Below are 121,896 nucleotides of genomic sequence, written 5' to 3' on the forward strand. Positions count from 1 at the left end.
ATCACTGACATCTGTGATGACATCCTCAACCTCTGAAACAATGTCAGGCTCATCATCACCAGCATGATCAGACACATTTTCATGTTCATCAGCAGTGTACACTACTGGTAACACACATTCACGGGTTCTCTCAGAGACATGATCTCTAGAATCATCACGCTCCAATCTCCATCTGATGACTGGCCGCACATCACACTAAGATTCACTAGACTCTTCATCTAAGTAACCTGCATTCTCTTGAGGTTCCAGCCTACGTGACTGCTGTGGCACTGACCTCCTCTCAGTCCTAGTCACAGGTCTATTCACAGGAATTTGAGCTTCCTGCTCAGATATCCTCACTAGACTACCAATTGGCAAAATGTTGTCTCTATGAATGGTCCTAAGCTTCCCCATACCACTCTCAGGCCTCACCCTGTAAACAGGCAAATCAGGGAGCTTTTCCACCACCACATAAGGTAAAGAGTTCCAACGACTCTGTAACTTATGCTTTCCTTTCAACCCCAAGTTCTTCAAGAGCACTCGGTCACCCTTGGATAACACTTGGTTGCGCAAGACTCTCTCATAGTTCCTTTTGTTTCGCAAGTGAACCTGTGTTGCTGATTTAGCAGCAAGCTCATATGCGCTCTGCAAGTCTCGTTTCAGTTCTTCCACATAGCGGGAATGACTGACTGCGTCTTGTCCATCAGTTCCAAAACACACATCAATAGGCAATCTAGCCTCTCTGCCAAACATGATGTAATAGGGTGAAAACCCTGTGGCATCATTCTTAGTGCTATTGTACGCATGTACAAGCTGACTGACATGACGGCTCCACTGTCTCTTATGTGTGTCCCTCAAGGTCCCCAACATAGAAAGCAACGTTCTATTAAAACGCTCAGGTTGTGGGTCCCCTTGGGGATGGTAGGGAGTCGTTCTGGACTTACGGATCCCCAAAGTCCTCAAAAGTTCCTTAATCAATCGGCTTTCAAAGTCACGGCCCTGGTCCGAATGAATTCGGGCCGGCAGACCATAGTGAACAAAAAACCTCTCAACCAAGACTATAGCCACGGTCACTGCTTTTTGATCTTTAGTAGGGTATGCTTGCGCATAGCGACTAAAATGATCCGTGACTACCAGTATGTTTCCAATTCCACTTGAGTCTGGTTCTAACGACAAGAAGTCGATACATACCAGCTCCATAGGACCACTAGAGGTGATTTGATGTAACGGAGCAGCTCGGGCATATAGACTTTTCCACGTTACACACCTCCCACAGTTACCTATGTACTTCTCTACAGTCTGAGTCATTTTTGGCCAATAAAACCTGTCTCTCACCAGGTCTACAGTCCTCTCTACCCCCAAGTGTCCCATATCATCATGCAAAGCATGAATCACCTGCATCCTGAACTGCTTGGGCAGTAGCAATTGATGTATTTCTTTTCCAGATGTTTTGTGTGTAACTCTGTACAACAGTCCATCTTCAATTCTTAATTTCTGACTCTCACGCTTCAGCAAAGCGACATCAGAATCAAACTGACTCAAGTTAGATGGCCACTGGCCAGTGTCCATGGCCTCTCTAACTACTCTGAGAACACTGTCCTCGAACTGCGCTTTTCGCAAATCCTCTCGAGTGAACTGTTCTAGCTGACCCAAGTTGAGATGAGTGGCAAAAGCATACAGCTCAGGAACACCTTCTGCAGGCACTCCTAGTCTATCGGCCACACGCACATCACTATCACGCAGCTCCTGTGCATGCACACGACCACAAATTGTCCTCACATCATTCTGAGACAACCTCTTCCATGGCTCAGCATTCTCATCAATCCAGTTACGGGAAAGCAAATCGGCATCGATATTGACTTTGCCAGGGCGGTACTTTATCTCAAAATCATACGTGGCTAGGGCAGCAAGCCATCTATGCCCCGTAGCATTAAGCTTCCCGGTAGTCAACACGTAAGTGAGCGGATTGTTATCCGTCATCACAGTGAATCTCACTCCATATAAATAATCGTGGAACTTATCCACCACTGCCCACTTGAGTGCTAAAAACTCAAGCTGGTGAATATGATACCTCTGTTCTGCAGCATTCAAACCTCTGCTGGCAAACGCAACAGGTCTAAGACCCTCTGGGTGCACTTGATTCAAAACAGCCCCCAACCCTTTCAGGCTGGCGTCAATGTGTAATACATAGGGCTTGTTCGGGTCCGCAAAGGCCAATACAGGTGCATTTGTAAGGCGCCTGATGATCTCACGGAACGCTCTAGTACACGCATCTGTCCATCGCGAGCCAAACGGTTCGGATTCTTTGTAGTACTGTTGGTCTTTCACTACACTAGGCTTTTTACCCTTCCTTACAGGAGGATACCCTTTGGTGAGTTCGGTCAATGGCTTCACAATGGAGGAATAATTGGCTACGAATCTGCGGTAATAGCCGCAGAAGCCAAGGAACGACCTCAACGACTTCAAATCAGTAGGCTGTGGCCACTTGGTGACAGCCTCCACCTTAGATGGGTCAGTGGAAATCCCATCAGCCGACACAATATGACCCACATATTTAACTCTAGGCTGACAGAAGTGGCACTTGTCCAGCGACACCTTGAGACCCACCTCCTCCAATAATAATAATCAAGGCAACTTGCAAACGTACCATAGGCGCAGTGATATCTTACGCAGCATCTGAAAATAGTCCCCATAGACAACAAGCAGTAGTAGTGCCAGTAGCTGCAAGTTGCCTTGATTATTACGCCAGATGAGAGTGTAGTTCCATGTCAAATCAGCCTAGAAAAACGGCAGGTTTCATTTTCAGTTGGTCTTATTGCACTTTCTAACTTGAGAGGAGACACGTTTTAAATGGGAAAATTACCAGAAATCTTAGTCACTTTTAAACATGAAGCTAGCAGGCGAGAAGCTAATGGTCTAATCCGATTCAATGATCTATGCTAGGCTGAAGCTAAAAGTTGTATCGCCAGACTCACAGAATGGCTGGATGAACGGGAACAAGGTAAATATCGATTGTTTTGCTCGAGGGAAGGTGGAAAATGAGCGTATTTCCAAAAATGGCGGAATATCCCTTTAAATGTTGTTTGCTGTAAGTGAAAAGTCTGTAAGACGTAGCCTATGCAATAGATAGGAAGAACTAGGTAGAAGTGAGGAGATCATGACTCGTAAAAAATGATGTTTGTTTGTTGACCGAGTTTAACATTTTAAATCGCTTACGTTACAAAAACATGTTCAAATATTTGCATGTGTCATTTATTTATATCTGTTATGTTACATTTAATTGACATACAATGGCCTTTTTTAGCAGATTTTATTGGGCTAATTTTTAGGAAGGTGATATTTAAATTCCAATTTCAGATCATGGCAATGCAGTCACCAACAAAGCTCCCCAAAATAGGTGATGTCCAGCTGGACAAATTGAGAGACCAGCTGGAATTGCTGGTGGTAAGTTATATTTTATCATGTATCAATATTGTATTACAAATAGATTTATATAATCTAACTTTAGGTTGCCTCTGCCTTTTAACAGTATCGTTGCCAAGACCCGGCCGTTGATAGGCAGCAGATCGCGGCAGACATAACCGCAATCGGATCCGCAGTAATGACAAGTTTACAAACACAGAAAAAAAAAATAAGTGGGCTGACCCAAAATGTCAGCCTGCTTAGAAATGAGCTTCAAATAAAAAATTCCACTATACAAAAGCTCACAAGAGATGTGGAGGCTATGAAGGAGGCTGAGGCAGCTGCCGCTGCCTTTGCTATGGATCGTAAGTAGGCCTAGTCTATTTCATTGAAAATACTTTAAGGTCACTCTATATCAAAACATAACAATTGATGTATTCGGTGCATCTTTGAAACATTTATAGTTAAGTAATCTTCAGGTCGGGCTTGGGGGGGATGGGGGCCTTCAAGGAAAAAAGTTTGGGTAAAACTGGTTTAGTTTACACTTGCTTTGATTACATACCTACCTTCTAATAGTTAAGACGACTTGTGTTTTTTATGTTAAAATCTTAGAAGTGGATATGTCGGATGCGGTAGGCGCAAGCGGGCAGACACACAAGCCCACAGCAGAGGAGGTCCGTTCCAATAAGACCCTAAGGTGGTTGAAGTTCCACACTGCACCTTACCTAACTATGGGAAGCAGTAAAGTGGTATGTTTTAAGACGCAGTATGACTTTCAGCATGATATTACTTCTGTTGATGTTCTAGGGAAACACCAATATCTTATAAAATGCTATGGTCATATTGAAATATCTCAATTAACTTTAGTTGTACACTTTTGCTTTTGCATGCCTACTGAAGGTGTACAATGTGAGCCAAAACTGAGATGCTACAAATGTTCATAGTGCTCTTTAAGGCATGTATATATTGATACATTGAAAACAAGTCAAGCTGAGTACATATCTTGAAATTAATCATTAATGGGAACAAAATTAATGGTGAAAAGTTTTTTAAAGAAAATCTGTAGAAAGACAGATTTAGCAGAGATGCATAGCATAAAACAAGCTTCAATTTGGTGTTAGTATGGTATGCTACTTATCTGTGAAGGTGTTGGTTTCCGGTGCTGTTGTGGTGTTGTGGGTTAACTCAGCAACATGCAGCTTGTGAATAAGAGGCAAAGGTAATACATGCATACACACAAACAATATATGGCCAATTCCATGTAAACTGCCATGTCCATAATATGCAATGGTATTTATATAATGCAAATGGTTATGTTAACAATGTCATTGAATATGTTGTACAAAAAAGAAGAGCGAATGGTAAACTTTGAAGAAATCATCATCCACATCATAGTTTGATTCCGGTGGGGTTATGGACTTGACAGTTTTGCATGGAATTGCCCATACAGTACGTGCGTATTTTAAGTAGCCTAAATGTTCCAATCAATGATCCAGGCAGCACATTCTCGTCTCCCTATTTAACAGTCTAATTACTGACTATAATGGCTGTAGGTCAAAGGCCATTGATATATATTTTTTATATTTGTTATATTTTTTAAGACGCTGACAAGTTAGTGTATGCTCACACCAAGATTTCTTTTGCTACGTTTTTTGACGGAGCTTCAAGCATTCCTTACGCTTCATAGCGGCAAGACAGCTGTGTGTGTCTTTTTGGTTTGAGGAAGTGCGAACTATTTTGTTTTGTTTTATGACCACGTGTTCGTGGCGACGACTAAATATGACGTCGGCGATATTTTGAAGTCGATTCGTCATCTGCGGTTCCCTACAGGCCTAGTGCTATGACTCTTTGGGAGGGATTTACCCAGAATGCTCGAGGACAATATGGTAAATAACGAGAAACAAAATCGAATTCCTCTCAAAACATTACAAATATATCAAACAATGTCCCATAATCATTACAATCACCTCAATAGTAGTTCATTACGGAACTAAATAGTAGTTCATCTTATAAATCGTCAAAAACAAAACACCGTCACAATGAAAACACGTGTGAGTACGAGTATATATAGCTTCTGGACCTTCCTCATTGCCAACAACAAGTAAGCCCATACTTGCCTCTCGAGGTCATGGCATTGTTAAGATCTACTTAGTCTCAGGATGAGACATCGTTGCCGACAATTCAGGATATCCTTGTGCAATGCACAGTAGCGGAAAATGTCAATCGTTCAGCTCAGGAACCATCAATGATATAATGTCGTGATGTAGTGTGTCTGTGCAAATCCATGGAGCAAAAACTACATCACAATGTGGACAGTCTCAGTTCCTTTTACAAGAATTGCCATACTTTGATTTTTTTTTAAAAAATATCAATATTGTATCTTAAATCACTCTGAAATGTCCTTTTGGCATTACCTAAGCAATTTAAGATGAGCTATTCCGATTAATAGTATACATTCGCCAACACGCACGTTTTTGCTAATTATAGAGCCATCGACAGACCAAATAACACCAAATTTATTGAGGATGCTTTGGATGGGGTCTCAAGTCATCCCACCAAATATGGCTTTCATACGTCACAGCTTTTCCAAGATAGGCCCACTTCCTGTTTGGCGGCTTCGCTCGCTGAATTTAATTGGTTGTCACAGGCGAACGCTTGGACGTATGAAGGCGAAATCGAGGCGGTTGATCCGCCTTGGTCTGTAGATCACGCGTGCCAAGTTTCATGACGATCAGATAAACTATGTGGCCAGAGTTGGTTTACTTTGACTTTGGACAAAATTCAAAATGGCGGAAAATCCATCATGGCGGAAAATGACGTCATATGGTGCGTTGGAATCGGCAAAGTCAAAGGATTCAAATGGTATAAGTTTTATCAAAATCGGCCATACGGATCAAACGTTACGGGCATTAACGCGTTTTCCAACTTTGACCAGTTGGTGGCGCTAGGGCGTGAGAGTGGCGAGCATGAAACCTGGTGGTGTCAATCAAGGTAGTCTCCTCTATCAGCGTACCAAATTTCATGACCTTATGTCTTACGGTTTGGGCTACAGGTGGAAAAATGTGTGGGCATCAGCGCTCAAAAATCACTTTTCCATTCATTCCTATGGGAAAAAATCGACCGGAAAAACTGGAATAACGGGAGAACGACAAGGCGTATCAAAAAGCTGTATACAAGCCACCATCCTCGCATCAGGACGCACGCGTGAGAGGTGGAACGGCGTCTCTAGCTCCAAATCCCTAGGACAAGATAGGGAGACAAAAGTTGGACTTAAGATAAATATGAAACGCACGGATAACAATAGTGTGCTTTGCTTGCAGCAAGCACACTAAATATATACTTTTCTGATCCCGTGAGGGAAATTTGTTTCTCTGCATTTAACCCAATTTAACCGAATTAGTGAACACACAGCACACAGTGAACACACAGTGAGGTGAATCACACAACCCAGAGCAGTGAGCTGCCTGCCCAACCAGCGGCGCTCGGGGAGCAGTGAGGGGTTAGGTGCCTTGCTCAAGGGCACTTCAGCCGTGGTGGACTGGTTGGGGATCGAACCGGCAACCCTCCGGTTACAAGCCCGAAGCCCTAACCAGTACACCACGGCTGCCCCTGTGGCCACAGTGGCGCTCCTGTCCGCTGCTTCTCCCGAATTGTGTTTGGCAAATTTGTCAACAATCAGCTTAAATGTCAAATCATATTTACTTCTCTTTCTCAGTCAGTCAAGTTTATTTATTCGCGGCATGCACTTGAAACGCCGATCAAAAGTTCTGACATGTTAAACTGACGTTAGTTATTGATTCACCACATGATTAAATGCTGTCATATAGCTTGACGCCCAGCAGCCTATGGTAGTCTATGCCTATCTCTGAATCAGCATGAACATGCATACGATACATAAGTTGCTAGAAACTTATTTTGCGGAGCTAGGCCTGCTAGTCGATGGTTACAATGAATCACCCTCACTGCCCTATCGCATATCTGACCATCCATTGTTACAATGTTACAAAATGCACGATCTTCTCCATGCATGTAGCCTACGGTTATAAGTAAAAGTGACAAGCAGGTAGTTGGGTGGTCCGACTATGCTAGCTTTCATGGATTGCTTTGGATGGGATGGCCTATTCTTCCGCAATTCTTCCATTTTCGGCACAAACTTGCCGAAAATAACATAATGAGTAAATAATGTGCCTTATCACCAAAATCGTTGTGTCTTGTTTAGCGGTTTTGGCAAACTACAGTATATGTTCGTCGTGAAAGATGCTGCCAATTTCCTCCATTCGACTTGAGAGATGCATGCCAGATCGTGTGTGTGTGTGTGTGTGTGTGTGTGTGTGTGTGTGTGTGTGTGTGTGAACAGACATGAACAGATGCAGTTGAAACAATTTCAACAGGAACATCATCATACTTGGGAGTTTTGTTAGTCCTAAATACGTGCTATCAGGGAATTAAGTTATGGGTGGCTTCAGAAAAAAGGGTGTGGTATTTTTACATTTTCATAATTAGTATTGATTAGTATTGACTCTATAGAACATGACAAAGTTGCTGCTTTGATTTAATTATACAGAAGGCTGGATAGTTAACCAGGGGCCCTAGATTTTGTCATACAGTTGTGCAACTTTGTCATGTCATTGTCAAAAAACGTACATGGGCAATACTGGTCTACAAGGCAACAAAATGCCATGGTATTTTATGTCGTGATAATATTGTTATCGTGATATTTTTTTACATGATAATCGTGTTGTGAAATTTTGATATCGTGACGCCCCTACTTTATGATGCAAATTCTATGTGAAATAATTGTATACCATTGATTGGTGTTCATAGTATTGACTTGTATTCTCATTATTAAGGTTTTGCATCCACGAACGTCATAATGCCTTAATGTCATGTGACCGTTTGTTTACAACTGGAGTGGTAGGCAGAGTGGTAGGCAGAACCGTACTATCAGCGGGGTTACAGTATGTTACACATAGGCCTACTGTAGTTACTATGCTTACAAATATCTCCGAAATGTATTTTTTATGTTCGAAACACAGATTAAGAGATGGCAACTACTTGCGTACCATTTGTTTGTTTGTTTAATCGTTTCCGTTTGTGGTAGCCTACGGTAGGCTATTAGGTACCTACTTCATTGCTGTCGAAGAGCCTACTTCTTGGTGGGTGGAAGCCTGCTAGTGTCTCTCTCCCTTCCGATCCTGTCTACGCTGGTCTCCTAGTCGGTTGACTGTCCAGCTGCTGGCTTAGTCGGTTGACTGTCCAGCTTGGAGATCGAGGCTTTGTGCTAGCTAGAACTGGTGATTGCAACACTGTTACAACTCCACTCTGGACTGACTGATGCGTCAATCCTGTGTGTCCGAGTTTGTGTTTCGGCCATGGGGGGCTTTCAATATACTGCCCTTGAACTTCGGCGTTTCACCTCCACCGACACCATCGACGAAGATGTGCTCCAGCTTTGCCGAGCAGCGGGGATCCTCCGGCGGAAACGATACCGGCACAGGGGCGCACGTCGCTCTCTCACCATCCAACGAGCGACGGAGGAAAGCATTCCTACAATAACATCATCTCCACGGGATCATCTGCCAATTCACCGCGGCTTTCCAGAGCAGCCCGCTCCCGCAATCATCTCTACGCCCAGAAGGAAAGTGATTCGTGAACATCTGATCAACATCCCGACTGTGGCTCCAGTCTCCAAAAGTTCGTCTGCTTCAGCGGTGTCACGTTTGAACTCTGTCATTCCTCCAGAAAAAAGACCTCTTCATATGGCTCTCCTCAACGTGAGATCTCTGTCTAACAAGACGTTTATTCTTAATGATTTTATTTCATCTACTGACCTGGATCTAATGTTTATTACTGAATCCTGGTTGCAAATTAATGATTATAGTAAGCTCATTGAACTGTGTCCTCCGCAGTACGATTGCTTCAACAAACCAAGGGCCAGTGGCCGTGGTGGTGGCTTAGTTTGCGTTTACAGGAATAATTTGAAATGTTATCAGGTACCTTGTGAGGATTTTAGTTCTTTCGAAGCTCTCACTTTTAAGCTTGGTGGTCCCTAGCCTGATTACCATCGACTTTCAAAGGCTCTGCGAGACTTTAGTCTGACCAACAGCCTGTGCTAACACGGTTTCTTGCCAGCGCTGGTTGACCCGCCTCCTTTAAGTGCCTCGGTTTGCTACTGGTAGATGTCAGAAAGCGGATTGCCGAGTTTAAACCAATAACAACACTCTTTCCGCTGCCTTGAACACGCCTCTACCCAGAGCTGTTGGAGCTGCTCAAAGTTGATTGGTTCTCGACCAAAGGGGGCAGTTCCGCAGATTTCGGGAACTCAGAAATCCTTCTCAATGAGCAGTTGACCAGACCAGCAGCAAAAGCCTGAAGGCGTTGCGTCACTGGGAGGGCGTGCCAGGCTAGGTGGTCCCTGTCCTATTGTTTTTGTTACAATTTATCGCCCACCAAAACCAACTGGCCACTTTTTGGCAGAGTTCTCTAACTTTCTCTCCCATCTCATTCTGAAATATGACAGAATTATTCTCTGTGGTGATTTTAATTTCCATGTTGATGACACAACTAATGTTTATGCTACTGAATTTGTTAACAGTGTTACCTCTTTTAATTTCATTCAGTATGTGTGTGGGCCAACGCATAACCGAGGCCATACACTGGACCTTGTTTTTACCCTGGGTGTGGAAATATCCTCTGTCAATTGCTTAGATATGACTATTTCTGATCATAAATGTGTAGTTTTCAGCTGTGAACCACCCATCATTGACAATATTGCACCCCGCTCCTCCCACACACGCATCCTTAATGAGTTGAGCGCCTCAAAATTCTGTGCTTTATTTGATAATGATTGTCCAACCTTATCTGAACATCACTGTACTAATGATCTGACTGAGCATTTTAATTCTATCTGTCGATCTTCCATGAATACTATAGCACCTCTTAAGGTTAAAACCAAGTCCTCAGAGAAAAAACAGCCTTGGATTAACAACAATATCCGTAGCTGTAAACAAGAGTGCAGGAAAGCAGAGCGTAGGTGGAAAAAGTCTGGTCTCCAATTACACTATGATATTATGAAAGATGTATTATCCCAATATAACAACATGGTTAAGAACGCAAGATCACAGTATTTTTCAGAACTTATTTCTGCCAATAAGAACAACCCTAGATTATTATTCAATACAGTAGATTATCTGGTAAACCCAAACCCGCCTTGTGCCCCAGTTGAAAGTGATGCTGATTGTGAAACATTTTTGTCCTATTTTACTGAGAAGGTAGAGACTATTAGAGCTTCTATTACTCCTGATCCAAGTTACTTAGAGGTTCACCATTCTCAACAAGATCTTTTAAACAAGTTCAATCCCATCACTTTAACTGAGCTTTTAGAAACTGTGTCTCACATGAAAGTGTCTTCCAGCCCTCTTGATATTATTCCAACTAAGTTCCTATTGGAGGTAATGGAATCTGTTGGGCCTTGCCTGCTTTCCATCTTTAACAGTTCCCTGTGTAATGGTAGTGTTCCTGATTATTTTAAAACTGCCTGTGTGAACCCCTTGTTAAAAAAGTCTGGGCTTGATCCCTCTCTCCCTCAAAACTACAGACCTATATCCAAATTACCTTTCATATCAAAAATCCTTGAAAAAATAGTGTCTAATCAACTTCTGTCTGCTCTTCATAACAACAACATTTTTGAGAGGTTTCAATCTGGCTTCCGAAAACATCATAGCACTGAGACTGCACTACTGAAAGTTACCAATGACCTTTTAAGAATAGCTGATGATGGCTTGGGCTCTGTTCTAATACTTCTGGACCTTAGTGCGGCCTTTGACACAATTGATCATTGCATACTGTTAGACAGGCTGAGGCATTGGGTGGGATTATCTGGTACTGCTTTACAATGGTTCACATCCTATTTGTCAAATAGAAGGTTCTGTGTCTCTGTGAACAACTATGAATCTTATTATTCTTGTGTTAAATATGGTGTACCGCAGGGGTCAGTCTTGGGACCTATTTTATTTAGCTTATACATGCTCCCCCTTGGTCAAATTTTCCTGAAACATGGTGTATCTTTCCACTTCTATGCAGATGATACACAGATTTACCTTCCACTTAGACCCTCAGATCCTAGTAGGCTTAGCTCACTGAATGACTGCCTTAGTGATGTCAAAAACTGGATGTCAAATAACTTTCTCCAGCTAAATTCTAACAAAACAGAGATCCTAGTCATTGGGTCCCAGCACATGGCGAATCAAATTTTGCCATTTTTAGGTCCTCTACAGGATAGAGTCAAGCCTGTTGCAAAAAATCTTGGCATCTGGTTTGATGGCAATCTAAATTTTGAACATCATGTTAGAAAACTTGTGCAATCTTGTTTTTACCAACTTAGGAATATCTCCAAAATAAGACATATCTTATCTTTCAGAGACGCAGAAACCATCATACATGCTTTTATCTCCTCACGCCTGGATTATTGTAACAGTCTTTTCACTTGCCTCACTCAAAAGTCCTTACACAGGCTTCAAATAGTCCAAAACTCTGCTGCCAGGCTCCTAAATAAAACTAGTCGGTATGAACACATCACTCCTGTTCTAGCATCACTTCACTGGCTCCCAATATGCTGGAGAATTGATTTTAAATTGTTGCTTGTTACATTTAAAGCTCTTCATGGCCTTTCCCCTGGTTACATTTCTGATATGCTAGTGCCCTATAGCCCTACACGAGCATTAAGATCTGCTGGCAAAGGTTTATTGACCATTCCTGAGTCACGGCTTGCAACTAAAGGGGACAGATCTTTTTCTGTGTTAGCCCCAAAGCTTTGGAATGCACTGCCTGAGCAAATAAGGTTAGCTGATACTGTTCCATCTTTTAAGTCCCTCCTTAAAACTCACCTGTACCGTAAAGCTTTTAAGGAGTTTATTTAAGTTTAATTTTTGTTTATGTCTTGGTTTGGTTTTGTTTTGTTTTGCCTTGTGTAGTGTTTTGATTATTGCAGTTTTTTCTGTTGTTCATTCAAAAAAAAAAAAAAAAAAAAACGTTTTCTTTTTTCTTTATTCTTGCCAATGTTGTTATGGTATTATTTGTATTGTTTTTAGTCACTTCATTTTTGTGTTATTTTTTGTTCTGTTTATTATTTCATATGTAAAGCACTTTGAAACTATGTTTAGAAAAGCGCTCTATAAATAAAGATTATTATTATTATATATAGGTGTTGCCACCTGACGAAGTGGTTAGGAAAATGCAGGAGAACGTACATGTAAACCATATTAGAAAGTCAGTTTCTGGGTTGGTATAATTTGTAAATTCATAATTATTTATTTGATAAAAAAAAATGGTATGTTCCCGTCTTAAAATAGTAGCCTACAATTAGGCTACATTACATTATGGTTGTCCTAATCGTTCAGAAAGAAAATTGCCAGCAAAGACTGCAAACAAAGTGTGCCATATCCGAGACAAGTAGCTTGTAGTCTACAACTGATTGAACTGAAATTATGATGGACAGAAACGTGTCAGTGTCCGGCTAATCTTATGTCAGGTTGGTGAATCTTATTTGATTAACTAGCGGTTTAGTGTTGAGTCCTCGTGTTGTCATGCATCTGGTAGCCTGTGCTAGCTACGTTACTTTACTGGCTAGCTACTTACCCTTCCACAATATCTTATCTTGACACTCCAACACAAACATAAATTTTTTACTATTTATGAACGTGTAATTACATTCAAACTGGTCACATAATTATAAGCACCATAGTTTCTGTCTTTTCAAAACGTAGCACATAACACAACATGGCCAAATAAATGACAGAACTAGCCTACCTGGTGCTCACATCCATGACGTGCATTAAAACTATTCACTACAGTGAACCAAAACATGACTTGTAATTGTAGGCTAACATAAACCACAACTGGGTCACATGAATCCAAGTTATAAGTTGCGTGTTTCAAATCCAAGTTGTTGTTGGAGTATTATATCAGCATCAATTAGCATTCCGTGATAGCCAGTGGCCACGTTTGTCACTTTAACTTTAAGCTACTTTGCTAGCCTTTGCATCAGCAGATGGATACTTGCAAACGGTTCTAGTAAACTATCTAGCTTACAGTTGGCTATAAAGCACGTCTTCAAGCTCTGCAATGTTGATTACTACCTACCTACAGTACTCCAGTAAGACACAGTTGTAAAAGTCTAGCGAGTCTGATTAACAGTTACCTTAACAAGATAGGTTGATTAGGCGAGCGAGGCTATACTGTTCACCAAACGAAGACAGCAACAAGTAGCATAAGCAACATAAACAAGCAGCTTTATGTGTCCACCGTATTTATTATTATGACAAGTTTATTTAAATTATATGATAATGCTGCCCTATGGAGCACAGCCAGCAATCATATACAGTAGTGCCTTTTGCAGTGGGTACACAAACCGGACTGAACCGTACCAAAACGTAACGTAGCCTACTGAACCGAACTGTACCCATAGACCTAAAAGAAACCTGTACCCTACTGTACCCTGCCTGGTGGAAAAGTAGCTTTTAAAATCCAAGGCTGAACATGTAGGCTATGGGGAGGACATGTTCACCTGACATGTGTATAAAAACGAGGTGAAAATATGCCGACTTGTTGTGCCTGTTCCATGAGGCGGCAGTGTGCTTAGGCGTATCGCCATATCTAGCCTGTTAATCAAATTAATGTATGAAAAAGTTAGGTTAGCCAACGAAGGTTCAGTGCGTTGACTCGCCAGCTTGCCTACCAGTTGACTACCAGTCGGCGATGGAACATAGAATCACGTGACCCAAAACGTCAGAAGCAAAACCTTAATATTTGTTCTTTTGTTGTGTATTATATAGTTGACAAGTGCAAGAAAAGGTTGAAGAGTTTGAGGGATCGATATAGAAAAGAGAAGCAGAAGGACAGGTGTACAAAAGCCTCACTCGTTTGCACTGCACCATTCCCATAGACCTCTGAAGTTCGCCTACAAAAAGGATCCAAAGCCGCCATCTTTGCCCATATAAGGAGATCCGGGAGTTAATTGAAGCTAACTGCCTATGGCAAGTTGCTTTGTAAGTTAGCTTTGGGGTAGCAAAGATCAAAGTGTGCCGTCTTCACCTGCCGAAGATAACAGTATCCACTAGACGGCAGTGGACAAAACTGTGTAGTGAAAAACGTCTGCATTTCAAATGTCATCATCCCCGCGAGAGTTTAACAGGTGCGATTATTGAAAATCCCCATGTTATTTTCCCATAGAAAAAATCTCAAGATACCGGATCTCCTTATTTGGGCAAAGATGGTGGCTTTTTTGTAGGCGAACTTCAGAGGTCTATGATTGGCTCCCTGATTACCAGCAGCTGGGATTGGCTCACCTGTGGCAGGAGCACACCTGTTGCCACTGCGGGCCATGTGGCCAGCATGTGGTTGAGGAGGCCGCGAATATAGTTTGCTTCCTGAGCTGCAGCACCGTGCATGTGTACTATACCACTGGGAATTGTTAGTGATTGTGTATATGTTGTATTTCTATGAATTATGATCAATGGTTATGACCAGTGTTGGGGAGTAACGCATTACATGTAATTGAGTTACATAATTTAATTACAAAATAAATGTAACAGTAATATATTACAGTTACTGTAGAAAAAATGTAATTCAATTACAGGTACTTTTGAATTTTTTCAAAATTACAATTTGAATTACATCTCAATATTGTCAGCAAAACTTATTGTATAGCAAAGAATATATTTGCTTATAGCAAAGAATATTGTATGTAAAAAGAACTATATCCCTCCACAGCCATAGTTTGATACGGGACCTTCTGATCACATCACATCTACAGTGCCATCAACGAAGGCCTACATGCCTGCCTGTAAACGTATTATGATTATCATTATATTGTCCTAACAAAAAATGTGATGCTAATTCATGTATTGAATGCCCTTGCAGCCTTGTGCGCTTGTACAGAACCAAGGCCGAAATCTTTGCATGGATTTGGGGACTATATCATTCAAAAATCGGAAAAGTAATCAAAAAGTAATCAAAAGTAATTAGTTACGTTACTCAGAAAAAGTAATTCAAATAGTTACACTACTATTACATTTTAAACAGAGTAACTTGTAACTGTAACACATTACATTTCTAAAGTAACCTTCCCAACACTGGTTATGACGAATTGTGTGATCCATGTTGTGAGTATGCTATAGTTGAGTTGACTGGTGTATTGCCATGCCTGATTGTGTTTAAGCAGTGGATTTACTATTTGACTATTTCGATGTTAATGGAGATAGGAATTATGATTGTATGACCATTGTTGGTTGGTGTGTGCTGATTGTCTCCCTTTGTTTGTTACAGCACACAACCACCCCCGCACACACCTCGATACAGCCAAAGAGAAGAGACAACAACTTGTCCCAGCAACTTTAATAAAATACACCATCCGTAGTGATCTTAGCTGAATCCTGTCTGTGTCCTCCTCCTTCCAACCCAACTCTCCATCCATCTGACCGTGGTTTGCCTGTTCCCTGCCTCTCTCCAAAGTGTCCCAGTCCCCTATCCTATTGAGAGTAGCCCTGACTCGTTCAACAGGAATAGAAAGAAGAGTGGGGCAGCAGGAGGAAGTAGCTTTAAAGTATGGTGTTATGCAGCAGTGTTAGGATTCCTGGATCCTTTCATGGAGGAGCGCCCCACATCCTCCAACCTGGAGAGTGAGCAAGGAGATCAAGGTGAGCTAGGAGATCAAGGTGAAGGCGAGGAGGTCAGAGGCGAAGGAGAGGTTGAGGATGAAGAACAGGCCATAGAAAATCCAGCTCCAGCCCCAGCCCCGCAGGAAAGTCCTGAAAGTCCTGAAAGCCAGGCTGAGTGTAGGGCAGTGGAAAGTAGGAGAAAGAGGCCCAGAGAGAGTGGAGAATTTGATGAGAGAATTCTTCAATTGCTTGAGGCAATGAACACCAGGCGCACCTACCAACCCATTCGTCCCCCTTCTCCACCACCCAGAGTGACCCAATTTCACCTTGGGGGTGGCGTATTCCTTTAAGCCTTTCAAAACAGCTACTGAGGCGTTATCAACCGAGCGATTCCCAACAGCATCAGCCATGCTCCCTCTAAAGTATGTACTTTTGTCATCTCAACCCATCCATCGGCAATTCGGCAGCACTCAATGACATGAAAACTAAGATCTCAACGGATCTCGAGAAGCGATACAGTCACAACAAAGACGCATTCATGCTGCTTAATACCGCTAGCTACCTCAACCCGCGTTTCCATCGGCTAATTCATTTGGAACCAGACCAACAGTAGGAGGTACATGAGAAAGTAAAATCGGAGCTGATGGTGATTGTGGGGTAAGGCTATGAGGGAGACAAGGAGGGAACAGCCATGGCGAAGGGGACACAATGCCAGGAAAAAAGCGCTCTCAGTGCTATGGGCGATCTTTTTGGGGAGGTTTATCAAGGCACAGAGTCCACAGACGCATCGGGTAGGCCTACCTTGGACATTGGAAATGTGTTACAACAAGAGATGCTTAATCTATGAGAGTGAGACCCCGCTACCCACCGACAGCGATCCACTGTCGTGGTGGAAAGCATCAGGGTCCAAGTACTCCACATGGCCCTGCTGGCACTTGAGGTGCAGTTCCACAAAAATTGTAGAACACATAGAAAAAGAGATAAAGATAGTCCAGAGTATTGTGATGTCTTCAAGCAAGTTGTCTGTTTTCATTGACGAAGCTCTCTCAGCCACAAATCTGCAAAGATTGTCAACTTGAAAGCCTCAGTGGATGGAGCTACTCCTGAATTTTTGTTCCTGGAGCTGGTTGACCTGGAGAGCCAAAGATCAGTGGATATAGAAGAAGCTCTGCTGAACTGTTTGGACACAGCAGGCTTCACTCAAGAGTGGCTTCAAAAGAACTGAGTCTCATTTGTTCTGATGGAGCCAGTGTCATGTTAGGCAAGAACTCTGGTGTGGCAACCAGGCTGACCGCAAGGTACCCTAACCTCTTCACGTGGCATTGCATGAACCACTGTTTGGAACTGGCTGTATCTGATGCTGTGGATGAGGTTCAGGCAGTCAATCACTTCAAAGTGTTTCTAGAGAAAATCCACAATCAGTCCAACAAAAATTCACAGGAGCTTCTAGAATCAGCAAAAGAAGTGGACTCGCAAGTGCTGAAAATCGGCAGTTTTAAATACGAGATGGGTGGCCAGCAGTTTCCGTTCTGTAAAGGCTGTGTGGACATCATATGAGGCACTAAACAGACATTCTGACAAATGCTGCAGGAGACCAAACAAGAAGCAGCAAAGAGAGAGACAAATGTATAGAGGCCTGGCACGTCGAATGCAAAGCAAGGAATTCCTGTGTGACCTAGGACTCATGTTTGATGCACTGTCTGAACTTGGAAACCTGTCTCAGCAACTCCAGGCCCATTCTCTCACACTCTTGAGAGCAGACAAGCTTCTAAAGTGAACCATAAGAGTGCTGGCATCATTCAAAGATACCCCAGGAGAGAAATAAGAGGAGGCACTAACTGCACAAGTTTTGGGACATTTAGGCTCCGTCCCAATACTACCACTTCACCCTCACACTTCACCCTTGCACTTGATTTGCGCGTTCCCGTGAAGGGTTAAGGTGTCCCAATTGTTTTAGAACGAAGTTGAAATGTTGTTCGACCCTTCAAACAATCCCTTCACACGGAGTGCGATCAGAAGCAGACTTCGGTTGAAGGGAAAGATTACATTTCCCAGGATGCCTTGCGAACACCTTCGTAACCGACTCTCAAAAAAGTTTGAAGCAAGATTGCTGCGGGGAAAGACGTTTACAAATTCAAGTATATCTTCGCAAATAACTATTTAAAAAATGTAAAACACATTGAGATATCTAGCTGTGCATTATGTAAAAATGGCATTCCTTACAGTTTAGTAGAATATGATTGTTAGTAGGGTTGGGCATCGATAACCGGTTCCGTCTTGGAACCGGGTTTAACTTATCAATTCCATCGACATCGTACGTCTTTTTTGTTATCGATTCCCTTAACGATTCCCTCAGCCTGCATGACGTCGGACTTTTTCTGGTTTTCCTGAAATGTTGTGTTACTTTGCCAAACTGTATAGAAGTAACCCCCTTGGCCCGCTCTCTCTCCCTCTCCCTCTCTCGTGCGCGCTCAATGGACACACGCCCCTTGACATGCACAATCGTGAAAGCAATGACGCATAGAAGACAACTAGCGACATTAGCCTATAATATAATTTCGGTTAGCATCATAGCGAGGCTACTGCACAAATTTGATTCAAACTCTTGCATTCAAGTTGACTGATCATCTCAATGTTTTCCAACTCTAAGACTCAAAAGGGCCTGTCCCAAGGAGAAAAAGTATTAGCCTACCTTGCAACTTAAACACATGTGGGGAAACTGAACAGAACAACCAGTAGACTAAGCTAGCCAACTATGCTACTTTGTTTACAATTTGAGGCTTCAAGCCGACAGCTGAATTAAAGAGGCAGAGTTGTAATATGAATAGTCATGAATGTCATGAATATCAGAAATGTCAGTAGTATAGATTAGAATATATAAAGAATTATATTATATTATATATATACTGTAGGCTATATATACATCTTTATAATTCTTTATAAATAATATGTATATTCCTTATTGTGTTTTAAATAAAGACAAGATTTTTCTACGCCTTATTGTTAAAAAATCATTCACATTATATGAAAGGAGAGCGATAAAAGGTGACCTTTTGGCGTTAAAGGCGATGCAATGAAAAATGTGGGTGCACCTACATTTTTGGGGAATCGATAAGAGAATTGATAAGGAATTGGATTGATAGGCAGAATCGATAATGCCATCGATATTGATAAAAACTTATCAATACCCATCCCTAATTGTTAGAAAAAATCGCTATTTCACCTTGTGAAATGAACGTCTGTCTAGATGCAGCAGATAGCTGAGTAGCATTAACGTTACGTTGTTAAAAAAAAAAAAAGAAAGAACGCTAATTTATTTATTATGACATGTGGGTAAATATTTTTGCCAAAAACCTCAATATCTGAAAACCTGGTGTGTGTTCAAAATTCGCATAACATAGGAACACTATTTGCCTTGAGTTTTTGGCAAACATAACCTATGGTGGAGATGGATAAGGTGGACGAATGTTACTGTTAGCTTACAATGTAATGTAACTCTTTCAAATGTAACGGTTGAAAGATAGTTGGTTGCAAGCTAACAGACGGTGTCTAATGTTACAATGTTATAGCCTGATTACCATCGACTTTCAAAGGCTCTGCGAGACTTTAGTCTGACCAACAGCCTGTGCTAACACGGTTTCTTGCCAGCGCTGGTTGACCCGCCTCCTTTAAGTGCCTCGATTTGCTACTGGTAGATGTCAGAAAGCGGATTGCCGAGTTTAAACCAATAACAACACTCTTTCCGCTGCCTTGAACACGCCTCTACCCAGAGACGTTGGAGCTGCTCAAAGTTGATTGGTTCTCGACCAAAGGGGGCAGTTCCGCAGATTTCGGGAACTCAGAAATCCTTCTCAATGAGCAGTTGATCAGACCAGCAGCAAAAGCCTGAAGGCGTTGCGTCACTGGGAGGGCGTGCCAGGCTAACAATGTTAGGGACTTCTGACCAGACCAGGGTACTCATAAAGTTCAGGACTGAAAATGAGGAGTAATTTACAAAAAAGAAATATACATCCAAGCAGCTATATGAGTGAGTAACCCTGTTGTTGTTTTCCAATGAACCATGAATATCTCTGCTAATTCCTGTAACCAGAGCCTAATCTGCATCATTGTTTGTTGTCTGAGACAGGACACTGTCTGGAAACACCAGGGGCAGCCGTGGCCTACTGGTTCGGGCTTCGGGCTTGTAACCGGAGGGTTGCCGGTTCAATCACCGCCCAGTCCACGGCTGAAGTGCTCTTGAGCAAGGCACCTAACCTTGTGGGCAGGCAGCTCACTGCTCTGGGTTAGTGTGTGATTCACCTCACTGTGTGTTCACTGTGTGCTGTGTGTGTTCACTAATTCGGTTAAATTGGGTTAAATGCAGAGAAACAAATTTCCCTCATGGGATCAAAAAAGTATATATTCTATTCTATTCACCAAGGACAGGAGAAAAAACAGTTGCCAACTGGCCGTTCTACCAGGACATGCATGAGGTCCTTGGCGCCAGGCCATGCATAGAGCCCCCTGCATTGGTGGCATCTTTTAATGAAGGCCTTGATGCCACAACATTACTAATGGTAAGTAAGAGAATTACACTAAAGTTAATCACTTAACATTTAACTGGTGCAAAACTTCAATGGCAACAACATATCTAAGGCCTGAAGTACATGACATGTCTGCTGTGGCATGCACAGTAATTTCTTTGTTCTGTCATTACTTATTTATATGTTATTGCAAACATAATAGGAATGATATATTATTTATATACCTCTAAAAACAAACAACTCACAACATGTTTTGCAAATGTTTTATCTAGAACAAATATATAAACAATAAATAGGAAAATATAGCGCATATTATTGTTTAATGATTACATGTGGATATGAACTATTTACAAGTTTGTAGAATCTACTGAGGCACCTTTATATTGCCAGTGATCAGGGCAGCAAGCCTGTCCCTCGTGGCATTCCCAGGCCTCTCATGTGGTGCAGGGGCTTCTTGCAGAGGTGCTGGAGCCATGATGTCCTGTGCCACATCATCATCAGGTTCAAGGACATCCCCGCTGTCTATGCAGACATTGTGGAGGAAGGCACACGATGCGATAACCTGTGGCGCAAATGTGGGCTTCACCTCCAAGGCTTTGAAAAGAGTCGACCTCCATCGGGTCTTCATGACACCGAAAGCTCTCTCAACTATTGTACGCGCCTTTGATTGATGGTAATTAAATCGTTGCCGCTCCCGTCCATTCACTGGTTCCTTGTATGGTGTGATTAGGCAGATTGGAGTCTCCAGACATGGATATCCACCATCGCCAAGCAGAAAGTATCCATCGGGACTCGGGAGGGTACCTTCTAGACAGGTAAAAGAGGCTATTTTTTAAAATCCGGGTGTCATGTACGGAACCTCCCAGATGCATCACAAATGGCCTGCATGTTTATAGAGAAAAACCCCTTGTAGTTCAGATAGTCCAACCGATAGTTGCTGTAGTGATGGGGGCTTGACTCTAATGTGACAGCCATCAATGGCACCCACAGCTTTATTAAACACTGGATTTTTAGACAGCTGGCCAAATCCAAGTCCAATATTGTCCAGATCTGCAGGTGTAGGGAAAGAAATGGCTCGATGTAGGTTGTTCCAAATTTGTTGAGCCGTTTTGTGAATGACTCGGTGGACTGTTGATCGGGGTACATGGAATACCCGTGACACTACACGATATGACAGTCCATGAGCAAGCCAGTACAGATATATGAGGACCTCCAGTTCATGGTCCCAGCCATGATCCTGCTCGCTTTTCAGCAGTCTCTGCAGGGCATGTATGGCACGTATACATAGTCTGAAGTCCTCCATAAGCTCCAGCTCCACATTGAACCATAGCTGCAGGATGGGCACATTGACATTAAGATGACAGTAGGTCATCATACGGCCACTCTGAAAACAAACAAAAAGCAACATTATTGGACAAAAGTCACCAGCTTTAACATGCATAAACGCCTAGGCTAAACTTCTAAAATAGAGTCTCTAAAAGTTGATTTACATGATGTATAGACAAAAAATTATGAAATCACAAATGTGTAAGGAGTCGTTTTTTTTTAAAATTATTATTATTATAAGCAGCCTGCATCCCGAGGTTTCACGATTGACCATCATCTCAACACCAATCTCAACACAGATCTGAGCAGAAAGCCTATAGTTTTACAAATGTATCACATAACTGCTATCATAGTAGCCTATCACTACCCCACTGGCTAACGTTACTAGACAATAACAACAGTTATAGGTTAACTGTTTACATAAAAGTCATTTAAATGTAACTGTAACTTTCAACAGAAACGTTCGCAAAATGTGAATACACTGTAACGTTAGAGTACATCATACCAGCCTACTGTAAGTTCAAGGACATTACATTTTTTTATATTAAATCTTACATACCTGAAAGACATCCTCCATGGCTAGTAGGCGTCAAAGACGTCTTCGGTTCGTCACATTTCTTCTCCGTTGGTTAGTTAACCGGAGAAGGATTATGAAAGCTAACATAACAGCTGGATCGGACATTTTTCATGAATGAAAGTTACTATCAGTATTTCATTGATGCGTGTGACGTAGGTGAACTCGTTGTTTAACAATGACGCATTGACGCATCGAGTGCTGTCCCATTTCACAGGTACAGATTTCAATCCCTTAACACTTCTCACTCCGTTGTGAAGGGGCACTCCCCAGTGAAGGGCACTTTAATGAAGTTGTAAGGTGAAGGGAGGACTATTGGGACAGGGCCTTAGGCTCTAATGAAGCTGTCACTTCATTACGTTAACAGCGTTCATCACACCCAGTCCCCGCCCGCTCTACAACGCCAGTTGCGTGTGCACAGCTGAGCCAGAAGCGCATTTGAATATTGCAACATTAAAACTAAATCAAAGTTTAGCGATCATACATCTATCTATCTATCTATTAAAGCAAGGAACGTCTGTCTGTGTGTCACTCTGTCTGTCTGTCTGTCTGTCCCACGCATAACTCTCAAACCGCTCATCCGACTGACCTAAAATTTGACACGGGTATTGCTAATGCCATGCGTGAGTGCAGTGTGAAGTTTGGTCGTTGTTGGACAACAAATGACAAAGATATCGTTAAATTAAGCGAAATACAACTCTACCGCAATCCCACAATTCTACCGCTCTCGCACTAGCCACTCCCCCTCACTCTCACTCCAGCATAGAAACAAAAAAGCCCATTTCGCTGACACTCACGTTGCCAATCATGGAAATTACTATGTCTCACGTAAACAACGGACCGTTTCAAGATTGTTCATGTTGGATAAACATGCTGAGTCTCTGACACACATGCACCCGGCTGTTACAGTCACATGCACCAGGCTGTTACAGTCACGTAACGTTGCATAGCTTAGGCCAGAGCCATATAAATTACATCTTTATATCGTTCTGGCTTAGGCTACTCAACAACCGCGGTTGCCTAGCGCTTCTGTTGCCTGATCAGGCCGACACACACGTCGGTACCATTCTGTTAGAATTTGCATTTAAAACAGCGGCTCTTCACTCTATCTGGACATCGGCTACAGGCTTAACATTCATTCAAACATCACTCCGAGTTCATAGCACTGGCATATGGCCATGGTCATGCGGTTAACTTTAGACTACAATTTCCCAACAACAGCAAAAACGCACGGGTATGTAACATGTGTCTAATATTGCCATTAGCTGCAACTCAAACGCCTTTCCCCTTCACTTTTTTACTTTGCAAAGACAGTAAAAAGCTCTAACTGCACGGGCCTGATTCTACATCATCACCAATCTAACATCATCTACCTGCATCAACGTCATTGGGTAACATGTTTCTTGGAAAACATTGTGCACGGGCACTGCCCTAGTGATACAAAGATGTCAACGAGCAGAACCAGACAGAGTAGATCTAGTAGTTCTACTAATCCACTTAAACAAACACTTGAACTATTTATTGTATGTAGACAAGAGCTATGACTTACCTTGTCAGATTGGGAAGTGTAGGCCAGTGGTTCTCAAAGTGGGGTCGCGGCGCTCTGCCTGGGGGTCCGTGAAAAGTTTGCTATTTACAGTATGAACATAGGCATACTTTATAGGCATAGTATGAACAAAGTACAGAGCATTCCCGCATGTGTACCAATGAACATTCAACGTTTACATTACGTCAATCTGTCAAAACATTTCCCTCAGGCTTTAACTTCACATCTCACAGCTGATTAATGAATAAATGACTCAGCACTCCCCCCGCTTTAATTTTGGGCCAACGTACAGAAATTCTGTTGTTACATTACGTCAATCTGTCAAAGCACTCTCGAGAGTTTGTAAACGCTAAAGGTCCTTACGCTGTGTTTCCACAGGGCATGTCACCACGCGAAATACGCCTGTTAAAATTTCGCCCGAGGGGGGTGGTCGCACACCTAGCGTTTCGGTTGAGTGACAGGCAGGATACTCGTTGAAAACGGTGGTCAACAGTAGCTCAACACGTTAGCTTATAGTGCGTTCATGCACATCGGACCTTCGGACATTTCTGACCTCCGATAGCAGAAAAATGACATGAACGCTAGGTCGGGTTGGATTTTTTGCTCGGAGACTCGTGCGGAAGTTTTGTGCCCCGAGGTGTCCGACTTGACGTCACTATCATATTCTCCAACCAGGACGGCCTCCCTTGCTACAACACAAGAGGTGAATTTCACTGTCATTACGAATAGGCAAGGTAATTTGTCACTAAATTAACGACACAGACAGAAACACTCGCCCAAGACAATTTCCTTCTTGCTCAACCATACTAAGCAGTTGTAATAACGTATTTATGCGTTTCCTGTATTTATTTTCCGAACTGATCTCATGAACACAATTTTTTCGGAAGTCGGGACTTTTTAAAGGCAGGTCCTCCGAGGTTCCGAGCTGAATGAACGCAGTATAAGTGGTTAGTTAGCGAGACAGTCTAGTGCTTCAGATTATATCCAGTGGTTTATCTAGCCCAAGTATGTTCAAGTGGCATACACACAACAATCCGTTTTAATGTTTTTATGTTGACAACAAGTCATGTTGTACAGAAACACAATAGTAGTTCATTTCAGTGGGCTAGCGATTTAGCTGCTATGTGTTTTCAATAGGTTATAATGGGTCAACTAGCTAACAAGCTAACTCTACCGTTAGAGAGCTTACGTTAACCTACAATGATCTGTGTGTCCTGAACACATTTATGTCGCACATAAACAATAAACCGTATCAAAATAAACCATTAAAAGTGGTCAAGAAACCTTAATTCACATTTAATATTTCCAGTTACGACCCCCGGGCTGCCGCCATTGTTTTCTGATTTTTTTGTAACTCCCGCCTCTGTGTACAACGCAGGCTTCTGATTTGCTCTGAGCAGTTCAAATTTGCATAAAGTTGGGAGATCGCCAACTTTGATTCGCCCCATGAGGCGAATTCGCTTCATTTCGCCCTACCGGAGCGAATTTCGCTTCCCTATTCATTTTCAATGGGCGCGAGGCGAAATTGAACTTGTGTGGAAACCCACCGTTACACACCAACCGCGATTATTCGCACGAATAATTCGCACGACAAGTTCTATTTTTATAACACTATATTTGCGATGGAGACTTGCACACCGAACGCGAACGTACGGTGCGAAAAAGCGACACTTTTATTTTTTCGCAACATGGTCGATTTTTCGAACGCGACAAAATGTTGCAACCAATCGTAACAAATGGAATGGAGTAAAGTCACAATAAAGGTCATGTCACAATCAAGGCGCGAAATTACTTCACAATAACTGACTTATTACAATGGCTGACTTATTAATTGTGTGCGTCTCCCACCACCCTGTCTTGTATGACAAAAGTCATAAAGACTACAAAGACAATGGCCTAAAAGAAAACATCTGGTCAAGCATTGCTCAACAGCTAGGATATGAGGACAGTAAGTATATATTAGATATTTTATTATTAATATACTGACGACAACAACTGCGGGGAATGGTCAGAGACGATAACGTTAGTAATGCAAGTGTATCGACATGTAAAGCGCTCAGAGAACACTTCAAACCTCTGTAGTCCGTACTGTTATCCAAAGAGAGGAGAGGAGAGGAGGGGAGGGAGAGGAGGGAGGGGAGGGGGAGGAGGGGAAGAGAAGGAGGGCATAATTCAAGCATAATTCAAGATTATGAATTTAGCTATTTCAATTTTCATCTATAGGCTGAGGATTTGAGTCAAGGCAGGCTAAATCACATAGGCTATAGTCTATAGAGCAGTGGTTCTCAAACTGTGGTACGGGTACCACCAGTGGTACGCAGACTCTCTGTTGTGGTACTCAGGGAGTAAAGATGTTTTATTTCATGGAGACAAAATAATCACTTCAAATGATATAAAAATATATAGACTACTGAATCGTTAGTTTTAAACTAGTTTTTCTATCTTTATTGAAACAAAACTGTAAGTACAATCATTGTGAAAAGTTTGAGAACCACTGCTATAGACTATAGCATATGTGATTTAGCCTGCCTTGAATCAAATCCTCAAGCTGTATAGAACAGAATCATGTAGCCTATTCGCTGAGAAGCTCCTACGTTTGTTTTGGTTACGTTAGGCTAAACGAAACCGCATTATTTCACAATATTTCACTGCAAGGGTTTACCAAGTTTAAAAGGGCTCCTCTTACTCGCTATTGTGTCTGGTTTAAAAAGAGATAATAAACTAAATAAACAACAACATGATACATCTTATCGGACCGCCACTTTCATATATCACAGATAGCAGGCCTACGTGTATGCGTAAATTGCGCACGGTTTCAGTTTGGAGACACGGTAGCCATCGTGCTGCTGACTCATACTAGGTATTTAATGAAAGTTAATGAAAAAGACTGGACATTGCCTAACTGAGGTGTTACTGAGGAAATGGAGCTGAGCTCCAGCGATTTCGATATCAGGAGGCCGTAGAACTACGGCGCAATTTAAACTCTGCCTACAATAGCCTATCACTGGTCACTGGGAATCTACAAGACGAAGCAGATGTGGATAAAGTCTTTCATGTTTTCATGTTTCTTTTCAGACTGGCGAACAGTGATATAATCTGGTCAATCAGACAGATTTGTTACGAAGGATTGAAGAACGGGACGTCAGACGTTTTGCGCGTATGAATCACGCATAGGCCTACTTGCCTTTGGCTAACTAGTAACAACACCTAGACCTACTGTACACACACAATCACACATTCCGCATCAATAGTTCACATTGAATATAGGCAACTTACCTGAGACAGACGGCAAGACGTTGCTCCGGGTCAATAGGACTTCTGTAGTTCGTGTGCTGTCTTTGTAGGTGTGGTGCCAGCATCTCAAGAAGGGCCTCGAATTGGCCCACTGTCATTCGAAAATATGACCGAAACCGGCCGTGGTACAATTTCAGTTCTTGTACTAGGGAGTGATACTCCCCCTCTCTGTCTCTGCTTTGTAATAAGGGGTGCACCCAAAATCTCCTCTTTCTCCGATTTAAGAGATGAATGATGGCAAGCTCATCTCCCGAACTGCTGCTGGAGCTGTCCATTTTCCTCAGAAATCGCCGGCGCGAATTTATTTCGAACGTTTTGATGACACAATGTAAATTTGTCGCAAAATCGCGTCGCCCTCGGTGTGCATGCTTTTTTGCGAATAATTCGTCCTGCGATTTTTTCGCAAAATCGCCTCGCATTTTCGCGTCGGCACTGGTGTGTGAAGTAGCCTACTGAGAAGAATCCACAATAGACAAATATTTAAAAAGGTCAAGTGCTGAATCTGATACTCACAAACAAACAAACAAACAATGAGGAAGTAAGATGAAAATTATATTGTCTATGGATTTATTGAGACCAGCGGTGGGAAGCCGATGTGTGTTGTTTGCTTCAGGTGTTAGCAAATGAAGCGATGAAACCGGCTAAGCTAAAGCGACACCTTATAACCAAGCACCTGGAGTACGAGAAACCGAAGGAATTCTTCGTCCGGAAAAGTGAAGGGTATCGAACTCTCCTTGTTGCCTGTTATGGTGCTAAAAAAACAATGCAGTACTGCATTGGTGCATTTTCATTGTTTTTTTAGCACCATACTTATTCTTATCAACCTTATCCTTTCACTGTGCTGCTGCATTTACTTTTAAAACTGGGTAATCACATAGGCCTTCTCTCTGTTTATTGTCTGTTACTGGAACTGATACTCTGGCAATATACTTATCCTTATATACAGTGTTGGGAAAGTTCACTTTCTACATGAACTAGTTCAGTTCAAAGTTCACAAATTTTAAAATGAACTCGTTCAGTTCATAGTTGATAATTCCAAATTATGCACTAGTTCAGTTCATTTTTTAATATGTTGCGAACTATAGGCCTACTCTTTTAAAGAGCCAGCAGCCAGCCAGCAATTATTTAATTATAGCCATTTTCAGACAGGTTTTACGCACATTCTACTATAATTGCTTGCCGCATTTCTGACGGTAGCAGACATTCAGACAGAATGGGAATGTGACGTTGCGGACATTTTCGCGGTTGCGCCGTGGTGGCGTCTGGGATACATAGTGAGGCCTCTTGTACGCTGCTGCCAATGCTGTATCATTGTAAACATTGTAAAACATTGCTAACTGGCTGTTTCTAACACTGTTTTTCACACATCATGGGACCAACCTGTTGTGTTGTTGGATGTAACGTCCGTGCCTACGATCGTCAGGTAAAAAAAATCAACAACGGAGTGTCTTTTTATTACTTTCAGGATCTCACGTCCACTCTACAGACGGTCTGTCATAGGGATCCATGTTACCAATCAAAGATATCTTTTATATAACGTTTCCTCGCGTCCGGCAGGAGCTTGTCTCTGTACGGTCCATTACTACTTCTACTACTAGTTTTTAGCATAGTAGCCTAAATGTTTACATCTAGTGTTACTGTTTTGGCTAGCCGATCTTGTTCGAAATACCATAGGTTTCTTGTTTATAATTCACGCCGCGGCCTCACCTAATGGAGGAAAACGCCCTTTTTGTCCCAGAATGCACTGCGCTGCTGACTTCCGTTCCCATTCTCTATACGGCCTCCTGTTGTAGAATTTCCAATTGGGCTTTGGTTCGCTGGGCAGAACTGCGGCTGCGCTGTCAGAAGAGTGTATACACCGGGAGAGGAGGCTACCTTGCTGCATTAGCTACCTGGTGAGAGATAGAACTGTTCAGTGACATAGGGCGCTTTAAAAGGCTTCAACCTGCAAAACTGATCTAGCAACTGGAATCAGAGAAAGTTGGAGCCTGTACTGTTTGTCACTCATTAAAGGTATACTATGCAACGTTTTTCAGTTAATCAATTCGTTCCATACTGTTATATATGATTAAATGAGTCATTACCGGTCGAACGGTGTTTTTTTTGGCCGCTCTAGTGGTCTGTAGCGCTAAAACCACGCTTGCAACTTCAGGAGACACCGGGCACGCACCCATGCTCTACTCCAGGAAGTGTCATGTAAAGTCTCATGAAAAGGCACGGTAGACTGACCGAATGAGGAGTTTTGTCAAATATACACGCTAAAGCTGTAGGGGAAGCTCTGCAGAGAAATATGCAAGCATAAAACGAGCGAAAATGAAAAGTGAAAGCGAAACCGGCGATGAAATTGCCAATCCTGCATAGTATACCTTTAAATCCATGCCTCAGAGACTGTAAGCTGTTACAAAAGCCAGAGGTGGTGCAACAAAGTACTAGTGGTGCGTCGAAGTGTTCTTTTGTCAATTTGTTTTTCATGATTCCATATTTTTCTCCCCTCTGGTTGGTCTAAAACAAGCAACTGTTACTGATGAATTATGTTTTATATTATATTTTTCTTGATTTCCTTTAATGTTTCCTAAAGCCAGAAAGTTGCCATTTGAAATTAACTTAGTTTTGTGTCATGTCTGTGATCTGGCTTTTTTCTAAAAAATTGAACAACTGGATTTAACATCCTCCAAGACTGGACTACAGAGAGTGTCTAACCCCGCGTACACACTGTCTCCGTCCGTCAACGGATCTCATTCACTTTGCATGGGGCAGACTCGAAAGGCATTGTGGGTCCGTCCGTCGCTTCAGCTCCGTTGCCTCCGTCAAGAAAGTTGAGAAATGTTCAACTTTTCAGGCAGCGACGGATCCGTCAGCCAATCAGATCACGTGTATGCAAATACACATACGGCAGATCCAACCTCCGTGATCCGTTGACGGACGGAGACAGTGTGAATGCGGGGTAATAAGGTGATCCGTTGACGGGCTCTGGCTAATTCCATCATTTATGCCAGGGGTTGTACATGCGCACACCTTTTCTGTGACGTGAACCGTCCGTGAGAACAAGTTTGCAGGCTAGCGATAAGCTATCTTTAACCATCTATGCAATAAGGTATTCAAATTTAATCTATAAATGGTAGGCTAGTCCTCCTTGGTAGTTGCTCTTAAAATGATTTACATTTAGCTAAGTTTTGTTTGCTTTAAGGCCTAAGCAACTGTTGAGGGTAGCTAACAAACTAGCTGAATGCTTGGCTACTGTTTGAAATTTTTAGCCTTATGTTTAACTTTAGATGTGGCACAATGCTCAATTCAGCAGTGACTAAATTAGGCATTACATAACCTGAACTTGTAATGTAACATAACCTTACCTGCAGAATGATTACATTATTATGGTTATCATCTCCCACCGCTCCGTGCGGAGTTGACTGAGCTAACTATCTTAAAGCCGAAAAACTGAAGACGTAGCTAGCCTACCCGCACGCTGCTGCTGCTCCTGCTGCTGCTCCCGCTGCTGCTCCCGAAATGATGACAACGTTTCGACCAAAGATGGTCTTCGTCAGGACCTGGTGTTGAATCTGAAAGCCAACACATCTTGCTTTCACCGTGTTTATAGAAAGCAAACTTTTCGGTAGGCAACACCAACACCAGAGAGGTGACAGACTGACTGACTGACTGATATTTCGACAACATCAGGGTAGGCCAGGGCTCTTCAATTCGCGGTCCCCGAAATATTTTGAAGTGGCCCTCGAACTCGAAGTGTAGGCTAATGTTGTTATATGAGCTGGTGAGAATGATAATGGAGGTAGGTTACACAGCGGTACACTGCGATTAGCACCTGTTCTGTGTGGTGCGTTGTCGCTACTGTGTATTATGCAAAGACGTTACTTGAGCTTTGCTTCGTTTTTACGCAGCGTCTGTGACCAACATGTTGACGTGCACCAAATCCAAGTTGTTTCCCTCAACGCGAAAGCGTAAAGCATTTTTGGTGCATGAAATCTCACCGTTAGTGTGCCTCTCCAGTCCAAGCAGATCCTCGCGAAAACATTCGCCACAACCGAGTTATTGGAGTCGGTTTAAAAGTTTAACCTTGGTGACATCTGTTCTCTTGCATGCTCGCTCTCGCTCGCTCTGAAGTCCTGCAGCCACTGGCAAGTTCAGTCTGTGAGCATAGCAGTGCACACTGCATTTGGGGCTACTGTTTTAACTTTAGCCTGAAGTCCGTTCAGAGAAGACGCCATGACTGCAGCCCCATCATAAGCTTGACCCACAAGTTGGTCTTTATAATTGTAGCCCTGCATGTTTTCATTTAAAACATCAAATACAGACTGGGCATCTCGACCCCTTGAAACATCATAAAACCCAACAAAGCTCTCCTGAATTTGGCCTGCAGTGTCAACATACCTAATATCACAGACAACTGTGCATGGCAAGAAATGTCAGTTGACTCATCTGCTTGCCATGCAAAAAAGGGAGAAGTGTGAACTTGACCTTTGATTTCATCAAGAACATGTGGCTGAAGTAGCTGTTCAAATTGAATGCATTCTGAATTGAATGGGACATGCCAGTAAACACAGAAGATGACTGGAAGTGTGTGGCCAAGACAGAATCATATTTGGCTAATGTGGCAGTGAATTCTCTGTAATGACCCTTGTTGGCAGATTCACCACTCTTATTGTGACCCTCCAAGTGGTTGATGGGCTCTGTTGATGACTTGGAACCTCAAGATGTCTTTGACAAACATCTCCTTGTCTTCAACCTTTCATAGGCATTAGCTAGGTAGTCTTGTAAGCTTGCTGTTTTGTTGTTAAGTTCCTCAATGGTCCCTGCATCAGCAATCTATAAACAGAAGGAATATCAGCTTAACCCAAACGAAAATATGGATTTTACACTTGCTGCTTTTATCTTCTGCTGCAGGTCCATGTCATTGATATCGTTAGTCGAGGGTGAGGCATTGGCTGGACCCTTTGTTACACAGTCAAAAAAGGTGTAGGAGAAAAAGCCAGGGAATGGTCCCCTGTGAACCATACTAACAGCAAATGCCTGGCCTGCAATATAATGGTCCTCTCGGACAGCTACAAACAAACAAACAAAAATGTTTTCTTTATAAATATTGAGCAATATGGCACAAGAGAGGCCATGGTTCTTGTTTTATTGTTTTGTTGTTTATAAATAATAATGACAATATTGAGAAGATCTCAATTCAGCAAACAATCAGTCAAGAGCAAAAAAATATGACCCTGCTATTTTAAGTTCTACCAACAGTTAGTTGTGACCATTGACTGTATATAAAAAGGTTGTGACACATTAAACTTTTTTCCAGATTCTTTTGCTCTTCCGTCCCCTCAAAAATGGAAGAGCACCTCAGTGCTTCTATTAGCAATCTAAGAAATTCCCGCCGAAGACATCCTAGATCCACGGCCTCCTCTGCTCTCCCTGCATCGGCGGTAAATTTAACCGACATGCGGTTTGCCGCATTGTAGGATTTACGGGTGAAACCCTGAAAGGCCCCATCCAGGACATCAGATCTATTGATGTTGAAACGGCTGGTGGCATTCACATTCATTTGCTCAGCCATTGAGGACAGTTTGGTCTGCTGCCTCAACTTCAGCCTCAGTTTGCTGCAGTTGTCTAAGGGCGTACTCACTCTAGGCAATTCGTACCGTACCCGAGAACACTTTGCCCCCAAATTCCGGTTCGTTTGACCAGTGTGATCGCTTCGTTCCGTACTTACAAAGCTATCTGACAATTTATGATATCTCCTGAGTGCTTCGAGAGTCTGCTCATCAAATATACTGTACATCTGATCTGGGTAGTTTTGACAATATTCAGGATGTTCGTTCCGGTGTTCACATGAACCCCAATATCCCGGGCTTAACCAGAGTTAAATCAGACGTAGATTTAATCGAGTCCGTACCTTTCCGGAAATGTTATTAAAATGTTGTTAACGCGTTGCTAGCTGCAGCAGTGACATTTCCGGAAAGGTACTGACTCGATTAACTTCATTCTGGACTCTCTATCCGACCACATAAAGACGTGGGGATACTTCGGTTTGGCTTTAGGGACCCTCTACTCACTACATAAGTGTAGTGTTGGTTGGAACAGTAGAAGAGGTATAAAAATAGCGTTTGTAGCGGCGAAAGGACTTGCCCCGGTCACTTCCAGGCGGTTACATGCTACCACTCAGACATGCCACCACTACGACATGCTTCCATTTAGACATGCCTCTATTTCGACATGCTGCTATTTCGACATGCTGCCAATCCGACACATTTTAGTACCCCCATTCCGACAGTTAACAAATCCTATTTTTTTCCAAGTCAATTTAACGGACCTTATACCCGACGGACGCAAAGTGCATAAAAAAACACACCCATTCTTCTCTGTTACATTGCTCCGCAATTATTAGTCACAGCGAGATGAGACCTATATTGCATGGAAGGGCAGAACCGGGGCTTTCCAACGAGACTAGACACGTGTCTGTACAATCAAGTATGAAAATAAAATCTAATCATGAATTTAAATCAAAGTATATCATATAGTCTGTATTGCTCTGCGTTCACCCACATAGCCACTGCTCTCGCTTGAATTACTCCGGGACCAGGCATCGTACAGACATGACACGCATATCAAATGAAAGAAGAGAAACAGAACTTTCCATCGATACCAAACACATCGATCCTTTTGTGTTATAAAAACAGACGAAGTGACAAACAAATTAAGAATGTCATATACTGTAGCTTCGACTACCGCTACTCGTTTGATTTACTCGTGAAACCGTGGTCAAAAAGATATGGCTTGCATGTCAGATAAAAGAGGAGAGCTAGAGCTATCCACAGATACCAAATACAACCTTCTAGGCCATAAAACAGACGAAGTGACAGCAAAATAATAACTTAATTTAGCTCCACTTAGTCCGCGAATAATGAGAACTTGCCATGTAACTGCTTTCACTTCCCCGAGTCGCGCACGCAACAGACACATAACCCATAATCATATCAAGAAGTCTTCACAATGACATTTTAAATGTGAATCTTTATTATTTTACACAATTGGATATAGCCTAGTTATGACATTAATAGCCTATTGATGACCTCATGTCGGAATGGCACGTTGTTTGAAAAAAAAGTTAAATACCGCCACTGCGACCATGAAAAAAAAAAATGTTGGAGTGGTGGGACTTTTTCTCATAAAGAGACATGCCTCCACTACGACAATTGGACGTCAATGTCGGAGTGCTGGTATGTCGGAATGAACGGCGGATACCCTTCCAGGCTAACGAGTTTTGGCTAAAAACGGTGAACTCGAACTTTCTCAAAATACATCCGAATTACATGATTTTGGTGTCAACTCAATGTATGTACTCCCAATAGTCCGAAAAATTTATCTAAAGTGCATTTCACTCCGGATTATCCCTTTAATGCAAGGACGTCTGTTTGTGGCACTCTCGAACCACTCATCCGACTGACCTAAAATTTGGCACATGCAGTGTTGCCAACGTAGCGACTTTGTCGCTAGATTTAGCGACTTTTGGCCGTCTCTGGCGACTGAAAATCTTATCTAGCGACTGACATCAAATCTGGCGACTTTTTCGTGTGTCTGCGACTTTTCCCCCTCACTGCACTTCACGCAGCTCTGAGCTCTCGTCCTCCCTCCCTCTCCCGACCCCGGCCGCCTCTCCCTCCCGCTCCCTCCCCAGCTGTGTACCACCACGTTCGGTTCGACTGGCGTTCTACAGGCAGCCGCATTAGACCTGTCCAAAAAAAACTTTTTTTGTTATTTTAAAGCCAATTGCTGTGATTCCCATTCTCCAAGGTGTGTAATGACCGGTTCCGTATCATTGGTCCGACATCCCATAAGTCCGACATCTCATTAGTCCGAAAATGAACCATTGACCAGAGATCCCATTAGTCCGACATCCCATTGGTCCGAAAAAAAGAAGCCCATTGGTCCGACATCTCATTAGTCCGACCATACAATACATAAACAAATCCAGACTTTGGTCTATTTCCTAAAAACTCCGTCTACCACTGTTTACAGTTAGAGTGATGTGACGCTATTTGTAGTATGATTCAATAGCAGGGACATAGGCTAGTGGATGGGTGCGTGACTGTCATGCAGGTGACCCAGGCTCACATCCCGCGATGAAGTTCATCTAGCATGAGATGTGTTTTATATTTTTGCAAACGAACATCGAAGCAAACGTTTCAGTCGTATAAACTTTCATACGACAAAACCACAAATTAGCCTACATTCCAACATAGCTAAACGTAGGCTATAGGACAATGAACTCTTACCTTTATGTTCTAGGCTACAAGTTATCCACAGTTAGTCCACAGTTATTTCCATCGTGCGTTCTTCTCGATATGAGCTAGAAATAGAGCCTTGCCATATTCTTCTATCACACACAGGTCTGACTAAATTCAAAGTTTCACTCCAGAAACTCGTTTTAATTTGTGCATAGTCCTGGCTTCCCAAAATGTCGCACAACACACTGCCACATTGGTTTAGGTGCCATTTCTTAAATATTACATTGTTTAATTGCATATAATAACTCTGTTCTCATGTAATATCATTGTATGTATATGTAGCCTACTTATTTCTATGTATTTTTTGCACGCGCACCCGCGCACCTTACCCGAATGCGCTATGATGGGGGCGGTCTGAAGAGGGTAGCAAGTGCGTGTGAGATTTTGAATCTGTGGCGCCAGTAGGCCTAGCCTACTCAGTGCTGCGGCAACGAGTGTTTGTAAATGTTTTCCTTCGAGTTTGAAACTAACAACAATACCGAGGAAACGTACTTTCACATTAGTTAAACGCTGTGCGCAGTTTGGACCGTTGCGTTACCAAACAGAGGACGCACGAAGAGAAAAAGCCTTCGGGGACTGCTGGTGCATTCACCAGATTTGGTGAGATCGATTGCTTTTCTGTGTTTTCATATGGCTTGGTCTAGCAGAGAGACAGCAATCGCATTTTCCCTTTTTTCTGAGCATTATATTTTTTGATTGCTGCGGGACGTTTTGTCGGCAGCGGCCCTTTCGTTTTCCTGGATTGGATGATTGACTCTTGTGCGCGGTCCTGGCAAAATACAGGACATCTTTCGTTTAGTTTGGACTTTTAGGTTTATTTTCGGGACTGAATGAAAGGGGGAATTGCAACGCTTGGGATTGTTTGGGACATTTAATTGTGTGTGAATAAAGCGCCGCTGTGCACGACCTGGGTTATTGTTTGGTGTGTCTCCTTTACTGTTAAACCGAAGAAAGCGACATTGTTTCATTGTTATAATCAAGAGACGCACTCAGATGTGTAGTCTACGTTGTAGCCTACTTCATTCTCAGAATTATCTGTTTATTGCCATTCATATTTAGTCATTCAAAAAAAACCTTCTGCGTTTAATTAACACAGCCGAAGGTAAACGGTTGATTGTTACAACAGGCTAGCACATTTCCACCTGTTGTTAGACACACAATGCTGCAAAAAAAGATGTCTCCTCTTTTCCGCAAATTTTGCATCTTTCAGTTTCAAGTCATCCATGCATCTCTACTGTGTATGGTCGGACTAATGGGACGTCGGACCAATGGTTCTCTTTTTTTCGGAGTAATGAGATGTCGGACTAATGGTATCTCTATTGAATGGTTCATTTTCGGACGAATGGGATGTCGGACTAATGGGATGTCGGACCAATGGTCCGGCCCCGTAATGACCAGGGCCCGTATTCACAAAGCATTTTAATTACCACTAAGAGTACTCCTAAATCGCGCTAGAAGATTTTAGTTAGGAGTTTTCCCTTAAAAGTTATTCACAAAGCCTTTCAGACCTACTTTTAGTAAGGAGAAACGCCCACTCCTAAACTAAAAGTGAGTCTTCGTTGCTATGGTTGACGTCATTACTCATGCACAAGCTTGATGAAAGTGACCACCTTGATTGGCTGGTGATTATAACGCGGGAATGATGGCAAACCTCCCCTACAATGACGAGTTGAGTGACAGGTGTTAGGTCTTAGCTGGTGAGAATGCGTGCGCTATGTCAGGCTGTGAAGGATGGAAGATGATGAATAAATAGGCATAGCCTTAATGAATAAAGAGTAAAGCAAGCCTAGGCTTAATGAAACACTATGGACTGGAGCAGTATATTTGCAACATGTTTTAAATGAATCTGTATGAAAACACGTAGCCTATATTTGCAAAGAGGAGAAGCGATTTAATTTAATTAGGCACAATAAGACGTTACATTTAGTTTACATGCAATGGTGGTTTTGGTTGTCGGTGGCATTATTGCATTTGCATCCTTAGTTGCAATGCACATTTATTCCCTTGCATGACAGCGAGCTCCTGCACTGCACGGTCATTTCAAAACATTGCGACGTGAAATGCCACTAAAAGCGGGTTGTGAATAGGTCTTAGTGAGTTAGAAGTCCTCTCGAGTTCTTTTACGCTGTCCTAGACTTAGGAGCTACTTTTAGGCTTAAAATGCTTTGTGAATAACTTTTAGTGAAAAAAATTAGGAGTCATAAAGTTAGGAGTGACACGCCCATTATTTTTAGGAGTTCCTCCCTAAATTCGCCAGTTAGGAGCTACTTTTAGCCCTAAAATTCTTTGTGAATACGGGCCCAGATATGGTGAAAAAATTTATTTTCGACCATGGGAAGGCCTGCCTCATGAGCCATGAAGTTTTTATGTTGATTTATGTGAAAAACGCTGGAAATTTTGGATGTTGGTGTTCTATTTTACATTATAACTTGACTAGAATTAACCTTAGAGCATTATATGTGGTACCACATGAAAGCTGATAAAATTTCCTTTAATATGATACCCAATACATTAACAATCTAGACTATTATGGCTGTCTTAGAAACTAAAATGTACATTTTAGGGAATTTCAGAGGTGTCAGGTCAGACAATACACCATTGTACCTCAGACATCTTTACTGATTCAACCAAATAAAGTGGCAAATAGAAGTTTGAAAGAAAATATATTTTATAACATTGGAACATTGCAAATTACTAAGTCAGTTGAAACACAATATCAGTTACTATGAACGTCGAACTAGATAGATAGATAGAGATACTTTATTAATTCCGAAGGAAATGAAGGACTAATAAACTATACTTACACAACATTATACGTTACATAATCACTTATTAAATGTGGCTTTCTTGAAGCTGTCAAATTTCCTCCTATGATACTCCACAACTAGCCTAGATATCTAGACGCCCCTAGCGGCAGCAAATGTAATTTGGCTGGCGGGGCAGTCTAGCTACGCTCCATTGAGCTTAGGAGCTGAGAAACCGAGAAACGGACGGGCCACTCACAGCGTGTATAGAGTCGGTGGGCGGGCTTAACATAATGGTGACTGACATGCGACCAGAAGTTGCGACGTTAACGCATCCCGCTATTTGAAAACAAGAAGATGATTCGTTTAGCTTTGTCTTATTGCGTGGAGAGGGAAGGTTATGCATCCTGCTATTTGAAAACAAGACGAGGATTCATTTAGTGTTATCCTATTGCGGAGAGGGACCCCTACGATTGAGCCCTGCTTACGGTGAGTTCCCAGACCCTATATCTTGATGTGGGTCTGGCTGGTCAGGCTACTCAACCTGAAGGAGGTAACTTCTCTGTTGAAGATCTGTAGTTATCTGAGTGGCAAAGTCAGACATGAGTTTAACACCTTGTTCAGCTACATCGTTAGTCACCTTTACAGACCTCACAAACTTTTCAGCCACTTTGTACCCATCATGTTCTTTCCATATTTCCACTGGTTATCCAGTCAATTTCAATCCCAAGACCATCAAACAGGAAATCTGTAAGTGTTGTAGATGTATCAATGCCTGGAAACACTGGTTTACCCTTTATGTAGCTTTCTGGTTTCTCTGTTTCTGAGAGTTTTACAGCAATCTCTTCTTTCACAGATTTAGTCATGCTGGGGTGTGAGCTGAACAATGTAAATGGCACCAGTTCCTGTGTCAACTACCATCGATGATTCTGTGCTTTCCTCATTACAGCTGTACAGTAGCAAGCTTAGAGTCAAACTGTTGGTACCACATGATGTCTTTCAAGAATGGGAGGTCATGAATAGGAGCATCTGCAGCAGCAGTGGATGTTATCCAGTGGCTAGTGTAAAACAGTGATAAAAATGTATTTTATTCTCTCAAGTTTCACAACGGTTTGCTTGTTGCATCCAAGCTCCTGAGAAAACATTAACATTTCTATCACTAACCATTTACATTGTTCAGCTTGACCCCAGCATGACTAAATCTGTGAAAGAAGAGATTGCTATGAAACTCTCAGAAACAGAGAATCCATAAAGCTACAGAAAGGGTAAACCAGTGTTTCCAAGTATCTACAGCACTTAAAGATTTGGTAGGGCCAGAATTGTACTTCCTGTTTGATGGTCTTGGAATTTAAATTGACTGGATAACACAACCAGTGGAAACATGGAAAGAACATGATGGGTACAAAGTGGCTGAAAAGTTTGTGAGGTCTGTAAAGGTGAACAACGATGTAGCTGAACAAGGTGTTAAACCAGTTGGTTAAACTCATGTCTGACTTTGCCACTCAGATAACTACAGATCCACAACAGAGAAGTTGCCTCCTTCAAGTTGTGGAGTTTCATAGGAGGAAATTTGACAGCTTCAAGAAAGCCACATTGGGCCCCAGCCGTGGCGTGACTGGCTGGGGCACCTGCACCGCACATCGGCGACCCGGGTTCGATTCCCGCCCCGTGGTCCTTTCCGGATCCCACCCCAACGCTCTCTCCCACTCACTTCCTGTCTCTCTCTACTATTCTATCATTAAAGGCATAAAAGGCCAAAAAATATACTTAAAAAAAAAAAAAGAAAGCCACATTGAAAAAGTGATTATGTAACGTATAATGTTGTGTAAGTATAGTTTATTAGTCTTAATTTCCTGCGAAATTAATAACGTATCTCTCTCTATCTAGTTCAGGGGTCTCAAACTCGCGGCCCGCGAGATGATATTTTGCGGCCCCCGGCCTGAAGTCGAAGCTTAATGTTAGTGCGGCCCGCGCATGCATCTGGGCATTTTATATTTTGTAACAATCGTGGGCTGGGCTCTATGGCTGCGCTACCATAGCTCAGGCTCGTGACAACAACACGAATTAGCAATTGTTTACTTGCAACATGTTCCAGCCCGCAACTTTCTGTCAAAATAATAATGCCTAAGTCGCCCCTTGAGGGTATTTTTTTATGCGATAAACGACACGGGTTAAAACAGACGGGAGGTACGGTGACAAGTCTCATTTGTAGCCTAGACTCCACCGGCTAGACATCAAGTGTTTCGATTCAAGCAACGTTTTCACGAACTAGCCCCCTCATTAAACTACACGCAGGAGACGTGCGGTTTGTAATGACGCGAAAGCGATGCATGCAGCCAGGACATAGTTTTGCACAAACTGAAGCAGAAATACATCAAATGTTGAAACAAAAAAGCACGTTTCATGAGGTCTTGGGTCTGTTATTCACATATCTGATTCTGGAGTATGTCTGCCTTTTGAAGATTATGATCGATCGTAATTGACAGTGATCTGGGTGCGTCTGTGAAGGTGCCTGTTTTGAGTGAACGACAGTGTTTTCTAGCGGCTACCATGCTTCGACCCTCTGCCCAACATAATGGAGGTGCCAGTGGTAGCCTAATTGAGATGATAGTGTCCTGGACCCCGTACAGACAGCTAAAAAACTACAAAGTCACTTGACAGGCACTGATTTGACCAGGCTACTTCATTGTATACAAAAGCGTTGTGTTAGTAGCCTAGTAGGCGTAGCCATAGTTTACTGTTGTTACATTTTACTGTTTTGCTGTTAATTTCTTATGTAGGGGAAAGGACAAAAAAAGTAAAGTAAAACTGCTCAAATATGTTCAACATTCAGTATTTACTGAGAGGTGCATAATTCGAGGTAGTTGTCATCCAGACATCATATGCTGATTAGATGGGTAGGCTATACAGTATTTACACCTTCGTAAACCACAGACTTGGGGGGGGGGGGGTGATGTTGGTTACAGTGGCCCCCAGCTCATTTGAGTTTGAGACCCCTGATCTAGTTCGATGTTAATAGTAACCCTGATATTGTGTTCCAACTGACTTAGTAATTTGCAATGTTCCAATGCTATAAAATATATTTTCTTTCAAACTTCTATTTGCCACTATATTTGGTTGAATCAGTAAACATGTCTGAGGTACAATGGTGTATTGTCTGACCTGACACCTCTGAAATTCCCTAAAATGTACATATTTTCGTTTCTAAGACAGCCATAATAGTCTAAATTGTTAATGTATTGGGTATCATATTGAAGGAAATTGTATCAGCTTTCATGTGGGGTGTGCGTAATGACGTAATTGATATGCAAATTAGCGTGTGACGTCATCTAGCGACATTTGGCGACTTTTGGAGCTGGCTTTCGCTACTTTCCATTTGAAATAGTTGGCAACACTGGGCACATATTGCTAATGACAGCCGTGAGTGCAGTGCAAAGTTTGGTCGTGTTCGGACAACAAGTGACAAAGATATCGTTAAATTAAGCAAAACACACCCATACCGTAATCCCACAATTCTACCACTCTCCCCACTAGCCATTCCCCTTCTCACTATCACTCCAGCATGGAAACAAAAAAGCCCATTTAGCTGACAAACTCACATGTTGCCATTCATGGAAATTACGATGTCTCACTTAAACAACGGACCGTTGCAAGATTGTTGGTCTTGGATAAACATGCTGAGTCCAACACACATGCACCCATGTTGGTAAGCAGGCTGTTAAAGTAACGTTGCATGCATAGGCTACTACATCAACAACCGCGGTTGCCTACTGCCCTAGCAGTTCGGTTGCTGATCAGGCAACAGAACGTCTACACGTCGGTAGCATTCTGTTAAAATTTGCATTTAAAACCACCGCTCTTGACTCTATCTGGACATCGGCTATGGGCATAACATTCATTCAAACATCACTTCCGAGTTAATAGCACTGGCATGGCCATGTCATGCGGTTAGCTTTCTTATTTTCCCAACAACAGCAAACACGCACGGGTAATGTGTCTAATATTGCCATTAGCTGCAACTCAAATAGCCTACCTTTGCCCTGCACTTTTTTACTTTGCAACGTCAGTAAAAACCGTCACTGTTGGACAATGGAGGGACAACGAATTGTTAAATTACTGTAAAGTAAAACAGAAAATCCCAGCCCAGCCCAGCTTAGCCTCGAAGTCTTGCTATAAAATTTAATTTTTAAAAGTAGTCATTTGAGTGAGCTGTTTACATGTGGACCAAATGCCTAAAATAAGTCCAATGTTATATCTGGGAACTTGTGCACATGGCCTTATTTTAGAGGTGTAATTTTAATGTTTCTTCTATTATCCTCAGCAGGAGATGGATGTTGCGGGTCAGGGGTACTGTGTGAGGGCAGCCAAGGCCAGGGATCAAATCTACAGCCCAAGAGAGGCGCCAAGGAGAAAAGCTGTACTGCGGACATGTGATCCAGGTAAGCGATATGCCACTGGAGCGTTGACTCTCCCTCTGTAGTTGTGGGTGAAATCAGCTGAGTGTGCAGAGACTCCAGGCCATAAATGAAGAAAAACATTTATCAACATGCTGCTCTCAAGCCAATCAGAATACTTACCATATCCGCGTCTGCTGCAAATCATCTTAGTTGAGGAAGCTAGACTTTCAAACAAAGGTGATTGTGCCTATGTCTGACCCCATCAATCAACATAAACATAGTGATTTCATCTGCGGTTTCATATATGGTGATTATTCTTAGTAAAACAATGGAAGTTGGAGATACCCACCCTTGTGAAATTTCATAATAAAGTCATTTAAAGTAGCAATAAATAAACATGTTCATATTGATACTTTGTTTAACATGTGTTGCCCATAAATATAGCGAGAGAGATGGGGAGTTGGTGAGCACAATGTTCACATATATTCAAGTTGTGAGAACATATTTCATAGAATGTGATAGAATCTAGGTTTTTTTGGTAAATTACCACTTTTTGCTTTACGTATCTATGTTTCATGACGCAAAAATTCATTGATATGTTCGGACAAGTAACACAAGAAAATATTGTATTGTAAAATTGTTTGGGAAATCACACATTCTCCTCATCTTTCTGAGCTAGCATATTATCTAATTTATGATATTGGGCTATGGTCAAAGGTTTGTGTACGTGACCACAATAACAGAGTTGTAAAACTCTGTATACAATACATAATGTGGTAGACTCATTCTGACATGCTTGGTTCACTAACTCATTTTGTTTATAGTCTGTAGACAGAATTATGATACCAACAAACTACTTTTTTTGTTTCAAATTAGATACACACTAATTTAACATGCTTGGGCGTTCTTCTTCTGTCATTGTCAATAACCTTTTCGGGTTTGAATGAGCATAGTTCACTTGAACAGAAGCTGACTTCCTTGTATGCACTTTATGAGTCTGTGTATAAAGGTAGCTTGTTCTGCATGTGGGCCATAGTGGTAACAGTAACACTGTGACAGTGAGTTCTTTTCCAAAGTGTTTTTTAAAACTGATATTAAATCTTCCATCACTCAGTCTATAAAAAGGCTGGATGCTTCCCCCAGACACTCTCTGACCAAAATGGTCAGGGAGTCATGAATGGGATTCAGCTAGAAGGTGGAAGTGTTGCACTGTGCCTAGACAGAACTAAGCAGTTGCCAAATACAAACATGTTGTATAACTAAATTTAGGTTATCAGTTTTAAGCCTTTGGCGTATTATTCATTGCTTGGACACAAAAGCTTCTGGTATGGAAATATGAGTAGTGGCTAGCTATGTAGTAGTCATGTTGGTCTACGCTGAATAGATTCCCTAATAAAGGCTTTAATAAAACATGACAAGATTAGACTTGCCAGTGGTCTGAAAACATAAACACTTGCACTGAGAGATGTGGAAAACTGGGCTTCCAGATGTCATCTTTGCAAACCTGGTTTCCAACAGTAAGGTTTCCAGGGAGCTGAGGCCCACAGTGACGGGATGGGAGAGAAAGGAAAAACAAAAAAACAGACGGGAAAAAAGAGAGCAAGTCTGTGAGGGCTCTGTCAGAGAGGAGATAATATCAGCACACTGTCTGATAGAGAAGTATGTTAAGGCGCTTAATGACCTGAAGTACACATAAACCATTTTCAGAAATGTGGAGTTAGAAAAGAAAAAGTGGATGAGATTATGAGAAGGTCTACACAGCCATTTATGAGAGTCAACATACATGCTGTTGTGGAACACAAAACCAATTACTGTATAAGGTTGGCAAAAGAGAATTTCCATCATCAAAGTTGGTGGAAATGACCAACTTTCGCATATAATGTACTGTAGTTAATGTGGTTAAAGTATATTACACAACCTGTTACATATGAAATGAAATAGAAAGTAGATGGAAACCATTATATTGTACTGTAGGTAGAGTGGTTGCGGAGTATGGCTCAGGAGAAAGTATTTGCTCTTACACTCTTAATCGTGTGCTTCCACTTAGTATTTTGTATGTAAAAATATTAGGACGTTGCTTTGAATCTTAATGTACTGTAAGTCTCCAGTGCATTTCTTTTAGAAAGAGCAGTGCGACTTAAACCGTTATTACAAGCAAACGAAAGCACTTCTGAACAAGTGAAATTAACACTTCTACGCTTAATATATGGTTTTCAATAAGTAAAGTCTGAAGGAAGAACTGATCTGATCTTAACATAGAAAAGCCCTAGCCTTGTCATAAGCTGTGCTGTGGTGATCCTCTCACAAGCATAAAATTGTTCTGACTCACAGGTACCAAAGTGTCTGTTTAAGCATAAACAGAATTAGTAGCTGATCTATTTGTCACTAAAAGCCTTGTCTAAACACAGCACCATTCTGTGTTTACTTGAAGGTGTTTTATGTTAACAAAGCACAATGATTTGACCTTGCTCCAAGAGAGAGTGTAAATCTTATGGTTTTAGAAATATTCAGAGACTAAGAACTGAATTATTGTTCTTTATTACTTATGGCAAGCACATACAGGATGGTAATGTTTAACCACTGAATAAGAATAAAAGGAACCATTTCATCCCTCATAAACAATATCATGGGAAGAAAACAAGAATACGTCTTTACAAGCCATAATTGTTCGTAGATTCATCACATGTAGTAAAATGTCATTAAGTTCACTTTTCCATCCTATTTAACTGTCATTCACTTACTGCTGTAGGCCACGGACAGGGAAAGAAACCCACACTGAACTTCAATTAGGGGGCAAATAAATACTAACGACCTGATTGACATTACACAGTGTGCTTTTATCCATTACAAAAACGGAGCTGGGAATACAACAGTGACCTAATGTGACGGACTCTCGGCCATAAATAGAGTAATTGGGTATAATGATCAGCGGTTTGGCCTTACTGCCAATCTTGACATTAAAGAACGCTTCCTGTACATAAAGTTTGTACACTGCCCTGCTAAGCTGAACCATTCACTCGTTTCATCCTCTGATTTTCTTTCTTTGCTGTGACCTCCTAAGCATTGCTTCCATCCTTATATTTGAAGCACTGAGGCTACATCTGAAACAAAAGCAAAATTATGGGTCTGGTTTGGCTGGTTGGAAATGGAATGACCCAGGCATGTGGTTATGCCGTGCCAGACCAAGGAGAGGTGAGGTGAGGAGAGGAATTTGTGTGAATCTACTGTGTATTTGAAGAAAGCCCAACCGCAGCTAATTTGAATGCGACATTAGCAGTGGGGGGAGACCTAAAGCTGAGGCCAGCGGATGAGAGCACAAGAGCCACATATTCCTAAGACATCACTTGTTTTCATTTCTCTGCTTGGGCATTCAAGGGGTGGCATAAAGGGGGCCCTCTGGCCGGCTGGCTAAGAGCAGTACTTATCACCTCATAAATGTTCACTTCCCTTTGTGTTTGTAAAGGACAGGACTATTGTCTCGAAACTGTCAGCATCTTCCTGAACTGTTTATCATGGTCAGGGTTAAAAGGAGGAACATTCCTGAGATTGGGATATGAGTCACGCAAACGATAATTACCTTAATCTGATGCTAATTTACTCCTAATTTTGTATAAATGATTTATGCCCCCAAAGTGTAGGTATATCAAGTTATGATGATCATACTGTAGGGTGAGATATTGAAGGGTTCAGTATATCAAGTCTAGGTGACTCTTTTCACCTCTTGGACTTGATTAGCCGCAGAAAGGAAATGTTTTAAATAGAAATCACACGCAAGCAAATATGACCCAAAAAGGCTTTACAGATATATGAGCTCTGTGAGAGTTCCCTCCTGTGGACTGGTGTCAAACTGTGTGGTCTCCCGGCCATATTTATAACCCGTGGGTGACCACTGGACAATTAGGTGCACCATGCATCACAATGGAGGCAGCGAGTGAAATTCTTTTTAATGGAACAGCCCTCCGCATGTTTACCTCTCATGCGCTCTGCTGTTCAGCATAGGCATGTGATCCGTCTGGGTCAGGATGATTACATGATATGAATAACATCATGATAACTACACAAGACAGTGTTGTTTACGGACTGAGCCATGAGTCTTAGCTCTTTTTCGTGGAAAGTCTTACAGCATGCAAATTTGACCATTTGAGGTTAAGGACGAAAATTGGAAAGACAAACCCAATGTTCTGGAGCAGGGGAGTGTGATGTATCTCAGGTGACGTTTCCCGCAAATGTGCAACATCCATCTTATGTGGTCCTCCTCAGCAGTTGGGTGACTAAGGTATACTCATAGTTGCCCGTAGTGAGCCCACTGTTAGTCAGTCTTAAGCCGTTGGACTGCAAGATAGCTTCTTTAAATTGGCCAGATTAGGATGTCTCCAAAACTATATCAGTTGTTTCCATATTGGTAATGTGGTTCGCCTGAGTGTATTTGACTTGGAAAAAAATGAATGCTGCAGTGTAATGATGTGGTTTGAGGGCCACTATCTTTGGCCTCACACTATCATCAACTGCACATGCATTGGATTTTGTTTGATACCCAGAAAACTGTATTCTGTAATATCCTTAGTAGAAGTTTATTGATGTCGTGCTTGAGAAGTGTTGACATGGTTCAGGTTTGGGGTGTGCTGCAATAGCTCCCTGCCCCCACACAGACTGTTGCCTATCCACAAGCGTGAGCTGTCTAAATCTTTAAATTACCATAGTCACTTGACACTTGCCAATGAAAAGCATCATTTTTGCAAAATCCACAGTGTTTTCATGCCATCCCCCTTTACCCCCTACAATTATTGTACCACACACAGTCCATTTAGAATAACAACACTCACCCCAGGTTTGTAAAACCATCTTCTTGGCAACAAAGTTCTCTAATTGGTGGGTTTAATGGAATTAATTGACTTTCCCTCAAATTGGCACTGAATGTTCCTGAGCTGGAGTAAGGAAGCGTGGGATGTACCACAGCTATATCCCATGTCTCCTGGCCAACATGGAAAATGTCATTACTCAGAAGCCAATTTAGCTACTGTACACTGACAAGTCACTTTAAAAATAACACCATCAGTGGAATTGTGAAAACAGAGGATTAAAAAAAAAATCCGGTGTCTCTTTTCTGCATTGCCTGTATTTGACAAGTTCCAGGAGGAGTCAGTCCTCTCATGGAGTTGTTCCTCATGTGTTCTAGTAGTGTGTGTGTGTGTGTGTGTGTGTGTGTGAGAGAGAGAGAGAGAGAGAGAGAGAGACTGGCTTGGCTGAGCCTCCAGCTTTGGCTAGACGTTGAGGCCTTAGAGTGACCAGTGACCATTCACAGCCCACTCTAAAGCCCACTGCCATCCCCCAGCCAGTGCTATGGTGAGCGGGCACTGGTCAGGACGTGCCTGGGGCAAGGTGATGTGTGTGGTCTCTGCAGCTCCAAGGACAGTTGAGGCCTTTGGCCAAATCCACAATGGTGCGTAGAGGTAATGACACATTCTCAAGTTAAGAAATCATAATTTAGGAAATCTGGAAGAACCTTGCAAAATACACAGTTTTTGTGCTGATTTTTAGAAAGATGAAACTTACCACTATAATCATATACTAACTGCCATGGCTTAAAAAATGTCCTTCATGCATACATCTGATTATTTGTTCTAATTAAACATAACATGACTCATTTCATGAACAGTGTCAGGCTTCATAGGCCATAGGCTGATGAGCAGAAACAGAATCTTTCAAGCTTACTGTATGTCATATGCACACAAAATGTCAAGAACATATGTACAGTGAAATGCTTGTGGTGAGATTCAGATATGCACATCTATTCATAAGCTAACATACACCCTAACCAAATATTTAACGATACTAATGATATCAGTAATTAAATAAATAATACATATTGAAAAGGTAAGCACTGGGACAAAAAGTGTAATGTCATAGATCCAATCTGAGACCTTAACAGCAAGTGTTATTGCCCAAATCCAAGTAAGACCTTAGCAGTGGTAGGTGAGACAACGTGCTATTGAACTATTTTAACACACTAAAAGTATTAGATGAGTTCATTAATATGAGGTCATACTCATTGGTTCTGGCTGCTGCAGTCCCATCTACCAGATGGTAGACAGAACAGGTTGTGTGGTTGCAGTCTGTGATGAGTGTCTTGTCTTGTGTGCCTTCCTCTGATATTGTTGTTGATAGATGGAGTTTGTTGCTGATGATGAACTCTGCTGTTCTCACCACTCTGGAGGGCCTGATGGCCACCAAGGGGATCAGTTGCATTTCCAGACAGTGACGTAGCCAGTCAGTATGTTCTCAATAGTCTTCTTGTAGAAGTTGGTCAAGATTTGGGGCTAAGAAAACATTTTCTGGGTTGCTGACGATTTCATCACTGTGTTGTCATTGATCAATGTTGTCCACATCAAATTCTGAGCTGTACGATTGTGAAGAGTTCATATTTTCACAGTGAGATATTCCCATTGTAATTTGAAGTGGTTGAGAGGAAAGATGCTCAAATTCTGCAGAGCCCCAGACAAAGATGTTCTGCACTCAATTGTGGCGACAGCGATCATTCTTTTTTTTTGTTTCATCTCTGAGACAAATAAGGGGTACAGTAGTTCGCAGAGACTGCATTTTCCATGGAAAAAGCCACAAAACAAAATTTTAAAAAGCTGTCAAGAATCATTGGCTAGGAATGTGAGACTTTTACTTTTACACAGAAAGAAAGAATAAACAAATTAAAAAAACAAAACATGGATTTTAATTGGCCTGGCAGATAGAACCAGCAGCATAGCCATGATTTCAACGACAGGGGCCCTGCTGGAAAACAAAGGCACTGAGTAAACCACCATTCTCCTGCGCTATTGCTCACATTTGAAACTGGTTCTGGGGTTGAAAGCCACAAGACCTAAACAAAAATCCCCATTGTAGCTTCAGTGGGTGAGCCAGACAGCCTCGTCTATGAGACAAGTAGTCCCTTTTTACTTGTTGTTTTCCATTTTTGTCGTCAGTGTTGTTTATTTCCAGCTGCCTCTGGAGGAGACACTTGTGGGATATAAAAATGTCCAGGACACCACATTGTAGGACTGGGATCACACAACCTGTCCACCAGATCTGGAATGGGCTTTGGCTTATGTGGATTGTCTTGAGAGTTTTAAAGACTTTGGGCATGTGAGAGAGGAATTATGTGAGCTGTATTATAATTATATATTCTTATTCATATGCATTAACTTTTCTTCATATATGTATAGATAGATAGACAAATGGATAGGTATAAAGCATAGGATATCCTACTTGAGTTAGAGTGACAGAGCTTAGAGATTGCTGTTTTTTTCTTATGGAAATTGAGGGGGGGGGAGTGGTCAGAGAGCACAGGCTTTGTTGGCTGGTTGACTGTTTGCATTGCAGTGGAGTGAGAGGATCCATGGTTCTCTTGATGTTCCCCATGTCCCCAGCCAGCCACAGTAACAGGATCTCCTGGTTAATAGTTTAATGCAGCTGAGGAGCCGAGCAAGTGGTTTCCATTGGGCTGCACTGCTGGTAAACGTTTGCCCCAGCCACCACAACAAAGGGCCGAGACATGGGGAGACTTCCTCACTAACCCTCTCACTAAGCATGTCAAGGGGGATCCCTGAGGTTGCTCGTCTGTGGGGTTACAGAAAATCCCACCAGCCTGCTGATTGCACTGCACTGCACTGCAGCCCCCCCTCCCACCCCCAACACACACTCAAACACACTCACGCTCTAATCCCCTATGATTGGAATATGCCAGGAAATTGCAAAGAAGAATACTTAATACCTATACTTGCTTCTCAGGTAGCCAATATGTTGCATGTCAAATGACAAAAGACAATGTTTAGATTGAATATCATTCCATTCCATTACAGACATTAGAACCTGAAGTATCTAAATGGCTCTGCTGAAGACTGATTCTTATTTAGTCAAATTTTAGAACAATACTTAAGTATGCCTATTGGCAGAAAGGGATTTCCATTCACTCAAACTGGATGCTGGCTTTTATAAGTTGGGTAAACAGCTGTGCATCGGCATATTTTTCATCTGCACTTAGGTTGGGAGCTGGAGTTGAGGGCCGAGGCATACTTGAGATGGAAGACTTTGTTCTTTTGTTCAAAGGGGAAGGAGGAATGTGGACACTCCAAAAGAGCTCTGAATCAACACAGACTATAGTCAGAGTCTACTTGCCATACACATGCATATACGTATTCATTCACTGACATTTCACATACAAGCACACACACACACACACACAGAGAGAGAGAGACACACTTCTGTGACAAGAAGAACAAGGAGGTGATGGAACAGCATCTCACACAGTCATTCTGTAAAGATTAAATATTAACAGCTATGACTGTGCTAACTGGTACCAAACCAAAAATACCTTGATGGATTTCACCCTGGCCTGCCCTAACAAAAAGAAGCCAAGGCCCACTTTTCAAGAGCCAACGCAGGCGATTAGTAATTATTAGCAATAGCTTTCCACATTTTGTTTTCACACACAAAGCATTCATTACCTATTCACTTCAAAACGTCTCACACTCATTTGTAACAGGGGGACAGCCTCTTTCTAATAGCGTCCCGGTCTAGAACTTTTCAGCAGCGGAATAAAATCATGCAGACGTGCAGCAAGTGGATCCAGAGCAGGAGGCTGTTCAAAGCTGTGACAGTGCAGAAAAGGGTAACTGGGGAGTAGACAGGAACACCATGCGACTGCAGCAGCTAAATGTTGAACTCTGTAAATATAATGCTCCAGCTGGAATGTGTGTCATGGAGTTTCTCTCACTCTGAAGCATTCTGTTAGCTTTTTCTGTTTAAAACAGACAGATTGTGTTTACATGCACTTCAGTATCCTGATTATGAGGCTTATTCTGATTTTGATAATATTCAGGATATGGTGTTTATGTGGACAGAGAGAAAGATTGTTAATAGCCCTCTATACATGATCAATACTAGTATTCCTGTTACCAATAATACAGTTATATTAGCACAGTTGTGCATGTTTGCATAAGGAACCAGGATAAAGTAGGCATGGAACAATATCCCGGATTCTTTTGTCGTAGCACAACCGGATATCTCAAAATCGGTATAAGGGCTTGTCTGGGTTTCTGAAATCAGGATGTGATGTGCACGATATACATGTGCAAACACAAAACTGGGATTCAAAATCCCAATCATAACAGAGATACTGAAGTACATGTAAAGTTATTGGAAGTCATCAGAGTCGTTGATAGTGATATGAAACAGATCTGGAGTTGAACCCCAAGTAGTTTACGTGTCTCAAGATTCGTTTTGTGGTTTGTGGTACCCTTCTTAGTTGCCGGTTCATTTTGTTGAAATAACAGTTTGTAGATCATTTATCACTAGACGTTAAAATTCAGTTCACAGTTTTAGAGATGATCTGAAACAAAGTTGAATGAGGAGGAGAAAGTAGCACATTTTAAATCTGTAACTGTTTTAAACCATAAAGATTGATGAAAGCTATTTGGAAAACAAGTCTCTACTAATGCGGATTGTAGCGTGATCCCTATTATTCTTTCACATTCTCTCCCCTTTTCCCATGTCTGGACTGTTTCCAGTCATTGTTTACTAATTGTAATGGAGAACTTGATGCCATTTCACTCACTGTAAATGCTGATGGCAAGTGTCAGATTTTCTGGGCAGGTGCAATGTCAGTTCAGCACAATTGCTGGTGTGACACCACAAATCAAAACATTTTATGTCTAATTGGTCTTTTGAAACCTAAGTCCAAAGCAAGACCCACTGTGTGACACCCAGCGAGAAGGAGGCAAAGTTCCCTTATCTGGCCCCTTCCCTTGTCTCCTCGTGCTGGATGTAGGGGAGGTGTGAGACAACGCACTACGTCCACAAGGGGAGGACAGTAGGGTGTGTGTTTGCCGACTAAGACAAAACAACACACTGACAGACGCAGCAAACTCAGAGTTGTTTTTGCAAAATGAGGAAAGTTAAAACTCTGGGGTGAAAGGGTCAGTGATGTCAGAAGAGCTAAAGCAGAATCTGGCACTAACTGCTGCCTTCTTTGAGTCACTCAGTGCAACACTGCACTAATGGCATTGGCTGAAAAACAAAAAGATTTTTGTCCACCACTGAATAAATAGAAGACCCTTTATGTTAATCCGTTAATGTTTTCATGTCACCTTAGCTCAATTACAAACTAGTAACTTCTAAAATGTTACATACACTGTAATATTGTTTATTCTTTTCATTTGAGGTGCAGCTATCTTCTAACTTGAAAACACTGCCTAATGTTGCCTGCCATTGTACATATTCCCCTGAAAATAATAGCACTTCAGTTCTGAAGAACTCTGGCAGCAGAAGGAAAACATGCCTCAGAGGATTTTTTTTACACATATAATTTTCAACAGACAAGCCTTTTATCTTTTGAAGTGGCATTTTCCATTATTGGCTATTTACAAACTCGCAGCCAGTATGTCATTTGGCACATGCTTATTTTCTTCAATAAACAATGTGCTTTTCATTCTTATGAAGAACACATTTGTTTTAAATGTCACCCCAAGTCATAAAAGTAGAATAAATATGTGTCCGTCATAAATAAAGCAATGTTAAAGCCATCAATTGCATCCCAAATGAAAAGCAACTTTTACAACCTGATGTCACTATCTATTTTAGGTAGCCTGTGACCATATGAGGTACACTGGGCCTGATCTTTCCTTTAGGCCATATGATATCCATCCACCCATGCTGTATGGACGTCACAGAGTGCTGTTTGAACTTCAGGAGTAGCACTTTGGTCTTCTTTTCAGAGCAGCAACAACAACAACAGAAAAACCTCGACTTTGAATTTTCATGAGTGCGGGGTTGCTTTCGATCCCCCTGTTCCGAGCTCCATCGCCCCAGTGTATACTCTGGCATGGCTTTGAGCTCAGCTCTGGTGGAAGGTGGTTAGGTCTACAGCAGTAAGTTATGGAGAGTCACTCGCCTTCATTGAGCACATTGCTTCGGGTGAAGGTGGAGTTGTTGGCTAATCACTTCTTGAGTCTATCCCTTAAACCTCAGTGAATTTCATTGATTCCTTGTCAAGCGCCATTGGGAGTGTCGGCATGATTGCTCCTTGAACAGTGCGTCACTAGAGTCGTGAGAAGGCAAAGACCGGTAGTTTCCAGTGAGTGGTGGTGCACGGCTTAACAGAAGCTCTGACTGAGCGGATGGACACTGCAATGTGAAGACTGTCATTATGTTGTATATGCCTGCCACCTATTGGACTTTCGTAAAATACCAGGAGAGCAAAAGCAGCCTATTAGGTTCATATAAGATCTGAAATATTTGTCTCTGCATTCCTATGCACCCTTAATTGCCATTTAAGGCATTTGTAAATGCAGGAGTTGAAGCAAGTAAAAAATGTGGATGGATATGACATAATCACAATTCTTTTTTTTTTTTTTTTTAAAGATTATTTTTTTGGGCTTTTTATGCCTTTAATTGGATAGGACAGTAGAGAGAATGACAGGAAGTGAGTGGGAGAGAGAGTCGGGGTGGGATCCGGAAAGGACCACGGGGCGGGAATCGAACCCGGGTCGCCGGCGTACGGTGCAGGTGCCCCAGCCAGTTGCGCCACTGCCGGGGCCACATAATCACAATTCTTTATAGATTGTGGATTTTATAGTGGATTTTAATTTGCAGTTTGCAATTAAAGAGATAAAAAAATGTTTGTTTATTTTGTTTTGTTTTGCACAGTTGGATTCCTGCTGATTTCTCTGTCTTTCATTAAGGGAGACTGTTGCTTTGAGAATAATACCTGTAATACTATTCAACAAACCAGGCCTGCACATGAGGAGGGTTTTGCAGCCTGCAGGATTCGCTTGAGCCAAATTTTTGTGTTTTCTGTAATGAGAAATAGCGGTTTGTAAAATAAAAAAGAAATACCCTGATTTTATTAAAAGAACTCACTTATATCTTATAACATGTGTTGCGGTGAAGTTCGGGGGAGGCAGCCAGGAAAAAAGCAGGCACGGCAGTCCGCGGAGCACGTGCGTGTGCAGCAGCCCCCACTAGAGTATACACGCTCCTGGCCCTCGGCCTCTGGTTGGTCCTGGCAGCCTCGCCTCGCCAGATACCTTCCATACCCCGCTCCCTCATAGGAGCCAGGAGGCTACCGTTCCCTCGAATGCCTCGCAGCATCGCGCCGCAGTGAAATACACATGTACAAATCACCACCATGACCAAAGGAGGGGGAAAAAAAACAGCAAAAAAAAAAAAAGAAAAACACAAACTCGCACAGGTCCACTATCCTGCAATTAGTCTATGTTTGTTCCCCAGAGCTGTGTTTCTGGCACCGCGCTGTGCCATGCCAGTGGCTCCTGGCAGCTGGGCAGCTGTCTGGCGAGTGGCGCGCGGCCGCTCTTCCCCCCCCCCCCCCCCCTTCACATGTGTGTGGTTTCTGCCCGCGCTGTCCTGCAACGCTAAGCCCCACACAGCAAGCAGCTCGCCTTGGCCCTGTGATGTTTCTGCTGGCTGATGTCATCTGCTTTTGTGGGTTATTGTTCGCTAAAAGCTAGTGTCGTGTTACCATCTTTAAGGGTGCCGGGCACATCAGCGGCTTCTAATGAGGCCAGAGAAGGAGGAAGGCGCTCGGCTGCAAGGAATATAATGTTACTGGGTGACAGGGGCTGCAGGGAACCTCAGGTCTTGGGAGAGGAAGAGTTTCAGTGTGCGCACGCAAGCGTACACGTACATGTCAATACACATATACATTCACATGTGCACACTCGCAGCCACTCAGATGCATATATGCTGGGTAGGATTGTGAAAGAACTTTTCATGTCCAACCACAAACCTGGCCTTCTTGGCTTCCGTTTCTCTCTCCAAAAGGGGAAACCCGTTAAGAGTTTGAGGCATTCATTGTGCGGCTTATGCCCTATGCAGACTACACAATTTTCCATGATTTTGTTCGCAGTTGACAAATGTCCAGTGTCGTGTACAAATATGAAAAGTCGAGAACGACGCTGGAAAATGTAAAGTATGTCTGAAATGTTGGTGATTCTTCCATGACTGTCATGTTGACACGCGAGGAGAAGGCTACGATAGATAGGCTACATGATCTTGTAATGTGGCCAATATCCTGACCAAGACGCAGGCAAGAATTTGGGGTTCTCTGATCGCCTAGTCTGACATGGTCAATTGTAAAAGACCATTGTGGAAGACAAAAAAAAAACATGTAATCTGCATAGGCCATTAGTCTACGCATAGGAGTGGGCCCATGACGGATAGCTCTCCAACTCTATTGTCTTTGAAGCGTTGGTCAGCGGTGGTTTGGCTTGACCACAGTGATGATTAGAGATCCATGGTAAGGCCATTACCGACATCTGGTTGAGTGAGTTTGAGTTTGTCTCATGTCCCCTCACGGAAAAGGCAGTTTAGGTTCAGTGACATATGCTAGAGGGGTTGTGGTCACAAAGGCTCCACTTTCTACGCTGCTTGGCCCCTCCAGATGGTACTAAAACCCGACATAAAACCCGACCAAACTTAAACACTGAACACGAGTGGAGATATAAAATAGTTAAGGCAGCAAAGAGCATGAATGCAATGGTTTCTTTGACATTTCATTTTACTTCCTAATATTTGGTAATGGGGAAGATGGTAATATTCTTTTACTGTTGAAGGGACCTAAGCCAAGTTACATGGAAAGTTTAATTTATCAATGATTTGAAACAACTCAACAGAAATCTACTCAAATTATAATCTTGGGAATAATTGAATAACTCATAGGAAAGACTTGGATGGAACTGGGAATGGAAATGGTTTTCTAGCCACCAGGTATTTAACAACATAGCCATCTTGACATTCATGGTTTTACGGTCCCTTCATCCATTTACACAGAAAATGGTGCACAATTAAAAGTAGTAAACATTTATTCATCAATTGATCCTTACATAATGCATTGTGATATGTAACTGAATACAATATGAAGGAAAACATCACAACCAAGGATCACAGGTACATTCAACTTTTTTTCATATTATCATTCCAATGTTGTGAAGTCCTCATAGTTTATACCATGTCATAAAGCTTTGGGCATGGTCAAACATGCTCATATATGCTCACACAGGCATGCACTTAAGGCCTAGCATATCTTAAAAGATCAGGAAGATGTGTTCTGTGTATAATCAAAAGAAAGGTACAAAAAAAGCAGCAAGTGATCTCTCACCACAAGAACACAAACATGTAAGATCTCTCAGGCTAATGGGCGTTATAGATGTTGCATGCAAATAATAATCACGTTGACTCATTCATTTCGACATCTTACGTGTAGTTGTGAACTGGAACATGTCAGTTTTGTGCTTGGGTACGTGTATGAGTGTGCGTGTCATTGTTGCATTCGCCTAAATGTGTGGGTGCATGTACTTCAGGGGATGGTGTGAGCGGAACTGGGAATGGGAAAGAGTATAGGCGTCTCCCCCATTCAGAACCAGAACTCGGAGACGAATATGTGGACGTTGACGATGTTCCGATGCGAGACGACCCCAGACGTGACGTAGTTCATGGCCAGCTTCAGCACGATGTCCACTGGGCCGATGATGCGCTTCACCTGACGCACGACCCCTGAGAGCAGAGACACACAAAGCAGCAACAGTCAGACCAGGAAGTGAGAGGAGTCAACAAACATGGCAGCACTCCTCTCCGTCTTCTTTGTTCAACACCGGATTCATAAACACTCAACACACGCACACACACACACACACACACACACACACTCCGCTGAGGGAGAGAAGCATGACTCAAGCCGCCTGGCCATTTTAACGCCTGGGAGTGATGAGGGCGACGGACGAATGCACAGTCAGGCACTCTGCGCTAACCTCGGTTAAACACGATGACAGGACTGTCAGATCTCTTTCTTGTGAATCTGGCCTTTGTTTCTTCCAATCCCCCCATGTCCCTGTTCACCCTCTCCTCCCTCGCGTGCTCCTCCCTTTCCCCGCGGATGCGAGAGACACCCTGCTCGAGAGTGATGCGGGGGAAAACACAGCCGAGCCCCGACCAAGGATTACCCCATGCCAGAGGAATTCACTGGAAGATCTTTTTAAGTGAACATGCGATTACAGAGGAGAGAGGGAGGGGAGAAAGGCGCCGTGTTTACACAAGCTGTCAGCGCGAGCTCTCTCCCCACCGTGTACTGGTGACATTTCAACTCCGTCCTGCTTCAACAGCCATCGACAGCGTGCAGTCAAGCAGCACAATCCCTCCACTGTCCCTCTTTTCCCCTCTCCTTAATGTCCTTTACTCTCTCTCTCTTTCGTCCTTTTCTTTCCATGCACCCCCTTCACACACCACACACACTCACACACACATTCTCACACACACACTCACACTCTTTTGGGCTTATATTCAGCCACAGAGCATCAGGCACCTGGCTGAAGACATTCAGCCAGAATAACAATCAATGCCATGCAACCCGGTCGCTCTCCAGTTGCCCTCCATCATACCACCAACGCTCTCACTCTTCACTCCCGTGATACTGCTGCCATTGAAGGATTAGACGAAGACCGTCAGCAGCATCTTGGCTCTGGGTGGGGCCTTACAGAAGTGATGGCCATGTGGGAGTGAGAGAAAGACGTGGGGGGGCCAATGGGGTATTAGTACAGTGGGAGGCAGGTCCGCTGGGAAGGCTGCTTCTGCCACTGCCGTTTCATCCGCCTCAGCCTCAGCCTTGTTTGTGGCACAGGAGGGTAAATGAGTCCCATCTGTTAGAGTCACGCAATCCCCAGTCCCCGTCGACATTCCTCTGGGCCTCCAACTTCAGTTCCACCATGGCGAGAATGCGCGTGCAAGCGACCGAGCCTCCTCGTCTAGATCACTGCGGCGGGCTCGAAGATTCCGGCGATAAGCATCTGTCGGCGAGGAGAGGGGCCCAGCTACCAGGAGTTTGCCACACTTGTTTTTGTGTGTTGGGCCTCTGTTGCATAGTGACACTCCACTGTGAAGAGCGGGATGGGGGTTTTATTGTTTCCAAACCATGAACGCCATTAGGGTAGGAACCTTTCTGTGAACTCAAACAGTGCTGTGGTAATGTTCAGAGTATTGAGGGACATGGAAAGATTTTCCCTTTGAAAATGATTTTTCAGCACGAATGCTTGAAGTGAGGCTGAGTTGTTCAGTTCAGGTGTCTTGGCTTGCACAAATCAGGACTTCAGATCCTGTGCCTCAATCGTTTTCCCATATATTCACTAGAAATCTCCGAATGACCACTATACTTAACATTGGACATTTACTGGACAATGTGTACTATGGCAATGACATAATGATATGATACTTGATTTCACATTGAAATAGCTTTTCTGCTTGGATCGCATAAAATGTCACATTCACATGGGCTGACCACACTTGACCTTCTGATTGTTCCTTGTGGAAGGCCAGAGAGTGGTCAGAGAAGAAGACAAAAAGAGCATAAATGACTGAAAAGGGGTGTAAAACAAAAGGTCAAAGCAAACCTCTCTGGCTTGTGCTGGGTCTAAGAATAGTTACCCCACAAGAGTCCAGTTTAAGAATGGCAATAGGAACTTTTCTGGGAATACCAGATTACACAAACGTCAACCAAACCTTTAAGTCCTCTTGAGCCTTTGCACACATGTGCATATATTTACGCAAGAGTGATTAATGTATTAACACAACTAGTTTTTATGTTGTCAAAATCTCTTACATTAACAGCAAAATGTGGTCAGTTGTTCGCCCTTAATTATTTTTTTTGTTTCATGATATGATATTTGCGGCTTGCTCATAAATTTTCATTTTTCTGTCTTCCGGTACCTTGTAAGTATTGATGACACGTAAATAGTAGTGGTCACTGAGTAGTGTGGGTTTTGCAGCATAGCGCTCATGCCATTGGGCTCTTCACAGTCATGTTTGTGGTGGCTGCAGAGGTGACCCTACTATCGCATAACCATCTACGCATAACCCCTGTTTTTCAGCGCATTTTGTGGCCCTGTAAAGTAGCCAGTAAGGAGAAAATAGCTCTAAGTGTATGGTAGCCACACAGGCACTGCCTCAAAACAAAGTCAAGTGAATGCCAGGAGGCATTTGTCATCCTCAATGGCTACAAGGGCTGCGATATTGAAGGGTTACATGTAAACAGTACAATTTCTGGGTTTTATGGTTTTTACAACCCTGGGTAGGAAGTGTATGACAAAATCCAAAATGAGTGGGTTTAACACCAGGGACAAATGAAGAGTTTGACTTGGCCTCACCACAGTGTAGTATAATGACACGCTGGCTGTTGTGGGATGCTGGCTCGGCGCAGTTAAAGCCTTTCGTCCGGCCCCAAGCGGTGCCCAGTGCACGCAGGGAAAGACCTGGGATCCAGGCCCCAGAGGACTCGGCGGCATGATCCAGATGGTCTAGCTTGTTTCTTGTGTGTTTCCCCACCGCCTGCTTACTGCTCTCTGGTCACCCTAACCAAACACCCCCCATAACCACTCCTAAAAGGGGGACGTTGAGCTGTGCCTGTGCCCTTTAAAAGGCGCGGCATGTGGGATGGTATCATCTTAAGGTCAATTAACGATGACTCATTGCTACTGATCTCCGAAAATTGTGCGGGAGAGTTTTCTGGAACACTTCTCTCTATGGAGTATTTCCATGATGGAAAGGGGCTGCAAATTCAAGTTTTAAGTGGTTTTCCCCACAGTGGTCAGCTGAATAAAGTGGCAGGATTGGTTCAGCCCGCTCCTACTGAATTATGTGGCATTTACAGTGGGGAGCTCACATGTTAATAGATGTTCACTCAACCTTATCACAACCTTATTGCTTTATCGTAAAGTTACACTTAGTTGAGATTTACATGCAACGTAAGCTATTGCCTCAAAGATGAAAAAGTGCATACTTGTTTTGTTCTTTCAAATATGAAAAAAAAAACATTTAATTTCCACCATATACAGTATTTTCACACATTGCAATATCCAACATGGCTCTTGCCTGTCAAGTGAAACATATACACATATAAAGAGAAGCACCCAAGACTGTACTAAATTAGAGCCGATAATAAATCAATGGGCTCAGATGATGAGTGTTTCTGCCTTGTCTCCGCGGAGTCCCTGGGACACATGCAGTGAGTGATATCTGCCTCGGCGCCCAGACCACCCGGGCCAACGCGCCTGCTGTCAAGCGAGGCAGACACTGTTTTCATTATCTCCGGTAATCCCTCTTTTGACAGAGCAGGGATTCCTCGTGGGCTTGGCCCGTCTGTGTGTGCCTAATGATGCCATTTCATGATTCATCCCCTGACATCTCTTCCCATCAGGAGACCTCCTCGGCTTCTTGCCCTGCCTTGCCCTCGCGGTGCTCCGCTCCGGGATCCGAAAGCCCTCCTCATTCGTCATACGTCAACTCGCACGTTCAGTGAACCATAAAGCACATTTCCCCACATTTTGTGAGCGGATTTGAAATTGGTGATGAATAATAACTCAGTAGAAGTCCGACTGGCCTGTTTTTTTGTCATCTCTCCTTTCATCCAAGCTCATTTTTATACACTGCTTGTACTGTAGGATATCTTGAAAACCATCAACAATTCACCTGCTTGAGCCTCAGCGTGGTTCTACCCCTCCCAAACAGGACTAATATCTCAAACCAAAATTCCTCTGTGGCTTGTGAAGGATACGAGAGAATGACACATACCTAAGCCCAGACCGAATTTACATCTCCATTCAAGTTTTCACTGCTGTGGCAACAGTATCGCAACAAGGGTTTTTATTGTTTGCAGTATAGGCCCTGACCAGGGAAGTCTTTCTCTACCTGGTGTTTTAAATTATTGGAATCATCTGCAGTTGACACGTACTGCACACTGGCTGTGAATCACTCCTTTGAGACAGTCCAATGATTACTGTGCACCTTCCGCTCTTCAATCTTGCTGTTGCTCTGGTGAATTCCTCATACCCGTGGTAGTGAGTGGGAAACGCTGCAGTCCTGGGCAACGCTCAGATCCCTCTTTTTTTGTGGCTGCTATGTCATCCGCAGCCCAGGCCAGTGTGAGAGCCTGCCTGCTTACCGGAGCGTGGTGTGCGCTGACTGACTGGCAGCCCACACAGTGAATGAGAATGGGAGCGGCCTCCAATAATACTAGTCTCTAAGTGGAGGCCTGTGCTCCTGTATGGGAAAGCTACACAGGTCACTGAGGATGGGTACGTGAGTTTCTGTACTTACGTCAGCACAAGGAAACGTCATCTACGACCCACCCCCCTAAGACACCCCCCCCCCCCCAACACGCACACACACACCACCACCACACACCAAAGGTGGAGAGCTTGAAAAGGCCCGTAGCAACTGCTGCCTGTTGAGAGATGGTTTGCTAAAACAATCTATCCCAATCAAAGATGGATGATTGTGTGAGTCATGCATTCCTCTCCTGTTTGTCTTTCAGAAAATGCGTGTGATATGCGAGGGGTGTTGTTTTTGTGCTCATATACTATCAATAGGCGTGGGTCTGGATACCTGCTGGGTGGTTTAAGCCCACATATGTTGTCTTTTTTCTTTCACTCTAAATGGAGGGGGTGAAGTTTCATGCTGGATTTCTCAGCGTTTGATAGCTCCAATCAAGCTGTCTCATGATCTCCGGGGCTCCACAGTGTTTGTACAGATGCACCAGACTGCCAACGTTCTCATCCAGACGTGAATCCCAAAAGAAAACCTCCACTCAGACAGTGATGGATGAGCGAGGCAAAGCTAAGCTACAGTCCTCCCAGTGTGTGTGGTGCATCACACAGGCCAGACTAGAGTGTGTAAAAAGAGAGAGGGAAAGCTGGTGTGTTTTTTTCTTCTGATCATTTCAGTGAGCTAAAGGTATAATTACACACTAGAGGGATTTAGAAACCTTTTAATACATTTATTCTAGAGCTGTCATTGATTAAAGTATTTCAACACCAATTAAAAGCTAGACTGTCCACAAAATGTATTGCATAACAAGCAGCATATTCTATTTGGAAATGTACTCACAACAAAATGGGAGTGATGCAAGATACTATACATTACTTAGAAAAAGTCTTGGATATTCGGCTTGAACCTGAAAATCCTAAATGAACCTAAAATCCACTATAACCCTTACAGGTGAACTTAATGTGACTTCTAAACTTCTGAATGTGCAGGTTCAATAGTTCAATGGTTCAGTACGTTCTGTAATGAAACATTTAAATTTCACCTGAAACCAGATATCCCTAATTTTTTGTGAGTAGTGTATGCTTGCTTTATGCATATGTATTCATTACTCTAACAGCGGAGTTACACCAGGCATTCCATTCGCGTTACATCTGCGTCAACAATTAGATTCCACTATAATCAATGGAAGTAGCTACACCTGACGTGATTGCAGCATGTACGTTTCCCAAACTGTTCCCACAAAGTTGGGAGCATGGAATTGTCCAAAATCTCTTGGTTGATGCTGAAGCATTCAGTGTCTTACACTGGAACTAAGGGGCCAAGCCCAGCTCAGGGATAGCCCCTTACTGTGCACAAAGAAAGGTCTACTTGACTGGCCTGCAACCCAATAGAACTTTTGGGATGAATTAGAGTGGAGTCTCCTCGTCCAAAATCAGCCTGTGACCTCACAAATGCGCTTGTGGAAGAATGGTCAAAAATGTCCATAAACACACTCCTAAACCTTGTGGAAAGCCTTCTCAGAAGAGATGAAGCTGTTATTGCTGCAAAGGGTAGACCAATATCACATTAAACCCTATGGATTAAGAATGGGATGTCGCTTAAAGGAACACTTCACCGTTTTTTTATATTAAACTACGTTATTCGCTTAATTAAGACGAGTTGATACATACCTCTCACGTTTCAATGTGTGCACTCACTGGCTCTGGTGCGCGGCGCAACTTTGATAGCACTTAGCTAGCCCAATGCATTCATTAGGATCTAAACAGAGATTAAGTTAGAAGTGACCAAACACCTCCATGTTTTCCCTATTAGAATACAGTTACACGAGTAGTCACACGACCAAGTATGGTGAGACAAAATAAAACGTGGTGCATTTCTAAGCAGGTAAAAGGGATAGCTATATTGTGTGGCGGAATAATATTGGGAGCACTTAGACTCTGCGCAGTAATATCCTCACTCCAAAGTGAATCTGAAAGTTTAAGAGTGAGGATATGTTTATGCCAACAGAGTGAAGCACTGTTGGCTGCATTAAAGAGGAACTATGCAGGTTTGACAATTTCTTTGCTGTTTTCTCATTTTATGCTTGCAAGTTTCTCTGCAGAGCTTCCCCTTCAGTTTTAGCATGTATATTTTACAACACTACTCAATCGGTCAGTCTGCCTTTTCATGAGCATGATCATGAGGCTGCGAAACTTTCTGTTTGTCAGTGCCACCAACCCAGTGGCACAAACTTGCAAGCATGGTTTTTCCACTCACAGGTGCTAAGGGGAAGCAAGACAGCCATCATTCAACCGCAAATAAGTCAAATAACCATTCCAATGACTCCGAAGCTGATTAGTGAAGGCAAGGCCTACCCGGTGACCTTGAGAAATCCACATCACAAATAATTGTGGAAATTTGTGGATACGGCAGACACTGTTAAAAAAAATCTACTGCATAATGTAATATAGGTCAAGGAAGACATGAGTGTTCTTGTAGTGAATCTATGCAGCTGCCCTTTTGAATCTATTCTACACTGTAGTTGATCTTGTCAGTCATCATGTTCATTTTAATATCCAAGTGAAATTTAGGGTTTTCCTGTGCGATACTTCATTGGGGTGATCTACGTCTGAGGCGGTAATGAGCTGTGCAATGACAAATACAACAATCAGCACAAAAATGCCATTGGATAGGCTATGGAATGGAAGAAGTGACAGTAAAACTCAGTGGAGCCTTTATCTGTTCTCAGGCACCATAATTACATTTATATGAGTCTTTGAGTGAAGTAAATAAATGTTTGTCTGACCTTGCATATTTGTCACATTGGACGGCCGTCTGCCTTAAGATTACAAAATGGCATCTGTTGTTGAGTGTTGAGTTAGCTGAACTCTATATATACTGCTCTGGCACAGATATGATGCAGTGCCACTGTCACATCCGTTACATTAGATCCTATGTGGCTGGCTTAATAGCATGGAGGCATGATATTTTTTGCTATTGACAGGTTCAATATGTCATCAGACATGTTGAACCTGAAATATAGTGATTTGGAGAGGATCTAGTTACAGTAGATCTAGTTATGCCTGTTTACCCTAGCAGATGTAAAGAAATGGGCAGTAGCAGGTTGCAGCTATGTAACGTCAGTAACTAAATTACAGAACAGAAACCTACCGAAAGAAATCAATAACATTCAATGGACTTTATTTTACTTGGGAAGCATTAACACTGTGTTGCTTGCCTTCCTGTTCAGCGTGATGTGGTTGCCCGTTCTCTATATTACTGCACAGGAAAACTGAAATCCTGTGAACTATGAGGTCCATTAATCGATTTCAATGGTGAGTTCAAAAGACTTTAACATAACCTACATTAAAGGCATACATACTGTGCACTTATCTTGTTCAAAGGGGTCTTACACATTGAATAAAGTTATGCTCCTGCCTCAGTTTGACCTTCAAAGTGTTTTGACCCCAGGACTAGGATTCATGTCGCTTGATGTCTAAAAAAACAAGATCAAAGTGTTTCTGGCTATCTACATGGTCATAACAACAAAGCCACCCTGAGGACATATTATGTGTGTACAGTTGTGTACAGTTAATAGTGCTTTCCTTGTGCTCCTTAATGTAAAGCGATGTCATGACCACCAAGGACGTATACACATTAATCACTGCACAGCTCACAACAACGTGGTATTGTAAATTACATGGAAACCCAAGAGACCGAAGATCATTTATAGAATCAAGCTGAAGTCATTTATGCTTACAGTATATGACTTGTCAGCCATCTCTGACAGCACTGTGCACTACCATTTACTGTAACACAAATCTGTCATGAATAAAAAAAGAAAAAAGGGGACACCAAATTTGCCCAAATTATAAATGACTGAGTTTCCCAATGGACTAACTCTGAAGATTTATAGGTACCCTCCATTGCGAGGCCCTGACATACCTCTTGTCACCGCATTAGCCAGACGACCTCCAGTGAGTTTAATGAACAGAGCCCTCATCACGCCACTAGGCACCCTAGCCATCTGACTTTGATAGGGGGCTTCTAGCGAAATGGACCAACCTGCGGGCAGCAGCGACTCACTCACCAGAGCTTCATCCAGCAAGGAGCCAAAGCTCATGTGAGAATACTCTCTTTACAACGAGTGCAAGACCGCCTTTCATGTGGTCCGCAATTAACTGCTCTACAGCCAGGCGAGACACTAAGAGGACACGACAGGATATGTTACAATACAGGAAACCACATGAAACAAAGCAGCCAGAATTACGTCTGAATACAGTCACGTTCAGAAACGCACACTCATATTCATGGTTACAGTATGCACACACATTTGTGTACAAAAATCCATTTACTGGGAATTAGTGACATCACCACAGTTGTTACTCCTCTCAAGTCGAAATCACGAAACCAAGTCGTTCTTTTCCATTTACTGACATTTATTCACACTCTTCAGTGCAAATGCGTGCCGTGAGAACTGTACATACAGAAAACACGAAACATACATTACATTCTTATAGAGACTACATACATTGCGTATACCTTACGGTTACATAGTGAAACGTAAATTAGCCAGGTTAGCTTTAACATTAACACTAATAGCAACAAGATATAAACTTTACCTCATTGGCCGCTTGTACTTGAGAGAAATAAAACCAACGGGTCTTCAGGTCTTCACATTACACTAAACTTATATCTTACTAACTTAATCTCTTATATGCTGTACGAAATACACCAAACTTTCTAGCACAGCCGTGCTGCGTGCTGCATGGTCCAAAATGATACCATTCCCTTCTAACAGTGCCCTGCCATCACCTCTGACTTCAGAACTTTGGTTCCGGCATGAGTCATGATACATTCTAAGTGAAACTCCAATGAAATGAACACAAATAAAGATATGTTTTTAACATTGAATTATTCTTTCTCACTTCTTAACTATTTATTAATATTTGTATTCATGAACTTATATTCCTGTATTTATTGACTTATTTATTTATTTATTTAGCTGCCTTCTCTACAGCAGCTACACTCCCACCAAATCACTTGTGATTTCAAAACTCAACTTGTATACTAGAATGAATGTGAATAGGACTCTTTGCAAGAAAACATACAGGTAGGCAGCATCACTTGGCTTCAAGACTTCTTGAGCGTTTACTTCCAGCTCCTTCCTAAGCATGTCACTTGCAACAACGCACAGCAACAACAGCTGCTGAATCTTGACATCTGCTTGATTCTTCAAGTCAAAGACCCAGGACTCCCACCGTGGTCTTCGGTCATCTGGTAACGGATCGTCCCATCCAACCTTATTGTGGCACATACCTAATGGGTCAAAGATGGAGGCTACTGTTGACAAGACTCCTCTTCTTGAAAACGGGCGTTCATTCACCACTACTCTGAAGCTGAAGTGATCTGACGTGACACACCTTTTATCACTTAGGGCTCTCTCAATCTGTAGTTCGCCCAAAGCTAAATCTGGACTTCTTGAAGTGTCAGCTTCTTTCGGAATGGACGCAAGCACTTCTTTGGAGTTGGATATGAACTTGTGAATACACAGTTTTCCTGAACTGCAGAGCTGTCTGACTTCACTCACTAACTGTATGGCTTCTTCATTTGTTGAGACACTTATCAGACCACCATCCACATGAAAATTCCTTTCAATGAAGCGGATAGATGTTTCACTGAATCGACCTTGTCCTTGTGCGGTAATGTGCTTGAGGCCGTAGTTTGCACAGCCAGGTGACGAAGCTGCACTGAATAGGTGCACTTTCATCCGGTAGACTGATGGCTCTGACTTAACATCTCTGTTCTCCCACCACAGGAATCTTAAGAAGTCTTGATCTTCTGTTCCTTTCAAACACTTGAGTCTGTGATCTGCACACTTTCTGTTGTTTGACGGACATGGCTTGTTTTCTTTTAACGGCAGGGGCACTTCACAACGTCCATCTGCCTGTATCTTTATACCCTCCTCCACCATTGAGATGAAGCGAAGGTCTTCCTGAGAGAACTGAGCATCTTCCACATTCCTCTCACTAACTTCTGACTCAAGCGCCTTCAGCACATCTGTAGGAGCAATGAGTTCCTTGACTTGTGTTCTGCATACGTACTGAACTTGACTTGTTAGGTTAACAGATGACTGTAGACAAGGTGTAACCTGTCTCACAACAATTCTATGGCTGCTTCCAATGGCATCACCATAATCAACACAGGGATCGACGCAACCAACAATGCTCCAACCAAGGTCAGTTCTTACTGCAAATGGCTCGTCATCCTTGCCTGATACAATTTCTCTGGGCAACAGGGCTTGAGAACAGTTGTACCCTATTAGCAAACCTATGTCACAGTCAATTAAAGGGGCAATTTCTTCAGCAAGGTGCTCTAGGTGAGACCATGCTCTTGCTGTTTTAGGTGTAGGAATGTGACTTAGACTAGCAGGAATAAACTCTCGGGAATAGGTCACTGGAAGAGGGATTTTCTTGGAGGAATAAAAGCCTCTGACCTGCAACCCAGTTAACTTGTGACTTAGAATAACAGTTTGCTTAGATGAAAGTGTGGAAAGCTTTAATTGCACAGGCTCCCTTTGTGCATCAAGAGTGTCTGCCTTTTCTTGCAGGATAAAGGTGCAATCGCTCTGACTGTCCAGAAGAGCATACACAAGGACTTCAGTCTCTGGGTGACTTGTTGTTGACAGCCACACTGGCACTATTGTGGATGCATATGTGCTGTTCCTGTTCTGTGTTACTTGATTAGATGTAGCTATGCTTGATGTTTCACTACTCTCTTTAGACTCTGTCCGTTCCTTTGACCTTTCTTTCTCCTTCAGCTGGTTTCCACTCTGTCCTTGTCCATCAACTTCATTACCTTTCTTTTCATCCGCCTTGGTGCGGTCTTCATGTAAACATGTGGGATGTTTCCCCTTGCACATGTTACACACACTTCTCCTTTCACAGTTCTTTGAATGATGTCCTGGCTTTAAACATCCAAAACACAACTTCTTGGTTTGCACATACTTTACTCGTTCAGTGACAGACTTCTCCATGAACTTTCGGCATGTGTGGATGCCATGATTTGCCTTCTCACAAAACATGCATGCTTTAGCATCTTCCTTTTGTACTTTAGTGTCTGTTTCCTCTTCAGATCCACTTGCCAGCACCTTTGCACCAACACTTCGAATCTTGAGTGACTTCACCTTTTCACCTTCACCAGACTTCAGAGCATAAAGAGAGGTCATGGGATTACAAGCTATCTTAGCCTCTCTAGCCATAAACTCTACAAACTGGTTGAAGCTTGGAAAAGCTCTAGTGGCTTCTTGAAAGTCAATCACCTTTCTGTTCCATCTGGCGGTTAACCAGTCAGGAAGCTTGCTTAGCATCTTTTGGTTTTCGCTGCAGTCATGCAGGACTTCGAGACTCTTAATTTCAGACATTGCTGCTTGACAACCTCGAAGGAAGTCTGAGAATTCTCTTAATTCAACACTGTCTTTGGGTCCTATCTTAGGCCATGAATTTAGTTTATCCCGGAAAGCTTTAGCGACTACAAAGGGACTGCCATATCTTTCTTCCAATACTTCCCATGCTGACTCATAGGCTTTGTCCGTGCCCAAGAGGAAATAACTTTCAATGGCTTTCTTTGCAGGTCCTGTGACATATTTGCGGAGGTAGTATATTTTTTCATTCACAGGAATGTTCTTCCGGCCTATCAGTGTTTGAAATGACATCTTCCAGTCCTTGTACCTTATTGGGTCTCCATTGAAGGCAGGTGGCTCTGGCACTGGAAGACGGCTTGCATTTATGGACTCTGCTATTGCTTCGGCAAGTGATATTGTTCCACTGTCTTGATAAGTGGGCCTAGCAGGTTCATGGCTTGTGGTGTGATGTCTTCTTATGGCAGACTGTGAAGGCCCATGATGCTCTAGAAGAGTCTTTGGCTTGGGTGGATGCTGTAACAGCTCATGGCTGTGAAGAATCTCTGATATCTCTTCATCTGAGCCCACGTCTTGTTCATAAACTTGAAGTCTTGCTCTTGCAGCATTCATCCTTTTAGTTGTTTCTAAACGCTCTAACTGTCTGCGCTTCTCTTCCAACAACTTTAGTCTTTCAGCATTTTCTGCTTCTTGTAGTGCAAGCTTCTTTCTGTTCTCTGCTTCAAGCCTTTCAAGCTCTTGTTCTTCATGTTCCATTTCTTTCAGGATTTTCAAGGTGGCTTGGGTTGCAGCTAACTCTGCTGCCGCTTCCTGTTTCCTTGTGGAGGACAGGCTTGAACGTCTTGATCCTTTACTTGAAGTACCTTTGGATTCTATAGATGAAAACACAGAGCCAGTTTGAGTCCATGGCGCTGGCCTTGCATGCAAATCTTGATCTGTGGCATCATCAAGAAGACTACATAGCCGTTCCAGGATCTGCCTTGATACAGCGTCACAAGTGTCTACCCGACGGCGGATGTCTCCATCAGGAACGCTGTGTTGCCGTACATCTTCATATCTTTGTTTTACTTCAGTATCAGCAGAATGAATTTTAGTCTTGAGGTCTTGTAGAACATCTCTCAAGGATGATTGATTGAGTGCCCTTTTAGCCTCCTTTGCAAGAACTTTCCATTTCTCATATGCTTTAATAAAGTGATGTTGAAGCTTTTTCAATTTGTCGTCATGGAGTTCTTGAGCCTTTTCAGTAAGTTTTCTTATTCTCTTACCGGTCTCTAATTCCTTTTCTGCAGCACCATTAGTGTCTGTATTTATTTCGATCTCATTTGAACGGTTTGCTTCTAAAGGTTCATTGTCAATGTGTTCAGTCTGCTGCTCTTCAGCTTCATTCATCATCTCTGGGTCTTGATTTTTAGTTGCAGAGTCATCAACATTCATTTTAGTATGCTAATTGGCCTTAAACTAGAGTTTAATTAGCTTGTTTGCAATTTAAATTAAGTAATTGAGCTTTACTTTGAATATTTTTACCTTAACTAATTTAACTCGTTAACTTATCACACTTGTTTAAATGTAATATCAATATCAAAACCAAAATGACTTAATTGTCAGGTTACAAATGTCCTTATATGGCAGGAGAGTGACTTACTTCACAAAATACTAAACAAGAGAGCAGCTTCTCAAACTTAGAAATCACTTTGCTAACACTACCGTGTTATGCACCTTTCAACTGAATCTACACTCCAAAAATGGCTTAATGGCAAATAATAAAGATGAAATTGTCAATAAGTTGACCTTAAATAGCCTACATCCAAATATCAAAAACACATTTAAGTAGGCTAACCAGAAAATGTGGCTCTTTAGCTAAACCTTATTTAGACTTTAAACTTTAGTTGCACTTTAAATATGCATTTGCATTCACTTAAACTTATGCATTTGCATTCACTTTGCTTTCACTTAAACTAATTATGTGCAACCAGAACGATTGACTTCAACACTTTAAATAGTCCTTTTGACGCAGTTGATGAGGCTACTCCACTTCACGTTCAACTTGCTTTAAACGTCTTGTTGGCTTAGCCACACAATGCTAGGTTACCGGTACATCCACAGTCTTTCAATGTTGAGTACGGCGAAACTTCGAGAAACTTGTTTGTAGCTCCGTCGACAGCGGGAGGGAGGTCATCTTTCTACCTCGTGTCGAGCTGGCTGAGTTCTCACTGTTACTCCTCTCAAGTCGAAATCACGAAACCAAGTCGTTCTTTTCCATTTACTGACATTTATTCACACTCTTCAGTGCAAATGCGTGCCGTGAGAACTGTACATACAGAAAACACGAAACATACATTACATTCTTATAGAGACTACATACATTGCGTATACCTTACGGTTACATAGTGAAACGTAAATTAGCCAGGTTAGCTTTAACATTAACACTAATAGCAACAAGATATAAACTTTACCTCATTGGCCGCTTGTACTTGAGAGAAATAAAACCAACGGGTCTTCAGGTCTTCACATTACACTAAACTTATATCTTACTAACTTAATCTCTTATATGCTGTACGAAATACACCAAACTTTCTAGCACAGCCGTGCTGCGTGCTGCATGGTCCAAAATGATACCATTCCCTTCTAACAGTGCCCTGCCATCACCTCTGACTTCAGAACTTTGGTTCCGGCATGAGTCATGATACATTCTAAGTGAAACTCCAATGAAATGAACACAAATAAAGATATGTTTTTAACATTGAATTATTCTTTCTCACTTCTTAACTATTTATTAATATTTGTATTCATGAACTTATATTCCTGTATTTATTGACTTATTTATTTATTTATTTAGCTGCCTTCTCTACAGCAGCTACAACAGTATTGGGCAAGACGGTAAGATTGGATCCGTCTGTCCACTGGGATGCCTAATTAAGCAGGTCACTCCCGCAGCTGACTAAAGTTGTCCTAATGAATCTTGTATGATGTTGAACTTTTGTGAAAAGGAATTCAATGTATTAAAAATTATCGTACTCTGTGAAATTTATTTCAAAGGATTGATAACTTATAAGGGCAGGACTCGCAAAACAGCTTGGTATTTAAAGTCATTTCTTCTCATAATCACAGACCTGACGATGGTTTACCTGTCTTTTCCATTTCCAGTCAGCATTTTCAATTATCCAGCAAAGAGAGACATACAGTATGTCCCCTCCTACTGTCTGGATCCTTTTCCTCACTGAAAGTCCATCTAGCCATTGTGATTCTCTGCTACTAAACGCCATAGCACTGTCTAGACAAAGGAAATGGAACTGATACAAATCAAGCCGAGTGCCTGGTGAGGAGAGTAGGCTTCATCAGCCTTAAACCATAGACACATGGATGTTTTTCTTTTTTTCCCCCAAGAGAGGGCATGTGAAGTTGCAACTTAAAAGAACCACTTAAGTAGTGCAAGCATCCACATTTTTGTGCTTTTCAGATGGTCTACCCCCCCCCCCCCTCTCTCTCTCTTTCTCTCTCACTGGCCTCACACAGAGACACATGTGCATTTCGTTTGGTTGAATAAAGAGCTGTATCATAATGTAGAATTAGGTCAGAAAACCACTTTTGTGTCTCGCAGCAAATTTAATTGAGGGAGGCCTCGGGGGTTAGTCAATGGTCCCTGGGTATTGTTAGCTAGCCAAGTGGATGCCAGAGTGCCACTCACCCACGATCATTCCATGCTCATAACGTTTGAGGATGTCGAAGGAGTTGTGCATGTTCCCCTCCAGGATGTCGAAGACAATGTCTGAGGAGCCGAGTTGAGGCAGTGAGTGCGCTGGAGACATGGTTCTCAGGAAAACAATCTCTGTCGGACAGGACAGTTGGGAACAGAAATAATGGTTATTGTTACCACTGAGGTTTTTCTCCAATTGATGAGACATGTTCATTTAAAGGAAAATCAAAGCTCCTGGTTTAACTAGCTGTCGAATTACCACATGTCGAGGATGAACAATTGACTTATAGATTGATTTTGGAAATTTAGCAATTCACCGGGAAGATGCCTAAAGATGTTGGCCAATCACAGTATATCCAACAAAATTTGATACCAAAATAAAAGCTCAACAGCCAATCAGCCTACAGGGTTTTTAGTTCATACTTGAACATAATGAACATCCAGTGAAAAACCATGCAGACTTTAGAAAAACATGTCAGTGAATAGTACAAATTAATTGAATGTGAGTAGTTTTGTAAATGCTTTGCCGTCATCATTCTGTCAGAGAAAATAATAAGAAAAATGGCCATCTGGTTGTGTGTGAGCCAGCATAAGCAGTCATTTGAAATGAGTTTCAAACATTTGATCACCTTACTGAGGTGCAATAGCCGGTCAATTGTATTGCACACTCTTGTATTGTAACCACAAAGAAAAAGTTAAGACAGCAACAGGTGTTACATCCATCAGTCACATTCTGATATACTGAAAACATATATTTAATTTAGCAAGTGTTTTTTGAAGATGCAATTATGTCAGGGTGCAGGGAAATTGTTTGTACAGTAGTGTAAAATCAAGTTAGAGAGACTCCAGGGAAATTGAATATACTATTCTACTCTGGAAGCATAAGAAGCATAACCACTTGGAGTGAAAACTATATTCAGAATAATGCTGTGGTAAGTCTGGTAAAGGCTCCCTACTTCTTTGAATTCAGAGGGTGCTGAAAGAAATGTTAAGTCGAAAGTACTTTTCACAGACTAAGAACTGATTTTTAATGTGCAGCTCATGAGCGTCCATCTATCATACGTAACTCTTACAAACAGATTGATCTGCTGTACAATAACATTAAACATTAAGCTAAGTCATAAAAAAATGACTGGTTTTTAGTTTTCAGGGCTTTTAGTATGCTAATCAGTTTGTTTTGCTAATAAATAAATAAGTAACAAATTGCACAAACTATTTCACATCCAAGTACAAAACTGATTTGATTGAGGTTGTCCAAAATGGCCACACGTTCTAGATTAAATGCTGATGTCAGTTTAAGTAAATGTCAGTATTGAGATTAGCTACTGTATGTTTTATTAGTCATGGCCCATAGCTTCTCTCAACCATTGTAATATCCTTACCAACAAAAACATGCAGCTGTGAACTCAAAGAGCCCAAGTGGCCTACCTTCTGGTTTGGTGAACTCTCTGAAGGTGGGCAGGGAGATGACAGTGTGGGAAACCGAGTGTACTGGGTCCAGGACACAGCTGATGTCGTTAGGCTGGCAGGACTTGACGCAGCGGATGGTGTCGGCTCTCTCGACCCTCGCCCTGCTAATATAGGGGAGACAAAAGCTCCTGACCTTCTGCAGTGGCTATAAAAAGGTCTTGCAGCCTGACCGCTATCCTCCCTTCGGCATACAATGACAGGGCATCTCAGGGAGCAATGCACCACATAATCAGTGGCACAGCAGGCCAGCGAAATGTCCACTACACAAATATTATTTGCACAAATACAGAGGGCATGCTGGATATAGAACTCTAAATCAAACAATCGTGTCTGAGGAAGAAAAACAATAAAACAACAAGCAGCCAAAAATCACATAGTAAGAAATGGGTGGTCAAATTTTGTCTTGCCATTCATGGTTTTGATGCATTCACAGTGGAGAATGAAACGCTACACCCAGTCAGACACTGTTCCACAGCCTACACAAGAAAATATTTGGGTTTGCTGAAGCGTCCGCAGCACTCATATCCGATAATCTCTCGTGGAGAATTTATGGGCCAAGGGAGTGCTAAATTCTGGAAAACATGACAAGACAACTCCCTTGTCTCAGTTCTGTTCTCACCATTATTTAGGGTTTTGTTTATTTCAATGCCTAATCAGTGGCAGCTCGGGGGTCTGAAATGGGTACGCTACAGTCAGGGCAACCTCCCAGGGTGCCCTGTTTATGAGCCCCACCTACGCACCCACGCCGCGACAACGCCACAAGGCACAATCCCCACTTCCACATGCCTTATACCGGAATGGGGCCTCAGCTTTAAACATCTGGGTCTTGCAAGTGGATGAGAAGGGCAGACCTCTTAAAAAAACTCCCTCTGGGTCTGTCAGAAGTTATCTTCCTTGCCTTGTTTCTGTAATAAACTGCACTGTCTTACCCACTTCGTATCAGTTTTACGGTTGTGCCAGAACTGTTGTTGCTCGCACAGATGTGGCTGCTCCACAAGTCACAAATTAAGGGATCTTAAGATGTTTGGACAGGCAGCAAATCTAAAGATAACGATGACATTAAATTATATCTTGATAGTGAGACACCATATCTGCATTTACTGTATCTCAAGCAGCCAGGCAAATTCCTTTCATTTGTCAGCTCAACTAGTCCACAGCTATGTCTAGGGTCCACTGCAGTTGGTAGGCCCTACTCTAGAGTCTAGAGTCTCAGTGCGCCAATGCACACTGAGACTCCATATCCCACCGCCTCAGAGCTCTCTCAGTATGATTGTATGCTGGTGAAACCCCTGAGCCAATATTGGGTTGCAGGCTTACTTTCATGAAGAGCTGGGAGAAGCCCCTGACAAGAAGTCAAGCCACTGCTGGGTACCGGCTTATAATTAGCAATTAGCGGGTAGGTCCACGTTTTGCTTTGGGCCAGGCCAAGCCACAAAATGTTCTCCTAGTTTATAATACCTCGACTCAGGCACAGCACAGAGAGGAAGCCCCCAGGGATTTGGGCGAAGCACCATGACAGGCGATCGGGTGAATTTACGAGAAAATAATGACCCTGGGTGAACTGCCACTCGGCACGGAGCACCAACTTCAAAGTAAGGCAGCAAGTGGAAGGCTAATTATGCCCTGTGTGTCTTTACCATAGGAGGGGTCTGCCGTTCTATGCTCACGTGGCTCGACACAAAATCCCAATATTTTAGGCCAGAAATAAAAACAGCTCTTTGGATGGAAGTCTTTCTGGTCAAGTAGGAGATTTTTTCATTTTTTTAGGTAATTATTTATAGTCGGGACATTGATAACGCCCCAACATAAACACTGTAGGCCATCATTCATGTTCAGAGCGGTGATGTTGCTCCACCACAAATTGTTCAGACCACCGGCCAGAACCCAGATCCCCATAACTCAATGTCAGAAAGTCAGAGGGAAAAAAGTGGGTCTGTCACACTATTACTTTAGGACCATCCCCAACAAAACAGAGACGTGCCTCCTTCTGTCGTTTGAGGTCTACCTGGCTAGCTGTAATTAATTGAAAACAATGAGTGGCTCTCTAAGGTCCCTCTACCCTGAGCTCTCAAAAACTGCTACCCCATCAGTGTAGACTGGTAATAAAGATGGTATAAGACGGTAACCAGTGCCCTGTCATTTGTTTAATTGTGTGGTAGTAAAACTTCATAACCATGGAATTAGGTGTCTGACATTTATCCTCATGAGATATGAACAAACCAAAACATCACCACATACAACTTGACTATAGTTCTTGAAACACATCTCTTTTTTTAATATCAGCAAGAAAATCTTAATTTATCTTGAAGCTGTAAATGAAAACCGCTAGTAACAGGACAGATCTCTAAATCATTAATAACATGAACAAAATAGAAAACAAAGACATTTATCACCTACACGAGGACAACACAAATGTCTCTTTAGTAGTCAGGTAGTTTGGGTGGTTTATTAGCCCTGTTTGAATATTTCTTTGCCCTAAAGCACCACCTAGTGACTAAAGATACTAGGTGTCTACTTGTGCTTGAAAGCCTGTGCATTTGTTAAGATCTCCTAGGAACGTCCTCAACCAACGGAAGGAGAGAAAAAGTGGGTTAGTGAGTACTTGACAGTATCAGTGGCTCTCGTATATGAGTTATCTGTTCGTCTGTCATGATGATTACATAAATGATCTCAGTAACCATGGTGATGTTCAGTTAGGGGTCACAATGTTAGGCAGGCTCGGCTGATCCTCGGTGACAAACACCAGCACTTTGGCCATGTACGTGCTGAGCATGCCATGCCGAATGAGCTTCATCACGAGAGACAGCGCGAAGTCCTTTGGCTTGTCAATAGGCCGCTGCACTGACATCACACCACCAGAGGGCACCCTCTGCGTGCCAAAGTAGCCATCTTCGTTGCCCTCCACAATGGCGATGTCGACTTGGTCACCGGGCAATATGTTGGAGGGCCCCATCCGGAAGATGTTGGTGGGCGTACGGATATTGATGGGGAAAGTGAGTTGGTAGTGGGTTATTCTCACAGGCAAGGTCAGGCACTCGCTAGTCTGATTGCAAATCAAGCGCTCACAACGACTGTGAAGGAGAGACAGTGGGAGGAGACAAACAGAGGAGTAGGAGAGACACAAAAACAGACAGCAGAGAGAGAGAGAGAGAGAGAGAGAGAAAGACACAGAGAGGAAGAGTTGATGAGTCGAATGCAGTGGGTGGCATGCGAGCAAACCAAAGTGGTGTGGTAGAGAAGTGGCTGGTAAACATCCACACAAGACTTGAATCTCTAGCTCACGTGCTTCACAAACAGACTTCTTCCTCAGTGCAAATGCATCTACTTTATCCAAAGGTGCAGTAAAGGCCGGCATTCACTATTTGTCACAGGCCAATATTTCCTCTATTCATCTCATCATGTGCCTGCATTCCATTCTCTGAGAACACATGCATGCTGTGATTGATTTGTAAACTCATCAGCATTGAACATGCAGATCGTTGCAGCCAAGTAAGAAGCTTGAATTGTTCCAGAGTACCCACAATGGGCGTTCACTCTCTTTGTAAAATCTCTGACATCAACAAATGCAGAAACTATCCTTGTTTTTCACTCTTTTTCGCTCTTATACCTCCGAAAGACAGAAGGTCTCAGGGAGGCTATATAACTAATGTGAATAATAATGGTGAACCATGTTTCTTTGACACATGTGTAGGGTGTGATGGATTTTTACATGCAGTCTGCCGGATTTATATGTCCAATTTAGGAGGCTTGTGTTGCTTATGTGAGCAGTGATTTCTGGAATGTCTTGAGGCAGAGTGGGTGTGAGCCGAAGCCTCGGGAATACTCACGTCTCCCCGGAACGACGGTAGTTGGGAGGACACGTGAATGACAGGCAGCGGAATCCACCCTGAACGTTGAAGCAGCTCTCTGATTCTGTGCAGGTATGTGTCCCTGCCAAGCACTCGTCCACATCTGGGCACAAGCAAGAGGATGAAAATCATGGTTTGCCTATGGTGTTTATTTGTGCACAGTGGACGGTTGATATAGGATAGAACATTCTTCCAGAGAACTACAGTCAAAACCATGTATAGTAACCTTTTAGTCATGTTTTTACTGCATTCACTTTTGTCAGTGTGATTAAATGTTACTAATTGTTAATGGCCACTGATGAAAACTGCCACTGATTTGATGACAAGGTCAAAGATGACAAAGTACATGACAAACAAATAGCCTAGTAGTACATCCAGAGACAGCCTCTAGAGCTCCCCCTGCTGGAAAGAACTTGCAGTCTTCAAAGGTGCCACTGGATATGGGACACCAAACCTGTGTATCAGTGTAAGAATGAAATAAGCAACCTGTAGATGTACACACATATGTTTCCTACATTCTTGTAATCCCTGTACTAAATTGAAGGAGAGATTGGAGAACATTAGTAGTTGACTAGGTAACAACATGCTTTATGGCGTCAGTGACTGACTGGACAGAGGTGGGATTGCTCACCCTGGCAGCTGCGTCCATTGGGCGCTAGTGTGTAGCCGGTGTCAGGGCACGAGCAGTGGAAGCTCCCTGGACTGTTGTGACAGCGGTAGGAGCAGATGTGTCCCCCAGTGGGAAGTGCACACTCGTCAATATCTGGAAAACATACAGTAGCCGTCCAATTAGTGTGAAAAGTGGCGTTCAGAGCAGAAAAGGGGAGTTCTCAAGGTAAGATATCCCTTTCCCTCTCGCAACAGAATATTCAAAAATGTAACTAACAAAATAATTGTGGACATCTCCTATGATGTGTAAGAGGTGACCAATCCATAGCCAGCTTACCCTCACAGGTGATGCCATCTATATCGCTGAGCTGGTATCCACGGCGACAATAGCACTGGTAGGAGCCATAGACATTGGCACACTCTTGGCTACAAGGGTTGCTCTCACACTCATTAACATCTACACACAATAATATCACATGAAGTTAATGAATGAGAAAAACATACACAATAATACAGAAACAAAATGTCCAATTACACAGCGTCTAGTAACAATTACAATGAAATTGTGATAGTTACAGTACAAAAATTCAGAAGGTGACAGTGGGAATGTGAGACAAGACAATTACACCATTAGCCTACATACAGTGAAGGTTTCTGGTACTTTGAAGCACCCCTTACCATCACAATTTCTGCCATCACTGGAGAGTTTGAAGCCTGTGGTACAGCTGCATTTGTAGGACCCGAGAATATTTTCACACTTGTGGGCACACAGGCGGCCAGGATAATGCCTGCACTCATTGATGTCTGAGTTGCAAATGTAAATAAAGGCAGGTTGGCATACCAGTTACAGCACAAACACATGGGAAGGGATGACTAATGGAGTACCTCTTACCTTCGCAGACCCTGGAGATGCTGTTGAAGATGTAGCCACTGCGACACTCACAGCGATATGAGCCCACGAGGTTAATACAGCCATGGCCAGCACAGGAACCATCAGGCTGTTTACACTCGTCAATGTCTGACACATAACACATAATGAACAGCTTACTAATTGTCGTAAGAATTACTATATTTCTACGTGATAGAAGCCTACTGTATATGAAATGGTTTGTTGTTCAGAGAAACTGTATCTGACCAATAGCTTTGCCCCTGTTTCAATTTAGTTAATCTTTGCCAAGAGATACAGTATGTTCCCATTATAACAAAGAGACATGTGGAGTTTGGCCCTCTTTTAGCAGCTAAAGGGACCTGGTATCTGACTCACCCACACATCTAGTGCCTTCTTCGTTGAGGTGGTACCCACGTCCACAGCTCACAGAGTTCCTCTGGCAGGTATAGGAGCCCACTGTGTTGAAGCACATCTGTCCAGCGGGGCAGGGCCCATTCTGGCTCAGGCACTCATTAATGTCTGCCACAGAGACACACAGTCATGGAGCTTCAGGTGCTAAATTACACATCCATTCAATGCATTCAGTTGCAGCAGGTAATCAAAGATGTACAGAGAGGACCAATCACAAATACAGTGGGGAGCACATGTATTTGATACCATGCTAAAACAGGAATATAAAATCATCATTTGACAATTGATCTTAATGCCTTCATTCAAAAAAAGAGTAAAAATCAAACCGCCAAGGACATCATTTTTTTTTTTGATTGAAGAATGTATCGTAAATAAATAAATGTTTTCCTTAAATGCTAGGGGAAGGGAGTATTTGACCCCCTATGTAACCCTATGGGAATTTAACACATAGGGTTAACATACTGTAGGGGCAGGCAGATTTTTATTTTTAAAGGCCAACTATTTCATGGATCCAGGATATTATGCATCCTGATAAAGTTCCCTTGGCCTTTGGAATTAAACTGGCCCCACATCATCACATACCCTTCACCATAGCTAGAGATTGGCATGGTGCTTTTGAGGCCTATTAGCCTGTTTGATTTGCATTGAGCTCAATGATTATTGTTTCTTTGTACTGAATAGAGCAGTAAGTGAGCAAAAAGGACTAATGTCTGCAATATGACAAGATAGGTCTATATGCTTTGACTGAGCATGGTATTGATCATTTTTGGAAGCCTTGAATGTACTGTAGAGAATCCTGAATGTACTGTAGAGAATCCTGACTCTCCCAGAATCCCAAGCTCTCCTCTCACCTATGCAGCTGCCCAGAGCATCCTGTATATAGCCATCTCCACACTTCACTTTGGGCCGACAGCGGAAAGATCCCGGAGTATTCTGGCATTCAAAGGCTGCAGGACAGTTATGTGTACCAGTCCCACATTCATCAATGTCTAGAGGTGAATAAACAAAACAAAAAAAACAGAAAAATGAGAGGTTTTAGTTTGAGAACTTAGAGAAACTAGTTAAGCACAGCCATCAAATGAAGAATAATCAAATTAAATAAGAATTTTCAGATTGACATACAATGTACATAAAAATGAAGTACTGAGCATAAGTTACCCTGAACATTTTGTAAAGGATCGTATAGGAGTGTATTAGTAGTATTGGTGTTCTATTGTGTACCCCATTTGGTGTTCTGGGTATAGGTATTTTGGGTTAATGTGATGTACTAACTCCAACCCCATCTCACATGGGGCACAGCTATTGTGCAGTTCAGTGTGGTCTTTCGACCAGCTGGTGGCAGCACTGCAACAGACCTTTGCATTGGTTGCTGTCGGTTAGTTCGTAGCCCGTGCCACAGCTGACATCGCGTTGGCAGCGGTACGAGCCCAACGTGTTGATGCATCGCTCCCCGGGGCGACAGCTGTAGCTGCCCAGCAGGCACTCGTTTATATCTGCGCAGGGGAAGACAAATACTCAACCTAATCAATCACACGCTAGTGGGGGGGGGTTAGAGGAATTGCACTTCATAACTCATAGCACACGGAGAAGAGGGATCATGCTATAACTTTACAAATGACTGCATTAGATTTCCAGAGTTCACAGACCTCCAATCTTAGTCTCTCTCAGTTAGTGTGTTTATTAGCACTTTGGAGTAGCAATGTGTTCAAAAAGAGGAAGTCAGGAAGTCTGACTCTGCTATAATGTCTGAGGTCAAGACATCCATGTCATTGGCCTCGGGTGTTACATGAGGTTACTATTGGGGCATGTATGTGTGTGATCCTCGGTAAGCTTGTAAAAATAACTGGGAGTAGAGGAGGAAGTCGTCTCACTTACCCTCACAGGCTTTCCCATCTGGTTTGAGTTTAAACCCTGCATGGCAGGCACAGGTGCCGTTACCTACACATATTTGACCGCACTTAGCCTCTGCCAGTCCAACAGAAAGGCATGCATCCATGGACACGTATAGAGAGAGGGAGACGGAAGACAGAAAGTAAGACATTTCAAAATACAATGCCGTAAGACATCCCCTCCCTCATATGTTGCTCTCGTTGATGCACTTTACAAAGTAGCTCACCTTTGCACAGCTCGTCGGGTTCTGAGAGGGCTGCCGTGTCTGTGATTATATGGAGAGAGCAGTGTCAACATGTATGTCCTGATAATTGCCTACCACTAGAGGTCAGACTACTGTTGACAAATGTCTGGAATTTGGTTTAGTCTTTAAGATACAACTCAGGGCATTAAACTACTACTGAGTCAATTATTCATGGGAGATCTTTATGGTACTCTTTAGGTGATCACCAGTTTTCAGTCACCAGTCAACACACACACACACACACACACACACACACACTGCAATGGTGTTTTCTCTGGGGTCAGTATTGGTCTGAGCCCTTACGAGCGATTCTCTGGCAGCATACTTGATTCCTGGTTGACACAGACCTCCATACTGGATCACAGTACCAATCCTCAGTACATTCATGCACATCAGTCATGTTGATTTGTTGCTTTGCTTTGTATTATCCTGTTTACATTGTAGTGTATGTTGTGTGTGGTGTCTTAAGCTGCTGGGGCCTTGAATTTCCCCTTGGGGATCAATAAAGTGTCTATCTATCTACAGTATCTATCTATCATATACACTGTTATGCATAGCGACTTGTGTGGTGCGTATAGAGCCCCTGACCCTGTGGCGTGCTGCTGTCCTGGGCGTCCCCTGACAGCGTGCCGTTCCCCTCCAGCTCCGGGTTGCCGTGCGTGCAGCAGGCGCGGGACACCAGGCCGCACTGGTAGCCCACGGAGAGGCTGTGGTCGCAGGCCAGGCCCGTCTCCTGCGCTGCCTTCCCCAGCAAGCAGCAGTCGCAGCACATCTGAGGGGTGCGGAGAGAGGGGGGGGGGGGCGAGGAGGGTGGAGGGTGGGGGAGACACAAGTTCAAACCGGTCACTCGTGACATCACCCTCATTCACGCTCGTATACCTATCATAAGCGGAGGCAGTCAACAACTGTGGCATGCACTCTTCGTTACGCTTAGCAGGGCTGTAAACCGCTGTGTCTGGCATACGTCTTCAGCGCTGAGTGAATCTGTCCAGATGCTACCGAGTGGCAATGAGCGGTAATGAGTAACATACATAGACCGCAGTAATCACATTAGGGATACAGAGCAGCAGGTTATTAACCTGGTTTCCTGTGCGCGCGGCACAAAGCCGTGAGCACCACAGAACGCTGCGGTTCAGATTTATATCCGACACGGACAGCCACACGTTCCAGTCCTGTTCTGTGTAACGTGTTTCATCCTGCTTAGTGTAAACACGGACAGGAACAATCGCTCTTGTCCTGACACAGCACGTCCGCTCGAGGTGAGCACAATTTCAAGTGTAGAGACAATCTCTGGCAGGCTGCACGCATTCCCTTGTTTCTGTCTGACCTTGTTTACAGTTTAATGGAGGCACATCCTATTATAACTTATTATAAGAACACACACACACACACACACACACACACACACACATACACACACACATGTTGGAGTTAAGGAAAGGGTGCAGGGTGTTCCGTCTTTCATCACTCACCTTAGCAGTCTTTGCTTCACAGGTGCTCCCTGTGAGAAGGGCCTCGCAGGCTCCTTGGTCCTTGGCCACGTTTATGCCATTGGTGCAGCTGGTGTCCTCCAGCACTGCTGCACAGCACTGCTCCTGGGCTATTCTGTCAGACGAGACACACACACACACACACACACACACACACACACAAAGAGAGACAGAGAGAGAGGGATGAAAAGAGAGAGGGAAAAGAGAAACACAACAAACAAAAAGAAAGAAAGTCAAAAGAAAACATACAAGGAACAATTAGATCCTTATGCAATCAGAAGGGTTTTTTTGTTCCAGACTAGCCAGTCTGACACTGTGGTACTTTCAGCAGTTGCGAAAGACCCCTAGTGTTTACTTTCCATTGTTTTTCCCCTTTCGCACTGCATCACGTCTCCCCAAGGAGAGGTCTTCCAAAACCACAGGACTCGTTTTTATGAAGACGACAACTCTGAGCAGTGAATTGGCCTTCTACAGCCAGAGTGCTTCTGACAGCCCCCGTCCACCCACGAGCCAAGCTCCGTGGGTCAGTGGACCTCTCGTCTACTCATCAGGTTGAGCTTGAACCTGAGGCCAGCGTGTGGTCTGCCGTTTACCGTAAGCCTCTCGCAACAAGAGGACACTCACTCCTGCTCTCGTCCAACCTAAAGTGCCTCTTTATCAAGCCTTACAGGAAAGCTTTCCATATAAACGGGGGATCGCTCCTCAGCCACAACAGAGCCTTTTAAGGGCACAGACATGGGCTGGTGTTTTTCTTTTTCACTGCTTGTCTTCGTTTTCTTTTCGCCTCATTTTTTTCCTCCTCATGTGTCTGAAATAATCCTCAGATTTCCTGTTATTCCTTCTTTCAGCCCTCTCTTCGAGTATAGTTTCACCTCCTAGGTATTTCCTGGATTTGGAAATACCCCCTTGCTAAACCCCCCTCCCACAAAAACCATACAGCCCCCCCCCCCCTCCTCCACCCACTGCTCTCTCTACTCTAATTTGAACAAATTCTAAATCATGCTGCTTTCCAAAAGAAACACTTTTGCCGGTGGCAGGCAGATTGGGTGACTGATTTGGTTTGCAATCGCCCAGACCCATGTGCCACCACATCTCCTCCGGTTACTCCCCATTACTGCAGTTACCGCTCCAATTACTGCATCTCCTGGAACTTCCACAGGACAAATGAAGTGGCGCTGGCCGGTCGTCTTCCACACGGAGGCTAAGCCGTCTTGGGAGGATCAAAGATGCGGTTGGCCACCGGGTAACAGAGAGGGTGTGTGGTTATGAGAGTATCACCACTGACCTGCAGGTAGTAGACTCAGAGATGAGTGGCAGGCTGGAGCAGTCCTGGCTCTCCTGGCCTCTGTCTCGGCCGTCCTTACAGCAGTCCTCCATGGATATGGGGTCTCTGGTCTCTGAGGCACAAATGTGAAATGCGTTGGAGAGGCAGATAAGAACGGGTTCATATTATCACTGATTACATTTGGACGCTCTTTGAAATTCCATTCAGAAAGTTGTTCCCTAGGGCTAATTTGCATCAACCATCTGGATATGCTGATTTGGACTGTGTTTTCTGTCCAGGGTGAAAAAACTGATAGAGGAAATCACATGGCTCAGTGAATCAAAATGGATGAGTGTATTAAAAAAAACAACAACATGGGCACTCAAAAAAAAAATAAAAAAAATAGGATGTACACATTTTAGGAATTAAGGGAAATTTTATTTTGAAGACCAGAATAATATGTTCTTGAGACATGCAGCCACAGTCCTTCAGTGTTCTGAGCTCATCTGTGTTGGTTTTCTCATGTGAAGTGGTGAGAGGGTCCTTTGTTAAGAGTGTGTTTGAAATATGCTTATATGCCATGACTTGCCTTGCCTGCAAGATTCCAAGTATATCATCCTGTCTAATCAGTGGGCTGAACACAGGGCATCCCTTTTTCTGGAACAGTCAGACACTCCCAACTCAAACAATCCCAAACCATCAAAGCACTGCCTGCTTAATTGAGTCTATGATCTAGCTCTCTATAAAGAGGCAGATGGGCGAGTGCTTTTAGTTGTTCAACTCACCACACCCTAGATTTTTTTTTTTCTCCGGGCTGAAATTGATACAAGAATGAGATTGTCTTGTATCAGTCATCAATCAAGATAAGCGCCATGTTTAGGGGGCTGCTGTGATACAACAGGTTCCAGCACCGATACCATGTACAAGTGCCCATGGGAACCCAGATTCAAATCCGACCTGTAGTCATTTCCTGATCCCACCCCATCTCTCTCCCACTTACTTCCTGTCTCACTCTTCACTGTACTATCAGAATAAAGGCAAAAAAGCCCAGAAAACATTAAAAGAATAATCAAGAAGACTGCTTAACTCCATAAAAGACTACTGGCGGCAAGATTGGATATTCACTAGATTGGCTGTAATTGATAGAGGCGTGTTTTGGAATGTTTTGGAATGTTAGATGTGTTTATTTCTCTCCCAGTGTAGACTGAGCTTGGAAGGTTACCTGTGTACAAACTGTAAACTAAATGTTTTCCTTGCACATATTTCCCATTAAACCAACTGGACTGGGAGAAAGTGATCTGCAAGGTCATTTAATCTGCAGAATGAGTTCAAATATCTCTAAAGAATTGACAACAGCAAATGCCCAAGGCCTCAAAACGACAACTGGCCGACTCAATCTGAACAAATAGACTCATTACGTTGTGGTTTGTATGATCCGCCAAGCTGGGAATAATTTTGGCAGATGTGTCCTTTGGACTCCTGGTCTAGGCCTCAACATAGTCTTACTGCCAAATAGGTATTACCTCTAAGTCTTCAAAATGAGGACCATATCTTGTGATTTGTCTCTTCTAAACATGATACAAATTGTCTTTGCCGTTTTGTTTTAGACTGTCTCCAGACAAACTCTAGGACTAGGCTTCTCTCTGCCCCAAATGACAAAATAAATACTTTTTGAAACATTTACATTTAAGGTTACAGAACACTTAATAAAACCGTGGTTTTAGATTAGATATAAAGAACTTCAGTAAATACTTTGTTTACCAGAACAGTTTTATATTGTTCAGGTTCATTAAATCAAATTTGGAAAAACGCTCCATGCACACAAAAAAATGGGGCCAGTCAAGAACCTTTATAGTCATCTTTTATCTAACAAGCAGACAACACGAGTCCATGGTGTATGATGGTTAGGATTAGACTGACTGATGCATTGTGTTCATTTTAATAAGCATTAATAGTCTTTTCAAGAAGCAGTAACACAAGAATGAAGGAAAGTTCTTGCTATACCCAAAGACATGCAGCAGAATCTTTTCAGAGTGATGGGGTTGCTCGTGTGCTGGCAAGCACTGTGATTAAACTTTATGGAGCAAGAAATCAAGACGTAAGGAGCCGTCAAATACCCTGCATGTTACCACACGCAAACAAAATGACACAACCGAATGAACATTTAGGTGGAAGTTTATGGGCAAGGGGGCTTTCATGTACACCCATGACAAATTGAATGATTTATTAAGCTTGGTTTTCTTTTCCCAGACCTGTTATCGGTGAAATCACTTTAGGACAATGGCTAAACCAGCCATCAAGACATGCTTGTCAGGACTGGTTGGCTTCCAATGAGCAATAGCTGAAGACCATACCTGGCCCTGTTGGTGACTGTATATGCTGGTGCCAGAGTAAAGAGTTTCCTGCTCTGGGTAATAAAGCAAGAGAAGGAAATGAGGAGGCCTTTTTAACAAACCCCCTGCAAACTTTCATGTGGGATTCCTATTAGAGAGTCTCTCTCGCCACAGATAAGGGTGCACTTTATGTGTTGTGTGGAGGCCAACAACAGGGCTGCTCTTAGAAAGCAAGAGGTCACCTACAGAGATTAGTTAGGCACATAAACATTCAGCCATTTGCTGACACCTCTTGTGCCACAGAGAAACTGCTTTTAGCTGCCTCTTCAGACTTCCTTTTGGTCTGTTATCATTAGCAACCCCCCCCCCCCCTTTCTCTCTCTCTCACACACCCACACACACACCAACACACCAAATTTCTTGGAAATCAAAGGTTTCCTATTAAAGAGGAGGCAAGCCTCTACAAATTCAGATTTCCAGGACCAGCCCCTAGACAAAGCATTAAAACTGTTCCCTTCCAAGCACTGAGTGACTAAGGCTTTTTTGTGGGGGTTGACGAGAAGCAGCGGCCTCTTGCACAAGTTTTATGGAGCTTTTGTCTTGCAGATAAGTATCCTGTCCTACGCTGTTCTAATCCTACCCTACTCTGGCTGTCAAGCCCTGTAGTCATTTTTCACCGGTGATGGTCTGCAGCTCACTTATCCGTCCAAACTTTTAGTAGGAGCATAACCTCAGCCATCCCTCTTTGCTGTTGTTATTTTACCCGGCTAGACACTTTTACTCCAGCCCAAGTGATCTCACAGGCCTTCCCCCATCAGTGATGCATTGTCTGCAAAGGCTGGCTGCCACCTTGGAACGTCATTGCGGTTTTTAAGGGCCACGCTGTTTGGGTCTGCGCACGGCAGGCCCGCTCTGAGGGCTCGTGTAAACACGCCCTAATGAGTCTGGAGCGCCGGCCCGGCACCCCCACAATCGCATCTCCGAGAGAGAGAGAGAGAGAGAGAGAGAGAGCGAGCGAGCCCCCATGTGAGCAGCGGCTCCTGAACGCCCCGCTGCACAGTCTCCAGCGTCCAGCAGGCCCACTGTCATCTACGATAAGTGCCGTTCTGCGGTCGGCCCATTCATGTCAGCACGTCGCTGTGTAAATACCTTTGCCTGAGAGACGCCTGAGACGAAATGACAGCTGCTGATGAGATATTATTTCAGGGGATGCCTGACTGCGGAGGGGGGCCCCCTTGCTGAACGAATGTCCAACCAATCAATCAGTCACTCTCTTAATGTGCAGAATGCGACACAGTCATTTGAACTGCTATTGAGTGGCTGCAGTGGAGTGGTCTGGATGTGGCAAAGGTGGCATCGGAGCCAGTCTGGAACCTCCAGAGGGGCCACCGTCATCAGTGGGGTTAGTCTGTTTCTAATTGACATTAAAGCGTGCAGTGCCGTGAGGTGACCCTTGTGTCTGCCTGATTCATAGCATGGCATTTGGAAGAGGGAACCCCACTGATAACGAGAATGTCCCCCAGTAAGCCTGGAGAACCCCTGCCCCTGAATACAGACACTCCCACGCCTCACTGACCCCTTGATGCAGTTAAAGACTGTAAATCAGTCTTGATGGAATGGTTTACTCAATCATATACAACATCAGTCTCTCTCTCTCCTTCTCACTCTCTCTCTCTATCACTCACTTCCCCACTCTCAAATATCCCATGTCATATATGATCTTAAAACGTTTATAGCCTGCCTCTATAGAACACCTCCACAGTTCTACAAAAAAGTTAGATGTACTCACTTAACACCAATTTAATTACAACTCACCCACATATGGTCAACATAACATAATCAACATAATTGATTGAAAGAGTGGGGTTTGTGTCGAGGTGGGGTAGCGCTGACTTCATAACAATTTACACTTGTCACTTATCCTCTGCAAAAGGACAGTTGATTTTGATAAACAGTATAACGGTTTTGAAATTCTGGACAAAATGATATAGCCTACTTTTTTGGAGTGTTCAGTAGAGTACTGATATATATTTGTCATTAAACACACTGAGACACATATACAAACAACGTTAACAATAATTTCCTGGTGAAATGACTACAATATCAAAAATGACACACTTCATAGATCACAGACGTTTCAACTTTACCTAAACTGAAACGCACCAAAACATGACTAGAGGGGGGAGAAGACTTACCTTGGCCATTGAGAACTCCGTAAATAGAAAAAAGTATGAATATCAAGGAAGCCATTGAAAAAAATCAAACGGGAAATCGTCTGTCTTGAAATATTCGGATGTAGGCTATGAAGTTGGCTACACGCTGCAGACTGCTGGTTAGGGATGCAGACGAGCAGTACGATAAGGCAGCGTAACTGTCTAGAGCGCCTAATTAGTCCGTTTAAGCTTAACCGGTCCCTTTAGGGGGGCGGGCTCCACAATACGCAATCAGTCATTTACAAGTATCAAGCATGCTGTCATCAAACTAAAACCAACATTAAAGTTAAAACAGATATAAAACAAGCAATTAAAATCTTACTGGAAACCTGATTTCTGTAGCGTATTAGGTTCCCCTCCCTTGGATAGAGAGGGCTAAGGACATTGCAAGATTCAAAGATCCATGTTGATGTAAGCGACATATTCGTCTGATTGGTATCTAACTTTGAAACGCTCCTTGGCTGTGTCGCCATAATCCTACTGATTATTGAACATCTGGAGTGGGTCTGTGGCGATTCAAAATGTGTTGTGGTTTTCTCCAGACGGCAGTGTAATAAATATTTAAATATCTTTGGTTAGGTGAAATGTGAAGTATGTAATGCATATTCCATATTTTGTAATATTTACGATCTTTCACTGTAGACAATCTTGTGTAATTACTCGCCACAATATTTTCGACTGACGAAACTCTCCCTCAAGGAAGCTGATTGATTTTATTGAATCCTCCCAGACGTCTTTGTGGTGAGCCTTTGGTTTCATCGAACCAGTGCACTAGGGAAGTTGCAGACATGTGGGAAAGGCAGTTCTAGACTTTTCCCCAGACTTCTCAACTTTCTGCAACCCTTTACGATAAGACACAGGAAAGAGACACAGAAACTGCTTTTATTATCTAGTTTTTGCGCTGCGCACAGCTACTGACACTAGACACCAGGTCAATGTCTTTTCTTTTTTTTTCGTCTAAGGAGATATTTGAGGTAGGCTACTGTGTGTTGAATGAAAATACTGTATGTTGTGAACAGACCGCTCGTGTATCAGAGATACTCGTGTGCCATCACCACTCTTTCCAGGTGGTAGGATTAACTAGAGGATTGCAAGGGGACATTATAAACAGTTTTTATACCAGCGAAGTCTGCTATTTCAATCACTCCTTTGGTTCTGGGCAAGGTGACAGAGCTGAAAGTAAGCCACACACACTAATCAAAGCCACATGTCTTTTCTATGAAGAGGCCCGGGATGAAACATCTTTTTTCAAATTGCCAAACTTGGTCAAACTGCTCCTGGAACTGCATGCTACTGTAAAATAAACTACTATATTTTTCTAAGGTAAAAAATATCACATATGACACCTGCAAATGATTCTCTGTTCCAAAGATGTTGAATACTTATAGGGTGCTACACTTGATTTCACACACACTCCACAGGGGCCAATCAACACTCAACATTACACAATATGATGCAGGATATATACAACCACAATGCATAGTTGGCTGGTGGCAGTCAGAAATGCACCTCATGCTGCACTCAGGATCCATAAAGGACCTCCTTAATGGTACCGCATGCGCTGCCTGTAGCCCGAATGCCCAACCAAAGAACTAAAGCAACAAAAACAGAATAACCAATAAAGCAACCTTTCTGTCTTTCCTAATGCTGATCTTCATGTAAAAAAGCGATGTTTTATTATTCGACAAACAAAAACTGCACATTTGAATTGCAGCTGTCCCCACTCCACATCTTACATTAGAAGCATCGAAAGTTATGCGTGGAACGCACAGACAGAGTGACATACAGACAGACGTTCCTTGCATTAATAGATAGATAGATGTGCTCTACCCTGGGTAGCACATGGGAAGGGCCTTTTGTCACAGTAAGGGGAGACCTCCTTTGTCTGAATGTTGAGGTTCAAAATGGCCAAGATAAGTGAATATAACTAACATGTTGAAAGACAGGCAATGGATTATCAGTAAAAAAAAAAACAAAAAAAACAAAGACACGATTACTGACAGTTAAACATTATTTCTTTGAAAAAACAAGAGCTCTTCCAAGACTAATGACACTGATGATGAAGAATAAGCATACCAGCAGCTAGTGAAATTGATGAAGGAACATTTCCGTCCAAAGCAATTACAGACCACATAGACAAAGAAGTCTGATTTACCATCAAATAAGCCAGAAGTCATAATTACATAGCTGAGTTTAGCAATCAATAAAAGCTAAAGTGAAACATCATATGCGGGAAGGCTGAGAGGTCAGGTTATCTACACTTCTTAGTGACATTTATTACCTGAAAGAGAGCCGATGCTCGAGAGGGCCTTTCAAGATTGCCTTGGCAACAGAAATCTTTACACAGCATGCACAGGACTTACAAGCAGGACTGGGTGTCCAAGGTTGACCCCTCTGAAACCACCCCAATACTGCAGAACATCACTTAACTTTATGCCACTGGCACTCACACGTTCGCGTCTGCATAGAGCATAAGGCGCTGCACAGCCAGTTGGTCCTATGGGGCTTCTGTTATTGCCAAAGGCTTTCCCGCAACCACAAAAGATAGAGAGGAGTGTGCGACCAACTAGAGCCAGACAAGCAATGAAAAGGAAACGGTTCAGCTTGTGGTAGGGAATGGCAAATGGACCCTGCTCACTCCCTCACTACCTCTGCATAGCAAACAGACAGAGGCACTCACTGAGTCAGCAGATTAGGCTGGACAGGCCTTGGCTGCCCATTTCATCAGTGACCCAATAAAGTCCTCTTAAAGAGAAACTCCGGTCTAAAAACAACATAGGGTCTTGTGGATGACAAGGAGTGTTGTTTGGGGGGACCAAAACAATATATAGTACTGTATATCGGTGCAGTTTTGAGTAAGACCAGAATAAGCAATTACAACTGAATAGCATATAGCATAACCTTTGAGGGAGAACTTCCCTACATCAAAGTAAATCAATCCACTAGGTTTGTAAAGAGTGTAAAGACAGGGTATCTGTTTGTGCAATCACCTTTGCCTTGCTCTTCTCCTTAAAGCAGAAATCCGGCAAGTTTTCTCTGTGGGCATGCACATGGAGGGGTCACGGACATGACCCCAGAGTGTAACGCTGTAGCAGCCTGGCTGCATCATGCTGGTTGTAGCAACTTGAGCTAGGTCAAACCAATTGTTTGGGGGGGGGGGGGGTAGGGCCTACTCGGTGATCCTGAGAAAGGAGGGGGGGCTATGTGAAAACCCACTGGATTTCTCCTTTAAGGTCGCCATCATCTTGTGAGGAGAAAGCCTGTACTTTGTCGTTCAAAAAACTCCAATTGACAGCAGCTTGTACCAAATTCAGTCATTTATTTGTACGTGCTTCCTCCACATACTTTAAGATGGTGGTGCCTGCAAGAAGTAATGCACTGACTGCTCAAACGGACATATTACCTTTACTCTTATAAGTTAAAGGTAAAAAACTTCAGTTTGTCTGCAGAGACTCTCCATTGTAGCATAGCCATCAAGTTTTTTTTTAACCTGTTTGATGTTTTCAAAGAGCATTTACTTTGATCAAGCAAAGTTAGACCCAAAGGCCATGCTACAGTATATACTATTCAATTGTAAATGCATAGTGTCTCATAGTCTCAGCTGTTGGCAGCTTATTTGATATCACAGAGGGGCCTAACAAAAGTGGGTACCATGGATTTCTGCAGCCAGTTTTGTCAACAGTAACTTAAAGCACAGACAACTTTCATCAATATGTGTTCAGCTGGGTTCATTGGGTACTGGGGAAAAAAGGCCAAAGGGTGAAGGTGTTCCTGCTGTCTTGAGATGCACTCTTTCCATTTCAGCCTATGGGTATTGTCAGCCTCTTCAACTTAATCTTATCCTGTTTACTCCTTCAAACGTTTCTTTGATGCTTCTGACTTGGGCCTATTGACTGAAGGCCAACAACTCAACAGCATTTCATTGATAAACATTGCAGATTTAATTGAAAATCTCAAGTAATCACTGTCAGGTATCTGCTCATCCACAAATAAGATGGCAGTGAGGAATCCTTAGTCATAATCACATCACATAAAAAGCAGAATAGCCTATATCTGTTCTGATGTTCAATATCATTTGTGATAGTTCCCCATTTGATTGAAAAAACATGTTTCACCGAGGAAGCCCTGACGAGGCAACTGTTACTACAGTTTGTGGATCAAATTAAACCAGTCAGCTTGCAATGCTGAACACCAGGAGCCAAAATGACTGGTTTGATAAAATCGACTAGGTTTTCAACCGACAACACCCTATAAAAGCACTTGGGACAATCAGTGTAAATGCTTCTAGCAGATTTTCCATACCAATCTTGACAGAGCCTGAATTTAGACTTGTCTCTACGTGTAGCATGGATAAAGCAAAAGGATTGACCTCTGTGAGGTATAGGCTGAGATGATGAACCTGTGTGGGGGGGAAATATACAGTATTTCTCTCATAGGCAACTCTTAGTGATAGCGTGCATTGTTAAATGTCTGTGCACATTAAGAAAGACCCCAAGGAAAAGCACAGAAGCTCTTTAATAAATACATGCATGAACTTCCACTGCTCTCATTTAAAGATGTGAGATAGGAAAGGATAGGGCTGACTTATTTTCAGTTTCAGCTTGTTGTAGTATTAGTCTTTTTTTTTTTTAAATCCTGCTTTACCAATGCTTTAAAGGCCATGATGAAAAAAAATAGGCCTGTGGCATTTGGCACTATCCAGTAGAATGGATAGAAATGTATTGTTAGTGATATGGTCAATGAACCTTTGAAGTCAAAAGATGACCAATCATGCCAAAAGCTGAAAATGGAAGTCATTACACATACTGTATGCAACAGAAGTTTATTTTTCAAGAGAACATAAATACCCAGGTGGTCACAAAATGGCAGCGGGTTCATTTAGATATCAAAGTTCTTGTCTTATCTGTGGCTCTACTTTCTTGAGTTTTTGGTATGGAGGTAATGTCAAGAAAAAATATATAGTTGCCTCAATGTGCCGTTGATTTTAATGTAAATTATTTTTATTCCTCACCTACTATATGGTATTGAATCAATTTTCCTCCCTTAAAACATCTTAGACTGTCTAAAAAGACTTAAGCTTTCAATTTGCCATCCATATGTGCCAATATAGAATATAATAATGTCGAAACACTGGCAGCACCACATGGGAGTAGAGGTTAGTAGCACCACCTGCTGGTACAGTATGTGTTAAACCAGTCTGCCATATCACAAGAGGAGATGTGTAAAGACTGTTTGGGAAATCTCACTACCATTGTGAAGCAGGCAAATCATGACAGCTAATGTTATCAGATACCAGTGGTAAGATCCTTGATCAATAAGATTGCTTTGAAAATGGCATAAAATAGTATTAACGATGTTATAATATTAGCCCAGTTCCACAATTAATCATTCTTTCAAAATTAATCATTTCTTAATTTTCCATAGAAGGGAAAATGTAAACATGTGGCTATTGACATTATTTGTCTATGGAGCAATGGATGGATCCCTTTGGGTGTGTGTGTATTTATCATCAGAGTATAAAATGTGAAATGATAATTAGCGCTACCATTGTCTGATTCCTGACACAATGGTAAATCTTCTCAGCCTGGGATCAAACCAGTCTTACAGGGAGGTTACACAGGCGCATAACTAAAGCACTGCGTTCCTGTTGTGTCTGCTGCAACAATAGCTTCCACTTTGATCAATGGAACCGGCAACACCAGGTGTGAAAGTGTGCATTAAAAAATAGACCAGTCCTCTAAAATAGTTTTGTAAAACGTAATGCTTTAGTTACACGCCCTGTGTAGCCTCCCTGTTAGGCCTTTTCTGATGAAACCAGACTGACCTGCACCTGATCTTACCTCTCTTTATCAGTTGTTTAGAAGGTGAAAAACTACCATATAAGGTCTCCAAATAATGCCCCGTAATAACAAACAGACCAAGGCCCTGGTTGACCAAAGCACGACGGAGATCTGAGGGGTTCTTACAGAGCTTGTGGCTCTTTCTAATCTATCCTTGCCACTTTTTCATTCCATTGACCCCCTCCGGAAGGATTTAATAAGAAACAGCCTGGGTCCAAACTCTGGGTCTCTTGGATGTGGGAAATTGCTGCAGTTGAGGTCACTTTTTAAACAGCGATAATCTTCTGGAGGGCAGCCTACTCCTTTTGAAGCAAACCTTGCCTTGTCTTGCCATGTTTGTGTCACTCAGCGGTGGGCCATTAACGACTGAAACTATTTGCCAGTGCAGTGCAGAGCCAGGAGCAGCACTAGACCCCTGTAAGTCAAGTTAAAGGCTTAGCCTCTCACCTCCCCGCTCTCCAACCAGCTCCATCACTATGGCCCGTTAAACTGTTCAAGAGCTGACTCATGTCGCAACCACTCATTAAAACCCAAAGCTTCAGCAACATTCCTACTAAATGATATTGCATTACCATGCTGGTTACAAAATATGGGAAAAATAAGACTAAATGTATTGTTTATCACTAAATACACACAAGTATGCAACACTTCTGTCTTTATTTACTATAAACAAGTTGACATATTTAAGCAAACATACATTTAAATAGGCCATATATGCATTCACATGTATTTTCATAATCACCATCACATTTCATGCTGATGACAGTCACCTACAAAATGAGGTGCCCAATTATAAGGGCAAAATCATTATATACACATTCATTAAGAGATAAATAATAATGAATCCAAATATGTAAACAAAATGTCAATGGATTTCAAAATCCATTAATATATGCTGAACCCTGATTGCACCATTTGACAGAAATATCAGTACGCTGTTTTCCAATTCATATTCTAAAAATGAAGACTTTTACTGCCTTTGCTACATCTGTGGAACACCTCCTGCTGGTGGTATGCACATACAGTATGTATTAAGTGCAGATGTGTGTTATTCTAAAAAAACACTGATTACAAATTGTATTTCAACTGGAAAGCCAGTATCCATGCCACATGTAAACTTCTGAAGACATTACATGATCAATTTACTGTTTGTCTTGTTAAGGGCTGTATGTCCAAGAGTATACAGAAGAGGGTAATGGAGAAATCCCAAGATATCAGAAGATTCTAGAAAGGCTCTGTGCGTGTTAATGGTCAAGTCAATTCAATTGTCAGCCAACACTGTAGTCTGGGTTGTTTCAAGCTCTATAAAACCATATTGAAAGTAAATATTTGTATACTCTTATTAAGGAGATATTCTAATACATTGTTTCACAGTACAATATGCCTGCCAATCAGTTACATTACAAGAAGGCAAATTATAACTACATTATCAAAATGGATGCTTTTGTAAATAAACTTTCATCTGATAAAAATTATTGAAAGATGTCTGTGTGTTTTCGTCATACAGACATCTAACAGCTATTGACTGGAATTCAGCTCTAGTCTGTCTAGTCAGATTTGGAAACATAACAGGGCAGCTATGTCTCTATGTTAAGCTAACTTGGCATTGGTTCCCTTTGCGTTGAACCCTTTTAATCTCTAACGTTTTGGAGCATGCTCAAGGTTAGAACAGAAGCCCACACACTGTCCTCAAACCAACTTTCCACTGAAGTCATGAGCCTACAGTATTTACCATCTCTGTTCTTCTGAGTTGTGTGATGTGTTTCTCTGGCATGAGAACAAGCACAACACTGTAAATAAATCTGAATGTCCCCTCTACTGACAGATGTGCCTGCTTCATTCATTCTTAAATGTCTTGTTGTGTTCATGACTGTGCTGGTGAGCCATGGGTTTGATTTGAGGCCTTTGGCATAACTGCCCACCTAGCTCAAGTCACAGTACTCACTGTATTTTGAAGAGTCAGAACTTTTGTCTGCACTCTTTGAGATGCTTTAGTAGTTATCACCATTGGAAAATGTGGTCTGAGCTATAAATGCCTCGCGCCATACCAAACTTACAGAAATGTGATTTCAAGAAACATACTCTTCAACTGTTCCTCAAATAACTTCTCCAGGTTTTCTACTGCAGCCTTAAGATTTGAGTCTGTCTGAATAAGGGAAATGATTATCAGTATACAGCGATCCATGTATAACAATTTCACATCACTCTCCATGTGTTTACATGTATTTACATGTATCAGTCCAAATATTGAGTCTATTAGTGACTTGATTTACAATTGTGTTGTGCTTGTTTCAGTAACACATTACTGCTAAAAGCCAGTGAGATAATCTCCCAGAAAAGCCAAACTTACCTCATGAAAGTTGAAATAGTTTCTGAAGACGATTCTCACATCCGAGACAAACTCAGCTGGCTTACAGTAGTGAAGTAGTGAACTTTGCTGTGACTCAAGCTTGCTTTTCACCACGGCGAGTGGCACTGGTGTCTTATCTGAGTCACATTGTTGGTGTTCAAACTACAATACAAAAATATACTGATTGAACTCAGTTTCCTGGAAAGAGTATACTATTAGCCATGGATGACTATTTGATTTCTAAGGACAATGGTATTGTTTAACACAATACAAACTACAGTATGTTCCATTCAGGCAAGAAGGACTCACGGTAAGGGGCAATGACCTCCTGAATTCTGCACTTAATTCACTGCTATATATCTGTAGTAGAAGCCTCTGACATTTCTGCATGGGGAAAAGTGAACAGGAGACACGTAAGATGTGTACATACTGTATCTCTACAGCTTTGTATCACATAGCTTGATGAAAATGTTAATTCTCTGCAGTCTAAAAGTGTAAGCATGGAGATGGAGTGTACATTCTGACCAACACTGACCCTTTTATCCACGGGCTCCATCATGGCAGAGGCCTCAGTCTCCATTGTGGTCTCCGTAAGAATTTCACTGTCGTACGCCATCTCAGGTTTGTAGAGGTCTCGACAAAGTGAGCAAAACCACTGACCACTGGATGAGGAACATGTAACACAAAGAGAGTTGAAGAATGCAACACAAATATTACTTTCTGGGAGGTTAAGAGGTCAGATTTTTTTAGAGGAAACCACAGACTTAATGCAAGTTAATACACCAAGGGCTAATGATTTAGTGTGGGTGCAATTATATAACAAAAGATTACTCATTAAAAGATTGTAAATTAGAAGTTGAATATGCATCTGATGGGACATGTTTTCATTACATTGGCACCAAAAAGCCATTGAGTGGAAGAACTGTTATGAAATGTTTTGACCACAAAAAATATGAAGTGATTCCTGCTTAGCCATGAATAAAAGTAAGAACATTGTGCTGCAGGATGTTTTGGTTTAACAAACCAACTAAAAACAACTGCTATATATGTCCAAGGGCTTGTCTTTCCTTCATCAAAATATACCTCAACAAAATGGGACATAAAAACTTCCTAAATATTTTTCCTTTATTACAAGGGTAACACATCATAGGACAACTCAACTTAAAAAGGCTATATAAAGAGCCAAATTTCCGATCATATCAATTTAAGAATTTCCCTGCAAAAGGCACCTTAAAAACTAGAGCAAAAAACTACTGTAGCTTTAAGCTTACAGAACAGTTGAAATGTGCTTCCCTGATAACAATTGGCACAACAAGCCAAAGATTACGTGAGTGTCCCAAGCTGGATACTGATATTCAGTTCCCAGTGATGCAAAGTCCCAAAGGAGGAAACCAACGGAGTTCTTACCGAGGCGGTTTGAGGAGCGGTGGGATGTGACAGGAGCTGTGGTACACTTTAGAGCACTTGTCACAACACAGCAGCTCTCCCCATGTCTGGCACACGCTGCACCAGTCCTCACTGGGCTCCTCCGTTTCTGGTTTCTGCACAGCCTCAGGCTTCCCTGAAGGGGCCTGCAATGACGGCTGTGGGGTGCTGGCTCTCTGGTCGTGACCTTTGAACCGGGCCTCATCAGCGCTCTGTCGAGGGCTTTGCGTGGAGTCATTAGAGGAGGCGTCAGAGGAAGGCAGCGGTCCCGAGCTGGACTCTGTGGCCTGCGTCTGCTCTGCACCAGCATTTCGAGAGGACTGACCCTCAGTGCCCTGCTGAGAGGTCAAAGTCTGTTTTTCAGAGTCCTGGAAAGAAACACTGGACTGGCCAGTCATACCCTGTTGCGGAACCTGCGAGGTTTCTGCTTTGGTCTTGTGCTGAGCAACTAGTGGCCAGTCCGGCGTTCTGTGTTGTGAGACCACAGTTTGGACCCCCGTGTTGTGGTGAGAACCGTCTTTGAGCACATCGTGTGGAGTCTGGCCTTGATCCGCTGTGCTGTCTGGGAGACTAGGTCTCAGGCGGCACTGCATCTTAATGGGCACATTTCATACGGGCACAATTGTTTCATTATTAGCACTAAAATCATGACACAGACATCATCAAATAATAATCAAACACCAGCTTTGTTGACTGAGAATTCAATATAAAATGCAAAGTTATAGTCCATGCTACCGCAACCGCATGCAAGCGTCCTTTGCTATTTCATTGTCTTACATATCTCATGTCGTCCAGGTCTTCAGGTTCGTCTTTAATGACGATGACGGGGCCTGGAGATGAGCGTCTGCGGCGCTTTGCTGCTGAGCTGCATGCCTCCACAGACACCCTGAGGGTAGAATGTCAAAAATGTATCCAAACGAACGAGGGTTATGGAATTGCAATATGTACAAACCACCACTGAGAAAGAACTGGAGGCTAGAAAGAAACCAATAAGAAAGAAAGATATCAATAGGCCATGAGCTTAGCGTAGCATTTTTATATAGAAGCCAAAATAACTATAACAAATGTAAAGGAGTTGAGACATTGTACTTAGTTTCTTTATCAGGATGTGCATGTGGAGATTTGCAATGATGTTGATAGCTTGGACCTGAAAAGGGAGAATTTTTTTTGAACACGAGAACTACCACAAAAACCTACACATAAATAAATAAACATATCAACATGCCCATCAATGACATCTTACCACCATTTCCTGGAATGAAGGTTGTTTGTGGAAGGGTGGGTCTTGGTAAGGGTGAGGAGAAACCCATGTCATTCCTCTGAAGAAGACATCAAAACAAGAGCATATCAAGATCAACAAACTAACTCAACAAAACAAATGAATAAGTCAAAGGTTGGACGTGTGTGTGTTGTGTTTATAATGTGTTTATTACTCTCTTCAGTTTACACACTAATGATTGTGTTAGCCACCACTCCAACTGTTCACTAATTAAGTTTGCAGATGATGCTGCTCTAGTTGGCTTTTTAACAGACAGTGATCAAGACTACAGGTCTGAGGTTGACCATTTTCATGATTGGTGCAATCAAAATTCCCTCATTTTAAACATTTCAAAAACAAAAGAAATGGTGATTGATTTTAGGAAAAGGCCCCCTCCATTGCAACCTGTCACTATTCATGGGACAGTCATTGAAACAGTGGAGGAGTATAAGTATCTAGGCACTATTATTGATCACAAACTCACTTGGACTTCAAACACACAAGCAAGATACTCTAAAGCACAGCAAAGGCTCCATTTTTTAAGGAAACTGCGCAGTTTTAATGCAGACACAACAACTCTGGCGTTATTTTATTTAACTTTTATTCAAAGTGTGGTGACTTTTGCCATCCAGTGCTGGGGGGGTGCTCTTTCTGTCCAAAACAAAAAACATGCTGGACAGGGTGACTAAGATGGGCAGGAAAATCACTGGATCTGAAATAAAAAACATCACTACCCTCACCGAACAGTACACCATCAATCTGGCCCTGAGGATACTGGATGATCCATCCCACCCACTTTTCTCAGAGTTTTCCCCCCTGCCCTCTGGACGTAGATTCAGAATGCCCCGGACTAAAACCAAACGTGCCATCACATCATTTGTGCCGAGGAGCATACAGCTACTAAACAGAGCAATCCCAGGCACATAGAAATGTTTTAAATGTGCACCTTTTATTGTTTGGAATTTTCTATGCATTTTAGCTTTTGAGTTTTTATGCATTTTTAACTTTTAAGCTTTTATGCATTTTAGCTTTTAAGCTTTTATGCATTTTGGCTTTTAAGTTTTTATGCATTTTAGCTTTAAAAAATGTATGGGACTGATATCACTGCCATTGCTGTGTTGATTGTTGATGTTTAATGTTAATGTTCTGTATTCTCTACGTCCTTAATGTTAGATGTTGTTGTGTCTCTTTTCATAGTATTTATTTATTGATATTTATTGTTGTCTGTGCTTAAATGTTCAATGTGGCTCCATTGAGTGCAAGACAAATTCCCCTCGGGGCAATAAAGGTTTCATTCATTCATTCATTCAGCCGTGCAAGGGATTATATGGCCGCATCCAGCATTAACTACACGTACAGTATACATTTTCAGCAGGTCATGTTGTAGTTATATGTGTGTCTGTGTTAATATAAGCTGTGGTGTTGAGTCTGCACTGGCCACTCACCTGCTGTAGGGAGAAGGGAGAGCTCAGTTGGTCATTGCTAGCCAGGGGTGTACAGTGGGAGTACAGGAGTGTGCTCCGAGCCTGAATACCGTCCATGTGTCTGGGGGGACAGCCAGGGCTCATCACGACTCCCCTTAAATTCTGGAGGATTCAGGATGAAGTGCGCAAATTTAGTAGTACAATGAATCTTACTTAATTTATTATGTGAGACAAGAGCTATTTAACATTGAGCTGTCCAAATAAAGTATGATTTGGAGTTCTCGAAAATTGAATAGAGCATGACTAGATCTTTCACAATCTCCGAGGACAGAGAAAGGCAACAATGCATGAGCCTATTTTCACTTTTCTTGTCATCTGTTGAGTCTGGCTGTGGTGGGTGGGGCACTTGGCTATGAGGCTACTTCAGGGAAAGATTATGCACTCTGGTTACATTTCGCAAGATCTGGTGACAAAACAAAAGCATTAGTGAAAGACAGCACGTACTGTAGTAGAGGTTGGTGTGCTCTACTCGCTCATACCATAGAGGCACTCTTCTAGTTAAAAGAATGATAATGTGATTTTGTGAGGCTGTATATTTACAAAATGACCAAACACACATCTCACAGCAGTTCAACCAACCCACTAACAGTGACTGATTTCTCATTATCGGGAAGATGATGCAATGTATTTGAGAACTTTTTCATTTCCTAAAACTAAACACTCGAGTAATAATTACTTTGTGCCCATGAAAATAAGCATTGCTTATTAAACAAGATCGCTTTTATTAAACTATTTTAAGAGCTAAAAGAAGTGAGCAGATAGCTAGACTAAACAAATTATACCCCAGACATCAGCTCACATTCAGGGTTTTTTCCCCAACACATGTAACCAGCTGCTTCTCTCCTGATTTATAGTCAAGAGATCTGTCTTTGTTTTTGTAAGGGCTGACTTATGATTCTAACAGATCTTGACACGTCAGAGCTCAGAGTGTCTGAGACATGACAGCTGTCAGCCCCATTTGGGAGAACCTCATCTACTGCCAGAGCCTGTTGGAACCTCATGTCACTCAAAGACCTGGTCCGATCAGAGACCCTCAGACTCAACACTCTGTTTTGTTGACATTCATATGCAACACAATGAAGTGAAAAGATCAGGGGTTATATAGCATTCTATGACCTGACATCAGAGACATCACAGCGGGTTCAGTTTGGGGTGGGGTGTTGATGGGCCAAGACAAAATCGTTTCTCTCAGCAAATAAGTCAACTAAACAGAACTTGTTGCAGTATCTGATAATCCTTTAGTTTAACTCTGGATGTCCGTCCACTGTACTTCGTCTGACATCAGCCCAGCTCAAAACATCAGATTCCATAACTGAAAGAGTGACTGGATGATGAACAGCAGTACTCACCTGATTTGGCGATCCAGGGCTTTTCATAGCACTGCTGGGGCGAAACTGGTGGTGCTGGGGGGGCATAAACCCCCGGCCCTGATGAGCCATTGGATGGAAGCCCTGCGGTACCTCCGAGCCTCTCTGGGGGCGGATGGATGGTGGCCGAGGGAGAGGCACACTCTGGCACCATGACCAGTGGGGAGGGGGAGCTGGTGGTGGCAGCTGCTGTGGTGCGAGCCTCTCCACCTGCATCTGAAGCTGAGCCAGCGTGCTGTGCCACGACTGCTGGGAGGGACCCGGGGGGAGGCTGGCGGGAGAGCCCTGCCCGGGGTGGTTCACGGGGCAGAGGCCCTGGAAGCCGTTCAGCTGAAGACCTGGGATGTTTTCCACCACTAAAGAGCCTGCAGCAAAAACAAAGCAATGTATGCATGCTGCAGGCAAAAGCTGCCCCATTTAAATGAGTGGGGGAAGAGCTACTTTTGAGAAAGCGACACTGTAATGTGTAGATATTCCTGCATCATCAGTGCAATAGAATCACCCACTGTGAGTATCCTTACCATCCTTATCCTTACCAAGACTGCTTTATGAGTGTGAGTATGTTGTCATTCAAGTCCACACTAGTACCACACGTTCTGCACAATTCAAATTCATTCGTCCCTTTCAGCGCTCAAATGATCTTTTTGTCTTTAAGGAGGTCTCTCTCATAAAAAGTTGCCACACGCTACACGTCAGTGGTGAACCATGCGTTCAGTGGTTATTATTTGACAAAACAAAGTAATTGGGGTGTGTTTTTTTTTACATTTCAGCGTTAAAAGGTGCAATTTCCCAGCCTTTCAGTGACATTTACTTTTCCTGTGAATGTCAGCCTGACTCTGACCTGACAGAAGATGTTCACAAAGTTCCTAATGTCAAACAGATAGCGTCAAAACACTGCATGCTGTGCTCTTGACCGTAGGATAGGATAGGCTCAGGTCTATGTCCCATAGTAGCCTATAGCCTATTTTAATTTAACGTCTTTAATGATAAGAGACAGGGATGGACAATGCGTGTTGTTTAGATTAAATTACAATACCACATATAGCAGACACCTTTCGATATGAGAGACCCCCTCAGATTTTTGACTTTGCTGCTTTCATGGGAGCCAGTCCTCACTCTATGGGACCTCGGCTCCCTATGGCTCCCACATAATTCGAGCACTGGTCCCTTTAGAACACGTCACACAGAATGTCAAGCAGTTTCACTTTGGTTAAGGAGCTGTTACGCAGTGTGATTTGGACCAAATTGTACACCATTCTTCCATGTGTTCCTGTCATCAACTCACCAAGTTCAACATTGGAGGCCCAGTATCCTGACTTGCCCTGGAAGTGGACGATGTTCTGTGGCACGAATGCCGTGCTGCATTTAGTCCTCAGCAGGTTCCTAATCTGGAAAAGAATCTAAGACAGACAATCATCATAAATAACGGAGAAAGTTCACAGACATTCTTGGGCTGTTTTGTCCAGCATCCAGCCCTTTCAGGTTTCAGGAGCTCAGTAGGGTATGGGAGGCCCAACTCACCAGGCGTTTGCACTGGAGGAGGGCAGTGCCACCATTGCTTCCAGTGGCCCATTTAGTAAAGGTGATCACATGATCCAAGTGCCTGGATAAAGAACTAACATCCTGTTGTTGTTTCTTAAGACTGTTACGGTGATCTTTTGTAAGACTCTGTAAAGTAAACAGGCACACACACACACACACACACACACACACACACACATTGGAAATACATATTAGAAATACTTTAAAATGACCACCCATATTAAACACACACTGATAAGAAAAAACTACTTGTAATATCTAAAACATGCAATCATACCTCCAACTGGTTTAACAACATTTTCCCCTTTTTATTAATCTCTAAAATCAAACTGCACATTGAACTCTTGATCTCATTGTGAACTGTTGTGTAGTTTTCATCAGCCTGAGCAAGCCTGAGAAACAGAAATAGTGCATGGACATTCACTTGACTAGACTACACCTCTGTATGGCTTTTCTTTAAGAATATCTTGTGACCAACGAAATGATGTATGTGAAAGTGCATCTTTCAGGTTACCCATTATTTATTAAGTTTGAAACTTCTTCAATGCATTTTCTTTTCTCTTGAAGTTGAAAAACCATATCCTCCATGTTCCTTCTGTGGTTTCTATATGCGTCTTCTAAAAACTGATAACTAATTAAAAAAAAAAAAAAGTAAAAGAAAATTAGTACATCAACAACTGTTGTCAAAGTAGCATGCAAAGTAGCATGAGACGGACTATTAAGTATGAATATTGAATCAAATGTAAATAGACTGCATTCAATTCCTCTGAGTACCCAAACGCTGTGCAGTGTCATACCTCACATTCACCTATTCACACACACACTTACACACCGATGGCATTGTAACACACTCTAGTTATAACAGATTAGATACAGATTAGAAATACAAATTAAACTTGAACTGTTCAACAAATCATTTTCTATTTAACCTGAGTCAGTTTTATAGCAGACCTATTTAGGTCCATGTATTTAACCAAACATCCGTTCAAAAGGCTGGCTATATTATTAATACAAACAATTGCTACAATTGCTAGACCCTTACATTTTGCTCAATTTATACCATTCAGGGGAATAAGTCTCAGTGATGTTTGACAAGGTATACTACTCTAAATTTAAAAAATATGTGATAGCATTGCATTCTGGGTAGCTTTTTGTGTTTCATCAGCCGGTTTACTTGCTATGGAGCACCTTGGATTGATTGCATTGCATGTGCTATATAAATAAATGTGATTTGACTTGACTTGGCTTGACAATGAAGTAATATCTTACAAGTAAATGGGTTAAAAAAATGAACTCAAAGATATCCCCACAAAACTTCCACAGCTGCTAATCTACATTAAGTCATTTCATTTTGTGTATTACAACCTTTCTGAAATGTCATGTAAGCATGTAAATGATCCATGATCTAATGAAATATGCAGTAATTTGCCTACACTTTAAGTACAGAAACCGTAACACTGGATAGTCTGGTTAAAAATTCTTCTTTTACAGAAGTTTTCAGAGTGAAATGTTATCACAATGGGTGTTTTGAATTTGGGCATTTTGAATAGATCGAATACTGCCAATAGCCATTTAAGAAAATGTATTACCTCCGTATTCACAACTCTGAACCAGAAATCTCCACTTCAATTGTACTCACAAACACTACTACATGTACAGTATACTATACATTACAAACACATACTGTACTCCTGTATGTACTGGAGGATTTTGTAGAAGAGGTGGTTCATATACCGGTAGGCTATGATTTGTTATGGTATGGAAAGTAAACAGCAGTTATGGAAACATGGTTTTTCAGCAAATGTATGAAGACATTAAAAAATACAGCATCTTAAGGAATTTCAGGAAACACATTTCACTCAAATAGGCTACCGGTATGTCACTAAAAACGATTTTGAACCTGACTTGTATGCTGAAACGCATTCAAATAATTTTTGACACATTTATACATAATAATTCAGAAAACATTATTTGTTAAGATGTTTAGTCTATTCAACTGTAAATGTATCCCCTCATAAGCATATAATAGACATAAACAGGGTGATAACACAAAAAAACAATGCAATGCTATCACTCATTTTCTCTAGGATGGCATATCTTGTCAAAAATCACTATGAGACTTAATCCCCTCTTAATCTGGTACTGACCGACTCCTCTGGCTCAGGACTAACTGTATTAGTAACCCTAGACAAGAGCAACTTTGTACTTGTGGTCTTTGTGCTTCAGCAGCTGACAGTCCCTGCATGTGGGACGATCACATGTCTCACAAAACAATTTCAGGGGCTCTTGCTTATGAACATCACAGAACACTGGCTTTGGTGTGGAAGTCCCCAGTTTTTCTGCAGAACAAAATGGATGAGATTACTACGCAGTTGCGTGAAAGCTGATACAAACTTCAAACCATGTAGTCCAGCGACCTCAATTTTAGAGTTAATTCAACAACAGCAAAGAACTATATACACCATTAACAATGGCTGTCTGGGTAAAACCCCTTACGAGATAGCTCCTCCTGCTGTCGGATGTGATGGTCCTTGGTGAACTTCACCCTCTGGTGGGCGTCAATGCATGTGACACACAGAAACTCCACACACTCCTCGCAGAAGCCAGAGGCCACAGTGTTGTCATCACAACTTAGACACAGCTATGGAGGAGACAGATCATCTAATCAGATGGTTCTAACTGCTGTGAGGGCAGAGTGGTGATGAACTGTTATTTCTCTCTCCTGAACACAATTCCGCACTTTTTCTCATGTAGTTCACCGTCATGTTAGACTTCAGCATTTTCTAAAACTGTGCATTTTCTATTTCCTTTTCCCAGTTTGACATTTCAACTAGTTTCTCAATCTCATCCATGATCCTGATGTATAAATCATGAACAATGTTATTGTTATACTTGTGAACATTTCGCACCTGAGAAGGCTTATCCACCGTGGAACTGGGCATCTCTACTGAGTCCCTCACAAAGAAGTTCTCCATCACATCCACATCCATGCACTCTTGTCGACACATTGGACAGCGAATCACATTCACTAGAAATGAACAGAAATATTGATTCCCCATGGCAGGTTAGGACATGGACTACGAACACTTTTGAAACCCTCTACCAAAACTTAATTGCGCTTGACAAATATTACAGAGTAAATATCAACTCTAATATCAAGTCTAATATGATAGCATTTTGAAATTGTACTTAACTTGCCTAGTTCAGTGTCAAATCATTCAATCATAAAAATGACAGATAAAAATGACAGAAATATAAAATATGATGAAAGCAAGTCAGGAAGGCCACGGGAGGTCTGTTGTTCAGCCTCCAAGCACTGGTTTTGAACAGAATTGTAGGTGCTGTGGTTATAAACATATCAGTAGGTCTAGTCTCTATTCAATGGAATGGATATGCAACAGTTAACCTCACTTAAGTAGTGTAAAGAAAAGACATTGTATCTTAAATTCACCTATAGATTCCCCTGAGGTCATACAGGTTTACCTGAGGAAGGCCTAAACCTAATAACATGGTATTTCCAGACCAATAATATTACTATATTACTAAAAATATATTATTAATATGTTAATAAACCAACTTACTGAATTTCAGCATAGAAGTTAAATTAAGCCTATCAACCAATTTTCTGACATAGAGCTGACGTCCATTTTGGGTTGGCTACTCAACCAAGCGGATGCTTCTGACATATGAGCATAATGCACTGTAACTTCAATTAAAGTTTAAAAAAGTACATTGATATTGTTGGACGAATAATTGGCAGACGCAGAGTAGCCTACAACCTTAGACCCCAGGGTGCTGCAAAACATCCATGCTTGTATGAACACAACATAGTGTCAGGTTTATTTGTAAACAAGCTCACGTGGTTTGGACCCTTGGTTGGCTGGAGAAGCTCCTCGTTGATCGGAGGTCACCAAACTCCGCCAGGGCAATGGCACACATGCCTTGCATAATGAATGAAGACATGGCAATAGCATTGCTTCGCGGTTGTGAAAAGTCTGCTTGCATTCTGCACAGATTTCTAAGTAGCTCAAGGTGCATAGCGACTTATCAGTTTCCCTCCTGACTGATACGCCCTCCGCCTCATTCTCCATTAAGGCAACATCCATAGTTTCCTTTCTTTCGAAGCTTTCGTGCATTGCTCACAAAGGATAGCAATGACTGGCTGATCCAAAGAGAGCGAACGATTCATTTAGCCTACTGTCCATTCCAAGGAGTGCATTTGCAGCCGATGACTTCGACCATCACGGATCATTCCTGATTTGCAGCATGTGGATATTTTTAAGATGGTATAGATTAGCATCATGTAATTTCTTCAGCTGTCCTCTCAATGCTGATAGGCTATGTCCTCATGCTCTTCAGCGGTCTGGTGGCTTTATACCAATTTCAATGACTGAACACTGACGGAAAGAATCCTCGTTAATAGCAGGTAGAGGTGTCCAATTTATGCATAGCCACTGATGCTCCTCTTCTAATTAGGTCCCCAGATAGATGGATAGATGCTGGTTAAATAAACAACGCGTAGTAGCAGTGTCAAGGAGATGGGAGGAGACTGATGCTGGTGAGGTGGGATGGGCAAGACTGATATGCCCGCGCTAGAGGCATTGTAGGCGCAATGTTAATTTAATAGGCTATGTGAAGCCTGAAACCTATAAAAATGATCTTGAATAAAAGAGGAATAATCCATAAGACACGTGAAGGAACACCCAGACACACCACTGAGTATTCAGGTAGGCTATCATAATAGCTAAGCGTTGTTTTGTAGCCTGAGAACAATGTGTCCAGTGGCAAGTTTCTTCAAAAGTTGGCTGTGTAGCTTTTAAACCGACATGGTACGACGCGACTTTCGCTCAAACAATCCCCCTGTAACACCTATTTATGAAAGCGTTATTACGAGTGGAAATTGTGAATGCAGATGTAAGCTACGCCATCGCAACTCCGTCGTTCCACTCCTGCACTAAAAGATGAATGAATGCCAATTTAATAAGTTGAAGGGTGTTCAGGTATGAATATGGAGGGTCAATCTAGTAGGCCTAGTCAGAGATGTAAAGTAACTTGGAACATGTAGCCTGTATGTCTCTCATATTTCAAATTTAGTGGAGTCAGAAATAATTGTCTTTCAAATGAAGTAGCGTGAAAGTCACACGTTGTCACAAATATCAATTCTCAACTAAGTTTACTTTTTTACTGTCTGGCTCTGATATAGGCCATTTAGTATTGTAGTAGGCCTAGCCTACCTAATGTCTATGCACTGTATCTTGATGTTATTCCACATTGTTGTAATTCACTTTGAATGAAAGCTTCTGTGAAATGAGAAATGCCCTTGCTCTAAACAAAGACAGGGTGTCCATAAATAAGCATCAAACTGTTTAATGCAAAATGCAGGTAGGCTATATGAACATAGTTATTGATGGAAACCAAATGGCCTTGCACGTTTTTCATCATTCTCTTCAGAAAGCTTCAAGTCCATTTGTAAACATGGGCAGCTTTCCCTTGCCAAACTGAACTGCCAGTCCTGAAAGCTGTTAGGGGGCATACTGTAAGCTGTGCAACATGAGAAGGAGAAAGTTACACAACAAGCTACAGTATCGCGTTGTGCCTAACAACGCCCCTTAGCTGTTCTAAAATCAGTGGAAACGGCCTCTCGGGGCTTATTACTTATGCCTTATTCTAAAGAGGGTTAGTCAAGTGTTCCTGAATGTTCTATTACTTGCAAGACTGAGAAATGACAACACAATTACTGTTAGACTTTTTATTGTATTTTTACAGTAACTCACTGGCAACACTGATGCCAGTGACTTACTGTAAGTATTCGTAGCCTACTGTAGATGTGTTTTCCAGTAATTGATACCCTTACCGCAATTTTGGTGCACAATATGATGCCCTTACCGCAATGTTAGTGTACGGTATGATGCCCTTACCACAATTTTATTGTACAGTTTGATGGCTTTACTTTAGTTTTATTTTACAGTTAATGATAGACTTACCGCAAATTTCAAGTTGCGGTAAATAATTAAATATAAATCATTGAAAAAAATCCATGACAATTATAGTTAATATAAATGTTGTATTATTCTTTACCATTATAAATTACACACATTAGCTTTTTCAAAATACTTTTACAGTAAGTCAATTGAACACAACAAAAGAAAACAGACATGTTCATATGCCCATATCATCCCCCAATCAGATATTGTCTTATTAATTAGCAATTATGTACTAAGTCTTCATGTTATAGCCTATGAGTCCTTACATATTTAAGTGGTTAACAATCTTTAACACCACTGTAAATTTCATAAGTTGACAATCAATTGTGAAAAGGTTAGCCTGCTCCTACTAGGACCCAATGGAAACTCCAACCAAAATATGGACATAGACGTCCTGAGACCCTATGTAAAGTCTTCTGTAAAGAGCCTGGGTGTGATCTTGGACGGAGATCTTACATTTGACAAACAGGTCAAATCAGTAACCAAAATTAGTTTCTTCCAATTAAGAAACTTATCCAAAATCAAGCCTTTCCTGTCTTTCTTAGACTTTGAAAAAGTAATCCATGCCTTCATAACAACTAGACTGGATTACTGTAACTCCCTATATGTTGGTATCAACCAGGCCTCACTATCCCACCTACAACTGGTTCAGAATGCAGCAGCTCGCCTTTTAACTGGTACACGTAAACGAGAGCACATCACTCCCATCTTAGCCTCCCTTCACTGGCTCCCTGTTCACCATAGGATTCTTTTTAAAATTTTGCTAACTACTTTCAAATGTTTGAATGGCAAAGCCCCCAACTATCTCTCTGAACTACTACATAAATACTCCCCTACCAGAAGTCTTAGATCTTCTGATCTATTTTTGCTGACTGTTCCCAAAACTAAATTCAAATGTAGAGGAGACCGTGCCTTTGCTGCTATTGCCCCCAAACTCTGGAACAATCTCCCCCACCACATTAGACTAGCACCTTCTCTAAACACTTTCAAATCCCATCTCAAAGCCCATCTCTACTCCTTAGCTTTTAACTCAGTTTAAGACCCCCCCCCCCCCCCCCCTCACCACCTCACCCTAGATTTTAGATGCTTAACTTCTTTACCCTGTTTATCTATCTTTATTGCTTTGTTTTTATGGGGGTTTTTTTTTTCTATACTTTATTTTACTATTAATATTTACTTACATATTATTCTCAATGTATCTACTCTACCACCATTTTGCATTGCTATTTTGGTTTCATTATTATTATTATTATTATTGTTTTACTTACTAATCTTTACTATGTTTCTTTGAAGTTATTTTATAATTATTTTACTTTATTTTTATGTTATTTTTATTTTATTTTATTTTACAGCACTTTGGTCAACTGTGGTTGTTTTTTAAATGTGCTATATAAATAAATTGACATTGACATTGACATTGACATTGACTATACCCACCCTGTGAATAAATTAGTGTTTACAGTAACAGAAACAGAAACAATTACAAAGTTTGTTATGTTTATTGGCTTTGGCACAGAGCTTATAAAGTTCATCGTAGACTTGTTTTCAATCCTGGCCCACTGGTATTGGCACGTTGCTGACAGTTGATATGAGGAGAAAGAGAAGGAAAACATGTGAGATGGTCATGGATTTATCTCATTTTGATTGCTGATGGCTAACAATGTGTAATGGGACAAAATACAGACATGTTGGTCACCTTATTAACAATGCAATGCAACAATGCAAATGTGCACATTTCACGAGACCCAGGTTTTGGAAATGAGATGCAAAGACTGGCAGTATATTCATGGTTTGTTTTCCTTGTTAGTAAATATGGATTGCTGCTCACAGTCCTCCTGTGAAGTAGTTTATGCAGTTGTTACTCACCTCTGTGGATGCTGACTGTTGATATTCAAGACTGGACCATGTGCTTCAGGCTTCAGGCCCAGACTCTAGGCTACTGCTTCCTGGGTGCATTCTTCCCATCATTCTCAGTTCTCGACTTTTCCAGTCGCTGTTCTCCATGTAAAACAATGACAAATACATAAAGAACAATTAAATGTAGGCTACATTTGTAAGTGCACGTATTTTATTTCAGTGTAATGTGACAGTGGCCAATCTAACATGGGACAATAAGACACTATTATAATTATAACAAGATAACATTTGCATGATGTATTGGTAAACAAGGCCTACCACAAGTAAATCACATTATCCAAAAGGCTAAATAGGCAGTGGGTTTCCATTCAGCTCATGTGCATATTGTACATTTATGCCCGTTCATGAAAATGTGCCGCTAAATATGCAATATCTGCGTGTTTCTATCCAGTGTTACAAATGGACATTCAAATTCTAATTTGGGATCAAAACATAACGTTAGTTAATTAACAATAGCCTAGCTACAAACTAAAATTAACCAACTATTCTGGGATACGCTTCCCAAAACCAAAGATAGGAACTTTGTCGGTTGTAATGCAATATCCCATTGTCAACCAACTACATGCAATTTCCCATTGGCAACCGACTAAGTTCCTAACAGGGTAGCAACAATGGTTTCGAGAAATGCACCCCAAGTTCTGGTTTAAAAGTATTGTAATATGGTTAGTGCATACTGGGAAATTACAGTTAAGTCTAACAGTGTATGGACACACTATTTTACACTAGCCTACTTTAGTGGCACTGTCAAACAAAAGGCTATTTACCATTCATATTTTAGGAATTCATATTTCATATTTCTAAGAATATTAGAGGCTTCCATCACAATCTTTGAAGTTAGAACCATCGCTCTTGAATCTGATGTTTCCAGAAAGGATAGGCTAGTTCAAATAGCAAATATGGGCGGAAAGTTTGGTGGTTGTAACAGGTCGAGAGTCTTAGTCGTTGTTGTGTCATTCATGGATGTTTTACTGTTGTCAACAGTTTAAGTAAGCCTCATAAGAATATAATGACCTACAGTGCCTATAGAAAGTCATCATACCCTTTTGAAATAGTTACTTTTTTTGTCTTGCAGCCTGAAATCAAAACCCATTTTAAAAAAAAATCTTTTCCAGTTGTATTAACAAATTTAGCTGTACAACATCAAAATAATGAAAAAAAAGTAAACAGTTCTGAAAATTAATAAAAAATTAAAAACTAGACCTAACAGGGTTGGAAAAGTCATCATACCCCTGACTTAATACTTTGTAAAGCTTCCTTTTGCTTTCATTACAGCCATCAATCTGTTTTGATATGTCTCTATTATAGCTTTGCACACCTAGATAGGGGAATATTTGCCCAATTTTCCGTACAGAAATGTTAAAATTTAGTCAAATTCTGTAGGGAATGGCGATGGACTGCTATCTTCAAGTCAATCCACATATTTTCTATAGTATTTAAGTCAGGGCTCTGACTTTGCCACTCAAGGATATTCACCATCCTATCCTTAAGCCACTGCTTTGTTCTTTTGGCAGTATGTTTAGGATTATTGTCGTGTTGGAAGGCGAATGACCTCCCCATCCTCAGCTGTCTAGGAGAGGGACGCAGGTTTTCCTTAAGAATGTGGGTGTACTTGGCAGCATCCATTTTCCCTTCTATCCTGACCAATTGCCCAGTTCCCGCTGAAAAGAAACATCCCCACAACATAATGTTGCCCCCACCATGCTTCACACTAGGTATGGTGTGTTTTGGGTGGTGTACTGTGTTGGTTTTCGCCAAACATTGCGCTTGGAGTTCAGTGCAAAAACACATCTGGAATATTCTGCTACCATGTGGAAAAAGCTTATATGGTCAGATGAGACTAAGATCGAACTTTTTGGAGACTAAGATTGAAGTTTTTGGACTGAGCTCCAGGTGCTAACCAAACACAGTATACACACCCAAACACACCCAAAACAAACCATACCTACTTTGAAGCATGGTGGGGGCAACATTATGTTTTGGGGATGTTTCTCTTCAGCGGGGACTGGGCAATTGGTCAGAATAGAAGGGAAAATGGATGCTGCCAAGTACACCAAAATTCTTGAGGAAAACCTGCGTCCCTCTCCTAAACAGCTGAGGATGGGGAGGTCATTCGCCTTCCAACACGACAAAAATCCTAAACATACTGCCAAAAGAACAAAGCAGTGGCTTAAGGATAGGATGGTGAATATCCTTGAGTGGCAAAGTCAGAGCCCTGACTTAAATCCTATAGAAAATATGTGGATTGACTTGAAGAGAGCAGTCCATCGCCATTCCCTACAGAATTTGACTAAATTTTAACATTTCTGCACGGAAAATTGGGCAAATATTCCCCTATCTAGGTGTGCAAAGCTATAATAGAGACATATCAAAACAGATTGATGGCTGTAATGAAAGCAAAAGGAAGCTTTACAAAGTATTAAGTCAGGGGTATGATGACTTTTCCAACCCTGTTATTCTAGTTTTTAATTTTTTATTAATTTTCAGAACTGTTGACTTTTTTTTCATTATTTTGATGTTGTACAGCTACATTTGTAAATAAAACTGGAAAATATTTTTTTAAAAATGGGTTTTGATTTCAGGCTGTAAGACAAAAAAAAGTAACTATTTCAAAAGGGTATGATAACTTTCTATAGGCACTGTATATAAACTGTTGTTCATTCATGCTTTCATAAAATATCAACATCCAATTTAGAGTATTGAACCCAAGTGACCCAAGAAGTGTGAAATAGCTCAAAAATAATAAAAGTAGAATTGCATATAAGTGTAAAAGCGGAGGTCTCCCACACAAGAGTCTGGTGGTCTGAGGGCAAATCGTTTGTTTGTATTTATGTTTAAGTTTATGCTATTGAAATCATGTAAAATGGGGGGCGCCCCTGTCCATGAAGTTGAAATGAAATTAGACAATCACCTGACATTCACCACATAGCTATCTTTACATCATTAAACAGCAAATGAACTACTCATATTTGATTATCCAGCTTTGTATTTGGCAGTGAAAATGTTTTATATTTGTAAACAGATAAGTTCGGGTATAGGGGGCCCTAGCTTGTCTTAGACAAGGAAAAAAGGTTGGGAAACACTGTTCTGTTCAACAGTGACAGTGCCATACCTTGTCAAAACATGAACAGTTTAAGGTTATAATCTGCTTGTGTGTGCCAAGATGGCGACCGAGGGAGAGAACTGCCCAGCGCTCCACACTCAACTTTTTGACCGTTATGACTTATGAGTGCACTATCCGGGTTTTTGCAGCACAGTGTGAACATATTTATGAACTCAATTTAGGTATAAGCACAGTAAATTGGAACACAGTGTAGTGGCCAACCAAAGGATGTTTACCCTATTATTAACAAAACAATACATTATGCAAAACATAACTAATACAATTTGCAATACATAAAAAGGTATTTTTAATTCTGAAGTATTACTTCAACTCAAGTAACATTTTGACTTACAGTTTTTCTCAATTGTTTACACACAATTTCTGGTAGGCCTACTTGAGACACAATTTCAATAATATGTAACTCATGCACCAACCTCCTGAACCAATCCTGCTGAACTATACAGTAATGTATAAACGTGGTGCATTTGTAAGCAGGTAAGAGGGATAACTACAGTATATTGTGTGGTGCAGTAATATCCTCACTCTCGCACTTTCAGTTTCACTTTGGAGTGAGGATATTACTGCGCAGTCTAAGTGCTCCCAATGTTATTCCGCCACACAATATAGTTATCCCGTTTACCTGCTTAAAAATGCACCACGTTTTATTTTGTCTCACCATACTTGGTTGTGTGACTACTCGTGTAACTGTATTTTAATAGGGAAAACATGGAGGTGTTAAGTCGCTTCTAACTTCATCTCTGTTTGGATCCTAATGAATGCATTGGGCTAGCTAAATGCTATCAAAGTTGTGCCGCGCGCCAGAGCCAGTGAGTGCACGCATTGAAACGTGAGAGGTATGTATCAGCTCGTCTTAATTAAGGGAATAACATAGTTTAATATGAAAAAACGGTGAAGTGTTCCTTTAACAAATTCAAGTTGCAGTGGAGTAATATTTCACCAGAGGTGGACAGTAACTAAGTACATTTGCTTGATTACTGTGCTTATTAAGCATGATTGTTGAATACCTGTACTTGAGTATTACAGTAACAGTTTTGGAAACCTGAGTTTTACTCCACTACATTTAAAAGACAAATATTGTACTTTTGACTCCGCTACATTTGAAATGGGCCTATTAGCATAAAGAATGTGTTACTTCACATGGTGTACCTATAATAATAATAATAATGATGATACTAATAATAATATTTGTACTTCAATTTAAGTAACCTCTCTGGTGGAGAAAGTACGCAATTATTTTGCCGAAATTGAAGTACAAATATTATCTCTATACTATATACCAGAGGATGAGAGTGCAGAAGTTTAAGTAGATAGTGGTGGAAGAAGAAGGAGCTAGGAGGCAAGGGAAGTGCATGTTATGTGTGTTTGGTTGTTACTGTAGAAGTGGAGGAGGATTCACTGGATATCAGATAGGCAGATCACGTTGAATGAATATTATCATGTGTGGTTTAAACCAGTGGGCGTAAACATGGTCTACTCTGTGAAACTCCTCCCACCAGAAATGGATCACTAGGGGTCAGTCACCCTAGATTAGATATGTACAGGGCAAGGGTAGGCTGAATCATTATTCATTAACTTTGTCTAGTCTTTCTGAACAGACAGACTCTACATCTTTGGAGCAGAGATGAACTTGACGGCGGAGAAGCACTCTGTCCCTCTGATTGATGGGCACTCCATGCCCCTCATGGGACTGGGGACGTATGGGGACCCAAGGACAGTAAGGCTGCATATACTGTATATATGATCTTAATGCCATTATTCATGCAACCAGTTGTTAAGACTGTTCTTGTCTGTTGCTACATCTCTTTCTCTAAACCTCTGCTTCACATGCTCACACTCATACACTTGTGCACCATGCACACCGTATGCGCTCATCCGCCTTCATGCACATTGAGCTAATGCTCTTCTGATTCTAATCTATGCAATACAATTTGATTTCTAAGTTACATTCAAATGGTCAATTTTTTTTGTCATTGTGGTACGTCTCATGTCTTAGATCCTGCTATGTTTTTTGTTAAATCAATATGTTTTTCAAAGTTGAGAGAATATGTTTGTGGTATTTCGCTTCTTTTCTGATCAGACACCTAAAGGCACTGCTTATGAAGCTGTGAAGGCGGCCATAGATGCGGGTTACAGACACATTGATGGGGCATTGGTATATTTCAATGAACATGAAGTAGGCCAGGCAATCCGTGAGAAAATAGCCGATGGAACCGTAAAACGGGAGGATATTTTTTACTGCGGAAAGGTATGTTATTTCTGTTGATTATGGTTTGCTGGAAACATTAGTTGCTTACAAATTTACTAGAAAAGACGTGAATTTTTGTGACCTTTCGTTGATACTGGTTGTCCTCCCCCTCTCTAACAGCTGTGGTGCACTTATCACCTTCCAGAAATGGTTCGACCTGCCCTAGAGAAAACACTGAAGGCACTTCAACTTGATTATGTAGATCTCTACATAGTAGAGTTGCCCATTGCTTTCAAGGTGAGGAATGAACCTTAGTTATAAGCATATTATGCAGCAATTTAGAATTGGATCTCAGTTGTGTTAGATGCAGAATTCTCAGTACTAATATTTCTCAGAATTCTCAGTTCTGATATTTCTCAGAATTCTCAGTACTGGTATGTTTTGTAAGAGAATAGAAATAGATCCATTTAGGTGACTTTAAAATCTTACTTTGTATGATTATCTTTGTTCTTCTCCCAGCCTGGAGATGTATTTTACCCTAAAGATGAGACTGGGAAGTACATTTACGGTGACGCAGATCTCTGTGCCACGTGGGAAGTAAGTCAAAGTATTTTGATTAATCTCTGTGAATGATGCAGTCTTTCCCCAATTTGACAGATTTCGATAATGTATTAATGTAATCGATGATATGATGGTATGAATAATATGATTATGTCAGTGTAAAACTGCCTCAGTGTCAAGGCCAGAGCAGTAAAATTGAGGTCACGTTCAAAGTTCATACCATGATAGGATCTGTGTCAGTGTAACCTGTGTTGTGATTTGTTGCTGTTGCAAGACTAACTTTGCTTTTAACAGGCCTTAGAGGCTTGCAAAGATGCTGGACTAGTGAAGTCTCTGGGAGTGTCCAACTTTAATCGCAGGCAGCTAGAGCTTATACTGAAAAAGCCAGGACTGAAACACAGACCTGTTTCAAATCAAGTAAGTACGACACATCTATATAACATATTTGTGATCCGATCTAGGAAAACCCTTCACATGGTGCACTCAAAAATCCTTCTCTGGTGGAATTTGATCATCTTAAGATTCTGATACCATCCTGGCAACATTCTTGATACTGTCCCCCAGCAAAATCTGGAAAATAAGTCCTGATAGGATGAACTGAACAGTTTTGGTTCGTCCCAAACGGACTTCTTTTCCGATAGTTTCCGGTGGACAATACATTATCCCGCTTGTTATACTGCTACTTGGCGAAAACGAGAACAAAGTAAAGAGTTCGCCACACAGATAGAACTTCACAGTTGCAGGTGTTGCGTGGCAACGTCTTACTAGCTGAGTTTCATTTTCAATGAAATTCCATTGCAATAAGCGAACGGATTTGTTGCGGATTGATATGAAAGACGTTAATTACTCAATAAAGCAATGAATCAATTAATGAAGCACAAAACTAGTTGCCGTTCACATCGGTCATTGTATACTTTGCAGCAGTCATTATATAGATTTAACAGACCTCCGAATGTTAGGAAGGCCCATTCATGTGAATGGAACTTTCTGCAGCACTCTGAAGAGCTGTGTAATAATCCATGATCTTGTACGTAAATTAATGGTATGTCTTGTGTTCTCATACAGATTGAATGCCATCCATATTTCACACAGCCTAAAATGATGGAGTACTGTAAGCAAAATGGCATTGTGATTGTGGGCTATAGTCCTCTGGGAACTTCACGAGATGCATCCTGGTACGAATTAAACACATTGACTCTAAACCTGAACAGTGGATTTATAGATAACAGTTTTATCCACCTTATAGATAAACGTTATTATTAAGGAATAAGCAGACATAAGAGCACAACAAATGGGCTGGAACTGGTGCTTTCTGCCTTGAGTCTGATGTGTGTGCATGTGTGTGGGCTAGAGGGAGGAGGTACATGTGATGTGCTGTGTCAATCTTGTGGATATGTCTATGTGAAATAGAAGGAATGTGTCTATTCTATGCTTCCATATGTGTTTTATACTACTATACTCTTGCCAGTGGGACTAAAGATCATTTTCATGCAGGCATGCCAATAAAGTATATTCATATTCATTCATTCATTTATGCACAACCATGTTGTGTGTGTTTCTGTATATATTTTCCTGCAGTGTTGTATTTCTAACATTAATTGTCTATTGTGGAGAGGTAAGAATAAGTGAATAAGATGAAATAATAGATGAGTTTCATTGTACTTGGCACACTGCACTTTTTACATCATAACAGCGAAACTTACTTTGAATCTTTGAATCCTTTTCATATAGGGTCAACTTGAAATGCCCTCCGATGTTGGAGGACGAGGTGCTGGTTAACATTGGCAAGAAATACAACAAGAACAGTGCTCAGGTGGCCCTACGCTTCAATGTACAGCGAGGTGTGGCAGTCATCCCCAAAAGCTTTACTGCCCAACGCATCAAGGACAACTTTCAGGTTGGCCAGAGTAACAGTCTCATCTCTTAAAGGTTATGATGTAAATAGATTCATGAGCATGTGAAAGGTCATTGTGAAATACTGTGAACGATTTACCGCTAGACAGATTATTCATCTGAAATTTTGGATATACTTTATACATGAGATGGGGGAGAGGTTCTGCATTGCTGTGACTGTGGGAGTGTGTTGTCACTGAACTATTGAACTCGCTGATTCTTTCTAGATATTTGACTTTTCACTCACTGTTGAAGAAATGAAAGCAATTGAAGGACTAAACAAAAACATCCGTTTTGTTGAGCTTCTCATGTAAGTTCTATCCTTGCAAATTTCATTCTGGAATAAGTTACTGGTACTTTTTCTCATGACATTGTCAATTTTCTGTCTTCCTAACAGGTGGAGTGACCATCCAGAATACCCATTTCATGATGACTATTAAAAGAAGACATTTTGAGACCTTACCAAAGGATGAAGTAATATACTGCATAAACACCACTACTCACACTACCACCAAACTACTAGGCAACAACCACTTCACCAATTGCATACTGAAACCTCTCAGACACAGAGAAATTATTGATGATGAGATAAAACGAATCCAAACATGGGTTTTTGTTTAGTGTAAACATTGATTATTTTTCCTGAATCACTGTCCACAGCACTAAATCACAAAAAGATACGAGTATATTCCTTTTATCCTTACAGAGTTGTGATTGCCATAGAGAGAAGACACACTCTGCCAGTGCAAGAGCCTGGGGAGTTCATCCAAAGCAAGGTGGACATGCCGTTGCATTGGAGCACTGCCCCTCAGTGGCCACAACAAGTACTTTTAAGTTCAAAAGACATTTGAAATCCCTGTGACACTAAAATAGTGTTAACAGTCCTGTCCTGAAATATAATTCAACATGCTTTTGTCTATTCTTTTGTGAACTTTAGCATTTGATCCTCACATAGCTCTATGTACCTATTCGTTCTGTGTGTGTGCTCAACTAACTCTGGTTTCTCCTCTGGTCAGGCATAGGCCACAAACTGTATTAGCAGAAGATAAGTTGCAAACTGGCATTTTTATTCACTGTGTTAGTCTCTGTGTGGATAAAACATGTAACTTTAAATGTTTTCTCTTGGCTATGAAAAGGAAGGAAACTGATTTTGAATGTCTCTTCTTTCATATAACCCCAAAAAAGAAAAATCTATATTTTCGATGTTTTGTTTATATATATAATCTGCCTGTTTCTCAAAATTAGAATATGTGACTTGTGAGGTCAGATTTTGTCAGGTCACTCATTTGCATCTTGAGTTTAACCAGAAACCAGAAAAGTACACCATGCTGACCCATGCTGCATGTGAATATGAGTATGCTTTTGAGCTTTAATGTTTGACACATTGCGCA

General features: G+C 42.0%; 3 protein-coding genes across 5 annotated transcripts; 1 reads left to right on the forward strand and 2 right to left on the reverse strand.

The window, feature by feature from the left end:
* Positions 1-56,579: 56,579 nt before the first annotated feature.
* Positions 56,580-89,895, reverse strand: fbln1 (fibulin 1). 3 transcript variants are annotated; one of them, XM_062546755.1, is made up of 17 exons: positions 89,561-89,894; positions 85,054-85,165; positions 83,751-83,883; positions 82,867-83,050; positions 82,261-82,299; positions 82,020-82,109; positions 81,500-81,637; positions 80,996-81,133; positions 80,109-80,252; positions 79,737-79,862; positions 79,523-79,648; positions 79,182-79,301; positions 78,867-78,998; positions 78,215-78,338; positions 74,346-74,488; positions 72,909-73,049; positions 56,580-57,288 (listed from the first exon to the last, which is right to left on the reverse strand). In XM_062546755.1, the coding sequence occupies exons 1-17, from the start codon at positions 89,613-89,615 to the stop codon at positions 57,149-57,151; spliced, it is 2,085 nt and encodes a 694-aa protein (XP_062402739.1). In that variant the 5' UTR covers positions 89,616-89,894; the 3' UTR covers positions 56,580-57,148. The 3 variants fall into 3 exon arrangements, with proteins under 3 accessions (XP_062402739.1, XP_062402738.1, XP_062402740.1); XM_062546754.1 differs by having other exon boundaries at positions 74,346-74,491; positions 89,561-89,892; XM_062546756.1 differs by lacking the exons at positions 56,580-57,288; positions 72,909-73,049; positions 74,346-74,488 and adding an exon at positions 76,634-77,458 and having other exon boundaries at positions 89,561-89,895.
* A 6,207-nt stretch (positions 89,896-96,102) lies between these two features.
* Positions 96,103-108,950, reverse strand: LOC134094411 (transcription intermediary factor 1-alpha-like). Its single transcript, XM_062547920.1, has 18 exons — positions 108,704-108,950; positions 107,754-107,872; positions 107,341-107,485; positions 107,051-107,183; positions 105,359-105,475; positions 105,122-105,236; positions 104,824-104,970; positions 104,588-104,702; positions 103,285-103,667; positions 101,897-102,037; positions 100,437-100,512; positions 100,283-100,340; positions 99,971-100,079; positions 99,176-99,786; positions 98,304-98,430; positions 98,078-98,152; positions 97,769-97,930; positions 96,103-97,564 (listed from the first exon to the last, which is right to left on the reverse strand). The coding sequence occupies exons 1-18, from the start codon at positions 108,948-108,950 to the stop codon at positions 97,472-97,474; spliced, it is 2,973 nt and encodes a 990-aa protein (XP_062403904.1). The 3' UTR covers positions 96,103-97,471.
* An 8,471-nt stretch (positions 108,951-117,421) lies between these two features.
* LOC134094084 (aldo-keto reductase family 1 member D1-like) lies at positions 117,422-121,653 on the forward strand. Its single transcript, XM_062547468.1, has 10 exons — positions 117,422-117,580; positions 117,944-118,111; positions 118,232-118,348; positions 118,571-118,648; positions 118,907-119,029; positions 119,678-119,787; positions 120,344-120,509; positions 120,733-120,815; positions 120,903-120,979; positions 121,212-121,653. Exons 1-9 carry the CDS (start codon positions 117,488-117,490, stop codon positions 120,943-120,945), a joined length of 981 nt encoding a protein of 326 aa, XP_062403452.1. The 5' UTR covers positions 117,422-117,487; the 3' UTR covers positions 120,946-120,979; positions 121,212-121,653.
* The last annotated feature ends 243 nt before the right edge of the window (positions 121,654-121,896 follow it).

Source organism: Sardina pilchardus, chromosome 10 (assembly GCF_963854185.1).
Source record: "Sardina pilchardus chromosome 10, fSarPil1.1, whole genome shotgun sequence".
NCBI classification, from domain to species: domain Eukaryota; kingdom Metazoa; phylum Chordata; class Actinopteri; order Clupeiformes; family Clupeidae; genus Sardina; species Sardina pilchardus.

Coding starts and splice junctions, on each gene's coding strand:
- LOC134094084 (XM_062547468.1), top strand. CDS start 117,488: ATGAACTTGACGGCGGAGAAGCACTCTGTCCCTCTGATTGATGGGCAC. Junction 119,030..119,677: donor ACAGACCTGTTTCAAATCAA/GTAAGTACGACA, acceptor GTTCTCATACAG/ATTGAATGCCATCCATATTT. Junction 120,510..120,732: donor GCATCAAGGACAACTTTCAG/GTTGGCCAGAGT, acceptor GATTCTTTCTAG/ATATTTGACTTTTCACTCAC.
- fbln1 (XM_062546754.1), bottom strand. CDS start 89,615: ATGGCTTCCTTGATATTCATACTTTTTTCTATTTACGGAGTTCTCAAT. Junction 81,638..82,019: donor AGATGGGAAAGCCTGTGAGG/GTAAGTGAGACG, acceptor TCCCCTGCGCAG/ATATAAACGAGTGCCTGCTG. Junction 57,289..72,908: donor TGAGCATGGAATGATCGTGG/GTGAGTGGCACT, acceptor CTCTGCTCTCAG/GGGTCGTGCGTCAGGTGAAG.
- LOC134094411 (XM_062547920.1), bottom strand. CDS start 108,950: ATGGATGTTGCCTTAATGGAGAATGAGGCGGAGGGCGTATCAGTCAGG. Junction 100,080..100,282: donor CATCCTGATAAAGAAACTAA/GTACAATGTCTC, acceptor TTCTACCCTCAG/GGTGTCTGTGGAGGCATGCA. Junction 98,431..99,175: donor CCGCTCCTCAAACCGCCTCG/GTAAGAACTCCG, acceptor TTCCTCATCCAG/TGGTCAGTGGTTTTGCTCAC.